Source organism: Struthio camelus, chromosome 20, assembly GCF_040807025.1.
Source record: "Struthio camelus isolate bStrCam1 chromosome 20, bStrCam1.hap1, whole genome shotgun sequence".
Taxonomy (NCBI): Eukaryota; Metazoa; Chordata; class Aves; order Struthioniformes; family Struthionidae; genus Struthio; species Struthio camelus.
In genome coordinates, this window is record NC_090961.1 from 3,821,267 (window position 1) to 3,958,837 (window position 137,571).

General features: G+C 53.9%; 7 protein-coding genes and 2 non-coding genes across 17 annotated transcripts; 4 read left to right on the top strand and 5 right to left on the bottom strand.

Moving 5' to 3' along the window:
• Positions 1–3,482: 3,482 nt before the first annotated feature.
• Positions 3,483–26,136, top strand: EGFL7 (EGF like domain multiple 7). Of its 8 annotated transcripts, none has more exons than XM_068914513.1 (10): positions 3,483–3,581; positions 8,109–8,177; positions 15,787–15,987; positions 17,589–17,711; positions 17,815–17,927; positions 18,720–18,815; positions 20,221–20,391; positions 21,266–21,330; positions 21,675–21,837; positions 24,740–26,136. In XM_068914513.1, the coding sequence occupies exons 3-10, from the start codon at positions 15,908–15,910 to the stop codon at positions 24,760–24,762; spliced, it is 834 nt and encodes a 277-aa protein (XP_068770614.1). In that variant the 5' UTR covers positions 3,483–3,581; positions 8,109–8,177; positions 15,787–15,907; the 3' UTR covers positions 24,763–26,136. The 8 variants fall into 8 exon arrangements, with proteins under 8 accessions (XP_068770614.1, XP_068770620.1, XP_068770617.1 ...); XM_068914516.1 differs by having other exon boundaries at positions 3,580–3,687; XM_068914517.1 differs by lacking the exon at positions 3,483–3,581 and adding an exon at positions 6,098–6,318.
• Positions 26,137–26,468: 332 nt separating this feature from the next.
• AGPAT2 (1-acylglycerol-3-phosphate O-acyltransferase 2) lies at positions 26,469–39,626 on the bottom strand. The gene is made up of 6 exons (XM_068914522.1): positions 39,358–39,626; positions 34,037–34,170; positions 33,144–33,319; positions 32,844–32,939; positions 30,918–30,990; positions 26,469–28,886 (listed from the first exon to the last, which is right to left on the bottom strand). Exons 1-6 carry the CDS (start codon positions 39,543–39,545, stop codon positions 28,735–28,737), a joined length of 819 nt encoding a protein of 272 aa, XP_068770623.1. The 5' UTR covers positions 39,546–39,626; the 3' UTR covers positions 26,469–28,734.
• Positions 39,544–44,156, top strand: LOC138061755 (uncharacterized). The gene is made up of 3 exons (XM_068915347.1): positions 39,544–39,548; positions 39,595–40,459; positions 43,965–44,156. The coding sequence occupies exons 1-3, from the start codon at positions 39,544–39,546 to the stop codon at positions 44,025–44,027; spliced, it is 933 nt and encodes a 310-aa protein (XP_068771448.1). The 3' UTR covers positions 44,028–44,156.
• A 10,976-nt stretch (positions 44,157–55,132) lies between these two features.
• DIPK1B (divergent protein kinase domain 1B) lies at positions 55,133–69,714 on the top strand. Its single transcript, XM_068914271.1, has 5 exons — positions 55,133–55,264; positions 57,892–58,026; positions 59,899–60,006; positions 60,685–60,861; positions 61,927–69,714. The coding sequence occupies exons 1-5, from the start codon at positions 55,202–55,204 to the stop codon at positions 62,737–62,739; spliced, it is 1,296 nt and encodes a 431-aa protein (XP_068770372.1). The 5' UTR covers positions 55,133–55,201; the 3' UTR covers positions 62,740–69,714.
• Positions 69,715–71,798: 2,084 nt separating this feature from the next.
• Positions 71,799–71,931, bottom strand: LOC138061764 (small nucleolar RNA SNORA17). The gene has a single exon (XR_011135676.1). It is a non-coding gene; the product is annotated as a small nucleolar RNA SNORA17 (small nucleolar RNA).
• Positions 71,932–72,532: 601 nt separating this feature from the next.
• Positions 72,533–72,668, bottom strand: LOC138061763 (small nucleolar RNA SNORA17). Its single transcript, XR_011135675.1, has one exon. It is a non-coding gene; the product is annotated as a small nucleolar RNA SNORA17 (small nucleolar RNA).
• A 2,693-nt stretch (positions 72,669–75,361) lies between these two features.
• On the bottom strand, positions 75,362–77,748 carry MRPS2 (mitochondrial ribosomal protein S2). 2 transcript variants are annotated; one of them, XM_068914272.1, is made up of 4 exons: positions 77,671–77,748; positions 77,525–77,581; positions 76,752–76,881; positions 75,362–76,376 (listed from the first exon to the last, which is right to left on the bottom strand). In XM_068914272.1, exons 1-4 carry the CDS (start codon positions 77,696–77,698, stop codon positions 75,833–75,835), a joined length of 759 nt encoding a protein of 252 aa, XP_068770373.1. In that variant the 5' UTR covers positions 77,699–77,748; the 3' UTR covers positions 75,362–75,832. The 2 variants fall into 2 exon arrangements, with proteins under 2 accessions (XP_068770373.1, XP_068770374.1); XM_068914273.1 differs by having other exon boundaries at positions 77,525–77,578; positions 77,671–77,744.
• Positions 77,749–77,789: 41 nt separating this feature from the next.
• Positions 77,790–81,120, top strand: PIERCE1 (piercer of microtubule wall 1). The gene is made up of 3 exons (XM_009665816.2): positions 77,790–78,493; positions 78,609–78,687; positions 79,568–81,120. Exons 1-3 carry the CDS (start codon positions 78,348–78,350, stop codon positions 79,751–79,753), a joined length of 411 nt encoding a protein of 136 aa, XP_009664111.2. The 5' UTR covers positions 77,790–78,347; the 3' UTR covers positions 79,754–81,120.
• PPP1R26 (protein phosphatase 1 regulatory subunit 26) lies at positions 81,120–95,794 on the bottom strand. Its single transcript, XM_068914270.1, has 3 exons — positions 95,662–95,794; positions 87,207–91,319; positions 81,120–81,802 (listed from the first exon to the last, which is right to left on the bottom strand). Exons 2-3 carry the CDS (start codon positions 91,256–91,258, stop codon positions 81,754–81,756), a joined length of 4,101 nt encoding a protein of 1,366 aa, XP_068770371.1. The 5' UTR covers positions 91,259–91,319; positions 95,662–95,794; the 3' UTR covers positions 81,120–81,753.
• Positions 95,795–137,571: the final 41,777 nt, after the last annotated feature.

Sequence of the window (137,571 nt, forward strand, 5' to 3'; positions counted from 1 at the left end):
AGTTCACCACACCTGAAATGAGGAGTTGCGTTTATGTGGCAGGTTTCATGCAGGAATTTGAAAGCCGTTCACCGGTATTAGTTGGGTAAGGAGCACAATAGCTCTGTGATGGCACTAGTGCTTTTATTATCCCCCAGTGAGAAAACAGGCAAGAAGTGGTCAACACAGTTTTTCTGCGGCAGATAGAGGAAGCTGGTGGGAACAGGACCCGGTGTCGTGAGTCCCATGCCCCCGGTCTGACGATCATTCCCAGATGCGCTGTGCTCCCCAAGAAGCAGTTGTCACTCTCAAGGATTTGGAGTGGCCCAAGCCTGGAAACATTTGACATTATGTTCCTAAATCTATCCCAGGTCATGAGCCAGCTCACGGGCGGATGCAGCAGAGCTTTCTCTGACCCTGTCCCCGTGCAAGCAGCTTGGGCTCCTCTGCCAGGCAAAAAGCAAGGCTGTCCTGGATTGCTGCACGGGAAAAGTCATGTCAGCTGAAGCTGTAGCTTTTGCCACATGATTTTGTTTGCGCCTTGCTAATTGACTTTATTATTGAAAGTGTCACACCTTGCTATGGGACAGCATTCTCCCCGAGGTTTGTTCATATGCTGATTAAATGCCAAATGGCTGCATCATCACAGCGGAGAGCAGCATGCCGGCAGCCAGCTGACAGCAGCCCAAAAGGGCCAATAAATTCACCCAAGCGGGACTGAGCTTCTTAGGAACATCTGAGACTTTGAGGGCAAGGACACACTTAGGAGAAAAGTTTCCTGCAGTGTAACCCGGGAGGAAAACCGATCTTAACACAAACACGGTCTCAAAGGGATCAGTGTGGGCGGGGGCTATGCAACTGCAGCCCCATCAACTGCTGGGAGAGCGACATCCCACACTAATTGACTAGTGCTAACGAGGACCCTAAAACCCCCTCCACCCCCTGCTCCGTCCACGCCTGAGAGACCTTGAATGCCACCGAGCCGGGGCACAGCCGCAGCGTGGACTCTGCAGCTTTGGAAAAGCCCCCCCGGCTTTTGTCTGTCCGTACATCTGCAGGCTTTGTCTTTGGTGGGTCCAGCTGCTACCTCGCTGCTGTGGGCTGCCAGAAGTCATGTTTTCCAGGGAAAGTAGAGGCGGCAAGAGCTGCTGGTGCTCTGTGGGCACCGGAGGGGACGCCGGCAGGCGGGTTTGGGGCTGGTGGAGGCGTGGGCGCAGAGGCAGGGCTGTGCATGGCGGCGAGCGGCGCGAGTCCCCCCTCCCTTTGCCGCTGGCGGTAGCCGAGCCTTGGCGAACGCCCAGGCTTTCCCCAGCGCCGGCTTCCACAGGAGGCGCTCTGGAAGACCAAGTGTCACGATTTCAAATTTAAAAATACCCATTCCTGTGGCCTCTAGTGACCATTTCCCGCCCCGCCAGCTACTACTAAAGGGCCGTTGGGTAAACAGGAAGCGTTTTCCACGCATCCCGTTTCACTCCTGCCGGCTCCGCCGCCGAGGCTGGAGCAGACCCGCTCCCCGTTCGGCTCGGCATGGGCAGCCGCTGCATCGTGACCTGTGTCCATACTGGGAAGAAGACCTGGGAAAGGCGACATAACGCCAAATGGCGGTTGCTGGAAAGGCTAAATTTGGGTATAGAGTTTTCCCCCAAAGTGTCCCCACGAGTTTTCAGGGGAGGTTGGTTTGGAGAAGATGGAGAGGAATCTGAGGGTCCTGGGAGCCGTTGCGGTGAGCCTGTACCTTGCAGGATTGAGCAACACACACACATAGCGTAACATACACAATTGCACACACGCGCACACGCACACAGAGTGCAACCTGCACAACCGCACATGCATGCACACACACCCCTACAGTGCAACATGCACAACTGCACACACACACACACAGCGTAACATGCACAATTGCACACACACACACACACACACACAGGGTGCAACCTGCACAACCGCACATACATGCACACACACACCTACAGTGCAACATGCACAACTGCACACACACATAGCATAACATGCACAATTGCACACACACACACACACACACACACACAGGGTGCAACCTGCACAACCGCACATACGTGCACACACACACCTACAGTGCAACATGCACAACTGCACACACACATAGCGTAACATGCACAATTGCACACACGCACACACACGCACGCCCAGAAATGACTCCTTTGCATGTATGTATTTCCCATAGCCCCTCCGCTGGTAACGCTAACGGTAAGTCGCATGTAGCCTAAAACCACCTATTCTTGAAAAGCAGGAGGGGCAGCAGAAAACAGCCTGTAAACAGCCTTCTGCCAAGGAAAACAAGCGGGATCCTTCTTTAGCCGTGCATTTACATAAACAAACACAGGAATATTTTGCAAGTCCCAGAGGGCTTGCCCAGGCTAGCATTTTGCTGAATAAGGGTGGGAGCGCTCCGGCGCTTGCAGCAGGCCTGCGCGGAGGCGGCGCGCGGCCTCCAGCCGGGCACGGCTGCCCGGCCCCGAGGTGCTGCGCCCGGCCCGGAGGCAGAGGTGCCTCGGGGCCGGCCGCCTCCAACCGCGGTCACGTTACAGGCCCGTGTTTAAAGTGCGATCGGCGTCAGCTTCGAGCTGCAATGCCCTCAAGACATTAGGGAGTTGGGGTGATTTTTTTGCCTACGTCCTTCCCTGCCATGCGGCTCCGGAGCCGGCCATGTTGCTGGCAGGTTGCCTATGCAAGGCGAGCGCCCTAGGACAGGCCCGTGCCCCACTGCTCCGTGCCATGGAGGGCCTGGCCGGCTTGGCCGGTGCTCGGGGCTCACCCGCCGCCTCTCCCCGCCGAACGGCGAGGCGTCGGGGCGGTAGAAACCCCGGGAGGGGGCTGCGGCACCGGCGCGGCCCCAGCGTGAGGAAATGGCCGCCACGCTGGGCAGTACGGGAGGCCCCGCCGGGCCGGCGCCTCGCTGCCGGCAGCTCCCAACAGCCCGGCCGCCACCCCGAGGGTGCCGAGACCCCGGGGTGGTGGCGATGGTGGGGAGTCCCGAAACCTGCCCCGCGCCGGCGAGCGGGGCCGAGGCGGGAGGACGGGGGAGAGCGGCCATCTTCGGCCTGGCAGGGTATCCGGGGCGGGGGGCGGTCGGCGCCTCTCCCTCCCCACGGCCCGCGGGGTGTGTGGCTCCCTCCTGGCCCGTGGGCCGAGCCGGGGGGCCGAGCCGGGGGCGGAGGGTGTGTGTGTGTGTGTGTGTGTGTGTGTGTGTGTGTGCACACGTGGGGGCGGCCGCCCCACGGCGGCCCCTCTCCCCCTGCGCCGGGGCGAGCGGGCCGCCGTGTTTGTTCTGCCCGCGGCGCCCGTTATCAGCGCGCCGCACACACAGGAAGTCCTGCCCGGGATTGTCCATCCCCGTCCTGATTTATACAGGAAGAAAAGCATAAAAAGCCGCCCTTCCACCTCGGCGGGGACCGACCTCCCGCCTGCGCGCGACCCGCCGGCCGGCCGGCCATGCGGGGCGGCGCGAGGTGGCCGCCCCGGGCCGCGGCGGGGATGGCGGCGGTGGCGGGGAGCTGTGCGGGGGGCGGACAGACGGCGGCCGGCTCCCCCCGGTCCCGCCAGCCGCGGCCGGGGCGCTGCAGGTACGGTAGGAGCGGCGGCCGGCGCCGGGGCGGGCGCGGGGGGTGGCGGCGGTCCTTGTCCTCGCGAGGCCGATGCCCGGCGGCTCCCGGGGTGTTTGTGGCCCAGGTGAGGACAAAGCCAGCAGCCTCCGGTAAAAAGCTTCGGCTTTTTTTTTTTTTTTTTTTAAATCTAACTGGTTACTTCTCGGGGGGGGGGCGGTTTTAGGCAGCTTTCGGCCGCTCTCGGCCGGCGCGTGGCCTGTCCGCGCGAGGCCGGCTCTGCTGGAGCGGCGTCTGCGGCGCTGAGCAGAGGCCAGCCCGCGCTGCTCTGATGTCTAACCCGCCTCGCCGGCGCTCGGGCCGTTCTCCCCGAACAGCAGAGTCCCGGCAGTCGGACGTGAAGGTGTATCTTATCTCCCGTGCGCGCAGAAGGCGGCTGCGGACCCGTGCGCGTGCGCAAATACCTGCGAGATAGCTGGAAATACCTAACAAATCTCTTGCGTTTCCATAATTCACACTCTGCTTTCACCCGTTTCTCTCTCTCCGACACCCCCAGCACCGTGACAGGTTGTCCATCATTCTTCTGCTCATTCTTCTCTGTGCCGTGGCTGCAGGACCTCGAGCAGTGGAGCCCTGCTGCTTATTTCAGATAACGTCCTAGCAGAGCTCGAACCCCCGCTGAAAACAGGCAAGATGCAGAGCAAGACGATGCTCGGGGCAGGGACTGGTCCTCCTGCTACGCAGAACTGGGGCTTGCACTGGATAAGTGCTGATGTTTGCATGCCAGCAGCTCAGCAAAGCCTCTCAAATTTATGAGCGTAGAGCTAGGTAATTTGCAAACTTTTTGTTTTCAGCGGGGGTTCCTGCGGTCCTAACCTGCTGCATTACACAGCGCAGGCAGGAAGCTTGCAGTGACTTATCTTGGGGTATCTGGGGATAAGAGACTGGCCATGGGTGGGAGCAGCGGGGATACGTGGGCTTCAGCTGTCCACGCTGGAGGGAGTACGGAGCGGGACCATGCCAGTGAATAGCTCTTGACAGAAATGATTGGGCATGATTTTTTCCCAAGGTCTACCATCCACAGAATCAATTCACCCTGCAAAGAATCAAACATAAGAAGAAGTAACAAGGCTTTGTAAGTGATAAAATTAATTTACAAGTGGACTGGCAAGCTTCTGCCGCTGTCTGGGAAGCTGTGGGAGACAGAAGCCCAGATATAGTAGCTGGAGCCAGAGCCGCCTCAATAACTCCATCCCTCCTCTGGATAAAAGTGGGGTTAGGGGTGGGCACAGAAAACACCGAATCTGCCCTGTCTTGGGCTTGTTCAGCTCCTAAAGTTAATTCCCTGTGATCCAACGATTGATGCTAGGGATTGAACTAGTTCCCATCCATAGTGCTAAATTATCAGCTCTGCACAAGTTTCCCTACAGATAAGGAAGAAAAATTGAATCTGGGAAGTGTGCTCGTTTGAGCCATTTCCCATTGTCTGCTGCTGCAGCTGGGGCTGGCTCTGGGGAGACAGATTTACCAACTGCAATGAATTAGAGTAAACGAACCTGACTCACAGTCACACCGGTAGCTGAAGGGCATGGTGAGAGAGGATTTAACTCGAGCTTTCAAAGCAGGTAGAGAAAGACAAGGAAAAGGAGATGTGAGCAGAAGAGGATGGTCAGAAATGTTGTTTAATTCTCCATCCCTTCTCCTAAAGTGAATGGTTGGATTCCTGGCTGCTCTCTGGGAGGTGACTGCAGAGAGGAACTCAGACTTCTGGAGCTGGAGACTTTCTCCTGGTACAGAAGCATAATTAGAGCAAAATGGTCTTGTTAAATGCTCTCTTCTGAAAGTGGCTGCTCGCTGGTATGGGCATGATTAGGGGAATGATAGCGCTATGTATGCAACTTGCATTTACTCCCACCGTGCTTTCGGTACGCTCCTGGGGCAGTGATTCACTGGAAAAATGCAGAGGGAAAAGCAGGGTCAGGGGATCGTTCTCCACTGACTAATGCCACTTTTTGCCAGGGAAATTTCACAGAAAACAGTGAAATTGAGTGTATTCCTGGATAAGATGAGTCATTTCCCAGTTTTTGAACAGCAGCAATTACTACATCCTCTAAATGTAAATAAGAACTCATTCGTGAGTGGCAGTAATAAGAGAAAATAAACCTGGCTGAGCGGTACAGGATGTTGCAGTGTTCATACATTTGCTTTTGCGTGGCTAAAGGTAGGGTGCTGTATGCCTTTATTGTAGCCTGGAGTTATAACATACCAGTCCTGAGATCCTTAATGCTTGTGAAGTCCTTACTCAGGCAAAAAATTCGCTTTGTGGGAATCAGATCTGGGTCATAATATGCATAGCACTGGGCAATTGGTGACGACAGACTAAATGCTATGGGCCAAGTATTTTTCCTGGTTTGACCTGCTTTGATCCCATTGACATCAATGGACTCCTCTAGATTTTCACCGAGATAACTGGTCTGCAGCTGACGCAATGGAGAACAATATGGGACATAACAGAATAGTGGGAGGGCTTTTCCCTTACAGAGCTCTGCAGAACAGGGGCTGCTCCAAACTCTAAACTTCAGTGCAAAGGTTACAAACAGCCTTATGAAAAGTCTGAGCAGAAGAGTTTGTCCTAAAGCAGGAAAAGCCGATACTCCCTATTTTCAAAAGCATCAAAAGTCCCTGTTGCTTTAGCGAGTACTTCCAGTTCTATGGAAGACCCCTGCGGAGGCCAGCGAGAGACCATTGTGCACAGCAGGTATGGGGTCAGGCGTGTTTTGTAGCAGTTGGAAAGTTTTGCATCTGTGTGTGTGTCACTCTACTGTCTGTCTCCCCATCCATCCATCTTCATCTGTCACTACAGCCACGTCTGGCCCCGGTTTGGGGAAGCACTTGCGTACTTGGGCACATCCTGCAAACGGGACGCAAGCCCTTCTCTCTAAGAGAGGTTTCCCGGTGTGGGACCTTAGTGTTGCCTTCCTATTAAGTCTGCTCTGTTAATCATTTCTTTTTCATGGTTACAGAGCCAGAGCTCTCTTCTGAGTAGGGAACACAGTCGGGTTACCCCCCACTGGCCCCGAACACATGCCAAGCCTACCTACCGCCCCGGGAGTCGGCTGGGGGCCGAAGGCCAGCCAACCCCTTTGGTCCTCAATCCACCACGGATTCTGTCAGGATGAAGGAGGATCTGGCGCCGTGCACTTAGGAGGACTGCAGGACGGGTCTAGGAAAGGGTGGGTGGGCAAAAGGGTCATCCTTGCAGCTTGCCTGGCATTCAGTCTCGGACCTGGTCAGGGCAGGCACGCAGTGTATCTCATAATTCACACTGGTGGTAAAACAGCCTCTCCCCTTGACAAGGAGATTTAAACATTGTTAAATCTAAGAGGGAGGTTGGGCAGAAGCATTTCTTTCTTGGCCGCGAGACAAACATTAATATTAGATGTCGTGGGAGTAAACTTCTAATGTGCAAGGGAGAAGGCTTTGGAGGAAACATGTAAAACATCGGTCCAGGGAGGACTTAAAAATCCAGATAGGCTTGAAATGAGGAGCCAAAATCCCTTAGCACCGTTGTCAGAAACTTATCACACCTATATTAGTAGAGCCAGCAAAACCGATCCCCCCCACTCAGAACTGGCGTGACTCCACTGATTTCAAGGGAACTTTGTCAGGCTATGTCCTGGGGGACTTCCTCCCGGCAAAATTAATATTAGCATATAAAAAACTGAACCCTTCCTACAAGCAAAGAATTAAATGCTCTTTTAATGGGCTATATGCGGTTCTTAAGCAGATAACATAGGTACTGGCTTGAGCAAAGATTTGACCCAGTAAATGGAGCTGAAAAGCAAACATTTTGCAATTAAAATAATTGCAGAATTTTAAAATGCTGCAGTACACTTATGGAATAATCATGGAACGGCTGAGAAGGCTCTAACGGAGACCTTGAACAGTGGTGTGTTTAGTCCTGCACAGCATGTTGTTATCTAGCAGGAAGCTGAAAGCTGAGTGCCATGAGGGAAGCTGGGAGTGAATGAATCCATCCCCTTTCTCACCATCATGTTTATGATGAGGATCCTGGGGATTCATGCAAGGGTTGCCTGGGGAGTTGGTGATCTTTATTCTTAAATGAGTGTGTGCAGCTAGTGAAGATGGTAAAACACATTGTTGGGGTGCGGCAGATGGTACAGCCCTGTAAGTTTGCACGAGTGAGGGGAGAATCAGGATCCCCGCGATGCTCCTAAAACGCCCACTCTGCAGATCTGCGCTGCACAGGAGAGAAGAAATGGGCCCATGCCCTGCCGCTGGTATCGCTGTGTCCAAGCCTCAGCAGCCTGCCAAGCGCGCCTTTGTGGGGCGAGCTCAGCGCCCGTACCAGGCACAGGCGACCTGCTTGGCCCAGGTCCTGCATTCGCCCTCCACCCCTCTCCCCAGGGAGCTGTGGGGAGCATCCAGGGAATCCCACGTCAGGTCCATCATGGGCAAGGGCTGTATTGCTAACATCTGCCTGGAGGAAAAAGAGTGTAACAGTGGATTTTTTTTTTTTTCTGACAGTAAGAAACCAAGATGCTCTTTAAGGAAAGGATCCCTGCGCAGGACAAATGACAGAGCACCACGGATAAGGTGAGTGTCTCGGCCGCGAAATTAGATCCTATGCTTTCAGTATGGTCAGCTGGGGAAGCTCTCCACCGGCAACTACATTTGCAACTATTAGCTAAGTTAAGTATCAGGCTTCATCTCCCCCATACACCAGAAAAAACAATAACACTCTCTGCATAATAAGATGATTACCGTCCCTTCGAGGCTCTTGGGAAAAGTTGCCTGTGCTTTGTGCTTATGAGATTAAGTGAGCTGAAATCATTCCCCAGAGGTTGGCTGGATCCAGACAGAATGAGCAAACCGTTCTGTTTCCTGCTTGTGTAATGTAAGATGCTATGTAACGAGGAGCTGCGCTTCCACCAGCATCAACAAGCCTTTCTATTGCTGCTGGGAGGGCTCCTTTCTCCCACCCGCTCCGTCTTCCCCGGCGATGAAGCTCCATCTTCAGCAGCGTGTCCTGGAGCTGATTCCCATCTGCTCTGCTCCCTTCCCCAGGAAGGATTTGACCAAAGGAGTTTACGCTCCTTTTACATGGGTCCACTTGAAAGCACCCACCCCGTTAGACCTAGCATGCATCCGCTTCCCTGGAGGACCAGCACGACCCGAGATAGCTCCAGTGCAACCAGCAGCCTCCGCATATCCGTGAGGAAATATAGGGGACAGGCCAGTGATCTCAGTTGCTTTTTTGGAGCCAGTTTTTTTGTTTAAGTGGTAAATATTAATGTTTCCCTTAAATGACTACATGCTTTCAAAAAACTGCAAAGCTTAATGGGAACAAATGTTCCCATGGGGGTGTATCCTGCCATTCATGTGCACATCAGACCCCTGCTATCTTTAAGGCTGGTTCTGTGCATGGGCAGGCACCTGAGTCATCTGAAAAACAATAGGCCTCTGTACTCTAGTTTCCCAGGAAAAAATGTAGACCAAACAAGTGGCAGTTTGGCACAAATTAAACGGCACAATTTTATTTGATAAATAACTAGGCATTTAATGGGAGAAGTCTGCAGGCGGCAGGGGGATCTTCCTGCCCGCTCTGTCCCAGGGCGGGTGTTGGCGCGGAGCTGTGCTCTAAGTGGATTTGCACATTGCATTTGGGTTTCTCTCCCATTTGGTCCTCCACCCTGCTCCTCCAGCAGCTGTGGGGAGTGTCCAAGGAATCTTTTAAGCATCCTTTAGGGCTCGCTGAAAATCAGCCTCCCTGTCCTGGCAGTTCAGTGCCTGGTTCTGGAGCACTTTGCTGTTGTAATGAGTTCAGGAGGATTAAAAGGAAACAGTGAGAGCTTACGGCCCAGCGTCGGTGTGTTGGGTGTCCGAGGAGCAGCAACGTCTCCTCTTGTAATTACTGTTCTCTTAGAGAGTGCAGAACCAGCTGTAGTATTTTTTAGCAGAGAGAAATAAAATTGCCCTGGCCCTGCACTGGTAATCGGTGATTTCATGGTAGCGCCAGAGCCTTTGAGCCTGTAAACACCCTTGGGTGAGGGGCTGGGGGGCTACGCTAGGATTTTCCTCTCCTGCCCACCCAGCTGGGATGGTCTGGGGGGTGGTGGAGACCTCATGTCCTCTTGGTGTGGTGGCGCGGGGTCTCAGCCTGCCGCCTGGAGAGCCTGCAGGTAAGCCTCGAAGTAAATACAAGAGCAATCATGCCATCGTGCTGGGCAACCCCGTAGTCAGGGTGTCCCCCGGGCTCAGCAGAGGGGTGGTGACAACACATGGGGCACAGCAGCAGTATGTCACACCTTCCCTCCCCCCCGCCCAAGGCCAGGACCAGCCTGTGCAAAGGGGCACCTGCCCTGTCCCCACGTGTCCCCCCAGCAGCGGGATCCTGGCGGGGGGACGGACCAGCCCTGTCCCCGCGTGTCCCCCCAGCAGCGGGATCCTGGCGGGGGGACGGACCAGCCCTGTCCCCGCGTGTCCCCCCAGCAGCGGGATCCTGGCGCGGGGACGGACCAGCCCTGTCCCCATGTGTCCCCCCAGCAGCAGGATCCTGGCGCGGGGACGGACCAGCCCTATCCCCGCGTGTCCCCCCAGCAGCGGGCTCCTGCGGGGGGGGGGGACGGACCAGCCCTGTTCCCGCGTGTCCCCCCAGCAGCGGGCTCCTGCGGGGGGGGACGGACCAGCCCTGTCCCCGCGTGTCCCCCCAGCAGCGGGCTCCTGCGGGGGGGGGACGGACCAGCCCTGTCCCCGCGTGTCCCCCCAGCAGCGGGCTCCTGGCGGGGGGACGGACCAGCCCTGTCCCCGCGTGTCCCCCCAGCAGCGGGCTCCTGCGGGGGGGGGGGACCAGCCCTGTCCCCGCGTGTCCCCCCAGCAGCGGGCTCCTGGCGGGGGGACGGACCAGCCCTGTCCCGTCCCCAGGGGTTGTCGCGGCCGGGCTGCGCCCTGTCCCCCGCGGGGGCGGCGGCGGCGGCGCCCCGGGCCCCCGGCGCTGCCCCGGGGCCGGCGGGCTCCGCTTTGCTGCCGCCGGGAGCTCATTGGGCCGGGGCGGAGGGACCGGCTCGGGCTGGGGGAGGAAACGCGCGGGGGGCCGCGGCGCGGCGCGGCGGCGGCTCGGCCACGGGCTCCGGTGAGTAGCGGCGAGTCGCCGCCGGGCGAGGGGCGAAGGGGCGCGGGCGGCGGCGGGCGGGGGGTCGCGGCGCGCACGGGCCGGGCTGTCGCCCCGGGAGCCCCCCCGGCGGCGGCGCCCGGGCGGGCTGGCAGGGCTCCTCCTGCCGCAGCGGGGTGCGCAGCCCCCGGGAGCCGCGCTCGGGCCTGCCGCCCTCCGGGGTTAGCATCCCTGCGCCCCGCTCCGCCGTGCCGTGTCCCTGCGCCCCGCTCCGCCGTGTCCCTGCGCCCCGCTCCGCCGTGTCCCTGCACCCCCATCTGCCGTGACCCTGCGCCCCGCTCCGCCGTGACCCTGCGCCCCGCTCTGCCGTGTCCCTGCACCCCGCTCCGCCGTGTCCCTGCGCCCCGCTCCGCCGTGTCCCTGCACCCCGCTCCGCCGTGACCCTGCGCCCCGCTCCGCCGTGTCCCTGCACCCCCATCTGCCGTGACCCTGCGCCCCGCTCCGCCGTGTCCCTGCGCCCCGCTCCGCCGTGACCCTGCGCCCCGCTCCGCCGTGTCCCTGCGCCCCGCTCCGCCGTGACCCTGCGCCCCGCTCCGCCGTGACCCTGCGCCCCGCTCCGCCGTGTCCCTGCGCCCCGCTCCGCCGTGACCCTGCGCCCCGCTCCGCCGTGTCCCTGCGCCCCCATCTGCCGTGTCCCTGCGCCCCGCTCCGCTGTGTCCCTGCGCCCCGCTCCGCCGTGACCCTGCGCCCCGCTCCGCCGTGTCCCTGCGCCCCGCTCCGCCGTGTCCCTGCGCCCCGCTCCGCCGTGTCCCTGCACCCCCATCTGCCGTGTCCCTGCGCCCCGCTCCGCCGTGTCCCTGCGCCCCCATCTGCCGTGTCCCTGCGCCCCGCTCCGCCGTGTCCCTGCGCCCCGCTCCGCCGTGACCCTGCGCCCCGGTCTGCCGTGTCCCTGCACCCCGGTCTGCCGTGTCCCTGCACCCTGCTCCGCCGTGCCCATATCCTGTCCCCCCTCCGCCGTGCCGTGTCCTTGCACCCCGATCTGCCATGTCCCTGCACCCCCTTCCGCTGTGCCGTGTCCTTGCACCCGGTTCTGCCGTGCCCTCTGCCCTGCTCCGCAGTGCCAATGTCCCTGCGCCCCGGTCTGCCGTGTCCCTGCGCCCCGCTCTGCTGTGCTGTGTCCTTGCACCCCGCTCCGCCGTGCCGTGTCCCTGCGCCCCGGTCTGCCGTGCCGTCTCCCCGCGCCCTGCTCCGCGGTGCCCATGTCCCAGTGCCCTGTTCCGCCATGCCAAGTGCCCTGCTCTGCAATGCCCATGTCCCTGTGTCCCGATCTGCTGTGTCCTGTGCCCCCTTCTGCCGTGCCATGTCCCTGCACCCCGATCTGCCATGTCCCTGTGCCCCGCTCCACCGTGCCATGTCCCTGCACCCAGCTCCGTGGTGCCCATGTCCCTGCGCCCTGATCTGCCATGTCCTGCATCCTGCCCCGAGGTGCCCATGTCCCTGCACCCCGCTCCACGGTGCCCATATCCCTACCCCTTGCTTCGTGGTGCCCAGGTCCTTGCATCCTGCTCCACGGTACCCAGCTCCCTGTGCCCCACTTTGCAATGCCCAGGTCCCTGCGCCCTGCTCCACGGTGCCCGCTTTGCCCTGCCTCACGGTGCCCGCAGCTCTGCGCCCTGCTCCGTGGTGCCCTGCGTCCCTATGCCTTGGTCTGCGGTGCCCAAAGCCTTGCTCCGTGGTGCCTGCAGCCCTGCGCCCTGCTCTGCGGTGCCTGGGTCCCTGTGTCCTGCTCCGTGGTGCCTGCAGTGCCCTGCTCTGCAGCGCTGCATCCGTGCCCCCTGCCCCGCAGTGCCTGCTTTTCCGCATGGTGCTCGGTGGTGCTGGCATCCCTGCGCCTGTGCTCCACAGCGCCCACATCCCTGCACCTGCGCGCCGCAGTGCATCCCAGCCTGTGCAGGGACAGGTAGGGGAAAATCCCTCTGCTTCCTGCTGATGCTGCAGGGACCTCTCCCGGAGGGTCGGGCACTGAGGGCACAGAAACAGGTCCAGTGCGAGGTTCAGAGCAGTGGTTTCACATGCAGAACCAGACTGTCACGTTAGTGTGAGGGTAATTGCATCCTCTTGAAGGACTGGGTTCTGTTGCACCACTTTGGAAATAGACCCCCAGTTCCCACCACTGGCATCACTTGGAGTTTTAGCCTCAGTTTCGTGGGCAGAACTGGAAAAAAGCACTGCTTGCCCGCAGCGCTGCTTGCATTTTCGCATTGCTTCCTGCTGCAGGTTAGGCAAGAGCAGTCTTAGAAACCCTGCAGGGATGTTTTGGGCTGGTGGGGAGAGGGACCCCCTGGAAATTGCAGGAGCACGTGGGTGGCCAAGGGGACTTTGCTGCCCCTTAAAACAGCAGAAACTTAGATGCACCTATGTAGCTTCACATCGCCAGGCCACTGAACTTCACCTTATTGTTCGAGAAACTAGAGAGAGAGTGCAAAAGACGTTATTTTTTTCTTAAGCATGAAAAGTTTTTCTTAAACTAGGTGCTTTAGAAAAGAGTATTTGAGAAGCAGTGGCAACAGGTTGGAGGATCTTCTACAGCTTTAAAGATGATGATTTTCATAAACTAGTCTATCATTTTTTTCCCACTTTTGATAACTTTTCTGGTATTAAACAACCATGATTTTGAGACCCAGAGGGATACTCTGCCCACTTGAGGTAGGCAATGCTGCTCAATTTCAAAGAGAAGAAAACAAATTATCTACTTTTTTAAGGCTTATGCCCTGCATTTCTAGCCTTCCCTGCAGGGAAAGCTCCCATGGCAGTTGCAGGACTTTTGTGGGAGGACTGAGATGGTTGGCAGCATTTGACTGATGGACTTCTGGAGCAGTACCACTAGTAAGGAGATCAGGGGTTATAAGGAAAATATGTGTCCTATTGTAGGACTGAGCAGTAGGGAGTTAGTACATCCTTGCTTGTATACTAGCATCCCTGGGATGTCTCCAGAAGGACTGGCGGGGGAGAGAAGACGTCTTCATTATTTTTTAAAAACTTTCCTACAGATCAAGCAAGATTTGATTTCCTGATGGTGGAAATACCACCTATTAATCATTAGAAGAAGACGTGTGTTGCTATGTTTGGAGGAAAGGGAGAAGAATGGAGGTCTAGAGGTTTTATGTCCCTGGAATCCTCTTCACAGCCTCTCGGCTGGGCTGGTATGGAAGCGCAGCGGGGCCCAGGCCCGCGTGGATCCAGAGGAAGAGCGAGCAGAGCTGTAGGGACAAGGTGGCCGCATTGCCATCCCTTGCTGTGCTTCCGCAGCCGGATCCTCGGCTTCTGCAGCACCACTGAATTCAGGGACTGAGTGAGGCCCTGATTACGTTTGAGAGCAATGCAGTCAATTTACTGCGAGATGCAACCTTCTTATTGCATGGCCGGGCAGAGCCCTGTGCTGCTTATTGACTGTAATGAGTCCCCAGGCAGCCTGCTCAGCGAGGAGGGGAATAGGCTGCTAGCCAGCCCTTCGTCTCAGGAGCCCTCTTCTCTGCAGTATCATTGCATGGAAACACGCACGGGGAAGTAGTCAAGATGTTTGCTATCACGGGCCAGGAAGGCATTAGCCTTTGCATGGTGCGGGAGCGCTCCCGGGGGTGCTCTGCTGCCGCTGGTACAGCCGCAGGCTCGGGGCTCGACTGGCAGCTCGCATGCCGTGCCCTGAGTTAGAGTCAGCTGGGATCAGACGATGCCAAAATCTGCCTGTAGGTTCAGCGCTTTACCGGGAGGAGGTGGTGCTGTGCAGCTGCACGGCCCGGGGTCTGCCTGCCGCTCTCCAGGCAACCCTAGGCGCCGGGCCCGGCGGAGGCCGTGGGGGGCTGCACCCCTCTGTGCCTCCGCTTCCTCCTCCGCACAGAGGCGGTTAGGCCGGTTAACCCAGCGACTTGGCTCTGAGTTGGGAGGAGTCCCCAAGGAGCGCTGGGAGCAACCAACGCTCCAGTCCGTTCCCACCTCGTGTGGCCTGGTTTTTTTCGGTTTTTAACTTTTAGATAGCCCTCTGTATTTCCTCTGTATTTCAGAGGGATGTTTCTTATTGTGTGCATCCCAGGGAAGCAATGCCTTCCTCAAGGCTTAATTGGAAAGACTGATTCTTTTTTTGATTGTCATATATTTAAGGTGGGTGTCTTTATTTCTTCCTCCTTTAACTGCTGCCATCCGGAGGCCGACTGTTTTGTTTAAATTAGATGTTGTTTAAATTAGATATTGTTATTGACCTTCTTCAGCCTTCTTTCATGTTTGTCCTCTGTTAGAAAATCAAAGCCTCTTTATTTCCAGCTCAGTACTACTCTCCAGACTGTGCGTACAGCCTTTACAGCACTTTTTTTCTGGCAAGAACCCTTGCATTTTAAAGAAAAGATCGGATTTCAGTATGTTGTGTGGTGGGAAAAGGCAGCTTTACAATGCTGTATGGATTAAGAAGTTACAGACCGTTGTTTCGGCCTGGAACTGGCTGCACATTTCCTCGCGCTACAGGTTCCTTCCGTGCAGCTTGTCGCGCCGGCTGCGCAGCCCCGCGGCGGCGAGGGCTCCTCGTGCGCGGGGCCAGGCGATCGTCCGGGGTCAGGCCCTGCCGCGCCGCCGGGCCGGCGCGTGCCGGGAGGAGGGCCTGCCTCGCGAGGGCTTCACGTCAAGGGCTTGGCGACGGCCGTGTCCCCCGTGGTCCCCTCGTCCCCTGCGCTTTGGCATGTCACCCCCTCCCTCTTACCAGCAAGTGAGCTGCCCTTGGACGTCCCTGTGACCCCAGGAGCAGGGACTGCACTGTCGCCCTGTACCTGTAGGGTCACGTACCCCCTCGCGTGCCGCTGGAAGGTGGACAACCCTCGTTCCACTTTATTTTAAATCCTGGTAGAGCTTGCAATGAGTCACGATTCCCGTGCTTGCGTTGGTGACAGCGCAGTACAACCCTTGCTGATGCCTCCCAAGGAAACGTCTGTTCCCTTGGAGCAAAACTGGCCGTCCATCTCAGGTCCTGCCTGGTCCCCACGGCTCCATCGGATGTCGTTGGCTGGGGACGGACGCCGCGCGCTCACGCCGTCGTTCTGTCGGTTCCAGGGTCCCCCGCTGACGAGCGAGACATGCAGTAGGAGCCGGCGCTTCCCATCGGAGAGCGACGCTCCTGGGTGCCGCGAGGCCCAGCGCACAGCCGGGAGAGCGGCTCGGGAGAGGCCAGGAGATGCACCAAATCAGCTGCCTCCTCGCAGGGCTTGTCTTCATCCTCGGCGTGACCGGCACGGACGGTTTTGCCCGGGCAGGGTAAGCCTCCTCTTTGTCTGCGTCTCCGTGGTCTTGTCGTGGGCCTGCGCTGAGCCCGTCTGCAGGTCGCAGCGAGGCTTGTTCTTTCCCAGCAGCACCTGGAGCCGCGTTCGGCCCGCCGGCCGTTGCTGGGCTGGCGATGAGGTGGGAAAGGCTCGGCAGGGTCCTCCCGGGGCGGCCGGCTCTCGGCAGGCTTTGAAGCGAGAAAGTCTTTCGGGCAAAATGCCTTGGGGCAGCTTAGCTCCACGCAGGGGCCACAAAGATGCTCTGAGCTTTTCCGAATACCTCTTGTCCCTGTCGAGCGCATCCCAGCAGAAGAGCGTGCGCCCAGGCTCGCGCCTTGCGGACGGACCCTCGGAGCGGGGTGCCGTCTCCCAGCCCCACGGAGCTGCCCGCTCCGGGGCACGCAGGCGGCGGGGCTTGTCGCCTGCCGTGTCCTGTGCTCCCGGGACTGGTGTGGGCGACGCAGCGCGTGGGCCCGCCAGCGATCCCCCCGCCTTTGCTGCCAAGGGGTCTGACACAGCACCCCGTCCGACTTAGCCCCTTCTCCGTTCTCTGCTGGGTCGAAGGAGGCCCCAGAGCTCAGTGCCCCAGTTTCTCCCCAGCCGAAAGGAGCTCTAGCTCGCCTCCTGCCCCTCCGATTCAGCTCCTATTTTCTACCCAGTTTATTTTTTCAGCAAAACCCTCTCCTCTAGCATTAAACCTATTGCATTCTGGTCGTGAGTAAGCCGACAGGCCGAACTCCTCTCTCATACACATGCTCTATAGCTATAACTTTATTATAGAATTTGCAAAGCAAACAATTGCCGTTTATAAATTGCATCTTCCATACGATTAGTCAGTGAGGCTGAGGGGAGCTTTCTGGAGTTAATGGAAGCCATCTGATGTCCATGTTAATTCCCAGCCTTTTTATTCTAGTTTGTAATAGGGCTGGGAAGCTGAGATGAGTAGGCAAGGTCCTAAGTGGGACTGACCTGCTTGGGCTGAAAAACATTGAAAAAAGTATCTTGAATGAAGACCACTTTGGCTGTTAACCCTGGGAAATTTTTTTTGACTGGATCTCAGTTATCTTAGGGAAAATAGAGCACAGCTTTGCTCTGGGCTCTGCCTTGTTGCTTTGAGCCTGACCCTTCCTGTGAACTCCCTGATTTTTTGGGAGGGGGCCACAGGGGCAGCGGTTTCAGGGATGCAAAAGTCTCAGAAGGGAAAAATCCACCTAAAAAGTGAGGGATTTTAGGGGAAGGAGGGAAATGAGTGGAAGGAGAGCTGCTTAGAATAAATGCCCCTAAAACCGGGCCCTGGTTGTTCTTCTGAGCCGGAGGAGCCGCGCAGGGGTGAGCGTGCGAGGAGGCGTTGTCTGTGCCTGGGGCAGAGGTTGGGGAGGAAGAGGCCGCGCAGCTACCGGCGCTGGCAGCGTAGGCTCGCTGCCCCGAAACGGCTGGAAGGAACCTCCTGGCTCAGTCGGGCAATTAGCCGCTGCGGTTTAAATAGCCCGGTAGAGCCAGGGGTTGCCAGGCCTCCGCCTCGGCGTCGCCCCTCTGGAGTCGTCGCGGGAGAAGCGGCCGGTTGTCTTCTCTGACCCGCTTCCCCTCCCCGCGCAGCCGTCGAGCGTGCGCCGCGGAGGCGCCGAGCCGGCCGGCCGCCGTCCCGCAGTCCCACGTGCAGCCCGTCTACCAGCCCTACCTCACCACGTGCCAGGGCCACCGGCTGTGCAGCACCTACAGGTGAGCAGGGCTCCGGCGGCACCCCGGCGTGGGGGGGGCCGTCCCGCTCGGCGCTGTCCCCCGACGCTCAGGCCCCGGGCTCAGCCCCAGCTTTGCGTTGCAGGACCGTCTACAAGGTCGCCTACCGGCAGGCGTACAAGCAGCCGCCCCAGCCCGCGGCCTCGTGCTGTCCCGGCTGGAGCCGAGCGAGCAGCCACGCGCTCAGCTGCAACAAAGGTGAGGAGGCCGCGGCGGCGCTCAGCCCTTCCCCTTCCCCGGCCCCTCCGAGAGCTGCAGACGGGTTTCACTGAGAAATGAGCACCCTGTTTGTTTGGCGTTTTTTTAGACATCGGTCCCCAGAGGGCCTCTAAGACCCCCCCCAGCTAGTGCCTGCTGCCATGCAGGCTTTAGCGGGGGACCCAGCACCGCCCTGGATGGTGCCCTGGCAGCCAGCACTCTTGTTTCTCCGCGCTCTGCCTGCCGGTGTGATCCTCCCTGTAGGGAAGCATCTACATTTTCGGCCCTCAGCAGCGCAACCAAACGCGGTTCAGTTTCCGATGGCTTTCCAGCCTTTCTCTGCAGCCTCGCATGCCTTTTCCCTCTGGGACCCTTGTTAACTTTATAGTTACCAGAGGATAAATGAAAGGAGTAAGTTCTTTCCGTATAAATCAGCAGTAATGGAAGAAAGATGCTTTTAGAAGAAAATTGGGATGCACCACACAGAATAAACGCCGAGCACAGCAGCGGCGAATGCCTCCCCAGCCGAGCGCGGCGTCCAGCGCTTCCCAGAGCCCGCTGCGCCGGGGAGCCAGCCGGGCCGCGGTCCGGCTCGCCTCCGCCGGCCCCGCGCGCCTCGCAGACGCCCCGTCCCCTTTCCGGGCCGCGAAACCCCGGCTTGTGGCACGCCGCTGTGCCCTGCGCCGCTGTGCCCTGCCGGGGCCGCGCAGGCGCCCGCCGCCTGCCTCCGCGCTCCCGGCTCAGCCGCGCCGGCTCCTCGGTGACGCTGCGCTCGTGTCTCTGCTCCCACAGCTCTCTGCCGGGTGCCGTGCCAGAACGGCGGCAGCTGCGCCTTCCCCGACAGATGCGCCTGCCCGCCGGGGCGGACGGGACGAGCCTGCGAGACAGGTACCGGCTGCACTTCCCTCCGCCTGGCCGGCCCTCGCTGCCCCGCCGCCGGGACGGGGACCAGCGCTGCGGGCGCACGCTCGGGTGCTGCCCCGACTGCAGAGGGGGATCGGTGCGCTGCCGCCCGCCCGCCCGCCCCCCCTAGCCTGGTGCAGGGTGGCGGTGCGCAGCGGTCCAGCCGGGCAGCGCGGAGCCGCGGAAGGCGTGGGGGGGCTCAGCTGCTCCCTTTGGCAGCTCCGCTGCTCCCAGGCCTCGAGCGCGGCCCTGCCGGCCACCTTCGCTCTCCGGCGCTGCGGGGACGCTGAGGCTCGAGAGCTGCGGCTCGCCCGGGCGCGGAGCAGCGTCACGCTCGCAGGGTCGGCCCGCGAGCTGCGTACTTGCGGTGGCCCAAGGACCAGGCTCTGGCTACTCTCGTTGCAAACTAAGACGCCCGCTAACTGCAGAGGCGAAAAACTATGAACTATATGACAATACGTGGGGGCAGAGGGAAAGCTTGGAGGCCTCCCGGCACCGAGCTCCTCAGCGGCGTGCCAGCAGAGGCCAGGGCGGTCGGCGGCGTGGCGGGCGGCAGAGCGCTGCAAACCGCTTCGGCCCGCGCCGCGGAGGGCGAGCGTGTGGCGCTGAGCCGCGCTGGGCAAGGCGGGCTGAGCGCATCGCTGGCAGCTCCGGCTCCGGCACGGAGAGGCGAAGGGATTTTCCCACTGCCTAGAACAGCTTCTCCCGGGCGTGGGAAGCAGTTCTGCTCATTTTGCTTTGTGGGAACAGCTTTAATAACTCCCCCGTGTGAGAAGAGGTTACTGGGTTTTTTTATACACACTTGAAAGGCTTGATAGCTCCTCGCCGCGGCTGGGCTGGAACCAAAACCCCGGCCATAAATCCAGGATGAGAGCTAAGCGCTCTGCGCCGCGGCGCGGGGCTGCCTGGGAACAGCCGCTCCGGGGACGCTGGCTGCCCCGGCCAGAATTTGGACGTTTCTCACTACAAATTTTGCTTGCGACTCTTCTGAAGTGGGGGGAGGAGGGAAGGAGGCCCGAGATCCACCCTGGGTACCCGGGGTTTCCTCCCGGCAGGCGTGCGGGGCCCGCGCTGGCCGGCTCAGCGGAGCGGAGGGGGCCGCGGGAAGGGCTGTCCCGAGGGCTGCCCGCTCTCGTGCTCGCACCCTGCCCCAGCCGCAGCATCGCGGAGCTGCCAGAGCTGCGCTAACGCTAGTTGGGGCTGCGGTTGCTGGCCCGGGCTCGCGCCCTGCTCCCCGGCACGTCCACGCCGCAGCCGGCCTGCGGCTCTGGCCGGGGGTGGGGGGGGGAACGAGGCTTTGCGGTTGCGTAGCTGACCCCCCCCCCCCCGCACCCCTTGCCCCGTTATAAGCACCTCGTTGCCCTCGCTGAGCTCGTGCCTGTGGTTTCAGACGTGGACGAGTGTGCCCGCCGGAGCCACGGGTGCAGCCAGCTCTGCATCAACACGGCCGGGAGCTACCGCTGCGCCTGCCACGCCGGCTTCAGCCTCGCTGCCGACGCCAGAGCGTGCCGGCCTGCCGCGCTGGCCCCCGAGCCGAGGCCAGACGTCGCCGGCCCAGAAGGTAACCTGTCCCCCGCTGCCGTGCCGCCCGGCCTGCTCGGGCCTTGGGTGAAGGCTGGGGCGGTGGCTCGGCGCCGCGGGGTGCCAGCGTGGGACCAGCAAGAGACGGAGCGGGGAGGGCAGCCAGAGCCCCTCAGCTTTATCCCCTGGGCTGCAGGAGCGCCCCCCCCCCCAAAAGCAGCCTCTGCTGTGTACGACTCCGGCCAGCGCTCCCGCCGCGAGGGTGGCGGGGGCCACGGCTGTCCTCGCCGTCATCGTCCTTCCTGCAGGGCACGTCCGGAGCGGCGGGTGCCGCTGGTGACGGCTCATTATTACTTTTGGTACGCGCTGTGACACTTCAAACTCGTACCGTGAGTAATAATGCGCTGTGGCCAGCACCGGCATCGGGGGGGAGCGCCTGGGCGGACCGGGCGCTCGCCGGCACGTGCCCCGCGAACCGCCTGCCTGGCTCCTTTGTGCTCGCCGTGGGACAAGGGCACGCGTGACGGGGCAGACCCGGCGCTCGCGAATCGCCTGACAACGTAGGTGCAAAAGGCCGGGCTTTGCCAGGAGCGCGTGCCGCGAGCAGCGTCCCTCGTTGCCCTTCACCGCCTGGAAAACGCCCGCGCTTACTTTGCCCCAGGTACCCCAGCAAGGAGGAGAGGCCTGTGCGCGCGCTGCTCTAGCTGCCGGCGCTTGCGGCAGGCGGCGGCTCCAGGGGCCGGTGCCGGCGGGCCGCGTCCTCCCTCCCCGCTCAGGCCTGCGGGGATCAGCGACGGGGAGCAGAAAGCGCAGAGCTTGGCCGTAGCCTTGCCGCGCTGTCATCCCCAGCACCTTCCGCTTCGCCGTGGGCAATGCGTTTTACTAACTGCCTTGCTCTTGGTCCTTTTTTTCAGGTCCCTCCAGTGAAATGAAGGAAGAAATGAAAGACTTGAAGAGCAGGGTGGAAGCGCTGGAGCAGGTGAGCTGTCAGCGAACGTCGCTGCCTCTGCTGCCGCTGCCGTTCCCCAGGCCGGCGGCAGCGCGCTGTCGGCTGCAACCCACGGCCGCGCGCAGCCAGGGGTTCCCTCCGCCCCTGCTCTGTTTTTAACGGCACGCTGGCCTGGCGCTAGCAGTGATGCCAGCTGTGCTCGGTGCTGCTGGCAGAGCCTGCGGAGCAGCTCTCCCGGCCCCGCGGCCCTGGGCACGCAGTCAGGCACCCGTGAGCAGGCTGCCCTGCCAGCCCGCCGCCCCGGCGGGCGACGCGCTGAGCCCCACCGGGTGGGCCGCCGAGGACATGCTCACAGCTCCTCTTGCCCCCTGCAGAAACTCCAGCTGGTGCTGGCCCCCTTCCATAACCTCATGCCATCTGCGCCAGACGACGTGGGCGCAGACCCCATCAGCCGGCTGTCCCACTCCCTCCAGCAGCTGGACAGAATCGACTCCCTGAGCGAGCAGATCTCCTTCCTCGAGGAGCGGCTGGAGACGTGTGAGTGCTTGCGAAAGGGAGGGTTTTAGCGTTACACGCCATGCATCCGCCTTTCTCCCCACGCAGCCTGGCAGAGCCCCTAACCCACCTGCAGACCTCCGTGGCGTTGCTTTGCTCCTCTGGCCGCTCGTGGGCTATTTGTTTAATGCAGTTTGTCTAACCCTTGGCCTCGCGGCACAGAGCTGGGAAGGCTGGCCACGGTGAGCAGATGCAGGCCAGCTAGATCAGTAACACACGTGCCACTATTAATCTATATCGCCCTTCAAACTCAGCAGCCTGTAATTAATAAAAGATGAACACAAACAGCCCATTAGCTTCATTTCAAAGCTGTTTCTATGGCTGCACCATCTGATTGCCCTTGTAGCAGCCAAAAGCTAGGCACCTGGAGACGTGGCTCTGGGGCAGGGGCAGAGGGAGACCAGTATGAGCCTCTGCAGCAGGTCATGGCTCACAGCTGGCACCTCTGCAGCATGCACCCTTGCCGGCTGTGTTCCCTTGCTGTAGCATTAAAACTTAATCCAGGATGAAATTAAAAAAAAAAAAAAAAAAGGTTGTAACTTACAGGAAATTAACAGTCCAAGAAAGTCAATCAGGAAAGTTTAGGGAGCGTGCTGAAGTTGGCAGATTTATGAGCCTGGGAAGTTTTTAGGCACATTTCTTTTTGAAGTCTACAGACTAGTCCTTTGCCATGCAGCCTGATAGGTGTTTTTTTGGTTTTTTTTATTTTTTTTTTAAAGTAGCAACCTCTCTGAGCAGCTTTGAGCAAGAGACCCTGGTGAGAGCTGTCGCGTGTGAGATGGTTGAACGCGGCGGTGGTCTGCCTGGCGGGTTCAGGCGAGGCTGCAGCAGCAGCAGTGCAAACGCTGCCTAGCCGTTTAGCAGGTTTTAAATCCACCCAGGTCCATGAGGAGGGTTGTGCAAAGCTCTCTCTGAAGCGCTGCAATTTGACTCGTAGTAGGGCATAAACTAGATGAGCACTTCATTTTGATATGCAGCTTTGCTGCCAAAAATCTAGTTTTCCCATTAACTGATTCCAGTCAAACATGCCCGGAAACTAGCCATTGTTTGGCCGGCTCAGGAGCTGATGTGCAGCAACAGCCTGGCGCTAATCGCAGCCAGCTTATGTCGCTTGGGAAGGCTGAAGGGGGGGGGGCTATGATTCAGGACACATGCGGTCCCAGCGCATGCTGCTTGTGGCAATGGCTTATGTGTAAGGGGACTCAGAGGATGTCTTGTGAAGACTAAATGGCTGCAAATTGACACTTAAAAAAAAAAAATCTCAGAAAAGAGTAATTATCAAAACCACTAAGTGTCCCAGCAGAGCAAGTTTCCTAGCATTGCTCTGTATCTATTATTAGTGACAGCACTGAGGAATGTCAGCAGCATCATACAGTAACATGGATTTATTCCAAGGGATGACTCCAAAGTCCTGAAATTAGCTTCTGCCAAACCTGCTCCAGCAAGTAAAACTTGCTTTTGTCCCGCTCACATTCTTGAAAGTCCCTGGAGGACACAAGACTGGCACGTCATACTCCAGCTAGCGTTAGCCTTTGCAGGGCATGCCATGGAGATGTGCGTGGCGGAGCAGTTGAGCTCCCCTGCTCCGCTCACACGTTTCCCCCCCCCCCCCCCCCCGGCCTCTTCACTTCCAGGCAAAGCAAGGGCCTGGCACAGCTCCTTGGGCTTTCTGTCCCATCGCACCCTCAGCCGAAAAGCCAATTGTGCCAATGGGTTTGGGATGGCAGCCACAAAACGCAACCACGAGAAGGCTGCTCTCGAGCCAGGCGCCGAAGGGAGGACCCGTTACAGAGCCATCCCTGGTCTGTGCCTTGCAAAGCCTTTCACAACCGAATGCTAAGGTGCAACTCCACCTTGCAATTATCTGCTCAGTGGGGATGTGCATAAAGATTAAAAAAAAAAAAAAAAAAAATTTTCATTTTTCCTTAACCTGCCAGCAAAAAGCGCAAGGTCTAATCTTTTTAAACTGTAACAATTTTAGCCCTTCTAAATCTAAATTACTCCAGTTCAGCACAGACTATGTTGCTGCTGGGCTGTAACTAACGCGTGCATCCAGTTAGCAGAAAGACAGCCTCACGATGGCATTCGGCTGCTCAGCAGAAGCAGGCTCAGCCTGCCAGAGCCCATAAACCTCCCCCGGGCTGCTGCTCGCCCCCAGACGAGGCTCTGCTGCGTTCGGAGACCAGCAGGAGACCTGCAGGACGCATAGTGCTGGCCGGCTGCGTCCTGCGGCTGCAACAGCCTCCAGTCGCGGGGTGGCCGGCGGTGTTGCGGCTGGCTCAGCACCCCGCGAGCCGCAGAGGACTCCCCAGGGCTGAGCAAGGCTGGGGGGCAGAGCCAGCCTGCTGCTGTGGGACGGGGGCAACCAGCAAAGTTATAGAGGTATAGCGAGCTAAAGATCGCTACAGAGGGCAAGGTCAACCTCGTCTGTCCTGGGGAAAGAGGCAACGAGATTATTTAGCACAGACTGGGAGAGGGGGAGGCGGTTACAGCCAGCAGGCTGAACCCTGCTTGTCTGTGCATGTTGTTGGCTTGGTAGGAGGTGTTTGCGGTCGGGGTTTGCGTCCGTGTACCCTGAAAGGCTAAAAAAACGTGACGGATGCAGGCTGTAGGCTGTAGCAGGGCAATGCAAGCCCATAGCAGAGCGGGTTGGTCTCAACATAGGTGGACGGGTCACAGGAAAAAGCTGTTTAGGAACAGCCTAACCATGAGAGCTGTTGTAATGGGCCTTGCCATAACCCCCCCCCCCAACACCCCTGCCCCCCAACCTCCTCTGAAGCAGTGGGACAAGAGCCCTGCATTAGTTACAAAAGCAGTTGCTGTTACCCTACCAAACCCAGGATAACCACTTTGCTGTATTTTTTTTTTCTTTTAACCTTTCCAGGTTCCTGCAAGAATGAACTTTAGCCAAATGTCCAAGGAACTGGAGCAAGCAGAGCGCATCCGTACCTCTTATCTCACTAGCCAGCCCCAGGTTGGGGAAGAAGTTGCATCATCTACAGGAAGACACAGGGTAGCTGGAGAAGGCTGGTTTCCCATCAGCATCTCCATCTTTTCCTCTTTAACCTCACCTTATCGAAGGTCGTGTAGCTCCTTCTCAACTGGACTTCTAACCCTCAGCATCTCACCCACTTCTGCTGGAGAGGCAGAGAATAAATGCCTTACCTCATGCCATTAGCTGTGCCTGTCCAGCTGTGCCAGAGAGCGCGGCTCTAAGTGAAGTCATGGGGTGCTTAGTTTTGCCTGGCTTCTACTTACTGTCACCCCCCCCCCCAAGGGGCAGCGCCGCAAGGTAAAGGGGGTGGTTTTGTTGCCTGCCCAGCCCTGCTCATCCCAGTGTCACGCAGACATGGCCTGAGAAGGACAGCAGTGGCTCCACATTCCTCCTGCCTGCTCGGAGACTTTTGCTGAAACAAGGTGAGGGCAAGTCAGGTACTTTATCAAGCATGCAGGGGGGGCTACAGCCAAAAAGGACCCGTGCCAGAGTGGGCAGCCCTGAGCCAGGCAGCACTGCAGGGAGGGATGGGTGCAACTGGTCCCTGCACAGCTATTGCACCAGCCGAGTACAGGGAATTGGGTGCCCAGCCCTGCAGCCTCTGGTCTGCTGCCTACGACAAGCCTCCCTGCACGGGAGCTGTTTGCAGCGAGGGCTGGAGGTGGGCTGGCACCTCGGAGCTTCTTAGCAGGGCAGTTGCAGCCACTTGCTCAGAAAGTGATCTCCTTGCATTTGCGCTCCTCTGCCCCAGCCCTCAGGGCTACAGAGCAGTAACCACCACGATGCTTTTACACCTCAGAAGGCCTGAAGGGACAGAGGGTCAGGTTTTATTTGCTGTAACAAAAAAAACTTTCCTTGCAACACTCCAGTCCTCAGCACAGAGCGGGCCTGGGCAAACCTGCGCCCCTCAGCAATGCCAACAGGGCAAGGCCAAGAAGTGGGGTACGGACAGCCCTCTGCTGCACAGGGCCAGCTCTCCCGCACACCTGGATAGGCACCCCAGCCCGGCAGGCGTGCTCGTTTACAGTGGCGTGAGCGCAGGCTGTCGGGGCAGATGAGCTGGTTTCTCCAAGCCCGACACGCGCTGCGTTGTCAGCGCGTGCCTGCCTCTCCACCAGCACTCTTTGCTCAAGCCCAAGCCCGTGGGTGCAGCAGAACAGATGTGACCAGCCTGGTACAACATGTTCCTACTCGCCTACGAGCAGAAGTGCAGGAGGAGCAGCATGCCACATGGGCAACACAGCGCTGCAGGGGTTGTACTAAAATAAAGCCTCCTGCTGCACACATCTGGGCTGTGGGCTCATTACTGGCTGGGAAAGAGTTCACACCAGGGCCCTGCTTTGACACAGGCTCCTGTCCACCAAGGGCAACATCTTCCTTTGCCCCACAGGGATGGGCGCCTGTAGGCCTCTGCCTTCCTATTATAGGATGGCATGAGGCTGGGGTGCAAAAAGCACATCCCTTCTGCCTGTGGGATGCAGTGGTGGACAAGGACATGCCTTTCCCTTGGGCTTACCAAGCCCATCCATGCAGGACATGAAGAGTCAGCACCACTTTTAGTCCCACAACAGCTCTTCCGCCCCAGCTCCCACACCCCCCAACAAGACCAGGAGTCTCCTTTATTTAAATAACCAAAGGTGTACTTTTTAAAAGAAAATACATTATTATCAAGCCAATTAAAAGTGAACAGCAGACAACTGCACACAGGGGAACTGCTCCCTCCTTCTGAGGAGCAGATGCTCCAGGAGTTGCCCGGGGGACATGGTTATCTTTGGCCATGATGCCCACTTCCCCGAGTCCAGTTGCTCCCCTTCCAGCCAGGAGGCAAGGAGCACTCCTTGGACCTTCATGGGTTTTGCCTCCATGACACAGCCATTTGTCTGCTACTCTTACACAAAGTGCTGGTTTGGTTTCAGTCTCCCCCATCCCCATCCCCTGCTGCATTTGAACCCTGAGACTTCATAGTGCTGAACTGTAGCCCTGCTTGGCCCAAGGGCTCCCTCCCTCGAGGCTTTCTGGTTCTGCAGGAGCTGCTGGAGGCATCAGATGCCTTTTCCAGTCATGGATGCAGCCCCCTGAAATGCCATGACCCCACTCCCATTAAGAGGGCCAGAGACAGGCTGCAAAAGGCCTTGGTTACCCAAGTAGCCTGAAGAGGCTTATCTCAAGACCGCACTCCCTACCAGAGGGCTAAAGCCTCCCTGGGCTGGGGGAAGGCACCCCAGTTAAACGTAGAGATTATGCCCTGGAAGCATGGGCTTGATCCACCCCTGCTCCTTCGTAGACAGCATCAGCACTTTTGCAGCTTCCAGTGAGGGATCCAGGTCCCCGCTAGCCTGCCACCCCAAAGCACAGGTAATTCAGTCAAGGGGAACCCCTTTTATCTGAACTCTGGCAGCACTGGGGAAGGAGCCCATCTCCCACAAGCAGGAAACCATGCAGCCCCTAGTCCCTGTGGCTCCTTAGTAATTTTATAGTTTGCAGACCAGGAGCTCCACTGACATCAGTACAAAGAAACATGGGAGAGGCACCATCTTTCGGCCAGTACTGACCATAACAAGTGGTAAGATGAGCGTGACAAAGCCCTTTGCAGCACAAGCAACAGGTACCACAGGCACCAAGCTGCCTGCTCTGATGAGGTCAAACAAACATCCCAGCAGCAAGTATGCAGCACAATTCACTGGTAAACACCAAGGAAGCACTGAGCCAGACACGTGCTACCACACAATGCCCAGAGCCATGCAGTAGACAAGTCACATGATGAGGACAGGTTCACCCAGGACCCCAACACAGACCAGCTCTGGGTTGGTCTTGTCAAGCTTGTGGCTCTGAATGTCAGAAATGCAAGTGTGACGTTTCATTGAGAAGATTATTTCCGGCAAGGTTGGACAGCATTTAGCTAAAACTCTTCTAAAACCACATGTGCTGGCTTGGTCAGGCTGCTGCTTCCCTCTGTTACTGCACCCTTCAGCTAGCAAGGGCACGTGTTCAGACAAGAAAAAAAAAAAACCAAGCCCTAAGAGATACTATAAGGCTAACTGGCCCCACACATTCCCCTTCCCAACCCAGCTGAACCTAAGGAAATTGAGTTATCAGCCCCCTAGGTTCTTTCTTCCAGAGGGAAAGACTTTGCTCAAGAGTGCCTGGACAGTGCATAACTCCAGCACAAGACACTATTGTAACCCAAGAGAGCCTCTCAAGGAGGGAGAGTCACTGGGCCCTTCCTCAGAGCTGGCCCTTGAGCTCTGCCATGCTCTGGACCCACCCAGGGGAGGACACGACACTCCCAGTATACAGAAGTGTTAAGCTGGCAGAACCACAGCCCAGGCCCAGCACCCGAGTGCCACCACTGCACTGGCAGGCCAGTTGAGAGCAGTGCTGTCAGAGACCCAGAGTCAGATTTTCAGCCAATTCTCAGCCCTGTGCAAGCAGGGTCAGGGCTCTGCAGAACAAAACTGCTGCCCTGCAGTTTTCCATCTGGGACTATTAGAGGGCCAGGCCACCACCTAACTGCACCTGAAGGAACACGGGCCTGGGGACATACTCACATGAGGCAAAGCCCCGCTGTCAGCTAGGTTTTTATCACTAGCCCATCCCAGCTGTCTGAACTGGGGGAACTCACCTCTCTGGTCATTGGGCCCTTTGGTAGCGCAAGTTTCATGCCTGAGAAACTCAAAAAAGGAGACGTTTCATTGCAAGATAATGAACCCACAAGAGAAGTCTACTCAATGGGGAACCTCAGTGCTGGCTTGACATCCCCTGTGTGCCAGGCAGTGGTGTCCCCAGAGTTAAAAGTCACTGCAGAGAAAGAGAATCCTTTCGGTATTTGGCAACAGACAGGTCCCTTCGACCACCACCACACAGTGACACCACTGGAGAAGCATCTAGGAAGAGTCCTTCACTTCGCCTGGGCGGCCTGACAGCCTGAAAAGGGTCTCCCTCATGATGTGAAAGCATCTGTCAGTGAGGTCGGAGACGTCATCTGATGTCAGACCTTTGGTCTCTATTGGTGGCAGAACCTCAACCTTGATTTTGCCTGGGGAAAAGAGAAGGCCTGTGAGAAATCCACACATTACAGGAGCTGTTCTCTGCCCTCCCACAGCCAGGACAGCTACTCCTCCTGCCCCAGACAGCACCAGCACAGCCTTCTGGCACTGGGCTTCAGACATCCATCCCTGGAGTCCAGATGGAAGCTGCACTGGTCTCAGATGATGTCTGCTTACTTCCACCTCAAAAGTAGGCCTATGTATGCCAGCATGTGCCAGCATACATACTCAGCCTTCCCAGGCTCCTTTTCTTTCCCAGAGGGTCCCCTGAAGCCAAACCTGGTTGCTGTGTAGTTCTCATCTCCTCTGTGCCTGCACTACCAAGCTGAGAGTCCCCACATCTCACAGTCCAGGCAAGGGGCAGCAGCAGGGCTCTGATAGATGCATTTACTCTAAAGCAACACATGCTGAGAAAACCCTTTGGCCTTGCATCATGTCTAATCATTTGAAGGGAGATGTCTCCCTCCAGAACAGAGGGGAAGTTTCCTGGTTGAGTGCTAATCTCTGCTAGCAGAGAGACTCGCATTGAGAGCAGCTGGTCTCAGGGGAGCTATGACAGCTCTGCAGGGACACACCAATTGCAGCCTGACACCAGAACATTTCCCCTGTGCACCAACCTGCAGGGCAGGAGAGGAAAAGAGGCTGCCCTTGTTCTGCTGCAGGTTTGGAGAATGTTCTACTTTGCATCAGGTCAGCCTCCCTACTCTGGAGGGGCTGAGCCCTATGAGCACACCAGTGCCACCCTGCCACCACCGCCAGGGCATAAGTTCACATCTCAGGGCTCACCCCAGATGCTGCAGGAGCACAGGAACAACTGCTCTCAGGAGTGGCCCTGCTCTGCAGCTCTGGGCTTTTTGCTAAGACACTGAGGTGCGTGCAAACAGATCCAAGGGCTGCACCAAGGGGTGCACACTGCTGCTCACCTTTGGTCAGGCCTCCCTGCACCGGCCAGGTCTCATCACACCTGCACCAGCCCTGCTGGCCTCCCAAACACTCAAACCAGCAAGACGTCCCTCACAAAGGGAGCTGCTCCATATTGAGAGTTAAGTGGCGCTTCCAGGACTTCAAAGAAGCTCTTCTCTGAAGACGACCCTTGAAATTCAGCACTCCTGCCAGAGCAGCTCCACAGAGCCCCACCTCACTTTGCACCTCTCTTCCAGACAACCCAGCCAAAGCGTGCTCCTTTCCAAGGCTGGGATCACTGCTCTGCCCTCAACTGCCAGCCAAGAGAGCAGGTAGGAACACAGGCCTGTGGGCCCTCAGCCCCACTCAGCTCCAGGGTCTGCCAGGCACAGCCTGCACCAGGCATTCCCCCCCTGCCACCTGCTTCTCCCCAGCTCTCCTTCCCTTAGCTGTCTCCAGTGAGCCAGGCAGGAAACAAGCAGAAGGAGAAATTGCTCCCTTAAATAAGAGCACCTCTAAATAGAGGGAAGCACCTAGAGGCTAAACCCACCAGTGCTAGGGACCTGCCAAGGGAGCAGGTGTTACCATCCCAAGCTGGTGGAAAGCCAGCCTTCTGCCTAGCACTTATGCTAACAGACTTCCAAAGCTTTAGAGATAGATGCTACCAGCTCCCTTGGTTGACTTGCAGAGGGGTCCCTGCTTCTGAAGGTCAGGAGCTATAGTACACTTGCTCCTTCCACCGTGCCTGATCCTTGCCATCGTGAGGGGGGACTGGGCTGGCCCAGATGCACTCCCAGAGCTGGGGGAATAACCCTGCTCCGTCCCTGAGCCTAGAGAAGTGTTACTGTCACCATATAACTTGGGCTGTGACAGTTTCAGGGGGAGAGGTGGTGCCCAGTTTTAAACAAAAGATTCCCTTGGCATACTTAATTATGCTCTTTCCTGAGTTAGTCCAGCCCAAGCTCTGGTGCCAAGTGCTTTGATACAAGTGCTCCACATATCTCCCAGACACTCCTCCTGCTCACCCCAGGAGTACTGCCTCCCTCCCGCCTTCCCCCACAGATATGGCATCAACCCTGCATCCAAGTGGCCATAGACCCCCTCAGAGTCTTTGGTACCTGATGTGAACAGATTCTTCTTCGGATTGTAGAAGGTGGTGAAGGAGGAATATACCACAGGGATCACTGGGACCTCAGGGAGGAAGAGGAGAAAGAAGAGTTGCTTGTACTGCAGCACTTCAGCCCTGCAGAAGGAAACCCTGTGCAAGCAGCGAGATAGGCAGCAGAGCTGACCTGACCCAGCTCAGCTGCATGCACAGCCCCACAAACAAGACCCACAGAGCAAGGCCCACTTCCTAAGGCTATGGCAGTCCAGAGTCAAGGGGGAGCTAAACCACTGGTCAGTGACTCGAGCCAGAGACATTCAAGGCACTTTTGACCTCTGGGATCTTCCTCCCAGGTCAGGCTTCAAAACCCTGGTAGTTTCCAGGCTGCACCCATTGGGAGATGCTTGTTTTAACAAGCCTTACTGTGTTTTACAAGCAGACACACAGGGCAGGCCTGCTGGTATGCTTCAGCTTCTAAGAAAGAAGGTCACCAATTGCAGGCAACTGTTCCCAGTGAAGCCTCAGACAGGCAGAGACACAGCCAGGAGGGCAGGCACACAGTTGTGCTCGTTGTGTACAGCTGTGTTATTTTAGAGCTGATAACAAAGACCTAACCTACAGCGAGTGACTCACTGGGAGTGTAAGCAGAGGTGGGTACTGTTTCCACTGTTGTTCTTTCCTTCTAGCAACCCTGGTTGTGTCTCCTCTAGCAGGAATGGGGGTGATACAGTACAGGCTACACCCAGGGTGTGGCCAGACAAATCCAGCAAGAGATCTGGCCTGTATTCCTTTTTCCATGATCCCTTCTAACAGGGCCTCTTTTAGGGAGACCAGTTTCCTCTCAGGCCTGCAGAGAATGGAGGTAGAGCACATACTGGAAGGCAAGGCCCTTCCAGCCTGTCCTGCCAGGGCCCTCCTCCCGCAGAGCCAGCTAGCTGAGGCACCCACAGCTCCCCCATCGTCAGCTGGCTTTGCCGGACAGCATGCTCCAGAGCAGTCCCCTCCTCTGACCTGCCACTGGGAGACCCTGGGCAGATTTGTTCAGCCCCTCTCCGAGTCAGCTCTGTAAGCTTTCCACCTAGCTGCTTGCTGTCACAGCCTTAGAGATGGCAAAGCGTAGCACAGAGCCAGGCCCACTCGTGCCCCCAGGCTGGCTCCTACTTCCCAGGACCCGGCAACTGAGCAGGCAGCCCAGCTTTCAGCAATCCCCCATCCTCAGACAGCACCCAGGATCCCGCAGCAGCACAAGCCCAACACTGTGCCTTGTCAAGCACCACTGCTCCTTAAGGAGCACTGACAGCTCCAGCACTGCCTCTATGAAAGCCAAGGAGCTGTTTGTCTGCTCTTCCATTAACTGCTCACTGATCTTGTCATTTTGGAGAGAGAAGGCATATAAGACAACATAAAGCAGTGCCATATGGCTATCTGGGAAGCAGCAGCTAATTCCACAAAGCACAAGCCCAGATGTTGTACTAGAGTGCTAGCATTAGCAAAGTGTTGATTTGGGATTGCTATTGTAACCTGGTGGGGTGGCGGGGGGAACCGAGAAATGCAACAGCTTCTGGGAACCCCCAGGGCCAGCTCATGAAGTGCAACACTTGCCAGGCTCTCTGCTAGATGCAAGTTCTACATTGCAGCTGCACTCCCAGGAGCAGGGTACAAGACACAGCACTGCCACGCTCCCAGGCTGAACAGCTGCCTGCAAAGGCAACACAGAGGTCCTGGCTCTAGAGCTGCAGCAGAGGTGGAGGAGGCTCTCAGCTCCCCCGGACAGTGCTTATGACACCTAAGGGTGGTTCAACCAAGGAATAGAGGTTGTGTGCTGGGAATACAGTACACTTGAAAGCTAACAGACTGTGCCTTCGCATGACCAGTCTGTGACACCACAGCAAAAAGCTTTCAGGATCTACAGCCCTGTGCAGGTGCAAAGCCCCATTACCTGTGCCTGAACAGCAAGGTGAAATGCTCCTTTCTTGAATGGCAGCAAGTCCCCGGTACAGTTCCTCGTGCCCTCTGGGTATACCCACACCTTCACCTGCGCATGGGGAGACAAAGCTCTGCTCCAGCAATCCACTCACAGGGCTCCCTCCCTGCTGGCTGAATCACTGGTCTTGCCAAAAGCCACAGGTGGCCACAACTCCAGGCAAGCCAGCAAAAGGAGCACCACACACCCCGCGGCACCCCTGGGAGACCTCAGCCAGACATGGGCCACCCAGCCAAGGGCCATGACTGTACTCACGTTGTCAGTTGCCATGGTCTTGGCCACCTCAGCCATCACCATCTTGGCGCTGCTGGTACTCTTCCTGTTGATGAAGATGACGCCGCCTAGGTAGATGATGAGCCCCACAGTGCCAGCATACATCAGCTCCTTCTTGCCCACCTGGACACAGTCATCGGGCAGGACCTCCATCAGCCCTAGCATGAGGGCAGAGGGTGAGACCCAGCAGCCACCCCCCCTGCTGTGAGTGCCTGCACTCAGAAGGGCAAGAGGCACATTCCCAGGTGGGGAGAGGAGAGCCAGGGAAAGGCCAGTGCCTCATTTCTCTGCTGGCTTCTGCTATTGTCAGCATGGAGCAGAAGGAGATTCAGCATATACCAGTAATAATGGGCCTCTGTCACAGTTGGCAAGGTGATCAGCTAGTTTTGAGGAGAAACATGGGGCAGGATGGCTGGGGGGTCACAGCAGGCCCCTTCAGGAGGCAATGCAGTACCATGTTTAATGCCCATTAACCACACTGAGGTCTGGGCTCTGGAAAGACTGAACATGGCTGTGAGGACAGACTGTGCAGTGCACTGGAAGTCAGCTCACTCCTCAGCCCTGCGGTGCCCTGCTGGGCTACCCTTCAGGCCCGGCTGTCCAACACGCCAGCCAGGCTGCCAGCAAGAAAGGGCTGTGAAGGGGTGCTGAGAAGCACCAGAAGCAGAGCAGTGCATCGGGTGCAACAGGTAGGTGAGAGCTCCAGGTGGAAGAAAACTCTTCCTGTTAGTGTCAGTAGAGAAAGCTGGACAGACTGGATCTGCAGGACAGACTGGCCAGGGAAGGGGTGCAGCTTGGCCAGGAGCCCCATGAGGGAAATCCTGCGTGCATCACGAACATGAAAACTGCTCCCCTCCCTCCAGCCAGCTCCTCACCCATCATATCCAGGATGCTCTGGTGGTTGGAGACAATGATAGCAGGGCCCTCCACCTCAAAGTTCTCCAGTCCTTTCACCTCAAACCTCAGGCCAAAGAAATACTTGAAGGTCTTGACCACAGCTTTGATGATTCTGCAGAAGAGAAAAACAATTAGACAGCAATAGAGCAGGGACAGGATGGAGCTGGACACAGTATACAGCACCAGGCAGGCAGAATGAGAAAGAGATAACTCTGCCACAAAAGGGACCATAAGATTATCTGCCCTGTGGTTCACCCAGGTGTCCACATCCAGTCATGGCTGGTCCCATGCACTCCAGGTGCTTTAGTTATGTGCTAATCCCCATCCTGTCCCAGTATGGGACTTTTACTGACATCCTAGGGAAAGTCAATTGTAACTTTGAGGCCGGTACAGCCAGATTTGGTGATCCACACTTGCTGCAGCCAGGTCATGGGGTGATGCTTGTAGGAACAACATTGCCCTACTCACTCCAAGACAATCCTCTCCGGACCACAGTTCCAAGCACGTCGACTACTGTGGCTGTTCCCATGAAACTGCTGTTCTGCAGCATGGGCTCTTCCAAAGATGAGTCTGGCCTAGTCCAGCTGCAAGAGCCCTGTGAACAGAGGGCAAACTGAAAGCCCTCCAAAGCCCAGGAGGGAGACACTGCTGGATCAGGGATCAATCCTCCTGCTACCAGTCCTATCCATTTGGTTTGGTGCTGTTCGTTTCCCTTTGTGCTGTGGCCGTAATCTAGTCGGGCGCTAACACAGTTTCCCTGCTGCAACTGAAGAGCCCCACAGGCTGTTCAAACAGCTCTTCCAGCAGCTGCCACTCTCCAGCATGTGCTTATTAGGCTATACACCCTCCATCCAAGGAGGGCTCTGTTAATTCTGCTCCTTGCAGTGCCAGGAGAGGCCACTTAATGATGCTAAGAAACAAGGGCTGTTGTTACCCCAAGGCAGTCTGAGAAAAGAGAATGAAAGTGGCAGAGTGAGAACCACTTCCCCTTTGAAGAAGGGATGCATGTAGCAATCAGGGGCTGTTCCCTGCACAGCTTGGCAGAGCTGGGGAGGTACCCTGGGCAAATCTATCTTCGAGCCAAGAGCTTTGGCCCATCGGTTCACTTCCCCAGCAGAACTGCAGGCCTATATGCAACACTCCCAGGTTTTCCCCCCCCATACACCTGAGGGTTGGAGGGGACCAGCTGGCAGCAAACACCAGCAGCTCCACATAGACCAGCTAACGCATCCAGTAGGTTCTAGTGCCCTTGCTGAGCACCCCCAGCCCAGGCTTGCCAGCAGAGACCCCATCAGCCAGAGAAGCAGGGTCTGTTAATGCCACCCCCAGACAGGGGAACCTGAGGACCCTCTAACTGGGCCAAAGGGTGAGCCAGAAGCTGGCAGCACACAAGGGCTATTTTGGGCAGGGGAACTGCCACTTGCCAGGACAGGAGGCAGAGGAACTTGTACATGAACAAAGCCTCCCAGGAACAGCCACAAGCTCTGCCCTCCCCTAAAGCAGACTCACAGCTCCTAGGAGGTGGCTTGCCCTCCAGCAAGCACCTGATGCTCTGCCTCAGGGACCCATCTTCTTGCTGCCAGAGAGGGGATAGAGCTTTGGTCACCACAGAAGGGCACTGAGGGACAATTTCAGCTTCTCCTCCAGCAGGACACTGATGGAGGGCTACACAGCATCATCAGCCCAGAAAGCATCTGTCACCCAGGGTAGGAGGCAAGAGCTGCACAAAATTGTGTCTCATCCCAGGTTGAGAGAGAAGCAGCAGCTCCCAGGACCTGCTCTCCCTCAGGGCCAGGAAACATCCATGGTGCAGTCTGCCCTGTAGCATCCCTGAGGACAGCTTTCCTCCCTGCTGTAAGGGGAAGACAAGGCAAGCGACTCAGCAGTGTTAGAGCAGGCTTTTGACCTCCATGCTACCGCTTCCAAGGGAACCAAGAAGCAGAGAAGGGGCTGTGTCCCAAGGGTCTGCCCCTATCAGAACCAGGGACACAGCTACTCACCTGGGAGGTCTCTGGGGAATGCTCTTCACTGGCCTGCTTAGAAGACACCCCTTTCTGGCAAGCTGTGCCAAGTATCCCCATCCCTGCCGTTAGTTCCTCAACCACTTCTGCCAAGGTGACTTGTCCCAGCTCACTCCTACCCACAGCGAGGTTCATTTCACTGGGGGTACCCCTACCGTCCAGACCGCCTAGGTGCTAGCTTTGACACTAGAGTTCAGGCCAGGCCAGTGCCCGCAGGTAACATGGCTGAGTGACACAGTCTGTCAGCATTCAGAGCTGCTGCAAAGGTTACAGCTGCACCTAGGGAAAGGACACAGGGAAGCGCACAGGCTGCCACGCTCCTGAGTGCCGCGGGCCAGAGCAGGGGTTACAGGAGTCCAACCAGGTAGAGAAATGAGGGGACAGGTTAAAAAAAGCCACAGTGACATGAATTTGTGAGGTCATGGTGGATGCCATGCCAGACTGACCTAAATCCCACTTCTCCTCCCTTCCGACTGCCAACCAAAAAGGAGGTCACTGCTCTGGAAGTTGCACTGCTCCAAAGCTGCTGGGAGAGGCTGGTTACACATTACTCAAGAGCAAACCATCCAACTTCCCCCTGCCAGTAAGGGGTGAGCGCCTCCTTGCACAAGATGTGGTCTGAGCGGCTGACAGAGATAAAGGGGCAGGGCTCACAAGTGAGCAAGAACTGGGCAACCGACAGCCCTGCTGAACTGGCTACACTATCTGTCCACAGAGGTGAACAGATGGACCCTACTCTCCTCCAGCTACCAAGCAGCTTCCCTGCTAATAATAATGATTGTGACTCAGTGCAGTCACAGCCACAGAGAGCTTTAAATCTGGTGACCTTATCACCAGATATGAGGAACGAGTGGAGAACAGAGGGAAGGTGCCTTTTCCATGTGTCTGTAATAACTTTAATCTGAAATCCCATAGCCTGTTTCATATGCTTTGCTCCAGTCTGTCACAGAAACCTTCAGGTTACTCTGATCTCGAAGGGTTAACGTGGGCTGCTTACCAGATTGGTAACTCTCACAAGAGGTTTTGCCACTCAATAAATAGATCTATCTCTGTCAGACACTGAGAGCAATCTCTTTCAAGTCACACTGGCTTGGCGGTCAGAAACACAGCAAGGACAGAGTATTCTGGACTGGGCAGTGAAGCTGTTACCGCTGTCTGTCCACCAGCGCGTGCTCTGCTCCAACCCCTTCCCTGAGCCCGAACAAACAGTCTGGGATGTGGTAGGAAGAATGAGCTCATTAGAGCACCTCAGTCACAGACCTCCCAGGAGCTAGGATACGTAACAGGGATCATCAGCCACCACATGGAAACGCTGTGTTTAAGTTACAGGAAAAGCATGGTTCTGGCCAAACTTCAGCTGAGTTTCAACATGAGAATTATTCACTGCAAGGAGCTCTTGTTCCCAAAGTGACCGTTTCCAAGTTTACGGAAAACTTGCAAAGTTTTGGGAAAAAAAGCATGCCTGCACAACTGACACTGCAGACTCTCGGTTGCAGAGCTGGTTGTTGACTTCTGGGAGGAGAGCTTGTATTGGAAAGCTGCTCCTGAGCAGCTCAAGGGGATCAAAACTTAAGGCAGAGCTAGATGAGAGATCCCAGAGCAAACTGCAGCTTAACAGTGCCTGCAAACACACTATCAGAGCAGATCTCAGACCATGCACTCCTGAGGGTAGGGCAGAAACCCACACGGATATACAGTCTGTGCCCTGCATGACACTTCCTCTCCAGCACGGAAGCTTGCTCCACCCAGAAACCCATATGCTAAAAGCTGCATCATACTGATGAAACAAAGTCCAGCTCCACTTGTTGAGCCTCAGCTCAATCTTTGAACCAAGAAGATGTACTAAGGCTCCCTCTTTTCCCCAGGGGATTCCCCTTACCGTTATTTAGTCCCTTACAGTAGGTAAAGTACAGACTCTTACAGTAGGTAAACAGCTGCCTACAGAAGAATGAAGCAAGGCTGACAGTGGGGCTTGTAGCCACCTGGAGCCCTGGTGTAGCCACCAAGTCCTCCTATGCCACCTGCAGCAAGAGTGCTAATTCTGCCCTTAACATGCTCCTTTGCCTTCACATAATCCAGCAGCTGCTCTCCTCCAAGCGCTCCTCACCCACCAGCCTCGATGCCTCACAGCTTTAAGGGACACATGCAGCAAGACCACACGGTGATCAGCATGCCTCAGGCAGCTGCACGGCAGCCCTCAAGTCTCCAGGTAGACACAGCCACCTCACACCCAGGCATGTGTATTAAATACGGTCTGCCACTACACAGCTCTCCTGGCACAGTTTCTGCTTCTAGAGGAAAACCACAACTGCGTTGCTTCCCCCAAATCTGGGCTGTGCTTGCAGCCCAGCATTGCCCAGGCACCTTTGAGGTCCCTGTTGCGCCAAAGCGGTTTCGCCTTTGCATGGGGCTCTCTAAGCCCAGAGGGCACAGCACTGGCTGGAGACGCTCCCCACCGCACCTCCCGCCCTGGAGCACCCTCCGCAAGCCAAGAGGCAACACTGCCGCCGCAGGGACGGCCGCCCAAGGCGCTGCTGGTTCTGACGCAAGGCTGAGGAGCCTCTTGGTCACTTCTCCAGGCAGGAGGCCTCCTGGCATCCAAGACACCCTTGATGGCCACGCAGAGGCCAGGCCTGAAACCGATCTACCTAGTTTGCGTTTCGCTCACCTCGGACATTGAATCTTTCATTACTTCCCCCTCGTATCCGTGTCGGGTGCGGAAGCCTCCCAGAGTGACAGACGAAGAAAGCCGTCGGCCAGCTCTCCCCGCGGGCTCTCCAGCGACGGGAGGAGAGCTCCAGAGGGAAAACCAGGCGCAAGGAGATCCTTCCTCCCCCTCCTTCCTCCCTCGAGGGAGCTCGCAGCCGGGAACTTGGGAGTTTCTAAAGAACCCACACGCCCCAGAAGCGCCTCGGCGGGGGGCCAAAGGCCGTGGGGAGCATCACGGCGCAAGGTGGGGCCTCCGCCACGGAGGCGGCCAACATCACCACGGGCCGGGCTGCGCCTAACGGGGCCGCGACGGGCACTGCTCCTGCCGGGCGACCCACCGCCGGGCTGTCGGGGCTCCGCTCGCCCCTGCGGACGGGGGGCAGCGGCCGCCCCGGCTCCCTGCCGGGCTCTCCCAACCTCGCCGCCAGCTTCGGCCTCCTCACGCTTCGCCGAGCGGCCTCCCTTCCCTGCCCTCGCGAGGGGGGAAGATTAAAAACCCACAAATAAATACATAAATAAGAGACCCCCCCCCCCCGCCCACCACCTCCAAGGAAGGCGCCGGCACTCGCCTCATGTTCTTCACGGTGCGGCCGCCGTTGACGAGGACGCAGACGGGCGCCGTGAGCACCGAGGCCACGGCGAAGAGCAGGTAGTAGAAGCCGATGCGCACGGCGAAGTTGACGGCGGGGCTGAGCTCCATGAGGACGTGGAGCACCAGCAGCAGCGCCGCGCCCCACAGCAGCCAGCCCAGCTCCATGCTGCGGCCGCCACCGCCCGCCGCCCGCGCAGCCCGGGGCCTGACGGAGCCGCCGCCGCCGCCGCCGCCGACCGGGGCCTGACGGAGCCGCCGCCGCGCGGGAGCGGCGCGGCCTCCCCCCGCCTTATGTGGGCGGCGCGGCCGCCGCGGCCTCCTCCCCTCCCCGCCTCCTCCTGCTGCTGCTGCTCTTCCTCCTCCTCCTCCTCCCCTCAGGCCGCGGCGCGGGGAGAGGGGCGGCGGCGGCCCGGGCGCCCCTCGGTCCTTGTGTCCCCTCAGGACGCGGTGGCGGGGACCTCTGGGGTCCCCTCGTGGCGCAGTGCCCTCGGCTCCCCTCACGACGCCACAGGGGCCCGGGCCCTGGCCCAGCCGCCCGGCGCCCGCTCGCAGCCCGCTGGGGTGAGGTGTCGCCAGCCGCCCTGCCCGGAGGGGGATGTGGGTGCCCCCCGGGGCCTGGCAGAGAGCCCCTCTCTGCCTCTGCCTGCCCTTCTCCACATCCCCCTGCCCTCGTGGTGCCCACCTTCTCCTCCAGGCAGTGGTTCTCCTCCAGTGGTGGTTCTCCTCCAGTGGTGGTTCTCCTCCTGCAGTGGTTCTCCTCCAAGCAGTGGTTCTCCTTCAGTGGTGGTTCTCCTCCAGTGGTGGTTCTCCTCCAGTGGTGGTTCTCCTCCTGCAGTGGTTCTCCTCCAGTAGTGGTTCTCCTCCAGTGGTGGTTCTCCTCCAAGCAGTGGTTCTCCTCCAAGCAGTGGTTCTCCTCCAAGCAGTGGCTCTCCTCCAGGCGGTGGTTCTCCTCCAGTGGTGGCTCTCCTCCAAGCAGTGGCTCTCCTCCAAGCAGTGGTTCTCCTCCAAGCTGTGGTTCTCTTCCAAGCTGTGGTTCTCTTCCAGTGGTGGTTCTCCTCCAAGCGGTGGCTCTTCTCCAGGTGGTGGTTCTCCTCCTGCAGTGGTTCTCCTCCTGCAGTGGCCAGAGGCCAGGGAGGGATGCGGCAGAGAGGGCCTGAGGCCTCCCTGGGGTGGGGAGAAGGCAGGACAAGTCATGCTCCTCACCCAAGGCTGTCCCAGCGGTTGGAGCCATGGGGAGGACACCTGGCCCAGGCCAACTGGTTGTGGGCAGTGAGCCCTGCCTTGCATTGGCAGGGTTTCCTATCTGCTGTGTGGCAGAAATGGGAGACAAAAACCCTTGCTACAACTAATTCACCCGGGACTCCAACCTACAGGCGCTAATAAGCTGGCAAAGTGCCGATTCCTGTGGGTAAACTTACTCTGCTTGGCTCTGCTTTCGCTTGATGTCGGCATTCATGGGCACAAACCTGCTGAGTGGGAGGGAGCTTCCCCCTCTGGCACTGGGGTTAGGTCAGGATCAGGCCCAACAGCTTTGTGGGTGCCAGCCTGGCGAGGGAGATGAAAGCGAGTCTGCTGAAACCAATTCAAATCTTCTCACTGCCTTCAGCAAGTTTTGCAGTGCCTCTTTAGAGTGAAATCAGTCCCACTGATGACAGAGGCTTCACCAGGGTAAGCTGTGCAATCCCTGGCAGTGCAGTGGATTTTTTTATAGCCTTAGTCCTATCGACCCAAGTGTCCTATCTCCTGTTGGCATCAGGGTATCACACTGTATGACTCCTGGAAAACTAGAGGAAAAGTAATTATCCTTTTTCCAGATAACTCTTGTGCCCTCAGCTCTTCTAGACTCAACAACAGAGGTAACAGGCTGTTCCCGGATGAGCTCTCACCAAAACAAGGGGCTGGTTTGCTGTACTTTCACTGTTCCTCAGCAGCTTTAATGCTTAAACCGAGAGACGAGTTATTTCTCTTTATTCCAGAGATCAAGGCCAGCACTCCCTACAACTGCCAGGCAATGACATCTCAGAGCTGGTCTCATGATTCCTGCTAATGCCACAAAGAACCATTATTGTATTAGCATCTGGACACAGTATTAGATTAATCCCTCGGGCCTGTGTTGTAGAGGCTGCTCAGTCAGTCTTGCTGCAGCGCTGTGCCATCCAGCATACGCTTGCGAGGTCTGCAAGCCCTCTTCAGTTGAACATACGCTGGCCTAGAGCATTTTTGCATTATCCTCGTGACTTTCGCTTTTGTTGACTTGGGAAGAAAGTCACTAGCGATCTATCACTTGGGGCTCGTACAAGCCACTCAGCCTAATTCACGTACGCTGGCTGACGTTAGAAAACTTAAATGCGAATTGCAGCATGGATGCGATGCCGACAGCAAATGCTATTAGCAAATACAGTGTGGAGGGGATGGTGGTTATGCATTTGTTTCACGTATATACTTCTAAAGGAGATGGACTAGAATGCCCTTCGCCCCAAGCTCTCTAATACATTAGCTGGAATAATGCAGATGAAACATTTAATATTAGTCTGTAGCTCAAGGAAGGGGAGTAATTTCTGATGCCAGCTTAGAAGTCAGACATGGGCTTGCATGTTAGGAACCAGAGCTGTCATGCTGAGTGATTTCTTAAGGAAAATGGCTTTGCAGTTGTTGCCAGAGGACAACAGCTTGTGTATTAATATTATCACAACCAAGCGCCTCATGGAACACAACCCATGACTTTCACAGCACACTACATAATGCGGCAGAGATCATGCCATCCCGTTTCTGGGGAGAGGCGAAAGCAATACCCTGCCCTGCTCTGAAAGCAATACCCTGCCCTGCTCTGCCCTGCCTTCCCCTTTCAAGCAAGATTCAGCAGCCAGAACTAAGCAGGTCCATATTCTTAAAACAACAACAACAACAAAAAAACTTAAAACACTTACTAGATTGCACTGCGTGTTTTGCATATTTAACCCACTGACTGAATTATTTAGCCGCGCTGCAAGCGTACCCTGCAGGTAGTCTAGATGAGCAGGGGCCAGAAACATTGATAGAAACCAATATCCAGCCAGCGCTGAACAGACTGTAAATTCTCAGTGGCAGGCACTGCCTTTTTATGTTACATGCGCTGTGCCCAGTGCCTTAGGGCAGGCTTGAGCAAGCCTTTTTAAGGCTTGAGCCTTAAAAGCTGCCTCAGATAAAAAGAGCAACAACAGCAAAGCACAGTCCCGGCATGCAGGTTCCAGCTCTGTGAGCAAGAGAGTCCTTGCAACGGTACTGATGTCGAGATTTCTGTGACTGCGCATGTGAAAAGCCATAAAACCATGACCATTCCCATTGCTTTTGGCCCTAGTTGTCTGATCTCTTGTAGTAACCTGGCTGTATTCTTCATCTTTTATTTACCTTAATTTTTTTTGCTTCCTATGGAAATGACGTGTAAGAAAATATAAGATGCGACCACACTTTTAATGACTAGCTCCTGCCTGAAAAAGAAGGAGAGCCAAAAAGAGAGACTATCTCTCAAATAGGCAGGAAGAAGGTGAGTGGAGGAGGGAAGAGAGGGAAAGCACTTAGCAGGCAGAAAGAAAGGAGAGACGTGTCTATCACGTGGCCTAACCCTGTAGCACTTGAGCTGGCCAGAGAGCAGCAGGAGGCTCGCACCAGGGAGGGTCGGTGATTCATCGAGGATCCCGGCGAGGCTCCGGCTCGTGGAAGGAGGGCTGGTGCTATTTCCAGACCGGCATCACGCTCTGTGCTGGCTCACCAAGCATCTGCCCTTGACTTCCCACAGTGTCTTTGGCAACACTAGCCCCACGGCCTGTTTTTCTTTACCTTCTGCCAAGGGAATCGTGTTGAAAGCAGCAGCTGCTTTTGGTGATATTAAAAGCAGAAGGAGCAGGAAGTGACCGGCCAAGCTCCCTTCTCAGCTGTGTCAGGGCACCTGTGTATGTTGGTGACCTTGGGCAGAGAGCGCTCCAGGAAGGACTGATAGTGCGATGCTCTGGGCTGCTCAAGCCTTGTTAGCAATCCCCTAAGCTCCAGCCTAGGCTCCAGCCTAGACAGCAACTAACACTGCAGTCACGCCTACTGCTGAGTGATGCAAAGCAGCCTTGGCTGTCAGAGGCGTGGGAAGGGTGAGATGATCCATGCCTCCGATCTAACTTCTTGCAGATCCCTGTCTGTCTGTTGATCCAGCTACTTCTTTTACTTCCTCTCTCAGCACCTGGCTGTGAGAGAAGTCTCAGAGCCCAGTGTTTCCTTGGTCTTATCTCTGCAAGGATCAGACGGGGTACATTAAACAGCACAGCATCGTGATGTGGAGGTAGTTATACTGCTATAGCTTACTCCCATGTAGATATGGGTTTTGACTGGTAACCTGGGCCATATCAGTAAGCAAGGTTGCCCTAAGGGCTGGTACGAGTAGGATGGCATCACTGAAATCTGCTCCTGCGAGAGTCGCCCTGGCAGAGAAACAGCAGGTCAGCCCTGCACATCTGCTGTATCTAATGCTGCCTGCTGCTCTGCAAGGCAAAGAACACTTTGTGCTTCCTGTTAAATGAAGGATGTGGGTTAATCCTGTTTCCTTCTCACTTGTTTCAGCCTGAAGGGCAACACTACATCAGTGGCATATCCCTCCTGCCCCTCCTCGCATGGGTGCTGTGAAGTAGCCCTTCCCCGGCCGGCCCTCCGTTGATCCCGCACTGACACTGCCACCGTGCCTGGCTTTCCCAGCTGGCAGGGCAGCGCTTCAAACTGACCCCCAGCTGCTGCATTGGCTCCCGGCGCCCAGAAGTCACATTATTTGTTGTGCTTTTAAATAATAGCATGTCAGCGCTCTTGTGACAACAGAGTAAACACTTGAGGAGCGGTTGGGACATTGACTCAGTGTGGTTCAACTGTGAGCACTGCAGTTACCCGCAGAACTACGTAGCAACCGGATTGCACAAAAGCCTAGTAGCCCAAGATTGCTAAACTGCTCTGGCATTGGGGTTCTAGATGCGCAGCCTTCAGTGCTCACTAGAAAGAGAAAGAGCCTGAGGGAGTTTGGCTCTGGGAACGAGCAATTAAGAAAGAAAAATATTGCAAAAGTATATTAGATAACCCAAAGCCTTCCTTTCCTGCAACCTTTACCCACCTATAGATACCTGTTAGGAAAGTAAATCCTTTATCTGCTAGGATACTAACTACAGCCAGCTGTGTCTTTCTAGTCCCTTTCATTAGAGAATCCAAGCACTTGGCACAGTTCACGCAACATGCTCCACCCCAGCCTCTGGCAGCCCTGCAAAAAATACACCGGCAGCATTACCTTCTGCCTGTGCCTGCCTTTTCCACCCACAGTACTTATGCCTTGCAAACAAGCATCATTTGTTTGCCAATCTACATAGTTCCCACCCGGCTGCCTCTATCATCAACTGTCCCAGCAGTTATCAGCATTTTCCTGCTGATCACAATGTCCCTCCACCAGCACAACTCATCCTAAGACACGTAAAAAGCGTTTTTCAGTTGTTCTTTCTAAAGAACATGGTTCTGCATGCTGGTTTCTCTGAGCTTGTCTTACCTCTGGCTTGAAAAACTCAGCCAATTTATTTAAATCCACATAAGGTGCAAGGCTGATTCAGCGAGATGCTTATGCATGTGATTAATGCCACATAAGCGGTCCCATTAAGCTCCATGGCACTGCTCACATCACTGTCAGAAAGTCTGGAGATCGGTGTTTCCAGAATCAGTGCTGCATTAGTCAAGGATTACTGCTGGGTGGATTACACTCCACCCTGTCCCCCAATGCTTTTTCATTTTTTTCTCCTGGTAAACTATGCCAGGAACAGGAGCCAGCAAAAAGGTGAGACTACAAGATCTTTCTGTTGCATTTGCATACCAAGTCTGGAAGTCTCCCCGGGCTTGATGTTCTGCAAGACATCGCACCATCCACACCAGACGAGGCTCTGAGTAAAATGAGAACCCACCAAGCACAAGACACAGCCTCGGAAACAGAATCTCATCTGGCAGCAGCACTCAAGCTTATCCTGGCCCAAGGCTGTAAAACTGGATATTTTTTTCCCCCCGTTTGCAATAGGGTTTGGCTTTTCCCCAAATGTCATGTGTAAATAAAGGAAATCAAACCGACCATTTCTAATGGATTTTGTACAGGTGGAAGGGATTGGGTGGTTGACCTGGAGACTGATGGACTAATCAAGAAAAGCGAAGCCATTAGACAAAGATTTTTCCCGGTGGCAACCTGGGAGTGAGGGGTTTGCTATATCTCTCGTGTCAGACACCAGACAGCATCAGTATGACACGCCACCCATCTGGGCCAGATTCAGATGGTGGTGCTGAGCAAGCCTCCGGTCAGTTCTCCCAAAATGATGGGAGGGGAAAAGAGAAACAAACAAGGGAAAGGAACTGCCTAGTTCCTGTACAAACCTGGCAGCGGCCCTGGCCTTTCTGCCCAACCACAGCTCAGCAGAGCAGCTGGGAATACCCTGTCCAGAGGGGAATGAAACAGCGTGAAATAGCGAGTGTTTGGGACCGTGTCACATGTTTATGGTTAGCGTGCACCTCTGTGTGCGTGTCCTGCTTCTGCAATCTGTTTCTGAGGTTGCAGCCATGTCATTCCCTCTTCTCCTGCTCCTTTCGATCCCTTTGCTGTGGACATGTAACTATAATTACAGCAAAGATGAGGGCCTAGTTTCCCAAGGCAGCTGCAATAATTACCACTGTGCAATGGGCTGCGAGAGTTGGAGCAGCGGGTGAGTGGGGCTGTGGGAGTTGAAGTGAGATGTGTAGCAGAGAGAAAAGAAGTTGATCTCCATCGGGATCTCCATCCCCTCCTCCAAAAGAGCTTTTCCCTTATGCTGAGGCATGACTTTGTACCTGCTTAGCGGGGGCCCACTTAGCAGCAGCGTGGCTCTCTCCACCGCTACCCCTGGTCTGTGGGCTGCGAGTGGCATGCCGAGCGTGCTGATCCTGGGCTCCCAGACCTGCTGGTGTGGTGCCCCAGGGTGTGCCGGCTCCAAGGGGAGGCCTAGCCCTCCTCAGTAAAGTGAAATGGGCTCGCGGTCCCTTCCCCACCTTTTACCTGGTGAGTCACTTGTTCCTTGTTTAAACTTGATCCTGCAAAGATACCAACGGGCCTTTGCCCTGACTCCGCAAGTCGTTTGAACATCTGCTCAGCTTCCGAGTCAAGGAGGTTATTCCTCAAGCACAGCTCAACCCATGTGAGAGCCTGCAGCACCATCCACAGCCTGAGCTTGCCTAGGGACTGTGGTTGCTCTGCTGTAACACCATGCACCTCTTGCAGCCCTCCAGCATCTCCAGGGACTGCAGCCATCCCCCCATTTCATCCAGCTCTTGCCAGGCCCCACAGCCGCCCCAGATGGTGTCTCCTCAGAGCTGCTCCCTGAGCAGCCCAGTGAGAGATGGGCAGCAGACACCCTGCAGGTGCTGCTGGCCAGGAGAGCATGGGGCAGCCGGTACCGTGGCTGCTCTTTGCGGTCACCTTTGAAGGCCATCTCATCCTCCTCCTGCTCCTGGGTAGCTCCAGCTGCTTTTCTCTAGCCCCCTTATCTGGCTCTCCAAGGGAAAATGGGCACCAGGACCTGCACGGACACGTGCTGGGCTGGATGCAGGAGCTGCTTAAGCAGAAGAATGGTTGTTATGATGGCAGAGCAATGGAAATGTACAGATACCGAGTGGCAGGGGAGGGACAGAGGTGAAGGAGGAACCAGCACAGCCGGAGGCACTTTGAACACAAAGGCTGTTTCTCTTGCAAATAATTCCCGGCTAGCCACAGGAATGATCCTAGACCAGGAGCACCCTGGGCTGAGCCACGGGGTAGGGTACGAGCTCAGCCACAGGGGTGGCTCGCTGGGCCAGCTGCGAGGCCGCATCAAACGCAGCCGGGGAGTGACTGAATTTAGCAGAAGCATGATATGAAATTAGTACCCTGTGCTTTGGACAGGAGGTCTCAGAAGAGCTCAGCTCCTGGTAATCAGCCAGAGACATGGTGAGTATGCTCAGTCCCCAGCTAGAAAATTGAGCCCTTTCTAAAAATATGGCCAGAGCAGTTGTAACAAAGCCAACTGCTGCTGAGGGACACTGGAAATGCCGACTTTTCCTTAAGAACCTGTGTGGGAACAGAGGGTCTGGGAGACCTGAGGTGCTTGGCAGGAAGCTGAGCTACCTGGGATCAGGCTTCACAAACCCCCCAAGCTGGACCCCTCTCATTGCACCACCTAGTCAGAGCTGCCAGGGTGGTGCAACTGGCTTAGGACCTTCTCCAAGTGCCAGAGTCCAGGACAAGGTGAAGTCTTTTCCTGGCAGCCCTCCCTGGCTGTTGGAAATGAAACATGTGCACCTCAGTGGGCTAAAACCCACATGGGGAGTATGTCTCCACGAAACAAACAGTTTCTTTCTCTCTGTTTCCCCTGTTATTGATTAATTCCTTTTAATGATTCCAGTTAAAAAATCCTGTAGTTGCTGCCTGTCAGGGAAGATCAATGGAGCTGCATTAGCAAGAGATATAGAGGCAAACTGTCCCGGGTGAGCCCTCTGCAAAAGCCATCTCTGGGAGCAGCACCACCATCTGCTCAATCAATAGTTCATCATGACCTCTCGCTCTTGCTTACTTTTTCTCCCCTTGAGCTAGCTGGGCAGCAAAGTCTGCTCCGAGCTTTCACAAGGACTAGATTATAACTATCCCGAATGATCTGATATGTAAAGAATAAAGGGGCCTCTTAAGCCAGCTAACGGCATTGGAAAAACTCCAGCGGCTGCACAGGCTGGGTCAGCCCCTCATTAACTCCTGGATGCTTGGGACCCCGCTCACATGACGCATGAAACTTGCACCACAGCACCAGAGAGATTCAATTACTTGCAACAAATCCAAACCAACTTATCCTCAGAGGTTTCCCTGAGCTCCCTCAGCTGCCCGCACTGCCGAGGCCTTTTCACTGCTGTCACAAGTCCATTACCCTCTGTAATGCTGGCATCAAATCCAGCTGCAGGTCTGAAGGAGGGTTGTTCACAGCTGGGACTCTGCTTCGGTTGATGGGAGCTTGGCTGTGAGCCACCCAAGGAGCTGGGACATGAGGGACCTGCTGGGATGGGGCCAGAGCCAGGATCCAGGAGGCTGATGGGCAAATTGCCGTGGTGCAGACAGCAATGGGCCTCCCCAGTCCAATCTCAAGGTGGTCTTAGAGCCTGCTCGGGTGCACAGGCCTGGGGGCTTTCAGCGAATCAGGAGATACCAACTGGTCATGAGCCAAGGAATTTGCCCCAGCCCCCGGCCGTGAGCCTGCCCATGCTGCAGATGCTGCAGCTCAGCCAATTCACCGGAGCTGCTTGAGACTTGCCAGCCATGGCCTGTGTGGTGCCGCCCCTTCAAGCACTGCTTTTATGATACCTCCTTGTTTCTCCTATTTCCCATTTTCTAGAAATTGTGGTGCTTGGACCCCATGTGTGGGGAGGAGGGAGGAGCCTCTGCTGCTTCCCCAATTCCTGTGAGTGACTGCAAAGGCGGAGGGTGGAGGGTGGCCGGGAGAGGCAGATATCTGTAGCCTGGTGCTGGGATGGTGGTGAGATGGTTGTGCTCTCCTCTGAGAGCGTCGGCTTGGCCACGGGCAGAGGAGGTGAAGGAGGTCTCCTTTGCTCTGGCAGCCACGGCCTGCTTGAAGATCCTTGCCCTTTTGCATACCAAGCCTCCAAACCGGAGCCTCTCTCCTGCAGACACATTAGGTTAATAAATGAAGAGCACTTGGAAGATGAAGACTGACTTTTATAAACCCAAGAGCCGTGTGCTTTTTCTCCTGGCATAGCACCACTTAGAGGCGCCGCGGTATTTCAGGGCTTAGGCAGGCTCAGAGCCAGGGCTCGGTATCCAATTCCTTGCCTGCTCCTGTCGGTGCAGCTTCCTTGCAGCGAGGCTGTGGGTTAGTGACACCAGCTGGCAGAGCCGGTCTCCTGTTAACTCTTGTCACCACGCTGGGCACCTCCCTGACCCCAGGAGGCTGCAGGGTGTCTGCAAATGACACCTGCAACGTGAGGGACCGCCAACCTTTGCCTTGCGGGTGGCCCGTTGCTTTGCCGCAGGCTCTGGTTTGCCCCGCGGAGGTGGGCGCACGTCCCACCTGGGGCGGCCACGGAGCAGGCAGGACAGCCGGGCCAGGCCAGCACGGCTGCAGGGACAGCCGAGCACGCCCGCGGGTTAGTCTGTGGGGTCATGGCTGCGCACGTCAGCGCTCCCCGTGCCTTCTGCTCTGCGTGTGTCTCCGTGGGCGACCTTCTTAGCCGAGCACCTTGGGAGCAAATCCTGTCCTGGCTCTTGCAGGAATAAGAGCGCCCTGGCTTGGGGGCTCCGTCTTCGGAGGAGACTGGGAGCCTGCGCGGTGGGATGAGGCTGGCAGGAGCTGCCTGTGGGCACCGGCAAGGGAGGAATCCCCTGGGTTGTTTGTCCTAGCACAAGCCATGACGATGACTAACTCCCTAATAGCTAAGCCTATTCGGGGATCGGCTTGCTCAGCCCCCTGGTCCACGCTCCTTTGCAAGCTCGTTTTTCTCCTCGGCTGGGAAGAGCCTGTGCTTGGCACGTGACAAAAATCCTAATGAGCGCGCCAGGCTGGCAGAGCGGCCGCAGCACCCGCCGCAGCCACCACCCTTGGCCGTCAGCCCTGCCGCGGCCTGCAGCGAAGCCCTTGGGATGCTACTCTTCCTCCCGCCGTGTTTCAGGTGCCGGGGCTCTCCGGGGGAAGGTGAAGGGCAGAAACGCTGGCTGGAAACCGGAGAGGGAAAGGGCACCGGCCTCGGCCCCTCGGAGGCTTCCCCCCGGGCTGGGGGACCGGGATGGCTGCGGGAGCGGATGAGGTCCCGCACACCGCTCGGAGGCCTGGCGTTCCCGAAGGATAACCGGCTCGGTGTGGGGCCCCGGGGTGGGGGGCAGCTTTGTTTGAGCGCTCCGAGCAGAGCCCCAGCACCCAGCTAGTTCTGCAGCGCTCCGTTGCACTTTGCAGGGGTTTGGAGAGGGGCGAGCGCGGGACGGACCGGAGGGAAGATTGCACTGGGGGTGGCAGGGCTGTCAAGCCAGGAACACAAGCGCTGATTAGCATTTCTAATTATAACTGCTGCGCTCAGCCACATCAGGGCCCGTCAGGCAGGCAGCGGCAGCTGACGGCATTGTGCAGAGCCAGCTGTGGATGCGATGCCGGAAGTGCAGATGATCACCCTCAAACCCTTACAGGCTGCACAGAAAAGAGCATTAGAGCTCGGATCTCTCATCCCCTCATCTGTGCCAGGGCCCTGGGACCGCTGGGCCCCCGGGGGGAACCGCAGCCCCCGGGGCAGAAATCGGTCTGCTCTGGGAGCCAGGCCTGGGTCTGATGCTGGAGTCGCTCACGCTCTGCAGGGATACTCGCGCCCCGCTCGGCATCCCCCGGGCTCCCCCCGCGGCTCCTCCCGCTCTGAGCCTGGCCCGTGGCTGCAAACGCCGAGGTTTTATACCATCAGCACAAAGCATTTGTCCGTCAGGACTGGCAGCCGGTCTCGCAAGGCACGGCGAGAGCCGGGGCGATCCCTGCCAGGCGACTCTGCCCCCCGCGCACTCCGCAGAGGGTGGCTTCGCCCCTTCCGCTCGCAGGCGGCGACAGGATGGAGCCACCACCCCTCGGCAGCGTCCCCATCTGGACCGGCAGGGCTTCAACGAGAGTCCTGTGCACTGATTTGGTCCCCTGCATAGGCCAGCGTAAATCCGCTCTAGGCTCATGCTGTAATCACATGTCTAGCATCCACACAAAACCATGATGCTCTCGCTCCTGACAGCCAAAATGTGACAAAGGACCTTATGCACAAAGAGCTGCAAAACCCCAGAAGGGGAAAATGCTCCGAAAGGATGCAGCAAGGTGATAATGGGCTGAGGAGTCTAGACAGTGCTTCCTCGACCCAACAAACAAAAGAGACCAATCCGACCGGGGAATTTGGATTCCCCAGCCCATCGGCTGGTCCGAGTCACTTGCCCAAAGAAACCACGCTCTGGTTGCTGCAAACTTGCCTAGTAGCTGCGGTTTTGTAAGTAATTGCACACCTAGATATTAACCCTAGCTCGGGACTGCTGGATACCTGGGTTTCCCATTGGTTTGACTGGAATCCTGATAATGTTTGTTTGCTTTTGTTATTATTCTGGAACTTCGCAGTAAGCTAGTTAGCCTTAAACTGCTGCTCTCGGGGGCTGTTATCATATCCTGAACCAACATGACAACTAAACCCTCCACAGAAGCAGGCCTGGATCGTCCCCGGAGCGACGGCCCCGAGCCCCAGCCCTTGGCCGGCCCCAGCTCTGAGACCCCTGCCACGCCACCCCCACGGCCAGGATCTGAACCATCTCCCCCACCGCCCTGCGAAGCCGCAGCCTGGGGACACCGTCTGCCACCGCATCTCGCGGCAAGCGAGCCGCCGGCCGCCTTGTCAGGCGCTGCTCACGTCCCCACCTAGAGGAAGGCACAGGGCAAAGAGCGGCCGCTGTGGCACGGGATGAAGGGATGGATGGAGGTCCTCGTCCTTGAGAAAGGGCTACTCTGTACGTGGTTGTTAGCACAACCTTGCAGGATAATTTATTCAATAGAGAATAACATTATAATACACTGGAGTAAATATTATGGGCGAGCTAAGACCGTTATCTCAGTAGAGCTGCAGAAAGTCTGTGGATTTCAGTAGCTCCCCAAGGCTTCCGTGCCACCCAGCACGCACCCATGGCACCCATTTCCTCGGGGGATGCCTGGGTGCACGTGTGTCTGCCGATCCCCTGAGAGCGCCTGCGTCCTGCTGGCGTGCAACCCCTCCAGGGACGTGTGCGGAGAGCCACCGCACGGCTGCAGAGCGACCACAGGCGAGCATGCGCCAGGGAGCTGATTTATCCGAGCTTATCAGGGCTTTTGTGGACTGAGTGACCCAGGAGAAACTTAAACCTGTTAATCAAGGGTGCGAGTGAAAGATTCTCACCACGGAGGAGATAAAGAGCTATTGGCAGCAAGGATGCTGCCGGTCCCGCTCCCTGGGTGATGGCCTTCCCTCGCCTCTGGGGCACACGGAGCCGCTCCGGAGGCAGCGCGGGGGGGTTCGGGAAGGGGAGAGGTGCCGTCCTGCGTGCGGGGGACAGCCCAGGCCGCGGCAGCGGTGCAGCAACGCTGGCGTCCCCGGCCGCCGCCGCGTGCACGGGAGACAGACGGGAGACAGGCGCCGCGGGGAGAGAGCCCGCTGCCCCGCCTCGTCGGATATAAGACATAATCACACCTGCAGAATTTTTATTACTCTTTTGATTGGTTTAATTAATCATTCAGTGATAACTGCTCATTAGGCATTCCAACGATCAATACTAATCACTTAATTACTTGGCGTATTACAGCTCGGGAAGGTCTGCTCATTCCTAATTAGATTCTCCGGCCAATCCGCCCCGAATGTTCATTACAGAGCCCCGTCGCGCAGATCCGTGGCAATTCAAGCCTCTCCGAGCTTTCGCCATTTCCCATCCCGTCCCTAAAGCCAGCAGGTCCCTAAGGAGGGCGCAGCCCTGCCTGCCCGGCGCGAGCTCGGCCACCCGCCGCCCACCGGCCCGGCTCGGCCGCCCGGCAGTACGAGCAGCGAAACGCAGCTCACCGCTTAATCGCGTTAGGAGGGCTCGGCGGGAGGCAGATCCCAGCCGAGCAGAGGGCTGTGACGGCACAAAGGAAACGGGGAGGAAGGAAAGAGCTATTGCTCCGTGGCTGCGATGGAAAGCAGGGCGCCGCAGCAGCGCGCCCCCCCGGCACCCCCTCTCCCATTAACGCCCGGCGTTTCCACCCAGGCACCCCGCAATGCATCTGCTTGTCCCCGCCGTTTTCCAAAACCAACCAAAACCCCCATTTAAAAAAAAAACAAAACAAAACAAAACAAAATCACAGGGACTCTCTCTTTTACTGGGCTACTTAAAACTAAAAATAAGCCGCCAGCGAATCACCAGCGGAACATAAAGCCCTGCACAAACGGGCGCTGCAGACAGATTAGCCGACTGTTAACCAGGGCCCCGCGCCTCAAACGACCCTGTGAGCAACGTCTCCTTGTCCAGCCCCAAAGGCGGCGGTCGCGGCGCTGTGCTGGGCTTGGCACAACGTGATAGCAGGAGAAATCTTTCCCCTGTTGCAAGAAGGCTGCGGACAAGCGGCAGCGTTTGGGCTGCTTTGGCTAGGTTTGTTGTGCTAATTAGCATGTAGCGCCCCGATAAGATCGCAGAGCTGCAAAGCCTTTTGCGAGTTAGTCCCTGGGTGTGACACCGACTGGGAACCCCTCGGTGCGAAAGGCAAAGCAACCAGCGTGTTTTGTGCCAAATCCCAATGGGAGTAAGCGGTTGAAACCAAGAACAGGGAGTAAATAGATCAGTTGAAATGCTGATAACAGCAAGCAAGGAATTAGCTTAAAAACAGCCTTAGGAGCGACCTCCCCAGGCCATTTCCTACCACGTTTGTGCCATCTCTCTTTCCCCCTTGCTCTGTCTCGTCTATGTCTACTGCAAACTCCTTGGCCCAGAGACCATCCCGGGCCCGTTTGCTCGGTGCCGAGCACAAAGCAGTCCCTGTCTCGCCTCGAGGTCTCCTTGCCCAAACGCAATGCAAACAGCGCGGGCAGAAACCGCTGCTGCTGCTGCTGCTGCTCGGTTTTAAGATCCAGAAGAAAGAAAGAAAGAAAGGGCAGATCTCAGCGCGAGGACACCGACCGTGCGGCCACACGCGCAGGCTGGCTGGTGCAGACGAGGTTACACCCTGAAGCAGCTCTGAGTAAAGCCGCAGCTATGAGAGCTCCTCGACCGCGCAGGATCCGCGCCTCCGCGAATCCCCCTCTCCTCCAGGATCTCCAGGGCCCGGCCAAGGCCGTGGCAGTTCTCCTGGCCCTCGTCCCTCTGCCACGGAGCCAGCCCTCAGGTGACGCGGCAGGGCACAACGGTGGCGCTGGGGACCAGCTCCCCTGTCCCTGGGGCTGGGGGATTCACGTGGGGTGGGACCCCCGTGTGGGATCCCCAAGGGAGGTGAGCCTGGGGGGGATCCCTGGGCGGTGGGGTGAACTGCAGGTGGGGTGGGATCCCGTTTGGGATCCCTGGGTGATGTAGGATCCTGGGTGGGATGCCGGGTGGGACCCCTGGGCCGTGGGGTGAGCCTGTGGGTGGGGTGGGGATCCCGGTTAGTAGGATCCCTGGGTGGGACCCCTGGGCCGTGGGGTGAGCCTGCGAGTGGAGTGGGGATCCCGGTTAGTAGGATCCCGGGTGGGACCCCTGGGCCGTAGGGTGAGCTTGCGAGTGGGGTGAGATCCCGGTCAGTTGGTTCTTGGGTGGGACCCTGGGGCCGTGGGGTGAGCCTGCGGCTGGGGTGAGGATCCCGGGTGGGACCCCGGGGCCGTGGGGTGAGCCTGCGGCTGGGGTGAGGATCCCCAGGGTTGGATCAGTGGGCGAGGTGAAATCCTGGGTGGCCGCGAGGGGGGCGGGACCCCGCGTGGGGCGGGGCGGCGGCGGCGGCCGGACCCTCCCGCTGCCTCCCCGCCGCGGAGCCGGCGCTGCCAGCGCCGCTCCCGCCTCCCCCGAACTGCGGCTGTGCTGCGTGCGCCGAGCCGAGCCGGGCCGAGCCGAGCCGGGCCGGGCCGAGCCGAGCCGGGCCGGGCCGGGCCGGGCCGGGCCGGGCCAAGCCGGGCCGTGCTGAGCATCACCGGGCCGCGCCGAGCATCGCATCGCATCGCCGCGGCCGCGGTGCGAGCGCCGGCAGCCGGGAGCCGCGGCCGGCCCGGCCATGCGCCCCGGCGCCTGAGGCCCGCGGCCGCGGGGCGCTCGCAGCATGCGGAGGATCCGGCGGCTGGTGCACCTGGTGCTCTTCTGCCCCCTCTCCCCGGGCCTGCAGGTAGGCGGCGGCGGCGGCGCGGGGGGCTCCGCGGCCGCGCACCGGGCGCGCACCCGCGGCGGCGGCGGCGTCGTCTCCGGGCCCGGCCCGCCGGGGGGACCCGCACCCTCGCGGCGGGTCCGCACCGCGCCGCGCCGCGCCGCAGCGGCTCCGCGGAGCGGTTGCATAAGCCGCAGCTGGACAGCGCTCCCCGCGCCGGGGGGAGCCGCGCTGCCCCTAGAGCGCGAGCGGAGTCCATCAATCAGCCCTGCATAAATAAATGCACAAGCCAATGCAGCAGTGCAGCAGCAAGAACGACTCCCTCCCCTCTCTTGCTTTTCTTCTTTCTTTTTCATTCCCCCCCCCCCCTTCTCCTCCCTTCCCTTCTCTGGTGCTGGTGGAGGGCGGCGGGGCTGCGCAGTGCTGGGGGGGCTGCGGAGGGGTGGGCGACCCTTTCCTGGTGCGAGAGGAGCCATGTCCCCACCGCGCTGCAGGAAAGCTCCTGGGGAGCTGAGTGCCGGGCCGGGGGGTTGCCGGCCTGGGTGTTTCCTCTGCAGCGAAGGGATGAGAAAGCCAGAGTGTTGCGAAGTTCCTGGGCCACAGGGGTTCTCCCGGGGAAAGCCCTGCTGCGCCAGGCTCAGGGCACGATCAGACAGAGGGGGTTTCTGGGCAGAGCGGGGAGATGCGGGACCTGGTTTGCAGAGGGACGACGGAGGCACAGCACACAAAGGCAGAAGCCGGGGAAGCTGCAGGCAGAGCTCGTGGCCAGCCAACGCTTCGGTGCGTGCAGCCGGAGCGCCGTGCACGGGGCTGGGGGCCGCAGCGGCGGCTCAGCTCTGCTGGATGCCGGGATGGCCGTGCTGCCGGACGGGCCGGTGTGGCCGTGGGGCTGAGCGGAGAGCCTGCCGACGGGCCTCTGGCTGCTGAGCCGCCACAGCAGGCTGGCAGCTTTCAAGAAAACCTTGGAAAAAAAGGCCTGAAGAGCCCCTGCCTGGGCTGGCTCGTGTGCACTGATGCGTGGGGTAAATCGCCGTGGAGCCGTGCCAGCGGCAGGGGCCTGGCGGGACAGCGAGCAGGGCCTGGCGGGACGGGGAAGCCGGTTCGTGTCGGCGTCAGCGTGGCCTGGGAGCTGGATCCCCCTCGCATGGGGATCGCCCGCACGGATGCGCGGCGGCAGCGAGATGACGGTCGTGCTAAACCGTCCTGTGGAGCGTGCCAGCTCTGGCGCGGTCCCAGACCGCCGGGACCTGCGGTGAAACAGCATCCCCGGGCAGGGCTTCGCCGCCGTCCCCGCGCAGCGCCTGCCGGCGAGGAGACGGCGCGCAGGCAGCGGCCGCGGCCAGCAGCCCCTGGCAGGGCGCAGGGAGCTGCCGGCAAGAGCGCAGACGGAGCACGTTTTTGCGTCGCTCCGTTGGTTTTGCCTTTGAAGCGAGCGCCAGCCAAAAAAAGGAGCATCGTTTCGCAGAGCAGCACCCGTCCGGCGGGCTGCAGGCAGGAGACCTGCGGTGCCCGGGACCGGCTCCTGCCCTCTGCGAAAGCAGACGAACGAGCGCCGTTACGGCAGACGGGATGCGACTGCCTGCAGGGGAGCTGCCCGGCTCTCGCCCCCCCCAAGGTCTCCTGCCCGTCACCCTGCTGAGAACAAGCGGGGGGAACAACTCGTGACGCTGCACGTGCTGGGCCCCCCTCCGACCTGGGAGCGGGATGGATTCTTGGCTTCACTAAGCAAAACAAGGGACATTTTGGTCCCTCCGGGACTTGACCACCCCCGAGAGGTGTCTCTGCTACTGAAAGAGCCCTTGCCGGGAAGCGAGGGCTTTGCCCGGGGGGCTCCCCGCAGCGACGGCGGGGAGCCTCCCGCGCCCCCCGGCCCAGCCCCAGCCCCGCGGGACGCCGCGACGCCCTGTCCCCGGGGGCCTGGGCAAGCCGAGCGGCCCGTTCACGCGGGCTCCGAGCGCCCCGAAGCCAGCCGGGACCGCCCAGGTCCAGGAGCTGCAGAGCGGGGACGGGGAGGACGGCGCTTTTCCTCCCTGAACCAGACGCCAGCAAAACTAGGAGGGTCCTGCGGCAGGCGACCGCGAGAGAAGGGCCTCCTCGGGGCAAAAGCCGAGCCTTTGGCAAGCCGGGCCGACAAACCGAAGGGCAGGCGGTCGCTGGCGTGCGGTGCCATCGCCGGGCGCGCGGCCCCCAGCCCCGCGGAGCCGAGCGGTTCAGCCGGCTCCTGCGAAGCCAGCACTGCAAGCTCCCTGCTTTTAGGGAATTTTAAGTGACCTACTTGCAGCAGGAGTTGCATAAGAGACTGGTGAATATATAAATAAATAATAAAAGAAAAAAAGGCTGAAGTTTCCACCAATGCTCAAATTGGTTTTTAGAGGGGAAAAAAAAAAAATCCTTGTGGGGACTTGCGCTTCCCTTGAACCCCCCGGCCCGGACAAACGCCGGCCCTTGAGCAAGCGGCAAGGCCAAAGGGGACACAGAGGGAGACGAAAGTCCCCTTCCCCGAGGCCGGGGCTAGGCTCGCAGCGCCTGCGGCCTCCCCGCCGCGCCGAGAGCAGCCGCGAACGGCCAACGCGTGCCGACGTGCGGCCGCGGCCGGGGACGACTCGCCCAGAGCCCCGGCCTTCACTCGCGTTCCCCTTCTCTTCCAGAGCCGCCTGCCCGGCATCAAAGTGAAATACCTGTGCGTTGCGTGGCTGGGCATCTTCGTGGGCAGCTGGGTGGCCTACGTGCACTACTCGTCCTACTCGGAGCTCTGCCGGGGCCACGTCTGCCGGATGATCATCGTGAGTGATGGCGCGGCGCCCGCGTCCCCGGCCTCTCTTACGCCTCGCCGACGGGCCGGAGGGAGCAGGCGAGAGCGGCCGAGGCCGTGGCGCGCCTCGGGGCTGGAGGGAGGGCGCGAAGGGCAGCCCGTAGCGTTGCATCGTGCCCCCAAGCCGGGCCGAGGGTTGTCCTCCCCGAGCCGTTCGCCCCGCCGACGTCCTCCCGCGTCGCGCGGAGCTGGCAGACCGGAGAGGCGACCTCGTCTCATCAGGGCGATGGCAAAGCCATTTAATGAGCTGCCGGAGGGAAGCGCGCCGGGCCAGGCAGCTGTTGGCAAATTAACGTCCAGGCTGGTCCGTGGAAATGAAGCTGCAAAGTCAAGGCAGCGACGGCGGGATCCGTGTGCAGGGAGAACAGCGCCGGCCCCACCGCGAGCCGGGGCCGGGGCTCCCTCCGAGCAGCCTGCCCCGACCCTGCTCTGCCGCCCTGGCAGCTCCTCCGGCACCCGCCGGGGTTGCAGCACCCACAGGCAGCAACGAATCCCTCCCAGGCTCCCCCAGCAGCACGGGACGGGACGCCTTCCCCACGCTCAATAGCGGTGATAAAGCATTGGGCCTATAGAAAGAAGTAGAGCCTGTTTGCTCAAGCTGAAAGCCTCCCCCCGCCCCAAATCCCCTAGCAGAAAACAAGAGCTCCCCGGCAAAGAAGAGCAGGGATGCTGCAGTGCAGCCCCACTGCTTTAAAGGCTCCGAGCCGCCCCCGACAGAGCTGGTCCCATCGGCCGCAGGTGCTGCTGCGGCTCGGGGGCACCGGGAGACCCGTCTCTCCTTGCCTCCTCTGTTAAAACCCTTGCTCCATGGTCAGCTGTGAGCTACATCTTTGGATCCTGGGGCAGAGGAGACCTGGGGCTGGGATTTCTTTTGCAAAAGGGAGTTTGGAGAAGTCACCCACCAGCAGCTGGCTGGCCCTGGAGCCACCGGGTGATCCCAAAAGGCAGCCGGACCTGCAGCAAACCCCCAAGTGAAGTTGCAGCAGTGCCACGTGCAACCCCTCTGTCCTAGAGAACCTCAAAATCCCAGGAACAAAATAACTTTTTAGCAGTTGCAGAAATTGCGCTTGCCTCCCAACAGCCTGCGTGGCTTTGCAATCCGAAGTGCCGGTTTTAAAAGGTGTTTTTCTCTTGTATGAAAAACTTGCACGAAACCAAAGGAAACAGGCTCACCAGGGATGCAGTGACATTGATGAGAAACAAAATGCTGTCAAATATATAAAGTAAATCAAGAAACAACAAGGGAAATGTGTGAGTTTGTGTAATTGCCCACCGATTGCCATCTTAACTGTTAATTTCTGGCACTGGTAACAAATAATTCAGGCAAATGTACTTCCAGAAGTCATCAGTCTCCCTTGAGTAGACTGCAAGATGGTTTCTAAGTGCACCTAAAACTAGTTGTTTATTTACTCATTAGCTGTCCCAGGGCCTGCGCCGCTTCCCAGGGTTTGAGCAGCTCATGTGCTAATCAGTGCTGCTGCATTTACTAATTTAGCGCAGCTCTGCGGCGCAACAGAACTTCTTAAAACAGTGAATGGATGTCCGCTAGGGAACACCAGCAAAAGAGGCCAAGAGAGTTTGTGCTGTTTCAAGCTCCATCTCCGAGTAAGTCCAGCTGCAGCAGAACCGGAGGGAGACTGTCGTTGCACTGGGGTCACGCAACAGGCAGGACAGGGAAGCGCGACAGAGGCTCACATCCACCCTGGCCCTGGGGTGTGTTTGGGGCTCAAAAGTCCCCCAGCTCAAAAGCTGTGGGACTGAGACTGTATCGTGGATCACCCCCTTTCATCTCCCCCCCCCCCACCACCACTCTGAATTCTTCTCTCTGCCTTCCTCTCCCCAGTGCGACCAGTACAAGAAAGGAATCATTTCTGGCTCGACATGCAAAGACCTGTGTGAGGAGCACACCCTCCGCTTCCAGCGCTGCCTCTCCTCCTCTCCCACGCAGCAGGTAGGTAACCTGGCCGGCCGCCTGGGCAAAACTGTCTCTCCCCCTCCAGGGAGATCAACTAGCTACATGAGATGGATGCAGTCGCCAAAAAAAAAAAAAAAAAAAAAAAAAAAGGTACCTGCCAAGCTCTGCCCACCTCCACTCCTGTTCCTCATCCCGTATCACACAGGTCTTTTGCCTGGAAGAGCTGGAGCGGGCTCTTCCCAAAGCCCTCCTGGGCTGCTGTTCGCCCGGAGCTGCAGCGCTGCCCAGCTTGTTCAGCTGGGTTTGCAGCGCTGGCGCAGCAGACGGAAAGGAGATGCCCTGCGACTCAGGCCATGTGCAAACCTGCTGCCGGGCTGGATGGCGCCCTAGCTCACGCGTGCCCTCCTGGAGCGCAGCACGCGTTCCCCAGCCCTTGGCTATCCGCTGGCCAGGCAGAGAGGCCGTAACGAGGTTCTAAAGCCACGGCGCCCGTTGTCTTTCCCCTACTTCTGCACACCGGATGGGAGAGACGCTCGCAAGCAGAGCGAGGTAGGCGTACAGCCCTTCCCTTCGCTGAACCTGCCCTGCAGGCAGAAGTCTCCAAGGCTGCGGGCCCGGTGTCCTGGGGCCAGAAATCTCCTGCGCTTTGCTCCCTCCTGTCTTCGTTTGCTTTTGTTTTCCCTGTCTTTACTGTTTCTCTCTCCTTTGCTGTAGGTTTACAGTGGGCTCTGGAAGGAGAAAGAGGTGATTATCAAATGTGGTATTGAAGAGGCCTTAAAGGCAGACAGCAACCCGGATTCTGTGCCCAGGAGGGATGTGGTTCTCTTTGACAAACCGACACGAGGGACATCCATGGACGAGTTCAAAGAAATGCTCCTGAATTTCCTGAAGGTCAGTGTGGCAAATCCCTCCAGAAGCCTTTAAGACCTGCAATGCTATTTCCTAGTAGTAAAGAGCCTAAGCTAAACCCAGCTTCCCTTCCATTTAAATAAGGGCTTTTATGGCCAGAGGTCTCTGGTCAGAGCTGGGTGGATGCAGGATATGGCTCCTGATGAGGTATTGCAGAGCAAGTACCTGATTAGCCGTGAAGAAACTTTGTTCTTGCATAGGAACGCTTATTTGCAAGGTTTCCGTCGTCAGTAGCCCTGGAGGCTGCTGTCCTGCGGCCGTGAGCGACATCCACGCACAGCAAAGTTTATCCACCAAACCGTGGGAGGCCCTGCAACGCCAGGGAGCGTTCCAAGCCAAGAGCCGCTGCAAGTTACTCCTTGTACAAAACGCATTCAGAGCTCAAACGGCCACAATGATGCAGTATAATACAGGCGACACAGGGAACAACAGGGTGGCAAAAATAAGGTTTCTCTGTCAACAGGACTGAGAGCAGGATAAGCCCTCCGTTATAAAAGCGAGTGATCTTTCAAGAGGCCAGACCACGCGCGGTAGCCCAGGAGCCCCAGCTCTCGGGGCGTGCTGTGCTGCTCCTGCTGCCGATGGCAGGGCCTGCCGGGCCTGGGTCACTGGCAAAGCGATGGTCTCACACTTCAAAGTTTCTGAATTGCAGCTGAGCCCCTTTCCCTAAGCAGTATCATGTACTCTCTGCCCTTAGCACAGGGTTTCTATTACAGTGATAACGTCATGTAAATCCGAGGCTCTGAGGAGAGCCAGATTCAGCCTCATCTCAGGCCAGCTGTAACTGCTAGGCTACGTCCTGCCCAGTATGTGCTCTAAAAGGATTTTTCCCATCGGGTTTAGAGCAGCCCCTAGGCTGCTACAATTAGGCTGGAGCAAAACTAGTCCAGCTGTAACAGAACACAAAGTCTGTTTTACCACTGTGGCTATTCTGTCTTCCTCCGAGCCAAGCACTCAATTCTTTGCTTCCTCAATTCATTTTCACGATATTGAGCCTGAACGTAGAAAGCTTAAAGGGCCTGATGCCGTTTCTTATTGTGTTTGCAGTCCAACCTAGGAGATCAGACGTCTCTTGCAGCCTTGGTGAGCCAGATCATCACTATGGCAGATGTGAACCGAGATGGGAAAGTGTCTTTAGCAGAGGCTAAATCCATCTGGGCACTACTTCAGCTCAATGAATTTCTTCTCATGCTCTCCTTGCACGAGAAAGAACATACTTCCAAACTCCTCGGGCACTGCGGGGATCTCTACATCACAGAGAAGATCCCCCACAACTCCCTCTACGGAACAGATGTCCCCCACTTCCTCCAGTCACTACTGCCTTCAGTCATCCACCGACTCATCCACCAGTGGTTTGCACCAGCATGGCCCAGGCGGGCAAAAATTGCCATTGGCCTTCTGGAGTTTGTGGAGGAGATATTCCATGGGACATATGGGAACTTCTACATCTGCGAGACCAGCTTTAAGAACGTGGGCTACAATGACAAATACGACTTCAAAATGGTCAATCTGAGAAAGGTGGCAACAGAGATGACAATCAGAGGTTTCCTCAAGGGACGTCACTGTGAGCAGAACGTGGACTGCACCTATGGGAAGGACTGTATGGCAACTTGTGACAAACTCATGAAGCAGTGCAAAAGTGATATGGTGCAGCCCAACCTGGCTAAAGTCTGTGGGTTGCTGCAGGACTACTTGCTGTACGGAGCACCACCCGATTTGAAAGAAGAGCTGCAGAAGCAGCTCCGAACTTGTATGACCCTCAGTGGCTTGGCTAGCCAGATGGAAGTTCATCACTCCCTCGTGCTGAACAACCTCAAGACCTTGCTTTGGAAGAAGATTTCAAACACCAAATATTCCTAAAGCGAGAAGCACAATCCTGGAGTTTAGAATCTGAAGTCCTCGGGTAAAGTCCAGCCAAGGGTCAAAGGCCTATTTCTCCATCCTCTCCCCCACAGAAAAACACCCTACACAAGGAGTTCAGCATAGCTGCAGCCCCTTCTCCTTCATGAAGAGCAAAACATCATGACTTAGACCACCCAGCAGAATCATTGAAACAGCGCTTTCAGTCAGCAAGAGCGTGCTGCAGAGCACAAGTGCCCAGAGCCTGGCTGAATAGGCTTGGGGGAAGAAGATGACACAGGAAGAGACGAGGAACCAGAGCCCAGATGGATGCGTCTTACTGGTTCTTGATTAACAGGAAAGCAGTACAGAAAGATGAGAATGAATCATTCATGCTGTACTTGTCACATCTTATTTTGATGAACATCTGATGTAAATAAATAGCTTTTTCGTGAATCACACCAGTACATCAATAGCACAACAGCAGCCTTTTAAATACCAACTTTCTTGTGATCTGAAAGAGAAGGTAGATTTCCCTACCCAAAAGTATCTACTTAAAAGTGTCCGAGTCATTCACCATAAGATCCAGCTGTAACTTAGGAAGCAGATAAGCTGACTTTTCCATACAAGAGAATCCTGGCAAATGTTTCGTTCCTTGTTAAGCGCCTGACCCCATGGCAGCGATGGGATGGTTTAAAGGAGCTTCCCCACCCAGCTGCTTCTGCTTGTAGCATGAAATTGTCTGCCAGACAGTATAAGCCATTCCATGTAATGGGTCTGTTTTGAAAGCATATAAGGCAAGAGCAGCTACAGGAAAACTAAGGGCTACAACAAGAAACAATTCTGACAGGTTACCATATATGCTCCAAGTTACTTTGCACAATACGAAGTCAGCCATTCAGGGATAAGTCTACCTCTAATTTAATTCTCTTAAAATTAAGCTAGGCTTTTCACTGCAGAGGTTAAAGATTAATACCACAACAATCCACTGCTTCTCCCATTATTAAAATAAATTTCCAGGCAACCTTTCCACAGATACCGAGACATTTCCTCATTTGGCTGGATAAATATTAGCTGGTCTCTAGCTGCAGTTGGTTTCCTTTAAATGTTCGATTCTTCAACCTTTTAAAACAATGGGTAGAGAGGAAGAGTTTACGTAAATTGCCATGAGCTTGCTGCCTGTTCCCAGCACAATTGTATTCCTGCTGTTGGACCATATGCCGGTGCTCTTGCCAATTGCTTAGTGAAGTAGAGCGTATATCTGACAGACAATCACTGAGAAACAGAAAAAAAATCTGTCGGACAGGATATATAGCCTCTGAAGGCAATCTTTAATGTCATGGCTGCAAACTTATGAGCCCTTTAGAGGAGAGATATCAGTATTCCCTCCTATTAGTTCTATAGGATCATCATTACCTCTCATGGTTATTTATGGAGGAAATGTTTTAATGTCAACGGTGCTCTAAATCTAGCACAGAACCATTGCAGCTTGCTTCCCACAGAGGAATCAGCTTTCCAACATAATTCCTCTACGGTAAGGTTGAGCATCTTTAGGGTTTGTTTTGAAGGACGGCAGGACCATCTGAGTCGCCTTTAATTCCGTATTAGCGCTGCAGAGGAAGAGTCAGTGAAGACTCCACCTCTGGGAGCTGGACTGATATATGCAGCTATCAGTTCATTTGCCAGCTTGCAGAGGGACTGTTGGGTGAAGGGCGAACACTGGAATTTTTAACAATACATGTAGCTACAATAGCTTTCATTCTATTGTCCTCTATTCCCATGGCAACTAGCTCTACTGACAAATTAATTTTCTTCTGCTATTAGAAAAAGAAACTTAAACCACTCCAAACCCTCCCATTCAGGTTTTCCAGAAAGTTATTTTTGGTCCTCTAGTTTCTATGTTTGAAATCCTGTTGTCGATTTTTCCCCCAGATAAATGGCACTCCCTCTACATTTAATTTCCTCCACTATTCCCCCGCCCCAAAAGCGATATAATTAGACAAAGCAGCAGATAAGCAGCCAGAAAGATGGAGGAAAAACAAACATGCCCCTTGCTTATCCACATAATTCTAAACATCAACATCTCTTTAAGCATCTCTGATGAAAACATGAAGTTCAAGGAGAGAGACAATCAATGTACTAAATAGAGCTGGTTAAGACAGCTTTATTCAAATTGCCAAAAGTGTCAAAAATCTGTCACATTACCCTCCATGTCATTAATGTGAACACCCTAATAGCAGCACCAGACTGACACTCTCAAAAATCAGACTGTTGACTCACACATCCTGGCTTTGCATTTGGAAAACAAAACTGAGTTTTGTCTCTCACTAATAAAAAGCACAAGTGTTTCTGAACACATGCTTATGGTTTATAAGCTACTCTACAACATGGGAGAAAAATGACCAAGGGTAAAGCTATTTTACACTCATGTCTCCTCCAGACTTCCCACATTAGTGGGGAAAAGAGGAAGAGTCAGAACACCAAAAGACTGACAACCAGATCTTCAGAGAGGCTGTTGCTTTAATAGTTTAATAGATTTCAAGAGCATTAGAAAGGGAGCGAGGTTAAGAAGCAGAGCTTCCACCTTTCACTGTTTAAGCAGAACTTAGACCCTTCACTGCTGAACGCCAAAACACAAACGGTTCTCACACACTAAGAAAAGTCCTAAATACTAGAATGGTTAAAACTGATTACTTGAGGTGCTACAAAAACACAAGCACAATCATTTCAGACTTATTGTAGGTAGCATCTTTAGTCCATTTTTGCTTTTTAAAAACTCTTCTTAGCAGCGTGGAAAAAACACCAGTAGACACAAAAGTACGCTACAATCTGGCTGTGAAAACAGTGTAGGAGCTGACATTACTAGGAGAAGGGAAAGATTACAACTTTTCAGGCATATTCAGCAGGAGCACAGCAAAAGTAGAAAGGACACTTGGGGCAGAACAGCTCTAATTTTTTTAAGCTGACATTTGACTACACAGGTTGCAGCAAATATTCTGACACTCAAGCAACATCACATGCACTTTCACTGGCTGTAGTGTTGGAGTTTATTTGAACCCATGCATGAGAAAAGCAGCAACTTTAGGAATCTTCAAGTGCAGACACCGCTAACCATTTCTTTCTCTGTAGCCAGGTTTGCTAGAAATTCTAACTCGTGGCATGATCTGCAAATAAAAAAAGTCTCAGGATGTTAGAAAATAACTTCAATAGTCATCAAAATTTTAACAATAAACGTCAATACTAAGCAGCAATTAATCCATGCCATTTAGACACCTGCTGTTCACTACAGCACCGTATCTGAACAAAGACATTGTAGCTAGTCAGGACAAAGACTAGCTTTTAATTTCAGAGGCAACATTATCAGCTAACTGATGAAGTAAATCAGGTTTGTTGTGGGACTGTCAAAAGATTTTCACAACCCAAAGGAAAAAGTCTCCTAAAATCAGCTTCATCTTATGAAAGTCATTAGCTGGGCTTGGTTATCATGATTCACAGGGATGCTTTAAGGGGCAATTCCCTTCAGTCCAGAACCATTGCATTGCTTTAACTTGCACTGGCCCAATTCGCTGCAGTCCGTGGAAGATTAAGCGTTCTAAAAATTTGCGTGGACCAAGACCTAGAACGGTGACAGAAGGCGAATAGCACTAAGAAAACAGTAGTATGCACACTGCCTCACTTCAAAAAAACAAACACCAAGGAGCAGGCTGTAAATCCAAATCCTCTTCACGGCCTGTATCAGTAAGAGGGCCATTCCGAGAATCAACACTGTTACTTCTGTGCTGAGCAACGACATAAGGAGGAAAACCTGACCGCTCTAAGGCGTGATGGACAGAAGCAAATCCTTTGCCTACTCCATCCCTTATTTTCATTATGCAACTTCCTCTGGCTGCAGGAAAGCCCCAGGCAGCTACAAAGCGACTCTGATGCAGAACCTCAAATTCAGCAGTATCCGTATGGGAAACTGCTCTCCCTCCCTTTACAACCGTTGTGAATTCAAAGGGAACTTTAAATTCAAGAGAAGCTACACTTGCAGTTTTTCTTAGTACACATGCTTACCTAGTTTTTCTTCTATACCATTACTAATATTTTGTCTTCTCTAATTCCAAAGCATTTAAATTTTCTAAATTGTGCTATAGGTGAATCTTTGCAACACTTATGTCTAGGGTGCATTTCAATTCTTTCATTGTACTCCTGTTTTCCTGTACAGGAAACTTTATTGGAATCCACACATTAAAATAAGCAGTGATATAACGGCTTGTAAAGAACTCTAATAAGAAACAAAGAGGAAACGGCTTTTATGGCCTTATCCCTGAAAAAAATCCTCAATGCACAACCTGAAATGGACACTAAATTAATATGAAATTTGCAGATATAGAAACCAAAATCTATTAGAGCCCAAATCGGCTCCTTCCTGCAGCATCTACTTATTCCATCCCCATAAATTCCATACCAATAAAAGTTTCAAGTAAAGTAGCAGTTACATAAGACTTTTGTGCAAGCCATAGGAATGACAGCATTTTGTAGATTGCCAGCCTCTGGGAGAGCTCGTGGTATTTTGCTCATCATAAACTTACTTCATTTTGCTTCAGGCTCTAGTACATTAAGTCTCAAGAACAGAGGGACTTGTAACTTCACACCTTTGAATTTCTCCTTACCCATTAGCTAAACATCAGGTCACTATTTTAATGCAAGTGTCACCCAAAACAACCATTCAAGTTTCCCTTTGTATCTTGAGACTGGATGTAGATAATTATTCTTTACATTTCTGTAACTGTTCTGCTTGACTTACTGGGCATCAAACTACTTCAGAGTCTGCTGCAAAATACTGCTCCTCACAATGCTTTCACTTACAGAAAAAGCTTCTCATACAAAGTAAAATCTCAACACAGGAGTTTTGACCTAGTGCTTTCCAAGGTATTTACATTTTTGTTGGCAAATCAAGTAAAAGGTAGAAAAACTGTTTATTCCAGTGTTCAAAGCTACAACATAAAACAGTTCTAAACTGTAAAGGGTCAAGTTAACGTGCACAAAGATTTTTTTTCCTTCCTTTCTCTCTCTCAAGACCACTTCTACTTCAAAAAACTCATTTTTTCTACAGCTGAAAGCCAGGTAATTCTTTCAGTAAAGTAATATTTATAGCGTGAGATGGTTGCTCGGTCTTGGAAAGATGGCTAGCAGCCATCTTAGGAAGCCATTCAGTGAGCCAAATAGGAAGATTTTAACAAACATGCTATGCCTAACCTATCAAAGTTTTAAAAAGCTTCATTAGGCACTCACTACCTCTGCAGGACACCCTTGATTTGAGTAAAGGCTGATAAAAAAATCAAATATATATTTCAGGGTAAAAAAGACAGGAAATGAAAATGGAGCAGTTGCATCTTAATACATGCCTCTTTGCATAACCATATGCCCCAAAACCTTATTAGCATTCTTTTCCAAAGCCAGTGCTGTTAGGCAGTGACTTTTCCCAATTAAACGGCTCATTTTGCAGCCAGCAGCTACCCGCTTGGTTAATGACACCTTTAGCCCTCACAATGCCCATTTAATGAGAACATTTTCCACCATTTAACGCTGCCAGATTTTTGTCAGGCTAGTCAGTGCAAAGCTTTCCAGAGTTTCAGAATGCTACGTGAAGCCACAGCTTTTCTCTCTCGCTACTTGTTTCAATAACACCAGCGCAGCAGAGGCCCATGCGTACTACATCACCCCAAAAAGGACAGTGACACACAGCATTACAACACATCGATACCTTTGCTCCCTAAAGGCTCGCTGTCTTGGAGGACAAGTTTCCTTGCCAGTAGGCTAGCACATCAACACAGCAGAAATCAATTAAAGAAGCAACACTGCTGAATTGTATTTTTGCTATGTTGTCTGCTGTGTTACCTGCTGGAATTTGACCCACGAGGAAGATAGATTTCTTGCGGAACAGGGCAAAACATTCCACTTTTGCATTTACTGAAGGTTAACTTTACTGTTAAAAAGACTTCAGGTTCTGGCATATCTTTTTTTGCTTGGATTACCAACATCAATCTCTTCACGTTTTTCTTTCTTTCGCAGGCCTAAGACATCGTCTCTCATTGCAGGCTGAGTCTGTGACACAACACTTTCAGTAGCATGCAGCGTCCAACTATGGTAATATGAGACCTCTTCTGATAAATAGCTCGGGCACTTTACAACATATACAAGTGTAGGCTCTCAGCAAAGGTGTCTACTTGATTAAAACAGAACTTCATTGTGGAGACAATCGAAAGAAACGTTCAGTAACTTAGCATCAGGCCTGTTGTATCGTTCACTAGCATCAATTTAATTTGATCTTCCATGTGCCAAGACTTAAGAAGTGTTTTTCTTCTAATTAACCTCTGGTTTGTCACCTTTAACATCTAAAAAAAAGTTCCTAAAATAAAAACACTCTTTTCCCCTCCACCCAGCTCTCATACACACAATTTGGCTATTTTGTTTAGCTGCTATAAACGCCTTTACATCCATTCCTGGAGAACAGCAACTACAAAAAAGCCTATACTTCCTTTCTGCTTCCCCCGACAGAAATACAACGCTGCAGTCATATTTATGCCTCAACAGGGCAACAATTACTAATAGGTAAGTCTCATCACTGCCTGCCTTGGGCAACAGAGCTAAAACAGCAGCTGAACTTAACTGAACGATCAAGTGTCTGGCCAAAGAGTTGCTGGTAGCACTAACATGCAACTTGTTCACTGGCTTGCCAAGACAGCTGCTCTCATTCTCAGAGCGTGGACCTGATGATATTCTAAGTTCATTTATATGAGCTTTTACCCTTTATATAAAACTATACATTTACAAAACCAAAACTCTGTCTTCATTACTTGTCTTTCAGAATACAGGAGCTCTGACTCACTGACATTTGCCGCCCTTAAAAGGATGAGCTTTGGAAGCTGAGAAATAACATGCACATGAGAAATGAAGAAATTCATCAGAAGAGTGTTTAAAGATTGCTTACAAATATTTTAAAGATCATAAGTCTTTGGTTCGTTGGTTTGGTTTTGGGGGGGAGGGGACTAAAAATTACTGCACTACCTGAATGGATGAACCTGAAAACATTCTTCCTAAGGTAGGCCTTTGTGAGCAAAGAAGGTGAAAGAATATTGAATTTTAAGTTCTTTTCACAGCTACGCATTTAACACGTCACCAGTAGCAAGTATTTAATTTGTCCAAGTCTCTTTAAGAAGTCAGAGGGACAAGGTGTGTCAGCCCAAGGACCTGTCCCCTAACATAGATTGTTTTGGTAACACATTAGGGTTTGAGCAGGTTTCCAAGAAATGACGTAATGCCTACCTTCAACACTTGAAGCAAGTTCCAGAAGAACTCAGTCCTGCTCTCAAATGTAACTGTAAGAAGGAAAAAGGTTTTTTTTTTCTTTTTTTTTCTTCCTTCAAAAGCAAGCACTATTTTAAGGATTTACTTCAGAAGATTCACTCTAATTTAAAATTATGTAGTCATACATAAAATGACTGAATTGTTGATTGCACCTTTTAGCCAAACTCGCTCAGCACTTTTGAGAGTCAAGAGTAGTTACAAAAATTTTAGAAAGAGGGTACTATTTCCTTCATATGCTAAATCCACACCCAACTGCTTCTACCTCACTCCAGTACTTTTGAAACAACAAACAGAAGTATCTGTTTCCCCTGCCTCCTCCACATCCAGGTGCAATTCTTGGTATCTACATAATGTTAATCCCCGCAAAACTCCAGAGGCATGTTATCCCCATTCCACAGACAGAATAGGCAGCAAGCAAGAATGTCTTGCAGGCCACAAGGGATGGCAAAAATAGGATTAAACAGTTCAAGAATAGATCTGTCACTTCTATTTATCCCTACAAAAAAGGAAAGGACCTTGTCCTGATGCAGTTAAAAATTGGCATCCTTTTAACTGCATTTCAAAGGAAACTTGTTCCATCTTCCGCTGATTCTCTGGAGAAAGAGGCATGCATAGAAAGCATGTCAAGCTACTAATGTCTGAGCACTTGCAAGCTTCAGGCACAGGAAGCTCCTTCATCTCTGCCCCCTTAATGACATTAACAGGTCAAAACAGCAAAACTTCTGAGGACTCAGCACTATTACAATGAAGAATACTGAAGTCTGCCATTCCTCCATAAAGATATCAGATACAATACGCAAGAAGCTTGAAATAGCTTCAATCTCTCCACTGTGATGAGTTCTTAACTGTAAGAGCATCCCTCTAGATCTGGGGTCAAAACACGTTGCTTACTCAGAGGCTTTTTCATCTATGGTACCTAACAAGTGAACGTGAGACAAGCTTTCATGGCTTCACCCCTCTTCCTCTGCAGTTTGCAGCAAGGGGGGGGGGGGAACCCTGAAATTCTACAATTTATCCCTACAAAACTGCTTGAGGCTACATCTATGTTACACCTAGACTGGTATTTGAAAGCAAGAATTAGGAGGTAAGCACAGGGCAAGACCGAGTTCAACACAAGTTTAACAAAGAGCTTTATGGAGAAAGTACTGTTCTGTGTGTTAAGCTGTTAAGATGTTAGTAAAGCGTAAAAGCTCCAGCCAAACTCACATGCCTTGTATCATATAGGTTCAAAAAACCTCACCTTTGTTCTGTGAAAACGTCTTCTGGGACATCTGCCTTCAGAGTTTTCTATCTGAAAAACACAGATATCGAAAGGAATTAAGAGCAAGAAAAACTGATGTAAGACACAAATTCAAAGGATTTTTCAGAGTTTTAAGGAAGCAGTGGATTAGATGCATATTCTTTCCCTCTGAGAGAATGGGGTGGGGGAAGGGCATGGACTACAAAACCACAAAGTAAAAACACTGCGCAATCCTGTATTTCCAAGGAAGCATCCTGAGTGGAGGAAGACATCAGGAAAGCTACATTGACAATTCTCAAGTGTGCCGCTCAATATACTGAGTACACAGGACTGCTGATGTTTGATGGCAGAAAACTCAGTTGTATCTCTTGTCCTTCACACTGAAGGACAAGAATAGTTTCTGTACCCTACCCCTCCACAGGTGTGAATCCTCCATCTTTCATGATTTAATAGTAAAGAAAAAAGAAAAAAGGTAAAGTGAGAAGCAATTGTCAGCTGTGGATCATTCCTAAGCGCTCACAGGTTTCAGAGCTCTAGCAAAGACATAGCCTTTTCCTCTCTGCCACCTAATGACACAAACATGGCACAACAGCCACATTTGCAACACGAGCTGGGGCATGGAGCTAATCAACACAAACTTGAATGAACTACTGCTCACCTTGGGTCTTTGAGAAAACCTCCTGGGTCTGCCATGTTTACGTGCCTTTCTCTGAAAAAGAAAAAAGATAAATATAGAGAGCATTTATAGTATCTATTTAGGCAGGCATCAAAGCCTGGTACCATGGCTATTGTTTCACTGCTGACAGAAGTTTGAGAGGCCCAGTCCAAGAGGCAAGCTAAAGCAATAAAAAGACACAGAGAAGGCAAGTTTTTACCTTCAGAAGAGGAAGAGGGCTGCAGGCATACAACTCCCAGAATCTGCTCCCAGAGATGTCATCAACTTGCCAATGCCAGTGGCCTTAGATCACTTCAACTCACATTCTTCCAGCTGTAACACAAGTAAAGCTATGTGCCAACCGTGCCTAAACTTTTCAAGATTAAACATTAAGAAAGCCCTGCAGCCTTTCTGCTACACATCTACTACAGTATATATAGGACAGCATTCATTTCTACTGCATATAGATCTCGCACTTAAATCACAACAGTCAAAAAAAGGAAAGAAAAAAAAAAAGAGGTTTAGTTTCTCAAGAGCCTCCCAATAAAACCAGCCTATGAATAAACAATGTCAGGCTATCAATCACTCTGAATGCTCACGGGTTTCAGAACAAACGAGCGTAGAATATAGCCTGTTTCTCTCTGCCACCTTATGACACAAAGATGTCACAGCAGCCACCTTTGCAACGCCTGTAGGGGCAGGAACCAATTCAATATCACCTTATAAATAAGTGGAAGCTACATGAAAAACCATACTGAAGATTACAATGCATCAAACAAACAAAAAACATTTCATTACATTTGCACCAGTTTGAAACAAAAAAAAAAAGCTTAGAATAACCTCTTACACGATGTGCAAGTAAGACTTTTCTCTTGCTTATCCTCAGAGAACACTTCCAAAACTGGTTACAATAGGTAAGAGTAAGGCCAGATGGGTCACTACCTCCCATTAGCCATGAATGAATCCGATATACCAAGTAGCCCAGTTTGAACTATTTCACTCATCAAGCTCAACACTACACTTGCATGTACTTATCAAACCTGATTCTTAAGCAAGTCAACCACTCTTCTTCGGCTTACTGAAACTAGTACTTCAAGTCATTCTGCTGTGTAGGAAAACCACTAAGACTTAGAAAATGAGATGTTTACAGGTAGATTGTGTCACCTATTCAGTAAAGTACTATCACAAAGGTATCTGGTCTATCTGTAGATAGAAAATGTAACACACCACTTAGATGATGAAATTCCCGTACTCATTTTCAAGACTCACTAGCGTTTTTTCTTGAATTATCAGACTTGGATAACCTTAAGCTCAAATCCACTCACCTTTGATTTGTCAAGATGGAAAAATCTATTTCACTTCAACTGTCTCTCTTCTGTGGGGCAGAACTATAAGAAGAAAGCAGAAAGAACACATTTACTAATGAACAAATGCTTAGCTGACTACTTGATTTTCTTTTTGAACTATACCACTTAACACTGTCCCAAGGAACCAGAAGACTGCGCCTGACTGGGGGACAGAATCCTTCCTCTAAACTTTTCCAGTAGGGTAACATATATGCTAAACTTATACAGCATATCATTAAGAAATAAAATGCAAAAGAAAGACTATAATAGCCAAAGAACTTTTTAAAAAACAAATGAAATTAAGAAGATTCTTGAAAACAAACTCCTCTTCTTGGCAGCTTCATCTGTCTAGCTAAATAGCTTTAAAAATTGTCTCTGAAAATATGATTTGATTTACTGAAGTGACAATACCAACAAAGCCATGCAAACTGCTGCAATGCCACTAATCAGTGAAGAAAGCTGGATATATCTGCACATTAACTCCAAAAAAGTCTAAATTAGACACGAGTAACGAGTCACTAAAACCCAGCCAATGAGAAAATTAAGGAAAACGCTTCAGTAAAATAAGAGACCTTTTGCATAGAACTTGAGACCAAAATTCAGCAAGATTACGGTGGAGCTCAGCCACCCTGAAGTCTATGTTAAGAACAACTGTTTTACCACACCCCGTAGTTCTCTCAGCACCCCCCGCCATGTCGTATCACATTACGGCATTAATCTTTCTGCTTTACCGGGAGTGCCCAGAGCGGAGGGAGCACCGCAGAGGGTCCAGGGGATCCACTGCTCTCCTCCTGGCTGTCTCCAGCCACGTGGCTGAGCAGGGTACACTGCTTCCTATCTGAGTCCCAGGCATCCCCACAAGGCGTTGGGGGGGGGGGGCGGAGGGGACTGAGAGCCCGACTTTGCTGGGAGTCTCCCTGAGCAACCCTGCAGGACCAGCCCTCCACACGCCGCCTACCCACCTGTGCGGACACAGGGAACGTCTGCAGCGCCGTCCAGGCCTTCCTCCTCCCCCTCCTCCTCCTCCTCTCGGCGCACAGGAGTCGTGCTCGGCCGCAGCCACGTCCTCACGCCCCCGAGAAGCGACATGACGCAGAAAGGCGCACCTGAGGGACGAGCACCAGCTGGTGAGGCACGATGCTGCCGGAGGGCACGGGGGGAGCCGCCCTCCCTCCCCCGCCGGGCGGCCGCGGCCTCCCCGCCCGAGGGGACGAGACCCCCCTCCCGGCCTCTCCCTCTGAGGGGACGAGACCCTGCCCTCACCCCATCGAGACGAAGCGGGAACGAGGAACAGACCTGGCGGCCGGGGGCAGCGGCCAGGGCCGCCCCTCGCCCCCCACACGCGGGCCCGCCCGCCACAGCAGCTTCTCTCCGCGCCGCGCGTCCCGCCGAAAGGGCGCTTCGCCTCCCGCCTTCCGCTTATATAGCGCCGCCGGACGGAAGGCCGGAGGGGACAATTCGCGCTGCGCGTTTGCTTCCCGCGAGCGCCCTCTGCTGGACGGGAGGGCGGAGAGCAGCCTAGACCGCGGGGCCGGGGAGGGACCAGGGAAGGGGGGACACGGCCACGGGAAGGAGCCAGAAACACGGACACAGCCACGGGAAGAAGCGGACAAGGATGGGGATACGGTCAGGGGAAGCGGACAGGGATGGGGACCCAGCCACAAGAAGGGGACAGGGCCAGGGACATGGAAAGGGAACAAAGGAGAGGGAACCCACGGCCAAGAGCTCTTCCCCACGCTGGGCCTGACCCCTAATGCTGCAGGACTGGCCCAAGCCCTCCTATAGAGATACTAGGCGTGTCAGGGGCTGAATTTCCTTTTCCCCCCGGCTCCGCCTTAAAGTTCCCAAGCCCTCGCCCCGGCAGGCCCTCAGTGCACCCCAGGACGCAATAGGGTCCCCAGCCTGCAATGCTACAGGCAGCCCTTTGCAGCCTCCAGCCCCAGGCCTGCCATGCCGTGACGGGTCCCCCGCTGCAAACGCTCCTTTGCCTCAGCCCATTCAACATTGCGTTTGAGAGATTTCTCATCCTTCCCCAAGGGAAGGAAGAAAAAGGATAAAAGACCACTTTATTTGCCATGTCAAGGAGAAACGTGGTTTCATACAACACCACAAGCTCAGAAAGAAGAAGGCCACAGGACAGAAGTGTCTCCTTGCAACGGGGACAAATGCAAGGAAAGGAATTAGGACAGGCCCTGCTCCCTCTCCCCTTGGATCACTCTGGCCAGCTGTTATTTGGGCTGGAGAATGGAGCAGGGAAGTCCCTTCACAGGCACATCCTCTGCAGCAGACTCTGCTGCAGGATCCCTGCACGCTGACTGAGCTGAGGGGTCCCTTCTGGCACCCAGCCCAGCTCTGCCAAAAGGCAGCAGCGATGCTCCAGGTGCAGGATCAGACCCGCAGCACCTGCAGAAGCGGAGCAGGACGCCCCATCTCCTTGTGCCCCTCATCAGCAGGGAGGATGCATCAAGCTGCTGGGCACGGTCACTTCTGTCCCTAAGCCAGTGTGAGCGCAAAGCAGCTCTAAGCGCCCTCCGCTTTGCTCTGCAGCTCGTAGAAGACCTCGTTCTGCTTCCTCTTGTCCTTGGCACGGATGATGGTCATCTTGAAAAGCTTGCAGTAGAGCTCCATGGCAGTGGGGCTGTCATCGTTCCCGGGGATGGGGTAGGTGATCAGGCAGGGGTTGCAGTTTGTGTCCACCACCCCCACCGTGGGGATGTTCATTTTGGCAGCATCCTGGATGGCCACGTGGGGTTGGAAGACGTTGTTGAGGCTGCTGAGGAAGATGACGAGGTCGGGCAGGCGGACGCCAGGCCCGAACTGGATGTGGGCATTGGTGAGCAGGCCGCCCTGCCAGTAGCGGGTGTGGGCGTACTCCCCGCACTCCCGGGCCGTGCTCTCTACCAGGTGGCCAAATTGGCGGTTGCGGCTGATGAAGAGGATGATGCCTTTGCGATAGGCGATGTGCGCCGTGAAGTTGAGAGCCAGCTGGAGGTGCTGCATGGTCTGATCCAAGTTGATGATGTCCTGACCGAGGCGGCAGCCGAAGATGTAGGGCTCCATGAACCTGCAGGGGCAGAGGGAGGGCGACACAAGGGGACGCAGGGACAGGGGCTACAGGCTTCAAGCAGCGTTTCTGAACGCAGCGTGCCCTCACAGAAACCTTCCCCCATCTCCAACCAGTACAGGGAAACGCTCCGAACAGACGCCGCAGTCCTTGGTGCCCAGTGTCTGCCCTGACTGTCCCAGGTGGGCTCAGAGGGGCTGCAGGTCTCACGGCACCTGCATCGCACTGGGGAACCAGCGCTTTTGCAGGGCAGTAACTGTGCCCAGGCAAAAACGTGGGTCTGTCCAGGCAGTGCCAGCCCTGGCCAGATCTAGAACGGCCAAGGGAAACACTTCTGACTTCAGCAAGCGCTGGACCACAAATGGGGTCACTCACCTATGCCGGCATCCCTTTTTGTGCCCCAAGTGCACTCGGGCATCGAAGAGATCTTTCAGGGAGAAGAGCTCCTTCACGTTGAAGAAGTCAGGGTGGCCAAGGGGCTCGGTTATCAGCCTGTCGTCCACATCTGAGAGGAGAAGGGAAAAAACTGACTGCTCCCTCCCAGTGTTTGCAGGGGATGAGATGGGACTGGAGAAAGTTTTGCTGCCTGTGTCACCATCCACAGCACTCTGTAAGCACGCACACCCCTGTCCCCGATGCACCCGTGACCAGGTGCATGCAATGAGGGCTAGCTCATTAGGGCCATACTAGCAATGCCACTGCTCATCTCGAGGCCCTGGGTACAGGCAGTGCCTGGCAATGCCATGGGGTGCAGAGTGGCAGCTGGGTGAAGCTGTGGGGTGCAGAGTGGCACCAAGGCAATGGCACGGGATGCAGCTGGGCGAAGCCGTCGGGTGCAGGGTGGCAGCGGGGCAATGCCATGGGGTGCAAGATGACAACTAGGTGATGCCATAGGGTGCACGGTGGCAGGTGGACAATGCCACAAGGTGCACAGTGGCAACCAGGTGATGCCATAGGGTGCACGGTGGCAGGTGGGCAATGCCACGGGGTGCAAGGTGACAACCAGGTGATGCCATAGGGTGCATGGTGGCAACCAGGTGATGCCATAGGGGGCACGGTGGCAGGTGGGCGATGCCGTGGGGTCCAGCTCGGGGAACCCCCTCCCGGTGCAGACCCACCGGGGCCCCGCGGCCCCTCGCGACACTTACCCCTGGGCTGGGCGGCCGGCGCCGGGGCCAGCACGGTGCTGTAGAGGCGCGGGGCTGCTGCGGGGAGATGCACAGCGGGTCACACGGGCCGGCTCGGCCCGACTCGGCTCGGCCCGGCCCGGCCCGGCCCGGCCCGCTCAGCTCACCTGCCCGCAGGAGCCTCGGCACCGCCATCCTCCGTACCCGGCGGCGCAGGGCGAGGAGGAGGAAGAGGAGGAGGAGGAAGGTCAGGCGGCGGCTTCCGCTTCCTGGGCGGCTCCACCGCCTCCCGCGGCGGGGGCGGGCTGGGCTGGGCTGGGCTGGGCTGGGCTGGGCTGCCCGGCGGTGGCAGCCGGGCTCCCCGCACTCAGCTCCCAGCGAAGGCCGCCGGGGAAGGGGCGGGGGGATGCAGCTCGCAGGGCGGCTGCGCGTTTTTCCCAGCCCGGCGCCTTTAAGAGCGCTGGTTACAGTGTTGCAAAGGCGCAGCCCGTCGCCGGGCAACGGGACGCGCCGCTGCCCCCACGCGGAGCCGGACCCCAGCCCCGACCCTGGGCTCGAACCCCGGACCCGGACCCCAACCCCAGACTCGAACCCCAGATCCTAGCCCCAACCCAGACCCGCTCCCTGACCCGGATCCAGATCCCAACCCTAACCAGGACCCCGACCCCAGACTCGAACCCTGGCCCCCAGCCCCGGACCCCAACCCGGACCCCGACCCCAGCCCCCAGTCCCCAGACTCAGACTCCAGTCTCAACCCCAGGCTGGACCTGGCTCCCAGGGACAGGAGCCAACTGGGACCCCAACCCCGAACCACAACCCCGATCCCAGCCTCGGCCCCCGCCGCATGTCCCGGCCCCCACCTGCGGGCAGCCCCGCGGGGCCGGCCCCGGTCCCCGAGCCCCCCCGGGACCCCCGCACCAGCGACTTCTACCGCGTGAGCGACAAGCTGCCGGCCCGGTTCAACCACCCGGCGTGCTTCCAGGGCTACCGGTGAGGACGGGCCCAGCTCCCCGACCAGGGCTCCTGCTCGTCCCCTCCACGCGCGCACGGCCCGTGCTTTCCCTGGCAAGGTTTCCACGATGCCGCTTTACGGTCTCTCCCCCAGAAAAAAGGAGCCTCACCCCCTGTACAGGACCAGCAACCAGACGTACGGGAGCCGAGCGCCGACGGTGCACGAGATGCCGGTACGTATGTGCTCGGGACTAATGAAAGCATCTGTCGGTCTTTTCTTTGACATTTACTTTAGTTACTGCTGCAGTTTGAGTGTCCTTAACGTTTTCCATGATTGCTCCTCTTTTCTTACATCTTTATAAGCTAAACACCACCATCCTGGTAACACTAAATCTCCACTAATTGCTGTAGCAATTAAAAATTTTATGCGTACATGCCGGCTATGAAGTTACCCTTCTGTGCAAAGTTATTTCTTGCTTTTGGCACAAGCATGCTGGAGGAAAAAAAGCAGGGGCTTAGCAGATGCTCCAGTGTCTCTGAGCAGGTTTTTCATGACAGGATAAGACAGACAAGAAAAATATGGTTATTAGTACAGTTTCCATCTTCTCGGTCTTATCCTGGAACGTGATGGGAGTACAGGGGTTATGTTTAACATGAAAAAATCTCTTTTCCTCCACATAAAAGGCCAAAGAACAGTTCTTTGTGTGACTTTTGCTGAATGCTATTACAGAAAGTACAAAGTATTTATAGGTTAATTCCTCCACATTTATTCTACAGAGGAAAAGCAATTGGGAGAATGGCTTTGGACTCGAATTTAGACTGGCAGGTTTGAGGGATTGGCTTTCATTCTAAGGCAGTGGCCAATGCAGAAGGTTGATAAACAGATCAAACTCCTCTTCCCTTTTCAGAGCGTAGCTCAGCCGCTAATACAGCGGTTCTGAACCATCCTGATCCCCTATTTCTGGCCTCTGCAATATCCTGTGACAATGAATTCCTCAAAGTGCATTAAGATAAAGTACCCTTACTATTTTTTCCTGACTTCTGTAAAGTGCAGGTGCTATTTATTACGGGCATTTAAGACATCTCCTTTCTCCCTGTTTCTCCTTCCCACAGACCTCCTATTTCATCACCTCACATGCATTCTCAAATACTCTGGGATCATTTGGTATGTACAGAGATAACGGGCTCAACACCTACCTTGAGAAAAGCCACGTGACCGGCCCCGACAACCTCATCACCTCCTCCGACCGCCTCAACTTCCACCCCAGTTACAACCCAAGTGAGCCATCGCACTGTTAGGAGATTTGCAGTAGTAGCAAGTGCAGTATGAAGCCACTTCAGTTTACCGTTGGTTACCTAGTTAAAACAGGAAAAAAACAAAAAGCAAGCAAGCAAGCAAAAAAAAAAAAAACAAAAAAACCCCCCACCCCAAACCAAGCAAACAAGCAACAGCACTAACCTTATCCTAAATCTGTTGCTAAGCCTCGTTTGAAAGCATGACTGGAAGCACCGTTGCACCGGATCTGCTCAATAAGGTTACAGGTTATTTCATCAAGACCGGGCAGGTTTCTGTTACAGCAATGCCACGTGCCATCGGGGCTCTCCCATTAGAGCATCTGGCCTCAGATTACCTCTTCCGACAGCAGCCGTGGGATGTCACAGCAGAAACAAATGGCTGTGAGCAGGGCAGTATGTGGGTAAGCAGCTGGTATGAAAACCGCATTGTTGGGAGGCCTAAACTTGAAATAACTGTTTCAGAGCTTTTGTCTTAATAAAGAAACACATCCAGGAAAATAATGGATTTTTTCAAAATACCTTTGAGTATACAGGAATATTGTGACCGCTAAAGCAAAAATGGACAGCTCACAGGCAGCGCGCTTTCCCATGCCCTGCCGCTCCGTGAGCGCTCTAGGAACAACATGCAACTATTATTTTTGGATGAGCCAGTGTGGTTTTATTGCTCACTCAATATTGATTCCCCATTAAGATAAGTTGGGAAAGGCCAATTAGTACCAGCTGCAACAATGGTTTCTGTGGCATTTGCATCGTATCTGCTGCAGGAAATCTATAGTACTAAAGTGACAGTGAAAATTTTGGTTGATATCACTGAGCAGAGTAAAACTGTATAGACAGGCTGTCAGGAAAATAACTCATTTAGCACAGTAATCAGCAACAGATTAACAAATATGGTTCACAACATTAACCGTATACATCAGGATTTAATATAAATTTTTCTCCCGAGTGCAGGAAAAAAATCATCCAGCTTGGTAATGTGACAGCTCCTATTGTGATGAAATAGATGCAAAATTACCCGATTAAAGGTAACAGTATATTCATAAAAAACAAACAACAACAAAACAAAAACCCAGCAATCCCCTCAAACCTCCTGTTGCATGTACTTTAAATGTATATTCCCTTAACCTTTTGGCTTTCACTAAGGAGCCTTTGAAAATCTTGGCTTATGTACCATATAGCATTAAAAATTATGATTTTAAAACTGTTTCAGTACTGTGTAGTGAATAACCAAAATGCCTGTTTTCCAAAGGTATTCTTTAAGCCTTTGAATGTTCAATGCTTTATCGTAGACAGGTTCATCCTGCTTGCCTCTCACAACTACACTGTCTTAGCAAATTATTCAAATAAAGGCAACTAAGACAAAGAAAAAATATTGTTCTCAAGTTTTATTGCAACTACTGTAGTTACACAACCAAACTGCATCATTTATACAAGAACTGCGCTACAAGAAACTCCATATGACATTTTTCCTAAAAACTAGTCTTGAAGAACTGCCTGTTTATACACGAGAAATAGTCCTACTATAGTATAACACTGTAATAACGTATATTAAAAATAAGCATAATATGATTCCAGCTGCTAGCAAAAAAACCCAACTGTATAATAGTATGTTCAAGTACATATAAACATACTTGCAAGGTAAAGGTATTCTGTTAGTTAACAAAAATCACTAAGTAAAAATCTGAAGTCCAAAACTGAACAGTTGTCAAGCTTGTAGCTGTGCTTTTATTAAACATTCAAAACCCAGCATAGCTAAATAGTCCCAAATCGACCGATAAGATTTAAATTATGTCTGTCAGAGAATTCCCATTTTGCACTGCAACGCATTTGGTTCTCTCAAACACAAAAATACCTGGCTAAATTCACCTTTGCTGAAAACACATCATTACATTTGAACAAGTAAATATACTAAGTGCAGACATCGGCCTGAAAAGTTAACTGTTTTAATATTTAACCCATGAAAATAAACAAGCAACTCTCCATCATTCACTGGTTTTCTTCCATTAGACTCCAGGTAATACCGTGAGTTTCTCATAACTTCCCTTTCTTCTCCTGAAATGAAAGGCAACATAAAGCGCAGAATAAATACAAACAGTTGCGACAGTTTTACACCTCTTTTGTTTTATCCGCAGATTTTTTTTTTTTTGCTGGTGGGATTAATTGAGGGATGAGATTGCCTCTTAAAAATACAAATTTAGTGGCCTTTATTATGTATTTTCCGCCTCTGCACGTTTCATCTATAAACACCCATGTCCATTTTTCCTTACTGTAATTTCTGCCTTTTTTTTTTTTTTGAACTGAAAACAGTTTCTCTGAACAGTTTTGCATGACAGTGCACCTTACACCTAATACAGACTGTGTCCTGACATTTGTTGGAGGACAGTTACCCTACTTGTTTTCACTGAGGTCTGCTCAGAAGGGAGCAATACACCAGCATCAGTTGCAGGGTTGGCCACGAGAGATTTGCCTTCACACGTTGATTTGCTCGAGGCTACAAACATTTGCAGTTCCTCTTTTCTGCATGCTCTGTTCCTCCTCAACTGTCTTGTGTCCTCATTTGAGTTTACTTGCTGTCAAAGGCACATCTTCCTTGCGTTAACTTTTTTACCTTTCCCCCTTCTAATCGGCTTAAGAAACATTGACCTGTTTGTCAGGTGTTACAGACCCAAAACCCTTTTAAGAAATACCCATCCAATTTAAAATATCAACCCTAAGAAGATGGTTTTAGATGCTAAACATTTATCAGAGTGTGATTAAACCAAAAGGTAATAATACAAAACATTTGGGACTTTTAGCAATAGAATAGGAAGAGAATAGAAACGTTCTTTCAAAGTTTTAAGACAACTCTCTACTTTCCTTGTTACGATAAAGAATTATTCATTACAAATCTCTTCCTTTCCTTACTTTTAGCAAGCCAATCATTGTTAAATAGGAGCTTAAAACATAGTCAGTATTTAACCTCTGCCATTTCAGCTGAATGCAGTGTTGGTGCTCACACGTGGTACTTCACGCCCCACGTGCGGAGGCAGAGACCTGACAATCTCCATAGCTTCACCAAACCACCTCCCGAGTCAGTCAAGAACTAATGCCGTTAATAACGAGGACTTCCAAGTACTTGAAATGCGGGCAACTCACGCTGGTCACTAGTTAGCCAACAATCACAAATAAATTCAAAGCTTGGTTGAGCTGGATTTAAAACAGTATCTTCAGAGAAAAAGTCTTCGTTTTCCTGATATTCTCTAAGTTATATGGTGTATAAACACAATAGGATAGAGAGGGCTACGATATAAAAATGGCATCTACGTCACGGTCACCACAACCTTCGAAGTCTGCAAAGTATATGCGAGAAACACCCACTGTTGAGAACTTCGTTGATACTAGTAACTTCATGCAACCTTCTGCTATGCAAGTTTCCAAAGTCCTGAGCAAGCACAGGTTAATCTGAGAACTCTGACACTGCAGACAGGATGCTGTAACTTACCAGTAGCCATGATAAAATATAGCAAGTAGTTTAATAACTTAACACCCAAATTATCAAGATTTGTGCCCAGACTAAAAAAAAAAAAAAAGCTATTTTTAAAGTCTAGATCATCAGCCATTAAAAAAAAAAAAGTAATTAACTATTTTACTTACTTGAGTAAATCCGAGTCCATGGTTCCACATTTGTATTGCAATAGATACAGGATGAAATTAATACCTAGGAAGGTCTGAAGTCATGGAAAGAGGAAGTTTGTTCTGGGCACTCAACCAGCGCCCAGAAACAGGGTCAAGAGGGGTATCTAGTCTCTGCCTGCTCTACTGCTGGCTAGCTGTTATGACCAGTGACAGCAGGAAGAAAACAAAAGCTTATCCGTTTTGGTACAGCAGCTCTCAAGAGTCAAGTGATTTGTACTGCAATGCCCTACTTGGTACCGGATGCAACTCTTGCCCGTAAATTTATATTCACCGAGTATAATTTTTATACAACTCAGCTGGTTGACCCTCAACCTGTGATGTAGAACAGTGACTTCTTAACGTTCAAACACACCAGAGGTCTCTTTTTCGAATGACCGATGAGAACTGTGCCCACATGATGGTAGTGCCAACAGCACCACACCACTCCCCGTACAGCTGAGATGTCAATGCCGCAGATGGTTGCTGTGTGCCATCGGGAGTTAGATCCCCTGCGGATGCTTTGCTTCTGCCTGGCAAGTCAGCAATTCCGGAGGGATAAAGTCTGGAAAAATCACTTCCTGAGACTGCAGAAGACTGGGAGGACTTGGGGAGTGGGGCGAATACCCACGGCATATTGGTACAGAAACACCAAGGCTGACAGCGGCGTTTGCACACCAAAACAACGCTCCTCTTCCTTCTCTCCCGCAAGACTAGCCCAGAGTCTCCTTGCTTTCCAGAACTCAGCGCTAGGTGTTGCAGTCTCCCCAGGGTGAGCAAGAAAGCACGTTCATCCAATCCCCTCATCCCCATGGGCCCCTGGACTCAATACCTCCAGTTTTCGGTGCAGGGCAGAAAGGGTCACGTGCCAATTCAGGAGGCGCGGGAGCTGAGCAATGAAGGCTGCCATGCGGAGCCAGACCAAGTGCTTTCCAGCTCAACCCGAACTCTCACCTGCCAAACTCCGCTCCAAAGGGGGGAAACCCCCAAAGCGCTCGGGAAGTGCTCCTCTGATGCTGCTAAAGAGGGGCAAGCACAATGAAAGGTTCCACTTCTTGCCCGCAAACTCAGGGGAAGAAAACTGCTGTTACAGTTTTGCTGGAGTTAAAATCCCCATTCTCACCTCTCCGAATACCCACAGAGCTTGTTTACCTATGTGCTTTGTAGATTCTCCTCCTCCACTTTTTGTTATTAAGCACATTTATTTAACAGACAGATCTTTTAAGACCTGGAGACTCCTCCTTCGTCCCACGGAAATCAAATCCCATTCTACCATCAAACAGAGGATTAGGGTCTCAGGGAGCTGGTGGCTGAAAGTAAGAAATGGCAAGAAGCAAGAGCAGCAGGTGAATTGTGATCCCGTTCCCAGTTAGGCTAATGAAAGCTTTTGGGGTCATCTTAGAGTACGACATCCTCCACTCACAAATGATACTGGCACAAGCTAATTACATCTTTGGATTACATTCAGGAAGGGTTAAAAAAAAAAAAAAAAGGTAACAAAAAGGACTGTTCACTAAAGATGATGACACAAACCATAGGAGCACTCTCTGGTTTTGTGGTTCATGGTCAGAACCCAATTTATTAAACATTATAAACTTATCAATGTACACCATTTCCTATATACAAATCAAGTTTATCAATTAAAAAAAGTGCTGTTTGAAATTAGATTTTATTTAAAGCACAAGGTAATCAGAATTGCATCTTAACTGAAAGTGAATCAGTTCAGGAGTAGCACTGAGAACACAGACACATTGACAGGGGCACAAGACACCTTTTAACTCTCGATGTTGATTTACTGAAAATTTTTAGGACAAAACATTCAGCTTATTTTACACAAACAGTACATACTGCTTCCATCATCTCTATTAAAATTAGTTTAATCCTTTTAAAGCAAGGTACTTTGAAAACTTCTATTTTAAAATACCAGTCTATTTACCAATGCCAAAAAGGCCCAAATCCTGCAACTGAAAGAAGGCAGACAAAAATATATGCCCATGTAGACTGACTGCAGGCCTGCGGGCTGAGTAAAAAACACTTCTCCCAGGTATTCTACCACTAAAACAAAAGGATCTAGCATACTGATCTCTTAAACCAACAAGCCAACCAACCCAAGGACTATAAAAATGTGGCCAGACAGTAAGATATATCAAGTGACCACTACTAAAATGTAACTGCACAACAGTATAAACACACAAAGGATGTTATTGATTTCTCTACATGCCACAGTTACTTTTCTACTCTACGCTGTAGTTTGCCAATATTCTGCAAATGCATCATGTCAGGGGATACTACGCAATACTGGATCCTTTTTAGACTACTTTTGCTCCGTTCTGCAAAATTAAGGCCAGCTTGTAGGAAGACTGCTGAAGCGATTAAGAAACAAAGGGACGCTAATTGGTAGTTTGGCTGAGATAAGTTCTGTAAAAAGGACAAGATACAGAGAATACTAAATCAATTCACAGGGACACCAAGTAAGAACAGACTAATCCAAGGACTTCACTACACACAAATGAAAATGAACTAACTAGTCAACACCCTTAAATTCCCACCTTTTACATTTTTCAGTGAAATCTGTGTGGGGACACTTTTACTCTGATATGAACACACAACTTCAATGTCATTTAAAATTAGCACAGATTAAAAACTAGTAGTGAAAAAATGTTTTATTCTGGCTACTGGAAACAGAGGCAGAGAAAGCTCTATCAGTAAAAATGAAGAGAGCTGAGAATATCCTTGGCGTTTACTTTAGGGACCTCCTATAGCAAACCTAGCTTTGCTCTAGTGCACAAAAATAGTAAATGAGGATAAGAGTGCACAGCAACGTAAAATTTTAGAAACCACTTTTGAAAAGGGAAAGAGAGGGCACTCGACGCAAGGAAGTTCATTCAGAAAAACAAGGCATCACTGGGCTACTGCAGGCCATCAAAATTAGATTTGAGAATAACTAAGAAATTGTTTCAGCCTTGCAGGCCCAAGAGCATGTAAATCTAGTGAAATCCACAGAAACAATGTTTTTTGAATGGACATGCTCCTTCTGCATGCTCATTCCCTTGACTTGAACTGCAACTGTGCTTTCAATCATCTGCAAACAGGTTTTCAGTATTCAAAAGGTACTTTCAGCAGCCGCTCATCTGCAAACAGGTTTTCAGTATTCAAAAGGTACTTTCAGCAGCCGCTGAGATCACTTTACACAGGACATGAGTCTATGGCAGACTGACCCACTTTACTTACTTGAATTGCATTTGGCTCTACAAGGTTGGATCTCCACGCCTTCATAGGAGTTCTGCTTGGTGAACTCATCCAACGCTTCTCAGAGTTGGAGAACTGAGACCCAAAAATAAAACGACTACATAGAATTGTCCTAAGGCAGCTCCAATGCCAACAAATGCCAGGTAATGTGCCTCAAAAGCACAGCGTTGTTATCAAAACGCTGTTTTTCTAGGATCTCTTAACAGATTGCCAAACATCCTAGGCACAAAAACAGGTTTCCTTTTAATATATGATTAGAGGCCTCATAATTTAATGCACAATTAGCCACGGTATCTTCTTATCTACAGTAACTACAGCATCCTGTAGTAATGCAAGACCTAAAAATCATTATAAAAAATATTTCCTTAGAGAGCACTTTAAATAATTTACAAAACCCTACAAAAAGTTATGTATGCTGTTAAATAGAAGCATTTTTTCACATTAGTGTGTACACATTTATCAGTATCTCTCACTTTCTCTCCTTTTGTCTTATCAAGAGAATTACAGTGATAGTTATTTTCTAAAAAGACTGTTACTGTAAAAAAGGCGTACTTACATATTTGATACCTTTCTTTTCAAGAGGGAATCTGCAGGTACGTCAGTAAATTCTGCACAGTTTTTGTCTATAACTTCCTGCCCTTGGTCCACTTCACAATCGGTTTCCCTATCTTGGAGGACAGGTATTTTTCCTTCCAAACTGGAGCTGGATACCTGAATTTCTTCCTGCCTGTCACTGTCCTGGTGGATAGCTACATCTTCTTTCTCAATGCACACGTGTAGTATACTCCTATCCATACACGTTCCTCCCCTAGTTTTATCCACCGTTACTGCTGTCACATTTAGTTCCTGCAGTGGGCAACCTAAACTCGGATCTGGCCTGTTGTCCTGTTGGTTACGCTCCCCCTCACTGCACAGGTGTATACTCTGCTGAGATGCTTCTCCACTAACTTGATCTGCTTTTGCTGCAGCCATACTGGGTTCTGGCAGTCGGGGACCTAGATTTGAATCTGCCCGTCTGTCTTTGTGGGCATCTCCTTCCTCAACGCACTTCTGAACGTTCTCAGATTCAGATGTTCGTCTGCTAATCTTATCTACTTTTACTGTTGCCACACTCTCTTCCTGCAAGGGGAGCCTCAGACTTGAACCTGACTGGTCTCCCAAAGTATCAAGCTTTTTGCAATCCTCTGCTTCCTCTTTGCTATACAAAGGAGCAGCCTCCAGTCTTTCACAGGTTTCTGTTACATGGGGACTTGACACTTCAACAGTGAGCTTTTGAGAAAAGCTGGGTTCTTTTATCACTGGGTTATGCTCTCCAGTAAATTCGCCTTTTGGCAGGAAGGCTCCTTTTCCCTGTTTAAGTGTGTCTGCATCCTGGGAAGCTACCCCTGTTCCTAATGCACTGCCCTGGGTAAGCGAACCTTCTGCTTTCTGCCTTTTATTCAAAAGCATGGATTTCTTTCTGTCGCGAGCGTATTTTAGACCTGCTATAAATTTACTTGAGATTTTTAGGTGAAAGGTATTCTTTCTTTTAGATCTAGGCTTTGCTTTAAAAAGTTTTTGTACTTTCGGACCATCGTTTTTGCTGGATTTGGGTGGAAGTATTTTCTGCACAGGCTCTATACTAGAGACATCCTTTTTACCTGTTGCATTTCCTTTTGCAGGTAACTCACCAGCAGCAATACCTTTAACCCCTACTGTTCCTTGTTTAGCTTTTGACTGACCAGTAGTATGAAGATATACATTCTCTGCACAGGAAGCATTTTTCTCACTGCCATGTGACATTGCACTTTTCCCTTCCATTCTCTGAGAGTTCTTCAACTCATCAGTTTGCTGAGATACCTTAGTCTTTCTACTCTGAGCCAGTAAGAGGTCGATCTCATTTTCAACTGGCTGTTGCTTTGCATTTCCTTTATTAACACTTTGTTTGGTCACTCTCAATAAGTCAAGAGCTGCATCATCTTTTTGCATCTCCGAATTGCTTGAAGAATCTTTGGCCTTTTCTGCCAAAAATTTCCGAATTTCTTGTTCAATGCTGTCATCGCTGTCCACTGAGCTGCTATCATCAGTGGCTGATGCAGCTGTGAAAGTACATTTTTTATTTTTAGCTGCCTGCAGGTTATTCTGGTTTGAAACTGGTTTACGTTTACATCCTCTTTTAAACTGTAAATTAAACTCTGAGTTCTTCATAGTTTCTGGTCTTTCATTTGGAAGTTTGACATTTATGCTGTCTGAAGGATTTCCGGTTACATTCTCTTTCATAGCTCTTCTAGATTTTGAGAGGCAGCTTTTCAGTAGCACAGGACTTTTGCATTTCCACTCGTTTTGCTGGAGGTTACTAAATTCATCTAGTAGCTGAGTTTCTGCCTTGCTGAATCTGACTCTCTTCTTGCACTGAGTTTTCTGGTCTTTAGATTTCTTCTTTAATTTTCTTTTAGATCGCAAAAGGTCCTTGATAGCACTATCAAGATCCTCATCACTATCCAGAGAACTGCTCTCATCATCTGAACCATCTCTCTCTTGAGTTTGGATTGTATTTTTAATAAGCTTTCTCGTGCTACTCTGAACCTGCATGAAAGGGTTTACAGAGTCCAAGGCCACACATTTGCCAACAGATCCATACAATTCAGAAGACATTGGCTGCTGCTGCCTAGTCTCTTTGCTACTGAGCCCTTGAGCATCACAGAGCTCTTTAGGGCTGCTCAGAGCACACCCCTCTTGGAGCACTGGAAATTTTGAACAGCAATCTGGCTGGAAAAATCCTGTCTCAAGCTGTTCAGGTGTTCTTGATGCACCTGGTTTCGCTGCTCTACCCTCCTTTTTGAGTCTCCTTTTATGGCTCAGTGATAGCTTCAGTGTTTTGGGTAGAGAAGGCGCCAGGGTACCAGTGAGGTTGTTTTGATCAGAAGGCAAAGGCATCTGCACTGAGCGTGAAAGACTGGGAGGCTTTGTAACAGGGCTTCCTCCCTGTGCTTTGACAGCCAGGAAAGCCCTGATTTCTTGCTCTATGCTATCATCACTGTCCACGAGGCTGCTGTCGCTTTCACAATGAGATGATGAGAGAAGCTGGGGAGAAAAAAAAGAGTCTGCAGTGAGTGATTTGCTGTCACTTCCCATTTGGGATGGCATGATTGTTTTGGAAATATCGAGGATAGCTTCTGCACACATGAGTTCTGCAGATGTGTCTGCTCTGCAAGAGGCCTGCAACGTCAGCTCACAGGCAGAAATCTTGTTTTCTGGAGGTGCAAAATGTCTGGCTTTTTTCAGTGGCTTAAACAGCTTGTCAAATTCATTGCTTGTGCTTTCTAGTTCTGCTGACTTTGAACTAATTTCTTTTCTCTTGTTGCGTATAGGGCTTTTATGGACTTCCGGTGAGGCACTTCTGGTTGAGCTAATTGTCAGGCTTGCAGAAATGCCTGCTATACCTTTTGTATCAAATTGTTCTCTTTGCAAAGGGGCACAGTCTGTTGAAGGACCTGCCTCTTGCCTGACCTTCTCTAGCTGATAAAGCTGAATAGCTTCTTCGATACCATCATCACTGCTCGAGTCAGATGTGTGCGCGCTCCCACTGATAAGTTCTCCCCTTGTTTCCCAGAAATCAGCTCCACTTTCTTCATTTTGCTCCACTAACCGGGGTTGGCTAGCAGTGGCCGCTTCTAGATACGCGTGGCTCACTTGGCTGAAATCACTAGGCTCTTCTTGGACTTCAGACTTCAAACACTTGGCCTGTGTGCTGCTCTTCCCTAGCTTGGGATGGTGTCTTAAGAGAAGCGCTTCACACCCTTGCTTTATAGCACCACAGTTTGTTCTGTTAGCTGTTTCTTTGCTACATTTTAGGACGGATCTCACAGGCGAATCTTTTTTATCCTCCTCAATTACACACTTACTAATTTCTTGCTGCTTCTTCTCATTCAAGAACTGCACTATTTCAGCTTGTATGCTCTGTTCAAAAGAGTCATCGCTACTGATGCTCTGAGGAGAAGAGGGCTGCAGCCTTTTACCAAGTCCCAAGTGGTCAGAAAGATAGTCTTCAGAGAGCATCTCAGCTTTAAATTTCACAGGGAGAAGATTATTAGCCATTTTGTTCTCGGAGAATTCTCTTTTAAACCTTTTGTCTCTGCCTGTATTTTCAGAACACTCTGCGCTCCTTTGCGGTGACTGGTCACTCTTGCTTTTTGCTTTCAAGTACTCTTGAATGGCTTCCTCTATATCTCGGTCAACAGAATCATCACTGTCAGAATCCAGCAGGAGAGGCCCAAACTCCACATTCTCTTCCACTTCAGTGCCGTCGGAATCAGCAGGGCAACTGTGCTTGGTATATTTGGCGTGTTTCCGTAGCAGTGCGTTGCTAGATGCAACTCTGTTACTAGAGCCCTTTTCTCCCTTTTGTTTCTTCTGCGTAATACAGTCATACTCATTGTTCATACCCAGGGGAGACTCTTGACTTTGCAGGTTGCTTATGATCATCTGAACTTTTGCACTTACGGAGGTTCTAGCGACGTCCCCTTCTGATTCAGGAAAGCAAACTGGGTACCTACAACTCCTTGACGGGCCAAAGGACTCCCATTTTGTTTGCAGAGCTACCAAAGGAGAAGCATTCATAAGGAACATTCTAGCAGACAACAGCGAAGTCAACAAAGGAGCAGTTTTTCAGACTGATCTCTTTTCCATCCTACAGTAAAAGAGAGAAAAACACTTTTCATAACGCATCTGATTTTTGCAAGTTCCATATAATAATACTTACTTACTTAGTAAGACAAATTGTAAATCATTACCACTCTGACTTACTGAGCCGGATAACCACAAAAGTGACTCCTCAACATCTTTTTAACTGGTAAATCAGTGACTGCTGCCATTAGGGACAAGACAAAAAGCTTATCATTTGTGGTTTTCAGTATTTTCTGGTACAGCCATAATCTAATTCAGGTAATTACCTTCACTTCTCAAATTCTTCCTGCACTTTTCACTGAGGCTAGCACTGTCTTTTGAGTATGTTCCTAAATGACTGCGTACTGTCAAGATGCACAAAGTCTATGTTTCAACATTTAGGTGTGCAAGATCCCTTTCTGCACTAACATGATTTTAATGTTTCTGCAATGAGCTTTGTGACAAAAGAGAAAGAACAACTTTAAGGGAAGCTTTCATAATGAAGTGGAACCGGTGAGAAAGAAGAATCCTGCAAAATATTCTCCTCCCTGTTTTCCTTTGGCTTAACTGCCCTTTTTAAAGAAATCCCGCCATGCACAGCTCAGCTGTTTAGTCTGACAACAAAAACAATGTTGGCTATGTCCACATGGTACATAATGGGCGGATGTGATTCAAGGCTGCCCATGATGTGAGACAGTGGAACACAAATCAACTCTTATTCAAAGGGCAGAGTGATTGCGTTAGCATGATGCCAAGCCTGAAATCACACACTATCCCAAGACAGCTTCTACTAGTTCTAGCTTGGCATTAAACACACACAAATGAAGGCGTTTGGGGGAAGTTCAAAAAAGAAGAAAGGGGGCTTATTTCCTCCTGAAACATACCACACAGCAATAACCCTGAGACAGCAATCATTTTGACCTAACTACAGGATCAAAGATTTTGGTGAACACAAACCTTGGAGAGTTTGCAAGAGCAGTGAGAAGATTACGAACTATCCGTCATGTGACAGTAGAAGCCCTGCACAGAATGAAGCCCGGTTGTGTGGGGTAATGAAAAAAGCCACCCAGAGAAGACTGACGACACACCAGGGAGTTCACAACTTCCATAGGCTTCCACAAGGGCTGAAGGTTTCACCTGCAGCATCATTTGGCAGGATCAAAACATCATCTGGCCGACTCAAGGCATATACCATCCAAAGACTACCACAGCAGGGCCGTTTCTACACTTCTGAGATGTCGTCTCTCACGCAAGCTCAGAAAGTCTCGATCTCAGCATTGCACTGTACTCTACAAACTGCAAAGACAGCCTTTTACCTTTAAGTTCTTTCTAACCTTGCTCTTGTCAATTATTCTCTAGTGCTGGTATCAAATTAATCAGCGGCAACAAATATTTTAGAGTTTAAAGAATTAAATAATATTTAGTAATAATTTACAAAGAATTGTTATCCTATAATCTTTTTAAAGAGTTACTATGATTCTAAATTTTTTAAAAAGTTAAAAGTCTACTTATTTGCTACTGAGAATGAGATAACAGAAAACCAGGGATAACAATGCTTTATCACTTTTAAAAAGAGCATGGTGCTCCAACAAAGGATGTCGTGCAATGTGATAAATATTTTTGTCAAAATTATTTTGGATCCTACACTCAGGGATCAGTTTTATTGCCACCTTATTAGAAGATTAGAATATTCCTGAAATCCTGTTGACCATGGCAGAGTCACCCTGGATGTGCCTTACATGATTTCCATACAGCTCTTAGCTCTGAAAATGCAATTGAAAAGACTTTTGCCATTTCATTCTCTGATTCTCTACTGCAGAACAGCTTAGCATAACACATTTTAACCCAAGTCTTTGGCTCCAGATATCTTTCTTATTTTCTCTTCCTCAGTGGAAATTAATTTTAAAATATCATTCCTGCAGAGTTAAAATTTTAACTGTATTGATCAAGAACATTCTTCCTTGTTGGTTGATACGTGGAGCAATCTGACACATGCTTTTATAATTTCCACCTTTTAGTCAACTGAAGACAGTTTAGATTTATTTCTCCTCTATACATGATGATAAAACACAAGCGCTCTAGACCTTTCATGTTTTAAGCTAGGAACTAATCTGGGAACTGTCTCACAGAAACAGCTTAAAAGCCTACTATGATACAGGTCAGAACCTACACTGTCACCAAAAATGTGAATGAATGTACAATTTCTAAAATAGTCTCCAATACATTCACTGGGGTGATGGTAAATTAAAAATGGTCTTACTTGTAATAAGCAGCTAAGGATCAGAAAGACAGAAATTAGAATACCTAATTATCCCAAATAAATGCAATTAACACACTTAAGCTTCTAGCTTCATTTAAAAAAAAACAACACAAAACTTGTTTCCTATTAACCTATTTCCATAGTTTCCAGAAAAGGGGCAGATGTCTTCATTATCCAACACTGGGATTGCCGCCACATGAAAAAATTACAAGGGATTGGGATTAACTTTCATGTCGTGCTACTCCTTCGTAGCTCCAGCAGGCCGTGCTTAACACCCTAATGAGAGTTGCTGAAACTCAACTGTGCGCTAGTAAATCAAAGCGATAGGCGACAGGTAATAACAGTACTTGTATTTATTTAGCATCCTTACTGCTGAAGGATCCCGGAGTATTTTACAGCTGATGCACACAGCTAGTACTTCACTCGCTGCTGAAATACAACCAATGTTTGGGGAAAAAAACAACAGCAGCTATTAAGGTAACGGGTAACGCACTTTGATGCTTAAAGAGAGGAACGCGGCACCCCACTAGGTGAGGGTGGAGGGGAGACACCCTGGCTGCTCTCCACAGTGGAGAAAACCTGCTTTCAGGTCATCCAGGCTGAGGCAACACCCCTGTTTCCCTCTCCTTCTGCTCCCCCCACTATGTGCCTCAGTTTCCCCCTTTTGGGGCAGGGGCTGGGCCAGGTGCCCCCTCCCTGCTCACAAAGCAACAAAGGGGCAAGCCACTTTCCAGCAGAGGTAATTTGGGGTGGGGGGAGAGATGCTCGCGCCCCACTACCCGATGCGGAGGGGAAGGGACGGGACTCCTCAAGGGGGGAACAAGGCAGGGGAAGCGCGTGTGTGCGGGGACAGTACCTGCACCACGGTCCTGATGGGGTCACACGTACTGGGGGGACCCACAAAAATGTGAGCAGAGCTGCCTACCCCTGGGGCACCCACAGGGACGATGCGAGGGGGCACCCAGCCCCAGGGACACCCCCAGGGCTGGCTGAGGGGACATCAACCCCCAGAGCTGGCTGTGAGAGGACACCCAGCCCCAGAGACACCCCCAGGGACGGCTGAGGGGACACCAACCTCTGGGACTGGCTGTGAGGGGACACCCAGCCCCAGAGACACCCCCAGGGACAGCTGAGGGGACACCAACACCCAGGGCTGGCTGCAAGGGGGCACCCAACCCCAGGGACACCCACAGGGACGTTTAGGGGGACACCAGCCCCAGGGACACCCCCTGGGATGGCTGAGGGGACCCCCCACCCCACAGGGACACCCACATGGCCCCCGTGTGGGGACACCCAGCTCCGGGGCTGGTCGTGAGAGGGCACCCAGCCCCAGAGACAGCTGAGGGGACACCAACCCCCAGGGCTGGCTGCGAGGGGGCACCCACAGGGACGGCTGGGGGGACACCTAGCCCCAGGGACACCCACAGGGACAGCTGAGGGGACCCCCCACCCCACAGGGACATCCACACGGCCCCCATGGGGGGACACCCAGCCCCAGGGACACCCCCTGGGACAGCTGAGGGGACCCCCCACCCCACAGGGACACCCACACGGCCCCCGTGTGGGGACACCCAGCCCCAGGGACACCCCCTGGGACAGCTGAGGGGACCCCCCACCCCACAGGGACATCCACACGACCCCCGTGTGGGGACACCCAGCCCCAGGGACACCCCCTGGGACAGCTGAGGGGACCCCCCACCCCACAGGGACACCCACATGGCCCCCGTGTGGAGACACCCAGCTCCGGAGCTGGCCGTGAGAGGACCTGCTCCCCCCTCCCCACCCCCGCCGCAGCAGGGACACCCAGACCGTGTATGAAAGCCCCCTCCCCGGGTGGGGACACCCACAGACCCTCCGCGAGGGGGACAACCCCCCCCACCCACCTCCAACCTCCCCTCCCCACCCCGGGGCCGCCCAACCGCCGCCGCAGCAGGCCCGGGCGCTGCCGCGCCGCCATGACTCCCCCTTCCCGCCTTCCGCCGCCGCCGCCGGCCGAGCCGGGCCCGGCCTGGGCCTGGGCCACCGCCGTGGGGCAGCGCCCGGGCCGCGCTCCGCCCGCAGCAGCGCCCGGTGGGGGGGGGGGGGGTGGGGGGGCCGCGGCGCTCACCTGCCGCCGCCGCGGGGGGAGGCCGAGACGGGCGTGAGGGTGGTGGTGGCGGCGGCAGCACCCGGCCGCGCGGGCTCACCCGGCCGCTCCGCTCCGGCCGCTGCCCGCCCGCCCGCCCGCCGCGCTGGTGCAGGGGCGGGCGGCGCCTCCTTCCCCGCCGCCGGCCGCGGGGGCATGCGCCGCAGGGCGGCGGCCGAGCGGCCCCTTCCCCGGCGGCCCTGTCCGCAGCCGGATGCAGGGGGGGGGGAATCTGCCTTTTTTTTTTTTTTTCTTTAAATTCCCCCCCCCCCCTTCCCTTCCTCCCTACAAAGACGCCTTGGAACGGTTTGCCAGGCCAATTTGGCTGGGGGGGGCACCCCGACCCCCTCCTCCCCCCCACAGGGGGGACCCTATGGGACCCCACAGGACCCTCAGCGGTCCGGCCTGCTCGCCCAGGGGAATCGGGGCCGAACCCCCCCCCCCCGGCAGCCGGTTTCCTGCTAGCAGAGCCCCCCGCCTGGGCCCGGCGGCCTTAGCTGCTCCCTCGGAGGAGCTAAGAACGGAAAAGTGGCCCCAAAGTTTGCCATGGGGGGGAATAAAGAGCTGAATTTTAGCTCCTGTAATCGCTGGTCGAGGCCCAGGTTGGGACGGGGGAAATGAGGGTTTAAATGCTTTACCTCCCGGACGCAGCGTTGCCTCGAAGAGCGCAGGCGTGGAGGCCGGCCTGAGCCGGGGTCGCAGGTGGCAGAGCTCCGGCATCCTTCCTCGTGGGGCGCCCACCGCAACCCGCTCCTTGAGTAGAAAGGGCACGCAATCAGTCCGAACTCTCCGTTTGGCAATCCTGGCAGGCGCTCTTCGGCGGATGGGGAACCGGTGCTTTCACCCAAGAAGGGCTGCCTGTGCTCACCTTGCCGGCGCCTTCCTTAACGGTGCTTGAACGTCTGCGATGCTACAGATGCAGCTGAGGAAACCAGCACCTGCTGGCTGGGTGCCACCAAAACCCCCCGGGGAAGGTGTTCAGGCTGGGGAACAGCAGATAAAGAGGGTCCCAGGCTGCAAGTGCAGTGACAGCTAATGGCAGTGCAGACCACCATGCTGCCCTCCTACCCCACCGGGCTCTTCTCACCTCTCATCTTGGAGCAGCTGCCCTGCCATAAGGAGAAGTATTCCCAGTGTACGAGAGCATAACGGAGGCCAGAATCAGGCCCTGTTGCGCTTAATAGGAGTATCATGTATAATTAGTCATTTTCCGTGTTGCTCCCAATTCAGGGCTCTAGAGGTTCTGTGCGGAGATCACGCCGCTGAGACTGACGCGCTGCTGTTCCTGCCGCAGCTTTGACAGCACGTCGCCACAACGGAGCTCGGAGGAGGAAGTTTAACTTGGAATTAGAGAGAGGTTTCCCGAGGCAGCGCTATAACCCAGCGGGCGTTTAGGCTCAGAAACAGGTCCGTTCTGTCCTTGCAGCAGGAGAAGGTGCTGCTGGACGGGGAATGCTGATTGACTCCCCGTTGGCCCTGTCTGTGCAGGGTGGTTGCAAAATCCTACCGCTCGGAGCTGCACATCTTTTCCGACCTTTTCCCCTCGCCCTGCAGCAACGCGTGGGATTTCACAAGGTGTGGGGCTCATGTAAGCCGAGTGCTGTGGAAGAGATTTATATCTCCGATTTCACCCCAGAGATGCTTGTTTTGGGAGCAGGCATATTTCAGCACTGGTGCAGAGGGAATCATGCCACTACCAGGACTCCAACCTCACTTTTTGCTTTTTTTCAGGAGTCCCCTACTACTAAACTAGGTCTGACCCTGCTTATTGGGAGATGTGGGACCAGATTTTGTTTCTCCCTGCCATGTATGGCTATAGCTGCTCATTTGAATTTATGTCCTGATCTTACAATAAAGCAAGGCTGATAAGACATACTCCTCTGTATGTTCTTTTCCCTGAGATATGTAATGTCCTTCAGTGCTCTGAAATGGCTTGCTGGAACAAGGTTGCTGCAAACAGCACAGCCAGCCTCTGTGTGCAGAAGGAAACAATGAACTTGCTTTTGCCTGACTGCTGAATAGCAGCACAGAGGTGAGGAAACTTTGCTCGTTTCATGATGTTCCTCCTCATGCTACTCCAGAGGAAAGAAAGGGCCCTTGTATTCGTGTTTCCTCTCAGGCCAACTCAATTTGCATATGAATGCACCTTAAAAATAAAATTAAAGTCAAAGCTGTGGCCAGAAGCCTGATAAACGTTCTTGTGCACATGCTATTGCTTGGAAGGGACGGAGGTTGGCTCTTGGCTGAACGTCCTGCTGTTACGCCCTCCCCAGCCTCAGGATCTGCTCATCCCGCTTGCGGCTGGTTGCAGAGGGTAGGAGCAAGCTCTCATTTTAGGGGGGGGGGGGTCTAGGCAAATGAGAAGCAAAAGCTGCTGTTGGTTGAATCTGGAGCTCAGTTTTTTTTTTTTCTTCTTTCAGCAGGAAAAAGGACAGGACTAAAACCAGGAAGACTTAAAGGCCTTACCTTGCAGAGTCTCCTGGTGTCAGGTAACCTGCGTCTCTACGGCCATTTGCACTTCTCACGCTAAGCTGTGTTAAAACACCAGGCGTTTCTGCTGCGTTGCTGTTTCATGAGACCACTAATCATATCCAACGCTACAGGGGCATGGCTGCGTCCAGGACGCCGGGAAACCGATAGCGTCGGGGTTTGTCAACCTTTTCCCTGGTGGCCCTTTTACGTTCCCCAAACACATCTTTGAGTTCTGGGGTTAAACCAGACCACAAATATCAAATCCAGCTGCAGCCATTTGGTGGAAGCAAGGCAGAGGAACAAACCTGGATGGAGTCCAGTCTGAACCTTGGGCTCCGTCAGTATTTGGGATCCAAATACCAGGTGCCTCTACCAAACTCCACGTGGCTCAAAACTTTTATGGCAAAACTGGTGCAAGTGTTGGCTTGAAGCAAACGGAGCGGGCTGCTTACCTTCGGTTGGAAACAGGGCTCGGGCGCTTGCTTCCCTCTTGCATGAGTTTCCTTGTGCTGCAAGCCGCAGCGAGCACACAACACATCCCAGCTGGCGGCAGATGCCTGCGACTCCTTCAGAGCTGCCAGGAGCGATAGTTTGGTGGGTCAGGCTGGGACCCCGTCTCCCACGTCCTCCTGCACCGTCTGCGCTGTTCAATTCCTTCAGTGTCGTTGCAGACAGCACGCTAGATGGAGGACAACTTGATCGTGTAGCAACACGGTAAATTGAAGAGTTTACTTGTTATTTAATAAATGCCAGAGAGACTCATGAGGCCTTGAAGTTCTAATAAAAAGATCTAATTTAGAAAAAAAAAAAAAGAATAGACATGTCTGTGAAAGCTGCTGGCAAACAGCTCTGGATATTGAACATTTCTATTTACCCTCTGAAAAGAGCAGAGATGGTGTGAGCTTATCAGCAGGGCTGTATGCCAGCCAGGAGAAGGAAAAAAAAAAAAATCACATCCCGGGGAGGAAAAGGGCTGCGGGCCAGCTCTTGGCTGGTGGAGCCAGCGCAGCTCCCCGGGGGCACGTTCGCTCCCAGGCAGCTCCGCCGTGTCTTGCATCAGAGGGCTCCATTGTTGTTCATTGTCCTTGGATGGCAGGCCCTTTTTTTTTTTTTTTTTTAAAAGCATAACCCACTGGCTCTATTAAGCACATGCAAGGGAAAGCACATCATCACATCATCATGTAGCACAGAAACACGATCGCTGAACACATTTAACATGTTTGAGTCAAATGGTGAACTTCCCATTATTGTCCATTACACAGAATATAGGTGAGAGCCTGCGTGGGGCACAACCTCCCGGGTCTGAAGCAGTCCCTTCTCAGTAGGAAGTCCCTGCGTATCTGGCATAAGAGTACAACCTGAGAAAGACACTTTAAGGGACTTGGTTGCAAATCCCTTTTCTTGTCTTGCTATCATACAGCAGAGACCTGTAAAATTGCAAAGGAAAGGCTGATTCCTCTCTATTATATTCTGTAACTAGAACTTTGAGTAGTTTTCATAGGACTCAGGATTCCTATCCTTAGCTAGGTTAAGTTACCTTTTCCTGCTATTCATTTTATAGGAAGTTTAAAGATACAGAAATATACTGTGTGTGCTCCTAAAGTGTTTTGTAGAGAGCTCTTCCGTTTCTGTCCAACGCTGGGGGCTTTACTCGGGGGCAACACTACCTATGTTTCTTCTCCCATCAGGCCGTTTCTGGCCTGCTTCAGTTCTCGTCACAGTTCTCCTCGCGCCCGTTAGGTGTCAGACTGCCATCGGCACAGGCTGCCTCCGGTTTCTGGGACGTCGCGGACAACGGCGGCGGATATGACAAGCCCCCGGCCCGGGGGCCACGGCCAGCGCTGCGGCTGATGTGTTAGAGCCTTCGTAACGTCGATCCTCCGGCCACATCTTCATGCTTGCAACAGCACCTCCCTTCTGCTCTTGGACCTGCCGTGCCTTGTGGGGTCTCATCTTGCATGGTGGGTCTCTTCCCACCTCGTCCACCGTCCCGCTGGGGACGAGTGCTTAAAGTCAAGAGTGGTGGCAGACAGCCCAGCTGTTGCCCGTGTCACCGAGCGCTGAAGAACACAGGGGGATTCGCTCCGGGACTGAAGGTCTCTCCCTTCCCACCCTTCCACCTCCCTTTCTTTTTTTAATGAACCATTTGAACCATTTATCTGGTCTCGTTGGAGAGTTTCCCACAGCAACGCTTTGATTTCAGCCACAAGCCGGGATATAAACACTGGCATTAGCTGCCACCGAGCCAAAGTGGAAGGTGATAAAAAGGGGGCTGTGCACTTCAAAATGGCCCATTTAAGGGCAAGACCAAAGACGCACAGTGGGATGGATACCTCCACCGCTACGGAAAGAAAAACCGTAATGAAACCGAGAGGCTGCAGTTGCCATATGTTCCAAAAGGAAGCGGCTCTGCTTTGACTTTGCACTGCGATTGCCAAGAGCTTTTCAAGGGAGCTGGGGGAGAAAAAGATAACACATCGAGGGCTCCCTGCGACCCTTCCCGAAGCTCACAGCCCCACGCGTGCGAGCCCTGAGGTCCTGCGGCTCCGGGAAGGGGCTGTCACGAGGCAGCGGGGCGTCCGTGTGACTTTTGAGGAGGCTGCGTTGCCCAGGCGCGAGGCTGAGCGGTACGCGAACACCCTTCCAGAAAAGCCTTTGGGAACGCCTCTCGCCTGCATCCCGCTCCTGCGTGCGACGGGGCACGGCCAGCGGCTTTCCGAGGAGCAAAGTGATTTTTTCTCCCTTCCCTCCCCGCTCCCTTGCTCAGGTGCGCTTGTGTCCCACGGGGAAAGGCCAGAGCTGGCTGCTAAAAACCAAAAACGGAGGCAGAGCCTGTAGCTCTGAATCACAGTGAGATCAACGGGCAGCGATTGCTTAAGTCCCCCGACAGGTCTGGGCTTTGGCTCTGCGGAGCAGGGCCTGTTTTTATTGCAAGCATGTGGCTGGAGCTGCTAAGAGCCACTGAGGTTGGGCCCCTTTAAAGCTCTCGCACACCTCTACCGCCGCTGAATTCAGGGCTTATTTTGCCACTGTCATCAGGAGCGCCCCAGATGGGCTTTAGGAGCAGGAGCCTCATTCAGCTCCCATCAGCCAGGCACGAACGCGACTCCGCTGCTTTCCGTGCGGTAACTCCGGTTCCCGGCCAGAGCGGAGTCCGATCCCCCGTTAGCTCTCTAAGCTGGTAATTGTAAAAGGAGCCTTTACATGTAGGGAAGCTTTTCCCATCACCTCCAAGGAATACTATTTTTAGCACTTGTGAACTCTGACTGCAAACAACTGAAACCTCTGCGGTGAGTTCACGACAGGGTAGCCGGCAGGTTTGCAGCGCTGCCGACCGAGGCGCAGCGCAGAGAGTGAGGTCTCCCCGCAGCGGGGCCGAGTCCGCGGCCGAGCGCCCGCTGCTGCTCGCGTTGCGATCATCGGGACGGCGGAGGCCAGTGCTTTGGTGCCTGGCGGGTCTCGCCCGTGGATGGCTTTGGAAGTGCAAAATGCACTTGTTGTGAGCAGGCTTCAATTCAGGAATTGCAAACAACTGCTGTTTGGCTCAGTGGTCCAAGCACTTCTTAAAATGAGTTTTGGATCAATGCCCCCCTCCCCCCCCCCCCAAAAAAAAAAAAACCAACAAACAAAAAACCACCACTACTCTGAATTTTCAAACTGAACAATAGCCACACTGGGCCAGAGAGAACAAGACGATGAAGGGCTTGGAGTTGGCTTCTCTTCTAACAAGCTAGCACAGAGCAAGTCACCCTCAGTGGAGCAGCCGGGCCGAAATGGTCTCTGCTGCTCCACAGGGCGACGGGATCCCGCAGGAGCACGTTCCGGCTGGCTGGAGCAGCATTTGGCAAACATGCTTATAGTTATTTACCCATTGAGTTTTCCCCAGGCCTCATTCTGCTCTCACTAGCACGGGCCAAAGTCTTGTCTGGATGTTCAGCGCTGGCCAGAAGAGGAGGCCAAGGGGCTGGAGCAGTAGGAGCCGTTGGCGTCCCGCTGCCCGCAGGCTGGCCCATATGCACCGAGGGCTTCGTCCTGCGCTCTCTGCGGTATTTAGGGAGCCGCTTTCTCCTGGATAGGGTTTGTGCTCACAGCTTTAATGGTCTGCCCTTTTAAAACGTTCTCATGTTCTGGTGTTGAATCCTTTGGCCTCTGAAAAGTGACCCAAACCCTCTCTAAATCGTTCAGCGCTCCTCTAGGGCGGCCACCTTTGCAGCACCAGGAAGCCGGGGAACTGCTGCACTGAGACAGCAGTGCAGGGCTACAATCCTTCACCCCGAGTTCAGCTCCCGCAGCGGGTCTGGTGCTGCGCTGGTACCCAGCACTGTCCCAGCTGGCCTGGGGCAATCCAAGAGAAAAAACACCCCTTGCCTTTACCTGAGGTGCTTTGCATTTGCTGGCTCGCTCCTCTCAGCGTCCTCCACCGTGCCAGGCGAGGGGGATTCGGCCGAGACCCTCGGCCAGGTTTGCTTGTGCTCGGCATCCCCGCGGAGCCGGCACCCGAGGGGCTCCGCCGGTCAGCGCTGCGCCCAGACGAGCGTGGGACGGGAGAGCCTGAACAGCTTGCAGACGTACGTGCCACGAACCGGGAGGAAGGAGCCGGCTGCGAGGAGCTTGGGGGAGTAGGAGGAGAAAACTGGGTGTCAGCAAACGAGGCAGATTGAGAGCTGAGACATGTTAGCGGCTGTCTCTGGGATATGACCAATGTTTCCTTGTGACTTACACGATCTGCAGGGGCCTGATCCGTGCCCAGTCAGCAGGAACGGAGCTCCTACATCCCCTTAAGGTGCTGGAAGGAGGGAGACCCTACACTCTTTTTTCCATGCAAGCTCGCTTGCAGGCTCACCTGCTTGGCAGCAGCCTTGTCCCCTGCAGAAAGGGGAGCTGGGAGCAAACAGAGGAGCAACACTGCTGCCAGAGCAGGAGGAGGGGTCCTTTTAATTACTCACTCACATCTCCACCATGGTAATGCATAGGAGGGTCCCTGGCACATCTCTTCAGAGACAGCAGTAATACAAGTCCAGCTGAGCAATAAGATTGCTTTCAGGGCTGTCGCCTCCAGGCTCAGAGGTGTGTGGTCAGCTTGACTGCAGATTGGACATTTTTTGAAAGTTATTTTTCCATGCAGCAACATTTCCATGCAGCCCCTGCCCCCTTCCTTGCAGCCAGCAGAGGTGACACTCACACAGCTGGGGCAGTCAGTGCAACCACCCTTGAGTCCTATTCCCTGCATGCTTACGCTGCAGAAATGCACCATCCGGGCCCATCTACGAGGCCCTGAACGTGCTCACGCTCGCTGAAGGGCTTGCATCTTGCTCGTAACCAGGCTGCTCTGCTCTCCCACCCCATCTGCCTTGCCTGGATTCGCATACCGGTCCCAGAGCAGTGGCCATTTCTCCTCTAGATGGTGCAACTGCCATTAAACACCACTTACACACCAAAACACAGCCAGGATCCTAATCCCAGCAGCAGGAGCTGCAAGTCCAGACACTCTGCTGCAGCAGGGCTGGCACCCAGCAATGCCCATTAGCAGCGGATTTATAGCTGGCGGGGGCAAGCAGGCGGAGCGAACGCAGCTGGGTTTGTCAGCTCCCGGCAGGAGGAGCGGGTGAGGAAAGTCACCTGTGAGCCGATCAGATTGGATTTGGGGCCCTGGAGAAGGATCCTAGGCAAATTTTTCACTGCAATACTCCCCATTTGTTTAGGCTAAAAACAAATAAATACAAGCTTAATGGTTTGGGTGGAAGGAGAGGTTCCAGCGTAAAGGAAGGTTTCCTCTGATTAAGCTTTGCTGGCAAGCTTTAGCACCTGTATTTTAAATAAATGTTATGGGTACATTTTTTAAACACACCATATGTTCCCATGCAGCTCTTTCTGGTAAATGCTATAGCATGACTCCTGGCTGGATTTGCTGCTCCACGCACCTTCAGCTCCCCCGTGTATTTGGCCATGCTGCCTGCTGTGCCAAATGCAGAGCACAGACCCATGCCCTGCCTTCTCCTCCTACGGATGAAGCCACATGTGAGACTATCCCAGCCCTGGGGCCTGGATGCCAGCTCATTTTTCACTGGTGCTGAAGTCTCCGATGAGAGTTCGGGTTAGTGCAGGTTGCAAAATGAACCCTTACTAAAGGCCGGGTCATTTTTGCTGGGCAGCTGATTAACATGCACCTCCTTAGCGGTGGTGCTAGGGACCTGCTGCACATCCCTGGAATAATTCCTGGAGCTTGCAAAATGCCCTAATTTTGCAACCCACTTACGTGTCCGAAGAAATTAAAAACCCCAAACCAATCAGGCCTTCTCCTCCATCAGTGAGGTTGGTGGACCTGCTTCCGGCGTGCACTGGGACGAGTGGAAAGGACAGGAACACACCTTGCTGCAGGAGGAAAGTGCGGAGCAGTGCCAGGATCTATTAATTCTTCCCGACCGCTGTAGATGGCACTCGAGCCCTGCCGTCGGCGTCCTGTGCAGAGCCCGCCGAGAGCCCGGCGAAGAGGAGCTGGCTAATGAAGTTTAATGCATGCTGGCAAGGAGTCAAGGGATGAGCTCTGACTAAGTTTACAGCAGATTTTCCCTTCTGACAGATTACTGCTTCATTTGTAAGAGGAGAACTTCTCATTAAGGACATTTTTGACATTTTGTTGAGAGATAAAAAAGAAAACCGACGGTGTTGCCAAGTGCACTGGAATCCGAGGCTGCATCTTCGCAGGTTTGAGTTGGTTTGGCACCAAAGTCCCTTCGCAGAAGTATTCAGTTCTGAACACAATTGCTGCTGGGTGGGAGGAATATTGAAAACAGAAAAGCCGGGGAAGATTTCGTGGTGGAGAAGCAGCAGCTTTCTGTTCCCGCAATGCTCAGGTTTCAACGCTAATCCAATAAGGTTGATTAAAGTGTATTTTCAAGACAGAATCAAGCCTGATGGTTATCAACATGGCTCTTAGCGCTGCGCTGGTGCTTGGACCCGCCAGCTCTCCTGGGTCCCGGGCACCTGCCGGGGGAGGCCGGTCGTAGCCCGCCACCTCCTCGTCCTCGCGACGGGAGAGCCCCGAACCCGGCTCGCCAACGCCTGGAGCCTCCGGCGCTGCCGGGCACAGATGTTCCTGTCGCTCCCCTTCTCGCGACTTGTCATGCGGTGGAAGGAGTCACACCTTCCCATCTTAAGCTTCTTACTTAGGGAGCTAGCTATATATGTATGCATTTATGTATGTATGTTGTGGCATTTATAGCAGGCTAAGCAACAAAGCCAAAACCAGAGTTTTTCTCTCTATTTCCACTTCCCATCAGTGAGACGGGGTGGACGGCAGAGGGCACGAGGGTTGCTCCTTGCCCTTCAGCTGGTGCCTGCCCTAGACATAAAGAGGGGATTTGGGCTTTCAGGCCTGGTTGAGGAACTTCACTTGCATGGCCCTAGCTGCAAAAGGGAGGAGAGCGACGAGGACTCGCATGTGGCACTGGTGGCACGAGGGGACTTGCTTCCAACCTGAGCAGACGCCCGGCAGCAGGACAGAGACCCGAACCAGCCGGACATCTCCACCCATTGGGTCCATCCTGGCCACGGATACGCCCAGCTCTTGCTAGACTCACCACCGTGACATGTCCTCCCCAGTCGAGCTGCCCCGTTCGCATTGCCAGCCTTCCTCTAGCCCTGCTCGTCTGTCTCGTCTCTGAAAGCAAAGCTGGTGAAGGTTTTTCTGGAGCTGTTCTTTTCAGGGGTGGAAAAAAGCCCTACTGGAAAATAATTCCTCTTGCCAAAGTATGAGTCTTTCTTCCCTTGGGCTTCTTTCAGGTGAAAAAGTGCTGAGCAAGACTGTTATCATAAGCTTCTAGGACAGTTTCATTGATCCAAATCATACTTTTAGAGAGAGAAAGTATCAGAAAGCATTGGATGATATGGATGATATACTTTAATTATGAAAAATATTGCAAACATTTTAAAGAAAGCTGGTCCTTGACAATAAAAAGCATTTCACTTATTTTCCCTCAGAAAATACCTTTTTCTCCTTATCCAAACTGCTGAGATTGTGAGCTCCTCAGGGGCAAGGACCATGTTTGCCTTTCCCGGCTCACAGCGAATGCAACAGCATCGACAACGAGATTGTATTAAACTGCCCTGAGATTTTCTCTCCTGCATTAATTGGCTTTCCAGCTTGGATTCTTTGCACCTCCAGTGAAAATACAACCATAAATCACCTTGCCGTTGTCACCTTTTACAGACCAAATGAAATGAGGCTGCCCCGGCGATTTCCTGTGCTCCTGGAACAAGCCGCGGTTTTGTTTGGGTGCTTTCTGCGATGAATGCTTCTTAATCAGCTTTTCAGGAGCGTTTGGAAACCAGATTGTCGGCCCTGTAGCAGCAGTTACAGCTGTGGATGCTCCGCTCCCCGCTCTCTTCACACACTATCTTCCAAAGCTGGAAGAAAGTCCAAGCAACTGCAAGTTCAACCCCTTCCTCCTCCCTTCCCTTCTCTTTCTAGGGGGACAAAAATGGCAGCAGGATCAGGCCGGTGCTAAAGCGTTTTGCAGCCGACAGCTGAGCTTGGTGTCTGCAACGTTCATGGTTTGCCCGTAACTTCTCTTAAATTCTTCATGCCGAGACTATCCTGGGCTAAATGAGGAAGAAATTAATTGTGCCGCTGCTAAAAGGACTCAAATGAGCAATACAGCATCGAAGGGTCGAGGGCTGGGCGAGCCTCCAGCCGTAATTTGCATTATGGACAGAGCGCGCTTCGCGATCTGCCTTGCACGCCTCAAAAAATGATTCCTGCTCGGGGTTTTACTTAAGCTGCGCGCTGTGGGCTGGAGGGGCCCGGGGAGCCCGGCCACGCTGGTCGGCACCACCCGGCCCGGCGGGGCTGTCTGCAGCGTCCCCTCTTGTCCCCGTGTTGTCTGGGACATCGCGCCCCCCCAGGGAGGTGGCCTGGGGATACGCCAGGCATCTCCACACTGCGGGCCGGGCGCTCGAGGAGCTCTGCCCGCGGTTATTTCGACTTCGATCCCTGGGCGTCTGCTCCGTAGCTGCAATCAGCGCAGTGCTCTCCGCGGATCCGCCGGAGGTCCCCTGCCCGGCGCTGGTGCTGCCGCCGGCTCCGGTGCGCCCTGGCCAGGGGTCGGGAGCTGAACGCTGTGTGCGAGGCAGCTGCCAGGTTTTTAATTCCCCTTTTTCCACAGGTTGCTCAGTCTGTGCTCCGGAGCAGAGCACCCGGCTCAGCAAAGTTGATCAAATCTTTCTCCCCTAGCAAATGACAGGCTCCTGCCCGAGAAAATCAAATTATGGCGTTTTTTAATCCATGACAGCTTGAAGTGCTGCTGCCTACTTGTTTGAGGGAAGGAGGCTTGTAGACGGAGGAGATCCTACTGGCGTTTTGCCCTGGAAGATGATGTTAGGGCTGAGCGCTAAAGGCACGCATGAGACTGCTTTAAGCCAAGGGTTTTGCAGTGCATGCACCCAGACGTGGTCACCTCTGCTGTTGCTGCAGACGGGGGGACTGTGCCTTGGAGGGACACAAAGGAGCTGCCTGCACCCCCAGGGAGCAATGTGCGGGGCTGTCCCACCCCAAGGCAGACTGAGTGGGCCTAAGAAAGGGTTTCGGGGTTTTTCTAGCGAGGAAGGGATACAGCTCTGCACATGGAGGAAGGGTTTCCAGCAGATGGTATGCAGGTTTCATTGCGCTTGACGGGATAGTGGGAGAAGTTATTATGAAAGACTGCTATGACATTCACAACACAGATCTGCCAAATGGTGTCTAGAGTAGACGGAAGAAGCACATTGCAATGCTGCAAAAATTGGTGCAGAGAGAGATCTGATGCTGCGTTTCCTAGCAGGGAGAAAAGAAGGCTCCAGGTGATGGAGAACGTGGTGTATCCCATTAGCGTCCTGCTTAAAACCGGGATAAAGTCAGCAGAGCGGCTGGGCACTTGCATCCTTACCGATGTCTTTTGCATTCAGGATGTTCATGGCTTCTAAAAATTGGTCCTTTTCCAGATAGCGCCCAGCCTCCTTGAACGTAGCTGAGGTGTCTTCCCAGTCTCACCTCCTCTCCGGACTCTCACTACACCCAACACGCCAGGTGCCTACGATGCTCCAGGAAGAGCCCCCCACGCTGGGAAAGTCCATGGAGCCACATGGATCTTCTGGTCCATGGTCTGTCCATGCTGCCAGGGAAGTGAGAACTTCCCAGGTCTCCAGCCCAGCTTCACCACCATCTGCACTACAAGCCTGGGTCAGAAGAGGGCTGCGCTGTTGTTTTCCTTTACTATGTGGAAACAGTTTCTCCTGGAGTTATCATTTCTGCTTTTTGGGCAGAAAGCAAAACAAAATGAAAGAAAAAATCCCAGACCCAACAAGAACGTGATCTGGGTCAGACTTACGCCAGATTTATTTCCCTATGTTGGTCATTGCTTTTGGGGTCAATTCTTCTTTACAGTTTGCCCTCCCTGGAAAGAGGGCAACGGAGCAGAAGCACTACAACAAACCTCCTCTTTCATTTGTGTTACTTGTTAATTATTTCATTAGCATCAGCTGAATCTTGATGAGGGCTTTTTTCTTTTTCTTTTTTCTTTTTTTTTTTTTTTTCCCCCATGGCAACCGCATCCGCGTGAACCCTCCACCGACAGCCACGTGCTCTGCAGGGGCGAGGATGAGGCAGGAGCGGCGGAGGGCCACGCTGAGCTCCAGCTTGGCTCTGCCTCGCGAGTTCACGGGGAGGATCTCCTCTTTGCTGATGTGCCTGCCCTTCACACAGAGTTGTCACAGCTGGTGCATTAGACAGACCTGCCCTCGTGAGGACTTTTCCCACTGACATGGCAGAAGCTTGAGGTTCCCTGCAGATCCTGCTTGGAAATCTTGCTAGCTTGCCTACAGTGGAGATAACCGAGCTGAGTCACCTACGCCAACAGGGGCAGCAGCAAGGACTTCCTAATCCTGCAGGAGGGAGCTGCTGGTGCTGCGACGGAGAGGGGCTCTGGCAGCAGGGACCGGAGGAGGTAGGGCTAATCCCCACCGAGGGGTCTCCTCCAGCCTGGCAGCGGGGAGGCGAGGATGCAAGGTCTCCTGGGAGCCACAAAGACATCAGCCCAGGTTCCCCAGGCACCTACAAACCCTGCGGTTTCTACAAGTCCATTGGAAATGGTTAGGGGCTGCTGGGGGTCCAAAGCTGGAGCCAGGAGGCTGGGACCAGCTCTCAGCTCCATCCCTGCCGTAGGCAGGCAAGGCCAGGACCCTGTGCTCGCGGCCTCACCAGGCTCGCGCCTTCAAGGCCACCTCAGGGGGCCTCCCCTGGGCTACGGGGAGCCGTTTCTAGCTTGCCACGTACCTTCACTGCTGCGTCCCCGCAGCCAGCAGGTGCTAGCCTCCAGGTCGCGGGCGAGGAAGCTTGTCCTGCTCGTACCAACAGCCAACTCAAACGAACGCCCGCCAGGACGACAGTCATACCTACAGGTTATCTGTTCTGTGAAGCTGCAATTAAAGGCAGCGTAAGGTAAAGCTGCGCCGCTTCCGCCTGTCTCGGCCAGCTCAGGTCCCCCGGATGCAGCCCCGGCTGTGCCCTGACCTCTCCGTGCCAGCAGTTTCCCGTCGCTCCTGCTGGCGGCATCCCCACGCCGGGATGGATGGGCCGTGCTTGGACTCCAACCACCTCCATCCGGTGCTTCTTAGTTCCTCAGGGGTTTTCCAGAGGGTGGTTCAGCAGGAACCTGTCCTGTGCGTTGTCCGGGGTGGGAGGGAGGTCCCTGGAGGGGGGTGACGGTCCTTGGGGCTGGGGACGGCCCCGGCTCACGACGCTGCGCTCCCGAGACACAGCGGGGAAGGGGCGTTTTGCTGCAAACTCTAGCGTTTGCTCAGTGCAGAGTTTTACGCGGAAATAATTAGCGCTCTGTTTTTCACCAGGAGCTTCTTCCCCTCCATGCCCTCTTGTGCCGGGATTATGTGTCATCACTAGAAACTGCGGGATCATTTCCATAACATAAAAAAAAAATAGCTCCTATTCATCACAGCGCTTTGTGCTAAGAGCCCATGCCCTTTAAAGAGGGAGTGTGGATAGGGCTGTTTCTGCTTCCATCTTGAGGAATAAAGGATCTCTTCGCACTTCTATAATAACCTCTTTCATCTGATGCCCTCAAAGTGCTTTTGGACATAAATTAATTAAGCCTCACAACACCCTGTTGAGTTCAAGCTCACTCAAGGGTTTTCATCATGCGTTCAAACAATTCAATGCATCTTTGCATTTTCAATTTTCAGCCGCCGAAGGGTCACGTCCAGCTGGGGTGTAAGTGGGGGCCCGTTCAATTATTTCTGTCACGTGTCGCCCGGTCCTGCCGGGGCTCGCTCTGGCCCGCGGCCCCCAGGTTAACGGTCCTTTCCTGGAGCCTCATCAAAGACCCCTCAAAGCCTCGTGGGCCACCACGACTCCGGAGCAGCAGCACAGCCGATCCGTCACTCCCAGCAGGTGACCTGGATGCCGAAAAAAGAGAAATCCCCTTTTTATGACTCCAGTAAGATCTTGCCCCACGAGGGGCATTGCAGGGTTTATTCCCTTGCGTTAGATGGGCCCCCAGATCATCCCGCAGGGCCCTCTCGGCTCCCACGGAGGTTTATTAAAGCTCGGATGTGGGAGCATCACCCACGTGTTTGCAGCTCCTCGTATATCCGAGATGATAAAACTCAGGGCAGAGCAAGGAGGGCCGCAGCCGCCTGGGAAGGCCCTTGCTGTCTCCAAGGGAAAGAGGGCAGAAAAGGGAACGGATTGTCAGGTTGTCCGTAAAGGGGACAGGCTCCTTCTGATCTCGTCTGTCCCGCTTTCAATTCCCGGTCGCGAGATGCTGTTAAAGGGCAGATCAGGTGTTGAAGTAAGACCCCGAGGCTGGATCTCCGGCACGGCGTTCGGAGCCGGAGCGCTCCCCTCCGATGGGAGCAGCCCTGCGGGGAAACTGGCTCGTGGCTTTGGCCAGCCAAGGCCGGTGTGACTGAGCGCGGAGAAGCACTAGGGGTTTTGATGGCAAATTTCTGAGTTTATAGAAACCAGAATTGATTTTTTTTTTTTTTTGGCATCGAGGTTCACATTGAGATTTCAGCTTAGTTTTCTGGAAATAACCACGAGCAATTAGCAGTGCTAATGTGCCTGATTGGAAATCTCAGGTGGGTGATTTTGGCCCAGGGCAGAGCAGCGGGGAGAGGACGAGCACCGCGTGGGGACCGTGCAGCGGTGCGGGGGCCGTCGCTGCTCCTTGCTGCCCCTGCCGGTGCCCAGCTTGCCTGATGCGGCCCTGGCGTGGCCAGCACCAGCGTGATGGGGAGCGGGATGAAGCCACAAAACCTCTTTCACCATGGCCACCCGGTGGCTGGCAAACAGCAAGAATGCTTTCACGGAAAAGGATTGCATCCCCGAGCCATCCAACCCACCCCAACCTGTGCTGCATGGTCAGTTGTTGATGATAGATCAATTAGTGGCATTACTAATTGACAGCATTTTGTGTCGCGCTTGGCATCCTCACGGTGTGGGGCTGGGTCCTGCTCCCGGTGTGCCGGGGACGCCTCTGCGGTGAGCCCGGCTCTGCCCGGCCACACTCTCGCCGCACAGCGGGCCCCGAGGCTGCAGCGAGCACCGCCGCAAGGCTGCCTCCTTCCTTACGCACGAAACGTGGGGGCAGGAGCCCTCGGACCTCTCCTTTGCCTTCCTTCTGCGCGAGGTTCCCAGCAAAAACCACACACCCAGGAGTAACTCGTAAATCACTGCTCTCCACTACCTACCTCCAGGCAAAGCCAGCCAAGCCCCCCGTGTGCGCCCGCTTGCGTTCGCGCGGCTCGTTGCAAAAACCCGAACGCGTCTGCGGGTGTCGCGTGGGCCCGCGGGCCCCCCCCCCCGGGCTGGTTGCCGTCAGGCGCGCGGGGAGGCAGACGGCCCGTGATGCCCCAGCCTCCGCGTCCCTCTCGCCCTGGAGGAGGCTGCGCAGCAGTCCGCCGGGCTGGCCGGGGCGCGCTGCCCGTCCCCAGGGGCTCGGCAGAGCTCAGGGCCTTGCGAGAGGCGACCGAGGAGCACGGCGCTGCCTGCACCGGCAACGCGGGGCTGGGGATTTAAAGTGGCTCATCAGTGGTTTCAGATTCCTAATTATGTCTCTTTAATGAGCACCCACACCGTTATCAGAGGGGTTCCTCTGGGGCTAAGCAGTGAGCCAGGCTCTTTTAATTACTTCTGACTCTTAATTTTCCTGCCTGCGCTAATCCTTCATAGTTCCCTTTTCTCACTTGATGCGAGTGATTTATTACCAGGAAACGCATAAATGCACCTAACCCTCCTCTCGTCTCCTAGCACGGCCTTTTTCCCCCCTTTTTGTTCCCCACATCTCACAGGAATTGCTGGCGCAGGCACCGGGAGGTGCAAGCTGCCTCCCCCAGGCCCGGAGCAGCCGGGGTGCTGGCGGGCGACGCGGTGGGGAGCAGCGGCTGCACGGGCAGTTTTCGGGGCAGAGGCAGCTGCCGAGACCTGGCGCAGATGTTTCCCCCCAGGGCACCGGCTGCGTTCGCCCCGTTCGCAGAGAACGGTGCAATTAGGGGACGTGGCGCCGGCTGCTCCTAGCGTGCAAGCTCGCCTTGCCCGGGATTTTCCCGTGCGTCTCTATGCCGGGAACTGCTGCAGTTTGGGCTGCTGCAGCGCTCGGCTCGGTGCTCAGCACCCCGCGATGGCCGGGCCAGCCCGGGTACCTGGGGATCGCTTCGCGGGGAAAAAAGTAGGGTGTTGCGTGTGCCGGGGCGGGAGAGCCGAGGCGGCACGCGTTGGGCAGCGGCCCTTTTCCCTGCCCTTTCATGCTTTCCTCCGTTTCTTCCTCGACTGAAGTGAAAGGCTTTTTCAAAAGTGGGCCTTGAAGTGACAAATAATTGAAGGTGGTAATTAATGGCATAGTCAAGTGCTAAGCAAAAAGAGGGAAAAAATAAAGGAAAAGTGCCAGCTGCAATTTTGTGATTTAATTAGGTTTGCTTTCTTTCATACTGGGGAGCGTGGCAGGCAAACCCCGAAGGCAAGGGGCTTTCTGACGCTGCTAAAAATACGAGGGAGGTGGCGGAGCGCTCTGCAGTCAGCTTTCCTGAGGATAACCGCACAAGTCTGCCGCACATTAAAAGGCAGAGATTGGCAAAAGGCCCTTTTAAGTTTCTTCCCCGAGAATGGAAGAGCTTCTTGAAGCAGAAACTTTCAATAATTAAAAAAAGGAAGAAGGGGAAAAAAAATATAATTGTTGTTACGGAAAGTATCTGAAAATGATCATCCTGGCGAGGGACTCGCAGGGACGGTGCCCCGGGTCCGAGCTGGGGGGTCATTGCCAGCCTTAAACCACGAGTCTCAGGGCACCAGCTTGGTTTGCGCGGGGCAGAGCCGGGCTGCGAGACGCGACGTCGACGGCTGCAGTTTGGAGTCTAAATATTCTCCCTTGTATAAATTATATAAATCATGGCTGTGGATGAGGGAGCGCGCACATCAGTATGTAGATTCAGGCTCCAGCCCTCATGACTTATTCACTAGCAGAATCATATTGTTTCTAACTTCGGAGCGGTTCCTGGAAACTGTACGTTCCTCAAATTAAAAAAAGATATATGGCTGCTTCTCGAGCGGCCCTAATGCTCTCCCGAAAACGCTCTGTTTGCTGAGCAAGGGCTGAGCAAAAGCAAATGCCACGTCACGGTGGCTTTTCGGGAACAAGACGTGGCAGGTTGCTTGCACACCAGGGCTGGGCCAGGTGCTCCCCTCCGGGGTGTTTTCTGCCCCAAACAGCGGTCCGGGGAGGTTTGTACCTAACGCTTCCATCCCAGAGGCTTGTGGCTAAAATTAAACCAGTTGATGCTAGATTTTTCCCTTAAAAAATCTTTGCTAGAAGACAGACCTCCTCTCCCAGGGACCGTCGGTGCCCGGCAGAGCCCAAACATCTGCTCTTCCAGCACCTTGTTCCCCGCCTTGCCCTTGCACCTGCATCCCCCGGCTCTGAAGTCACGACACGAATACGAGGTGGAAACAGCATCCGGCCCGCGGACGAGGCCGTTTCGCGTGGGGTGAACGGCAGCCGTGCCGTCCGCCGGGCTCGCGGGGCCGTTTCCCCGCCGCGGCCGCCGTGCTGGAAACGAGCGGCCCTTAACGACAGCAATTGTTGCGCATCCCGAAACATCAGGCTTGGCAGGCTCCATCAGGGAGGTATTGTCCTGAACGGCTCGGCGCCGGGGCGGCTGATGGAGTAACACGGCGAACGTGCCATTTGCAGAGAAATTATGTCTCGCCGAGATTTATCGGCGAGCTCAAATTGCTGTTAATAAAACCTGCTTTCGCCAGCGCGAGGGAAATTGGTTTTCGCCGAGGCTGGAGGGTCACCAGGAGGCTCTGCCGGCGCGGCCGGGCAAGGAGCCCGCGCCCTGTCTCGGGTAACGCGGGCAAGGACGGACAGGCTGGATCCTTCCCCCCTTTCTGCAGTAAAAGGTTGAGTCCGCCGCAGCCGGGGCCGCGGAGGAGCCGGCGGGAGCCACGGGGACGGCGCGGCCTGGGTGCTCTTCGGGAAAGGAGACGGGGCGGAAGGTGTTCCTGGCCGCCGCGTTAGGTGGGATCAGGCTAAGGGAAGGATCTTTCGCCGTGATTATCCACCTCTATCAAGAGCCGACGTGCCGTTATGCAGGGAGACAAGCGTTTTCCCATCGCTTCGGCCGGGCCTTTATGCTGCAATAGGCACAGCGCCAGCTTGAAATATTAACGAGTTTTACCTTAATTACCTTGTGGGCTTCTCAGGGCTCTCTTCATTTCCCTTCTCGCTCTCTTTTTAATATCAGTGATAAGCAGAGGCAGCTGCTTTGCGGAGCTGGGATTTCTCCCCCCCCACCGCACCGCGCTGTGAGCCACCGCCGCGGCCAGGGCCGGGCCCCGGCGGGGCGAGCGGCCGTCGCTTCCCGGATGCTGGAAGAGGATCAGGTTATTTTTGTGTTTCAATAAAGCATTTTCCCTCAAGCATTTTGCTAAGAGGAACAGAGAGCCTTTTTATTTCAAGTAAGTGAACCTCTTACCCAACACGAAACATGGGATGCACAGACCCGCGCCGGCCCGAAACGACCTCTCCAGCCCGGGAAACCTTTCCCGTGTTTGCACGTCCCCAGGTTTGCGTCCTGGGCCGTTTGCAGCTTGGCCTCCCCGGCTCTCCAGGGCGGTTTCAAAATAGCGGACGAGGGGATGCGTCAGGTGCACAAATCCTGCTGGCGCACCCGTTCGAGCCGCCGGCTCGGCGCACGCTCCCTCGGGGCCGTGCCGGGCCGGGGGGACGGCGGCGCTGCGAGCCCGCTCCCCGTGGGCCCGCTGGAGGGGCAGACCCGGCCGGTTAACGCGGCGCGGCAGGAAATAAAGCACAAACGCCCGAGCCGGCGCGGCGCTCCCAGGAGGGTGAGAAGCCTGGTCGAGAAATTTAAATGAATCGGGCTGTTAGATTCAGCAGGGCTTTAAATATGCAGTCGCTTTGCTGCTGCCCCCATGCACTCATCTAATAAGTGGCGTCGTGCTGCGCTGCAGCCGGCGCGCTGCTGGCCGCTGCGGGAGGTGGGCGCGCGGGAACCCGCCGCGGCGCGGGCGCGGGAAAACAGCCGCCTCCTTCCCCCCGCTGCAGTTTTCCAGGCCGGTTCCCTTCTCCTGGACTAAAGGCACGGGGCGAACGGCGTTTTAGCATAGTCCTAACGCTATCCGCCGAAGCGAGGCCCCAATAGCTCCAACCGCGGAGGCTGATTCCTGGCTCCTTGCTGCAAACCCCCCCCCCCCCCTTTGCGTCCCTAAGGACTAACTTCACCCTCGCTGTGATGTTGCAGGAGGCCCGCCGGGGCGGCGCGTGCGCGGGGAAGGGTCCCGCAGGCGAGCCAGCTGAGGTTTTAATGGAAAAAGTAACGGCTGCAGCCCGCCTGGCCTCTCCCCGCGTCGGCCCCCTTTCCCCGGGGCGGACGCGCTTTATCCGAGAAAAAAAAGAGCGTTTCCAACCCATTTTGGGAGAGCAGCGTTCCCGGCTCTGCTCTCGTGACCGGGTCTCCGAAGGCGACGCCGCTTCCTGGGCCCGTACAGCGGTGATGGAAACCTTCCGCGCCGGCCGTCTCCCGGCGGCGGGAGCTTTCGGCGCCCCGGGGCAGCCCGCCGGGGGACGAGGCTGCCCGTGCCCAGCCCTGCCCCGGCGGTCCCCCGGCTCGCTCCCGCGGTCCCCCCCGCGCCGGGAGAGCCGCGCTGTGCCCGCGCAGCGCCGCCGGGGCACCAGCCGCGATGACGTAGTGAACTCCCCCGACAGCTACGCCGCCAAAGCACCCGCTTTTCCCGTGGGTTTGCTTTGCTCGTGCAACCCGATCGCGTGCCACGTCGGGACAAGACAAATGATAAATATTCTTCCGGGGAAGTGGTTTCCTCATGAACTATTTTCTGCTGCCGTATTTTACTTGCCGCTTCGTTTTCGGCGCGGCGGCGGGTTGTGAACGTGGCCTCGCTCCGGCCGCCGTTGGCGCTGCTGGAGCTACGACGCAGGTCGGACCCTGCGGCGGCTGCGCTTTGGACGTGACGGACGGGAGGCGAAGGAGAGGCCGCTGCCCATCGAGGGCAACGGAAACTGGCTGGCTTAGCCAAAAAAAGGCTCGCAGGCTGCTCCTTCTGCCAGAGCCACCCTCCTCCTCCTCCTCGCCAGCAGCGCAAGGCGCTGCAGACACCACGAGCAGCTGCCACTGTCTCAGCCTCTTTGGATGCAAAAAAAAACCCCACCCAACGCCCAGATCGATCCATCCAGCGACAGATTTCCCTTCGCTCTGGTCCTTGCCTGCGCTTGCTCCGCGAGGGCCAGCGCGGGAGCGAGCCGTGGTGCGAGCATCCGCGCTCGCAGGCTCCCGGGCTGCGCAGGGCGAGCGCGCCGAGCAGGAGCAAAACCCAAATCCCCCCCGAACCGCAGCCAGGGCAGCGACATCGCCGTGATGCAGAGCGACGCAAGCAGGCAACTGGGACACGTGCACAAAGCGAGCGGTCCCCTGCAGCTCCCGCCGGAGGGCTCCCCGGAGCCCCAGAGCCACGGCTCTTGGGAGCAACAGGCGCTGTTTTAATCATTTAATCCCACCTCAGTCGCTACCGCGAGCCTGGGCAAAGCCAGCGATGCCTCCAGCACGAGGAGACGGGAGGGAGCCCAGCAACGAGGCGCCGTGCGGGGAGCTGCAGAGCTGCGCGGCGCCCGGCGGCTCCCACGGCTGCGTCTTCCCTTTCGCAAGCGGCTCGGAGCACTTTTTCCCCGTTGCCAACGAACGGGCAGCGTCTGCAAGTGCGCTGCCCGCGCGCTTCATTAATTACTCAAGTTATAGGCCTATTACAGCCGAGAAATTGCATTATTAAAAAGAAATCTCTGCAGACGCTTCAAATGCGTCAGCCTATTCACTAGCTGACACTGGGTCATAATTAAAAGTAAAAAGTACAGGCCAGAAGGGGACAAAAAATGGCAGATCTCCTGAATATGGCTAATGGAAACATTATTAACATTAGGAAATTACGTACGAGAAACCGCTGGCTCCTGGCCCAGTTTAAATATGCATAAAGCACCCGACGTGTGCCTACGGTGATTAATAGCATTAACCAAAAAAAAAAAAAAAAAAAGGAATTAAACTTCTCGAGCCTCCTGTAACGGCTGCGTCCGCGGGTGGCTCTTTCCTTCCAAGATCTAGAAAGCGCGCGCCCAGGCAGGGTCGCCTGGGGCAGCTGCGTGCAGGACTTGGGCGCCCGGGAATCGGGTCCTCGCCCTTCCCTCAGCCCGGAGCCCCCTTTTTTCCTGCCTCAAAGCCGACGGTCCAGTGGCTGCTTCGCTTTCCTTCCAGGGTTTCCTGCATTTTCACATTTGTTCTTTATGAACGCTGCTGTGAATCAATCTGGCGTCAGGCCTATTCTCTGCCTAATATTTCTAAATAATTTATTATCAGTGGTTTAATCCCCGTGGGAGCTCTCTCCACATTAAAGGTGATTGCTCAGTCAGGTCATGTCCCAGATTGCAAGCACTTGCAGCCCTTTGATTTGTTTGTGTTTTATGTTTTTGTTGGGAGAGCAGTAAAAGATATGAATTTTTCCCCCCTCTTGAAATTGATTTATCTCAGTTGTTTCCTTTATTCCATCCAATTGAACCGTAACTTTCTGGTTGCCGCTGTCTCGCCGGGAAGCTGGCCTGTTCCATATGGATGCTGTGGGACGGAGCAGCATGTAAATACGGAGCAGAAATCAAACCATCGGCCCCGGGCGGGAACGAGCTCGGATTAGGCGCCAGGAGAAGGGTGGCAGGGAGAGCCATGGCAGGATGTGCCCTCAAACACCGTTAATTACCCGATATCCAGGGGGATTGATGTCAGCCTTGGCCTGTGATATTTTACAGGGCGGAACAGCAGTTCTTTGCACCTCGTTGCCTTGTTTGCTTACATGTAAGCAGAGCTGGTCAAAAACCTGCTCTTGCCCCTCACTCCTTTTAATATAACAGAGCTGGTCATGAGTTCACAAAGCAACAAGAAGCTCAAAAGCTGGCCAAAGCTCCCAGGATCAGGGGTGCCTTTGCAATTGCATTTGCAACCTTTTTTTGGACAAATGCAGCCTTTGAAAATTTAAAAAAAAAAAATCAGTCTTGCAGCCAGACCTAAGAGCAGGTCTGCCACAGGGATAAGCAGAGCCCAGGAAAAGGTCAGCTCCAAGGATGCCTCCGAGCACGGTGCCCATCGGGGCTGCTCTCACTCATCACCGCTCCAGCTCCTCTTCGCCATCGCTGCTGCTTCCCGTGGATCTGCATTTTACTTTGAGACAGGGTTTTGGTACTATTTTTTAGCTGGAAAAAGCAGCCTGTCACACCAGACTTCGTTGAAGTACCCGTCTCGCTCCTCCTCCGAGAAGTTTTAGCAAAGTTCCTCCAGCTGGTAACAAGATCCTTAGCAACACTGCCAAAGTGATGCTGCGCGGCCCAATTAAAACCATTCATGGAGAATAATATAAATCACCTCTACTACCCTCTCACTATGAGAAATCAGGCTGTACATGCTTCTCTGTCTTGTTTGTCCTAACAATTCCCAATCCCACGTGCAAGTCAGCTTGCCGGGTGCCTGTCTCCGCAAGCGAGGAAGAGGAGGTGGCTCTTTTGAGCCCCTCTCGGATCCCATCACCCCTTGGCACTGCCTGGGACCATCCCATGGCCCCGTTCTCCAGGAAGCTGCCACAAAACAGGTCGGAAAACTCAGGAGCATTAAAGCAGAAGAGTCCTCTGTCAAGGGGCCCCGTTCCCGGCCAGACTGCGATGCCCCAGGAGCCCCCCGCAAGCCAGCGCGACTGGAGCACCAGCTTGGCATGGTGGCAGAAATGCATTTGGTCCTCTCCCCTGGAGCTCCCTGGGGTAACGAAACGCAGATCTGGTGAAACGGTCCGGGGGAGCATCGATTACCACCGACGGCGGGCGTGACTTCAGCACGCGGCTGTCTCTCTGCAGAGATTCAGCTAGCAAATTAATTGCTTGACAGATGCATCCGCTCTTAACCGCTCAGTCACTGCCTCCACAGACATGCCCCAAACCGGTGGCATCTCCTGGTGCCCTCCCCACCTTCCAGCCCATCCTTCCCCTCGCTCTGTGGCTCCCTTTTCCAAGCCCCCGCAAGATGCTTCTTTGAATTTCCCAGCAATGCAATAACTTAAATGCCATCTGGTTGGACATAAATCCAGGCAAAAGGCCTAACAGCGCTGCGCTGAAGTTAAGCCTGACTTGCTCAGCGAGAGGGATGGGTGGCGTGCGTTGCCGCCGAGCGCCCCTTCCTTTCTCGGGGGGCTGCGCGCCGTGAATCAGCTTGCGGTGTGCGGTGCCGCACGTGGCCGTCCGGGGGCCGTAACGCTGCTGGATGCGTCTTGCTCTCAGCCAAACACAGACAACTGGATCTATCGGTGCAGGTGCTCGTTCTCCCTCGAGCAAAAGTTCATCATGGAAAAAAAGGGGCTCTGGAGCAGCAGACAGCCGCGATGTGACTTCTGGTGGATTAATGCAATGATTAAAGCCTTTACACAGCAGAGCTGGGGAGAAGAGCGAGAGAAGGGAGCCAATTTGAGGCCGATAGCAAGTGCTGGCCCCCGTGGGCTGCCTGATCTATTTGCATGGGTTGAACGAGCACTTTGCTAGAGGATCTGCCACGCCAGACACCAGAGCGTCAGCCGGCACCGCCACCTGCACCCCCACGTCCTCCAGCGCCGAGGCTGGATATGAGCTGGTGGGCTCGGCCAGAGCGCGTTTGCTTCTGCGTCCACCCATCCCGTAAAGGGCCAGTTCTTCATCTCCTGGGGAAAGGAGAGCTTTTCCTGCACCAAAAGATGGACTGAAGCACAAGGGCCCTTGCTGCCAAGTAAAGCCCAATTAAGGTTGGCCACAACTTCAAATCAGTGCAATTTGCTGCTGCGCCGCTGTCCTCACCTGGAGCAGGGGCTCACGGCTGATTTGCGGACACAGAAGAGAGACGGTGGCACTGCCAAGGGACACTGTGCCGCCCTGCGTTCATCATGCCACACCGGTGACAGGCTGTTTTGGCAGGGAGAGAGGTTCAAAGACATCCATATCCTTGGAAAAACTTCCTCTCCCTGGCGAGGCCAAGCAGCAGCGTGGAAGCTGCTGCCGAGGAGCAATGCACCTACCATGCCTTTGCTCTCACCAAGCAGCTTAAGCCAGAAACAGGGGCAGATAGCTAGAGATTTCCATATAAAATATTGAGATCCTGAGACTGCCAGAGTGGAAGGCAGCTGATGTGGCTTCTGAATAAATCATTGGAGCTAACACATGTACTCGCTCGCAGTGACGTCTTTGAGGGAAGAGAGCCTGTGTGTGTGTGTGGTGGTGGGGGGGACAACAGCCAAAGAGCGAAAATAAAATACAATAAAACAAAATACAGGGCACTTGCTCCCCTAAGAGCATTTGTAAGCAAAATAATTAACTCATCTCAGCCTCCTATAACATGTCAGCCTCAATCTGCTCCCTTGTTTGTCTAATCAGTTCTCCGTCCATCCCACCCTCCTCTTCGCCACTTAAAAGGAACGTGCTTTGGCAAACCACGGCACTTAGTTAAAATTTCATGGACGCTGCGCAACTGATGGCCTGTTGGGGAAAATGTCAGAGTCCTGGGTTGTCTTTGTTTCCCCAGAGCTGGGTTACGGCTTTTGGGGAGCTCACGGAACAAGAGGTCATAAATGATGCACAGAGGACAGCGCGCATCCGGACTTTGTCCAAGTGATGCTCTAAAAACAGAGCTGGCTACCAAATCACTGTTAAAACCCACTCCTGTTAAGTGTTTTGATTGCTTTCCAGTGCATCCAAGAGGCAGGCAGTTGTAGCAGAAGTGAATATTTAATTGCAAAAACGAAACAGGCTGCTCGGTTTGCTAGCATGCTGTCAGCATTTTGCCCGAGAGTGATAACTGGAAAAAAAAACTGACCTTGGAAGGATCTGGGATTTTCTTCTGCTACAGAGCCCAATGACGTTTCTGCAGGAAAGGGAACGCCAGTTGCCTTCGGCTCGGACGCAGCTCCGGCCCCACGTGCTGTCCTTGGGTCTCGGCCCCCGCTGCCACCCTCGCCTGCTTTGCAAAGCAGCTGCGTACTCTCAAGAGGCTGCTCCAGTCCAAGCTGCTGGTTTTAGGAGAACTGTAACTCCCAGTGTCACGCGCTGAGCCTTGCCTAAGTGGTTTGGATCTGGGAAGAGAGCTGATTCCTACCTTTGGCTGCTACAAAGACCCTTAAGCTAAGGTTTCCCTCACCACATTTCTCCCTAAAAACCTCAACTGCTCTACATGAGGGGAAATAGGAAGCTTGCAAGCACTAATAAACTTCTAAGCCCTTTTAATGCCAAAGTGCTAAGAGAGGCAGGGAGGGGAGAAAGCAAGTATATGTACCCGAGGATGTTATTCAGCTTGAGAAGTTCAGCTGATGGTGATCCTGGCGAAATAGAGATGGTGCCCTTGTTAGGAATCAAATGCTTCCCCAGGTGTTAGTTCTTGCCTAATAACAGCTTCTGAGATCCAGAGAGGACTGGTGTCAGCTGGCTCTCAGCTGTCCCTGGAAACAGAGATGTCTGAAAAATTCTAGCGTCTTCTGCAGAAAAACTCTCTAGAGTTAAATCCTCAAGACAAAGACTTCAGTTTTTGAAAAACGCGTTGCAAATGCACCGTCTTCTGCACTGTCAAACTATCAGGAAAGTAGGACAGGCGCAATGTGTGTCATACATTTTCCCATCCGCCTTTCTTTCCGTGACTGCACCTCGTTATTGGTACTGTCCTAACAAAGTCCGCATGGGTCATTGGAGCACTTTAATGCATTTAATGCATTTAATGCATCCTGTTGATAAAGGAGCATGTTTGGCAGGGTACCGGTTTGCCGGCTAAAAGCTAGTGAACTTCCAGTGCTAACAGCTCGATGCCGAAAGGCGCTGGATGCTCTCAGCTCCCATCGACTTCAGGGCATGCTCCTATCTTTAAAAGCCGGTGTCAAGTCCTGTGGGATCAGGTTCCCAGGCACGCGATTTTGGGGACTGCTGAGTGTCAGCATCACCCATGCCGTGCTGGAGGGTGCTACATCTAAGGAGGGCAGCGCGGCACGGCCTGAGGCCGAGCACCAGCCCAGGGCGTCTGACCGGGAGCCTCCGCTGCAGCAGGTTTCCGTAACCACCCCAAATCACCGCAATGGGCTGGCAGACAAACATGGCGGTCCTGGCGAAGGGAAAATAGGATTTGCTCCACGTCTGTGGGTTCTCGTAACCTTAAATTAGCAGAAATCACCATGTGCTGTTACTACGAGCCACTCTCCTGTTTTCACCCAACTCTTTTTTTCTTTTTTTTCGCTCTGCTACTCTCTATAATTAAACTTTTGCTGCATCGGCCTGTCTGTTGCCATAGAGAAAGGCTGTGGATACAGTTACTTGGAGCATCCGAGGGCCTGTCTGCTAACATGCCCCGTATACGATTAGGTTTGATTGCTATCATTAAGGTGATGCTGGATGGTACGTGTTGTGATAAGAAGCAGTTATATGCAAATAAGAGCCTAAGTGTGAGTAAATTCGGGGGCTTTTTTTTTTTTTTTGTCTTTGAACCTTTGTGATGTACAAGCCGTCAAAGAGACCAGCCGGTGCACTCACGTCAGCAGTTTCTGCCCGTATTGGTCTGCTGTAGCCCGCCGACGGTGAGGAAGCTGAGGACCCGCACGTGCCGGCGAGGAGGACCAGGGTCTGTGCGAGGCGACCGCGGCGGCCCCGGGGGCTGCGAGCTTTGGGAAGGGCCAGGCGAGAGCCTGCTCGCTCCCGCAGGAATCCTCGCGTCCTCTTCTCAGCCGGTGGTCACACATTTGTCTCTCCGATAGCAGGGGACGTGTATTAGTAAAACAGCAATTTGGACTGAGGAAATCACGGAGAAAAGAAGTACGGAGCTCCCATGCAGCCATTTGTAACACGTCACGCTCCAAACAGCCGAAAAAAAAAAAGCTTCAGTCTCGAAATTTTTCTTGGGCGAAGATAACTGAAGGAGATTCGTGTCTCTGCTGGCGCTACGTTGCTTTGCTCAGCTGGCTGCAGAGCAAATAAAATGCAGCAGTGCATTGATTTGGGGGCTGAGAGCTGTCTTTGCAAGTAGACGGGCTCGGGAAAAACTTCATTTGTGACTTTGAAAAGGAAAGCGCCCATCAGCGCAGGCTGCTGCCCCTCCACGGATGTTTAGCCATGTTTTGCGCCCAGAGAGAGGCGCCGTGAAGGGAGCAGATGCATCTCTCAGCTGTGCTTGCGCCTAACCTCGCCGAATGCAGCTGGAGCCGTGCCGGGCGGCCCTGACGTGGGGCAAACGGTGCTTGCTAGCATCAATAAATGCATAAAAACACCTCAAATGCAAAAAATACCAAAAAAACCCCTCCCATTGCTAGGGTGGCGCTCCCCCAGTAAGCCTTCCCGCTGATGCACGGAAGAGCCGCCCGCCGAGAGCTGGGGGATGTAACGCACCGTGAAATGAAGTTCCTCCAAAATTTGCCTTGCAAGGCGGTGACCGGCTGGCGAAGCCCAGGGACCAGCCGCAGCCTCCCCGGGCTCCCGCGAGGAGCGAAGGCAGAGCTCGTCTCGGCTTGCGGCGATGCTGAGCCCCGCGGCGGCGAGCGGGGCCGTGGCCGTGGGTCAGGCTAAGCCCTTGTCCCTTTGGCCAAAAGCAGCCCTTGGCCCCGGTCCCCGGGAAGAGAGGGAGGATGAGGAGGATGAAGGATGCTCTGCCGGGCCGGCGGCGGTGGCGGCGAGCCGGCACCCTGCACGCAATGCTCTCCCTCCCGCCGCCAGCCTGGTGATGGATCTGATGCGACCTTCACTTAAGAAAAATCCCCCACTACTCTAGCGAGACAGGAGGCAATTTTAAAGATCCAGCGTTTCCAAATGAAAGCAGCATTGGCTGCGCTCTAATGGAAAGACAGGCAGTTTTATCGCAGAATGCAAATGAAAAGGTATAAATAAACAATCGCTCACAAATAAGTGCTCGCCTTTAATGAATATTTCATATACAAAAGAAGTCATTGACATTTTGCTGGATTGCTTCAATTAGCTCTTAAGCCTCGTGCTCATGCAAATAATAAGCTTGCTTATCATAATGCTTTGTTAATCTGTTTCATAGTGTGAATTTATACCGTAATGCATCACACAGACCTCCTGCTGCAGCCTTTATTGGATATAAATGACTGAGTAATTGCTATTGATCATTAAAGAAGTGCAATGTTATTTTGAAATTAGAATGTGGGGGACCTTTGAAAGACTGGAGAAACTGGGCAGCTCGCTACAAACAAACCTGGTTCATATTTGTAGGAGTAACGAATGGGTCCTTGGGAGGGAAAGTCAAAGTATGCAAGACTGAGTCTAGGGAAAAATGCCACTAGAGTCACTGCCGGATTCACATCACGAAATGCTTGTGGCTATATATTCAGCATATATATCAATATATTTCATTTCATATATTGATCCCCGTTGCTAGTCAGCCTTCGCTCAGATTAGCCAGGAAAACATTAAGGCTAGTGGGGGAAAACCAGCAGCAGACTGGATCCTGGACAAGCGCGGCAGAGAAACTGGGCAAGGAGCCCTTGCGGGCTGCGTCCCGGCGGCGGCAGGGGGCCCTCGGGGCGAGCCGGCCGGGCCGGGCTGCGGGGCCTCCTGCGCCGGCAGCCCCAGCAAGCCCGCGGACGCTGCATCTGGGCTTGCTGCTCAGCCGCAGCACTGGAGTAATTAAAGCAGACGTTTTACGATCACCAGGCTTGCAGTATTTAGGGTATTGATCAAAGCTCTAGATCCTGAAGTCAAGTGAGCGTGAAGGTCTCCGCGTTCCCCGTAGGAATGTTCAGGCTGAACCAGCTTTCCATCACTTGCTGGTCGTCTTCCAGTTTCAGACATTAAAAGCTCATCATTCCAAAATTAAAAAAAAAAAAAAGCTGTGGTTTCACCTTAAATTTACATTTTTCATGTAAAAGAGACCCTTTTTTTTGGCTGATGTTATGCTTTTCTTCCAAAATGTTTTCACTTTGATCCTATTTCCTTTCACTGGGAGAATCGTCGTCAGCCAGCACTAGTCCTACGTCTCCGAGAGCAGCTCGCCCAGGTTCCCAGCCCGGGGCCCCACGAGATCTGCTTTTCAGACCTCGCTCTTGTCTTGCTCTGAGCACAGCAGAGTAGTGAAATCAAGCTTCTGCTTAGTCCCACGAGGGCACCCCAAAACGCTCCCCCTCCACGTGACGGGGTACTCCAGCAGGCTTCGACTCGCGCATCCATCTGGAAGATAGCTAGTGGCACTAACTCTTCTCTACCTCAAAGGGGTGTACTGGGACTTAGTTAATTAACATCTTGAAAGGGCTGTGAGATTCTTCCATGACACTGTTTTTATTAATAGCCTATATGCACATTTTTTCCCTTTCCAATTTACAGCATTTTCCCCCTGGAATGTGCTTTGATTTTTAAGTAATTTATAAGTCCTCAGGCTTTGCCTGGAAGGTAATTTATACTAGTTTGCGTTTTTATGTGCGTGTACATGTGTTACCATGAATTGGGAAGAAACAGAAAAAGCAGCCGACTGTGCTGAGGCTCATATTGGTGGAAGAGCGGTGCAGGAATTATTTCCAGGAGCTGAGAGCCTGTTCTGACCTGCCCAGGCAGATGCTGCGAAGCCAAACTGCAAATCAAGTCGGCCTGCCTGGCAGCCTGGCTGAGCCAGGAGGACGCGAATGACCTTCGCTGCCGACGGCCCTGAGGAAGGGATCGCTCTGCTCAGTGCAGTTGCTGCTTTTCCATAAAGCTGCTAGATGTCCACCTAGGTTGACCGGCGCCCAGCCACGACCTGGCTTGGAGAGGGGCCAATGCTCCTCAGGACGGTCAGATCTTCCCTCCTCAAGGAGCTGATATTCGCAGTCCAAAGTGCACCAAAGTCAATGAGAGTCTCCTCCTTGGCCACAGCCCTGGAAGGACCAAGGCATGCATCTGGCCATGAGCCCTGTGCATCGTCCCGTAGCTTGCAGGTGGCTTTGGAGCAAGTGCCCTAGAAATGCCCATTTGGCCCAGCTGGCGTCCAGACACTGAGGAAAGCTGGTGGCTTTCAGAAGACTTTGTTCTCAGGAACCAGCGCAATACAATTCGCCTATCTCTGCTCCCGTCCTGTTACTAAGAAAACCACAGTATGAAGCTGCTGGCATTATGCAATGCTGAAATGCTCCCGAAATCACCCTAGTGCCCTGTGGGCTGTTCAAACTTGATCTTTTGCACCGCAAAAGTAATTTGTTTCAGGGAGTTTTATATATGCAAATTTCCGGCAAGGTTTCATGAAACTCATATCTTGCGAGGCAGATTTTTAATAAATGCAGGAGGGCAGCCATAAGGTGAGCGGGTCAAAGCCTCAGGAGGTTAAAGCTGCCGGGAATTTAATGGCCCCACATTGATTTATTCAGCTGGGGATGTGACCTTCCAGCTCGCTGCAACTGGAGCTGTCTGCATTTCCAAGCCTGCTCTTCAGAGCTATAACCTCTCTCTTTTTTTATTGGTATTTTGGATCAAACTGCTCAGGACCACAGCCAGATACTGGACTGCTGCAGTTTCAGTCCCCCGGGTTTAACATTCATTTCCTTGTCCCATACGCGGTTTTCTCTCTCACATATTGCTGTGAAGCAAATCTCCAGGTGCATTTACATTGCTTTGAGTAGCAGGAGAAGATCGAGGGAGCTTGGAGAGTTTGGTTTTTGTGCTGACGGTCCCTGACAGCACCTCCTCCAAGGACCGCCCGAAACCCTCGCTTCCCAATGAAATAAAACCTCTGACGCTCTCCAACAAACAAGCAAGCAAACAGCAGCCCCTGGAAAAGCTCAGCCAGGAGGAGGCTTCCCTGTCCACATGCTCCGAGCCCTCTCTTGCTGGCGGGGGTGCTTCCGTGCCCGGCGGGAAGCGTCCAATCGCCCCAGGAGGTGCACGGCTCGGGTCTCAGCTCTCCAGGAGGCAACGACAGCCGGGGTCCCCCTGCTTGCTGCTGTCCCCGTCCCCATCCCTGGACGGTCACTGGCCACCTCCTTGAGGGAGCAGTTTTGTAACGTTACGTGAACTTGGTGGAAGGGGCTGCCGCGGGAGGTTGTGGGCTCTCTGCCGGTTAAATTTCAGGACAACTTAGAACAATGGATGTTAGGCTGGGACCTAGTGTAATCCCATCAGCGACCTTATCCACTAATTATCAGTCCCATTAAATATTCTGAGGAGGGGAAGTCAGAGCAATTACTTTTCCAAACGTCCAATACGACACGGCATGTAGAGGTTTGTCATCAGTTAAAATTTTTTTTTTTAAATTAAAAATATTGATGGATTTTTAATCAAAGGATCTTCTCTCTACCCCTCAATAACTAGTTTGACGAGGTCAGAATAGTTGGCATTTTTATCTGAAGTTTTAAATAATAACTGAGGTCCATAACGCGTAGGTAGCACATATCCATGAGCTTTTTAAGACAAGTGTTGTCAGTTGGTGTGAGGGTGCCTTGGATGGCTGAGAGCGTCAGTTCACTGACGCTTCCAGAGGACAAACTCCCATCTTGTCCACAATACATAAATCACGTGGGTTTCTGAAGAGACAACCAGAATTCCCAAGCATCCAGCTTCTCTGTACCAAACTTGTACCAAAACACGCAATGTTGCCAAGGCAGCCCTGGAGAGCATTTTCCCACGTGGAGCGATGCGGTCAGGACCCTTCTCCCCGGAGAAGGGCAGCGCGAGGCAGCAGCCCGCCTCCCTCGCGGCACTGATTTCCCCCTCGGACCCGAACCAGCTCCGGAGCTGGGTGGGAATTCGATACGGACCGGCTTTTCCGATGAATTTGCATCCCGCGGCAGTAATCCCAGCTCTCCACGAAAGCTCAGTTTTCTAAGTTCCCCTGCTCAGTATTTCCTTCCTGCAGGAAGCGGAGGGAGGCTGGAAGGAGGAAGAGGAGGAAGGGCGGCAGCACTGGGAAAACAACTGGCAATTCTCAAAACTCTCATTTTGATCCAATTTTGTTAATCAAAACAAAATTGGGACTTTTTTGGTTGAATCTACCAGGTTTCAGAATTTCGGTAACTGCAGCTGCCCCAAAGCCTGAAGAAAGGGCTTGTCTCGAAAGACGCGGTGACCCGCGGAGCCTGCAGCGGGAGGCAGGGCAGCGGCCCCGGTCTGGCGGACGCGGCCGGAGCGCGCCAGCCTTCGCCGAGCGCGACCGCCAGCCCGCTGCCTGCACGGCCCATTCCTGCTTTAACAACGGATCTCTCTTTTTTTTGCTGCCTGAAAGTCAGAGCGAGCTGCTACAAAATAATAACAGATGAAACATATACATGGAGCACATGGGTTTTTAGCCCAAATGGTTTGGCTTTCTTTTTTACTTTGTTTTTTTTTTTTTTCTCTTCTTTCTGTCAGCAAGCAAAACCAACCAGCTCCATTATGTATAATTCATTCTGGATTAGATCAAAGGAACAGTTTATGGGGTATTCTTGGGCATTATTGCTATTTCTTTAGCTCTTTCTATTTTTTATAAATATATATTTATTCTCTCCCCCAAGCACTCCCCATTGCTTTTCCTCTCAGGAGCAAACCATTCATTATTAACCAGGAGATACAAAACAAGCGCTCCTCCAAACTGGAAACCGGGTCGGAGGCAGCATGGGGGGAGGCTGGCCCCCCAAGGCCCATCCGACTCCCCAATACAGCAGGGGGGCAATGCAGGAGCAAGGGGCCAGGGCTTGCAACCCTCGTCCCGCGCCGGCCGAGGGAGGGTGCGCGGAAAGGCTGCTCGTACACCGGGCCGGCCCCGCAGCAGCTCTTGGGGCAGCTTTGCTTCTCGGCAGCTTCAAACCTCGCGTCTCTCTCCAGTCGCCAGAGATGCAAACCTAAAACATTGGCTCTCGTGGCTGCTGTGGGCTGTTTATTGCACTGCAAAGTCATTTTAAAAATGCGACACACTAGCATGCTCCGGGAACAGGGCTTGGGCAGCCGACAGCTTGCCGAGGCTGCAAAAAGCTAATACTAATTCAACAGGAAGCTGATCTGGGAAGGCATCTGCTTGCCTGGACTACCAGCATCCCGGGATTTGCCACCTGACAGGAACCTGCAAAGGGCACCGAGCGCCCCAGTGCCGAGGGACAGAGACCCGGCTTTTATTGCGTTGCACTCAGCACGCTGGGAGCGGGCTGGGATGGCAATAATTGGGACTCTCGCGAGGAAGTGACATGATTTGGAGCAGCACAAAGCTCCTTTTGGCCTTTAAGCACAATATATCCCAGTGCAGCACAAGCAGAAGGAGCAATCTCTGGCATTCACATTTAAGTGAGAACAAGTCCTTGAAAGGCCAATTTAACTGCTTTGTCTCCAGGAAACTGCTAGTCCCCTCCCTACCTTTAGATTCTGGCCAGGCACAAGTATCCTGGATAACAGTCTCTTTTCCATGCACATCAGATCCTCATTCCCTGCACCCCTGCAGCAGGGGTGACACCAGAAATACCTCCATCTTGCCCCAAAAGCAGCACCTGCTTTTGTACTTTTTGCAGGCAAGACCCAGATATCAGCTTCCTTGCACCTGCATTTCTAGCAGCTTTAAGCCCAGCTGCTGATGTGCTAACTAGAACAAACCAAAGAGGGATATCATGACCCAGACAAGGCCACCAGATCAAGGGCAGGAAGAGATCGCAGCTCTGTGGACCACAGACTCTGCTGGAAGTGAGTCCAGCAGCCAGCAGAGGGGAGAGAAGTAAAATAGCTCCTGTGCTTCCCTCCGTAGGTATAGAGATGCTTTAACAGGTAACATGCCTCGTGTTCGCAACTTAAGACAATGTTTTGCCAGGAAAATTCTTTGCCCTTTGCTCAAAATTCACTCTTTGTGCAAGTGTGCTTTCCTGAAAGCTCCCAGGCTCCAGCAGCAGCAGGAAACAAATCACGAAACTGCAGCAGCGACACAAAGGCCGTGGTGTCCCGCGGAGGGCATTGCTGGGCGGTCGGAGGACCTTCGCCTGGCCCAGCTCTGGGGAGGAGGAGCCGGCAGAGCATTGCCAGTGTGGAAGCATCACTTGTCTGTTCATGTTGAGGTCTTTCCTGTTGCCATTGCAGTTTGGGGAAAACTGAGTTTAGACACACCTATAAAGCACATGCTAAGAGGATATGATTCTCCGATTACACCAATCCTGGAAGTGCAGCTGCTTCCAAATGACAGCTTAAGGGCCCAGAGCAGTTACGCTGCACAGAGAGATCTTTGCCTTTCCTGCACACAGAACTAGGCAAAACTTGTGCTAACGTCAAGCTTATGCACGTCAGCGAGCAAACTGACAGACTGCAGGGTTTGCAGCACCCCGGAGCAGTTGCACTGTGCAGTTTGGTTCACAGAGGCCAGGCACAGATTTTGGGGTAATTTGTCTGGGATGTGGCTATTAGGAAAAAGCTGCTTCATGCACTCGATGCAGACAGTCAATGCAGCAAAGGGGAGTATAACACAACACGGGCGCCACGAGTGAAGCCGACATGCCGCTGGGTCCAGAACTGCACCTCTCCTGTTATTTATCCCTGGAGAAGTAACCTCCCTCCTGCTGTCCTTAGGCAGCCGAAGACACCTGAAGTAGTTACTTATCAGCATGTTACACAGGTCTGAGCACAGTCTGGGGAAGATTCAAATGCTTCAGTTGTGCTCCCTCATTGAGCAGACAAAGGCAGCCAGAGGATCTCATCTCACTTGCTTCTGCCTTAAATGATTTCACTGTAAATCTCTTCCTGTACGGCTGGGAAAGATGCACTAAGACACTTGTTAGCAGGATGGAGGTTTAAAGAGCATCCTGCTCAGACACAGGCAGGACCTTCACCACTGCTGTCTCCAGGCACATGCAGAGCAGGAGCCGCAGATGGCAAGACAGCTCCTGAAGCAAGCAGAAAGCTGTGTACAGGAGCTCTGAGGGCTGGAAATAGTCTGAGACCAGGTTGCTTTCTCCTGCAAGCCAGGAAGAGGCTTGCCATGGCGAGTTTCTCTAGGCCTCTGTCCCCTACGTGGATGCCAAGGGGCATCGGTGGTGCTGTTATGGAAAGAGTTCAACCCTAGGTTGCTGAGGAGCAGTCTCATGCACATATAGCAGCAACATTAATTATTTGAATAACAGTACAGCATAGTGACAGCTTGAGCTGGGTGCCTCCAGAAAGGGACCCTGAGCAAAGAAATTATGGGGTAATTATACCCTTTACACTTTTATTCCCCACCTGTCAGCAAAGGTCTGCTCCAATTGTCTTTACTGAGTCAGTGGTCTCCCTCCTTCTGTGTGGTCTTGGCCTTCACCCCAGGTTGACTGCCATGTCCTTATTTCCCACAGTCCCTTATCTTCTTCAAGGTCAACCACAATCCAGGTGCATCCCATCTTGTCTCCTGCATTCTACTTCATATCCTCATTAGCTAGTTTTGTATCTTTATCAGCTGGTTTTAATCAGTTACATCAGCAATGTTACATCAGCAACATTTGAGTTCATTGACAATTCAGCTTTGAGGCCTGCAGGCTTCACCTACTTTAGGCACTTATGCTAAGCAAGACTCAGACTTATGCTAAGATGAAGCTAAGTCAGCTACAATTTCCATCTCTAACAGCACTGAAACTAAATCAGTTATGACTTCCTTCTCTAACATGCTGCAGGGGGTCAGGTGCCATGGGCTGCTCAGTGTACCCCAGCACCAGGGTCAGACCCATTCATTGCCCTGTGAAACAGGTGCAGAAGTGTAGAGTTAGATACACCACACAGACACCCCACAGACAGCATGGGTCCCCCATGAAGGCTGTAATCAGAGATTCAAAGCCTGCCAGAGCCCTCATTCAAAGGTTGATCCACAGTGAAACAGGCCTGGATTCATTAGAATCGGGGCAGCCAACTGATGCATTTCTTTGATGTTCAGTCAAGCCACAGGGCTGCAGACCACACAAGTTTCCCATTCTGGGTGAGTTTGGAGGTGGTTTGCTATAGCCCCACAGCTGCTTCTACACTTTAAGAGCCCAAATAACCTTACAACCAGCTAGTGACACAGTTGGTTTGGATCAAGCTACTCCTCCCGCAGCCCTGAGCGGCATCACCACCATCCGGCTTACCTTAAGATTAGTAAGTGGTTCCTGTTCCCTTCCAGAGCTGCAAATAAAAGCAGATACAGTCGATTCCCAGATGCGCTGTGCAAGCTCTGTATGGGCCAGCTAGCCAGGCAGACCAATCACACACTTTTTCTGAGGATCAAAAATGGGTCAGAATCCACCAAAAGCATCTACCATCGATCACTGCATCACAACAGAGGCAGCAAATAATTGTCTCTTTGAAAATCCATTATCGCCTCCACCCTCTTCTTAGCCAGAAGCTTTCAGAGCTGACAAGGGCTGTTGTCAGCATGGATGGTAAATATAACACCATATGGCTGAGGTATTATTGGGCTCCTAATAAAATGGCATTATTATGCAAATGCATAACACTTGCATCTTGGGGAGGTTTGCGCGAGGACAGCTTACTTGTTCAAAATCCTTCTCTCCCAGGACAGCTTGCCCGAGTCCCGAACGGCTGGTTTATAGCTCCTTCTGCACAGGCACAAACGCTGGGCATTACACCTACCCAGGCAGGGGAAAATAAAACCAAGCATCTTCTGGGGAACATAAATCTGCATCCAACCAAGGCCACGTTTCCCTCCAGCCAGGCTGGGACCATTTTCACCAGCCCATGATGGGCATGGCCACAGTTGCACTGCCAGGCAATTTGGGGCCAGGGAAATCCCACGGTTGTCACCAAAAGCGTGGCCACTCCACAGAGACCATTGCTGTGGCAAGGGGGAAATGCACCTGGAGGATCAGTAAAAATAGGCAAGAGCTGGACGGAGGAACTATCTGCTTTCATGTCTAGGTTCCTCCATGCTTTTTTATGTTCAAATAAAGCAAGTTTTACCCTGGCATGTGCTGTTTAGAGGGAGCTGGCAGGCCTCTCCTATGGGGGGAGGTCCAGGAGCACTGGTAAGGCAAGAGCCCCGAGCGCTGTGACCCGGACCAGTGCAAGCACGCTGCAGACCTCCTGGCCCTCTGAGATGCAGGACCTGCAGCCTGGCTCTCCAGTCCTGCTGCAACATTTTTCCTTGCTAAAACTGCTTTCAGAGCACCAAGCTACAAGAACAGCCCTTTCTGGCAGCAAAAGGGGAAAGGCTTTGCTGGGAGAGACAGGACACATCCATCAGGCTTATACTGACTTTCAAGGAGCCCATTTGTTACCCACAGCACCGCTAGTTAGCCCTGGGCTCATCACCCATCTGCGCCTCCGCTGCATCCCTCCCTCCCCCCTTACCCCAGAAAATCCCATTGACTGAAACATCCTAAAAACCTCATTGAGAGGTGAAAATTGTCTCACTGACAGGTGCTGTGCAAATTACCTGGAGATTCATTGCCGCAGCAGGGGAAAGCTTTAGGAAGACACGTGAGCATTTCTGAAGTGTGCAGCTTAATGTGATTGGATTCACGACGACTTTTTGATTGTTTTCTCTATAACCCTTCACAGACTTCAGGCCCCCTCTCTTCCTTCCTTGCCAGAGCTGGAAAGCTTCAACTATCCATTTTTCCAGCAGTGCCAAAGCAGCGCGGCAGTCAGGGCAGCGCTGCAGCACGTGCAGGGGGCTGGGCTCCCCCAGGCTTGCAGAGCTCCCCCCTCCTTGCAGGGCACCCACTCTGCAAAAAGCCCCTCTCTTTCCCTCACCTTGTGCCCTGCTTGGAGGGAACACTAACCCCCTGCAGCTGGAGCATAATTCACGTGGTTTATCTCAACCAGGGCTCCAGACAGAGCACTGCCCTGTTCTAATGCGGGAACCCTCAGCCAAGCTCTCGGCCACCCCTTCGCACCCCAGTGCGGGATGCTGCACCGCAGCACCCAGCTCTCGGCTGAGCATAGCTGCTGCAGGGACCCCTCCGACCCTCCACTCCTGCCTCCTCGCAGCAGCCTCTCGGAAATCTCTGCTTGGCCCAGCCCTCACTTACCCAACGCTGCAGGCTCCTTCCACACCAGGGAGCAGCAGCACCAGCTGGCATCGCACCCTGACAGCAGAGCTAAATACTCACTGAGATGAGTTTAGGCAGGATTTCTTCTCCCTCTCCTGCCATTCAGCACCTACCAGGAGAGAAAAGAGATGCCCCAAGCCCAGGAAAGAGCCAAAGGCAGGGAGGCTGCTCCCTGCGCCTGTCCCCCCTTTAAACAGCCGGCAGCCCCGTCCCGCGCAGGTGCTTCCTGGCCCTCGGCGATCCGCCCCACCTGGGTGCGTTCCCCCCTCGTCTCTGCAGCCGTCCCAGGCTCTGGCAGTGATTGCGGGGCTGAGCCGGCCTCAGTTTCCCCGTTGTGCAAACCCGGAGCCAGCAGCCAGGCTAGGCTCAAAAGGCCCTCGTTTTAATTGCACATTGGTGGCGGTGCCCTGACGCGGCCCCGGGCCACCGGGCCACCTCCGGAGGGAGCAGCCGGGGCTAACATGGGCGGTGTGGCACCCGCGACCGCTGCATTACTGGTGTCATCGCGGGCGAGCTTGCTCGGCGCCACGGCCAGCCGCCCATTAGGCTGCGGCGTCCTGCTGCCCATCAGTAATTAATGGGTCTCCTTCCACCCCTGGGCTCCGCGTTAGCGGGCTATCAATTATGAAGCTGAGCTGCACTTTTCTGAGCTTGTGAATAACCAAAGGGGCTGCTGAGAGTCCAGAAGTGGCTGTCATCTTCTCATTAGGTATTTATTAAGTGTAATTTAGTGGCTGCGGCTGCATGGTAATGGAATCACAGCAACGCCGGCAGATCTGAGCGGCATCTGCGGCAGGAGCTGGGGCTCGCGCTGGGGCCGCCGGCGTTTCGGGCCAGGCTGGCGATGTGCCCCGCACGCGGGAGGCAGCTGGGCGCTGCCCGGTCCGGCGCGGCGAGGCCGGTCCGTCCTGCGGACCCCGCTGTAAACCACAAGCCTCGCTCCCCGTCTCCCCGTCTTGCAGACACGTCATTCCTTGCCACGCTCTTCCAAACAGTCCCTCTCCCTTCGGGTCGCTGCTGCTCCTCGGAGAAGGTTGTCAGGAGCGCAACCACCCAGGCCAAATTTACCGTAAACTTGCTGACCTTCTGGGTAAATTTAAGCTGAGATGTAAGAGCAGCAGAGCTGGGAGGTGGCTGCAACGCGAGCGGAGCTGGCGTCAGCCCAGCAGACCCGGGTACCAATTACAAGGATGCCGCAGGCATTTGCTCTGCCAGCAGCGTCTCGGAAAGGCAGGGCCAGCCAGCGCCGTCGTCTCCTAACGGAGTCTGTGCCTGCTGGGCTGAAATTCCCTTAGGGAAACCCAAAATAGGTCCCTCCTCCTCATGGTGAAATCCAGGGCCCTGGAGCTGAAGGGGATTTTGCAGCCGATACCAAGAATTCATCCCGGAAGCAAGCGCCCTGCAAGGAGAAAGAGGGAGAGGAAAAAGCAGGGAGCAGCCCGGAGGGCCGCGGGGCAGAGCCTGCTGTGCAAGTGCCCAAATCCCTACCTGGCCCGGGGAGGGGTTGGGTTGAAGATGTTGGGGTTTTTAATTCAAAAAAAAACCAAAACCTTTTCTTCTTCCTTTTGCAAGAAGGAGCTGATTTTCTGATTCTTCCCACTGTTGAAGTCAATTGCCAAAATGAGATGTTTGCAGTTTGGGCTTTGCACAAAATCCAGCACTTAAAAAAAAATGTTTTTTTTTTTCCCCTAGAAATGTTTTTCAGGGCTGGGGGAGGGTGAAAAGACAGGTTTTAGAGAGGCTTTACTACTGCTGTTGCATGTGCCGCAGGCTTCCTCTTGCTCCGGCTGCCCGGCGGGGTTTGATCACAGCTGGGCGCCTCTAAGCTGGCTGTAATCCAGCAATATTCATAAAGGAACGTGTGTGTTCGGTGCCTTTGTCCAATCCCTTGTCATCCCCAGCCTGAGGCATCAGACGTGGAGCGGTAAATCGTCCCTGGCTCCGGCCCGCGGGGCCCCGGGCACCGTCTGCCCGCCGTCGGCCCGCTCCTTCCAGCAGTGTCGCCGCTCTCCCCCTTCCCCAGAACCGGGGCCAGGAACGAGCAGACGGGACCTTTCCGGACGGCTCTGCCGGAGGCTTTGGCTACTCCGCAAAGCCAGCCTGCCCCCGGGCCGGACGAGGCTGGCCGGCGGGTGACAGCCAGCTGCGGATCCTCCTGCAGGAGGCAGAGCCTCAGCTCCTAAATCCCGGAGCAGCCGGGGCTGGCGGCAGGTTGGGCGCTTTGGAAGAGCTCCAGGAAAGCCCCGAGCCGTGGGTGGCCCGGCCGCCTTGCTTGGCACCGGCTGAGCCTAGCTTTGCAGGCTGCAAATTCGGCCGTGACTCCTGCACCCCCGTCCCCGGACGGAAGGACCGGTCCGACGGGCGCGTGGCGGGCCCGCGGGAGGGCTGCTCCCCGCATCGGCATGCAGCGGCGCCGAAAGCCGAGCGTCTTTGCAAGGCGCTCAGCGTCAGCGCTGTTTAAGATGTCATCAGTGATTGATATGTTTGCTAACTGAGCCTCTCGCTTGGGCTGGTAGCTGGAGCGTTTTATTTCTTTCGTTATCCTACGTTGTGCTACGACTGATGTATCTGTGGCAACACTTCCTCACCCTTCGCTGGCCAGCGCTGACGGGAGCTCGGCGGGCGCGCGCCGCTCGCCGAATCGCAGACGGGCCCCGGCAGGAGCCCCGGGCGCCTGGGAGCCCTGGCCTCGAGCTGGACAGAGCCGCTCGGCTTGCGCGTGCCTCGGTTTCCCTTCTGCTGACGGTCGCCTCGACCGTTTGCTGCCTTTGCGGGTGCTGAGAGCAAACTGCGTTCTGCAGCGCTGCAGGAGAGCCAAACCCTGGCAAAAGCCGGCATTGGCAAGGCGAGAAATACAGCATTATTTTTCCCTGGGGGAAGTTATCCGGTCG

Coding starts and splice junctions, on each gene's coding strand:
- EGFL7 (XM_068914513.1), top strand. CDS start 15,908: ATGCACCAAATCAGCTGCCTCCTCGCAGGGCTTGTCTTCATCCTCGGC. Junction 18,816..20,220: donor GGGACGAGCCTGCGAGACAG/GTACCGGCTGCA, acceptor CTGTGGTTTCAG/ACGTGGACGAGTGTGCCCGC. Junction 21,331..21,674: donor GGGTGGAAGCGCTGGAGCAG/GTGAGCTGTCAG, acceptor TGCCCCCTGCAG/AAACTCCAGCTGGTGCTGGC.
- LOC138061755 (XM_068915347.1), top strand. Junction 40,460..43,964: donor AAGCGGTGGCTCTTCTCCAG/GTGGTGGTTCTC, acceptor CACTTGTTTCAG/CCTGAAGGGCAACACTACAT.
- AGPAT2 (XM_068914522.1), bottom strand. CDS start 39,545: ATGGAGCTGGGCTGGCTGCTGTGGGGCGCGGCGCTGCTGCTGGTGCTC. Junction 34,171..39,357: donor CGCACCGTGAAGAACATGAG/GCGAGTGCCGGC, acceptor TCTCTTCTGCAG/AATCATCAAAGCTGTGGTCA. Junction 28,887..30,917: donor GAAGAATCTGTTCACATCAG/GTACCAAAGACT, acceptor TCTTTTCCCCAG/GCAAAATCAAGGTTGAGGTT.
- DIPK1B (XM_068914271.1), top strand. CDS start 55,202: ATGCGGAGGATCCGGCGGCTGGTGCACCTGGTGCTCTTCTGCCCCCTC. Junction 58,027..59,898: donor ACGTCTGCCGGATGATCATC/GTGAGTGATGGC, acceptor TCCTCTCCCCAG/TGCGACCAGTACAAGAAAGG. Junction 60,862..61,926: donor TGCTCCTGAATTTCCTGAAG/GTCAGTGTGGCA, acceptor TTGTGTTTGCAG/TCCAACCTAGGAGATCAGAC.
- MRPS2 (XM_068914272.1), bottom strand. CDS start 77,698: ATGGCGGTGCCGAGGCTCCTGCGGGCAG. Junction 77,582..77,670: donor GCCGAGGCTCCTGCGGGCAG/GTGAGCTGAGCG, acceptor ATCTCCCCGCAG/CAGCCCCGCGCCTCTACAGC. Junction 76,882..77,524: donor GCCGGCCGCCCAGCCCAGGG/GTAAGTGTCGCG, acceptor TTCTCCTCTCAG/ATGTGGACGACAGGCTGATA.
- PIERCE1 (XM_009665816.2), top strand. CDS start 78,348: ATGTCCCGGCCCCCACCTGCGGGCAGCCCCGCGGGGCCGGCCCCGGTC. Junction 78,494..78,608: donor GCGTGCTTCCAGGGCTACCG/GTGAGGACGGGC, acceptor TCTCTCCCCCAG/AAAAAAGGAGCCTCACCCCC. Junction 78,688..79,567: donor CGACGGTGCACGAGATGCCG/GTACGTATGTGC, acceptor TCCTTCCCACAG/ACCTCCTATTTCATCACCTC.
- PPP1R26 (XM_068914270.1), bottom strand. CDS start 91,258: ATGTTCCTTATGAATGCTTCTCCTTTGGTAGCTCTGCAAACAAAATGG. Junction 81,803..87,206: donor AAAAGAAAGGTATCAAATAT/GTAAGTACGCCT, acceptor CTTTCATTTCAG/GAGAAGAAAGGGAAGTTATG.